General features: G+C 50.4%; 1 protein-coding gene across 2 annotated transcripts; it reads right to left on the bottom strand.

Annotated features, from left to right (window-relative positions):
* Nucleotides 1–45748: 45748 nt before the first annotated feature.
* Nucleotides 45749–121498, bottom strand: bcas1 (brain enriched myelin associated protein 1). 2 transcript variants are annotated; one of them, XM_072514702.1, is made up of 8 exons: nucleotides 121335–121498; nucleotides 108193–108255; nucleotides 103888–104055; nucleotides 102644–102664; nucleotides 89058–89237; nucleotides 76346–76399; nucleotides 51681–51923; nucleotides 45749–47636 (listed from the first exon to the last, which is right to left on the bottom strand). In XM_072514702.1, the coding sequence occupies exons 1-8, from the start codon at nucleotides 121353–121355 to the stop codon at nucleotides 47562–47564; spliced, it is 825 nt and encodes a 274-aa protein (XP_072370803.1). In that variant the 5' UTR covers nucleotides 121356–121498; the 3' UTR covers nucleotides 45749–47561. The 2 variants fall into 2 exon arrangements, with proteins under 2 accessions (XP_072370803.1, XP_072370802.1); XM_072514701.1 differs by having other exon boundaries at nucleotides 102626–102664.
* Between the last annotated feature and the right edge of the window lie 2947 nt (nucleotides 121499–124445).

A 124445-nucleotide genomic window follows, 5' to 3' on the forward strand; every position in this document is an offset into this window, starting at 1 on the left:
AAGGTGGTCCGGGTGAGCACGTTTTTTGAGATAGAGGACAGGTGTGCGATATGTGCGGGAGGGCCAGCACACCATGTCCATATGTTTTGTCCGTGTCCGAAGCTTAGAGGATTTTGGCAGGGTTTTAATCATGTCATGTCCACGGTGTTAAAAACAAGGGTGGTACCGAGCCTGGAGGTGGCGTTTTTCGGAGTGTCGAAGATCTGGGAGTCCAGGGAGTGAGAGAGGCTGACGTCTTGGCCTTTGCCTCCTTGGTAGCCCGGAGACGGATATTGTTAGCGTGGAGGGACTCAAAGCCACCAAATTCAGAGATCTGGCTTAGTGATATGGCTTAGTTTCTAAGACTGGAGAAAATAAAGTTCGTCCTAAGAGGATCAATGCTAGGGATTGTCCGGAGGTGACAGCCGTTTGTCGACTTCTTTGGAAAAAACTAACTGTCAGCAGAGGTTGGGGGGAGGGTGTTAGATTATTGTTAAGAAGAGGTGGGACTTGTGAGGGAGGGAGGTGGTCTTTATACTATGTTTATATTTGTATTTGTACTGTTATTATCATAAAGTTATGAATGCCTTAATAAAATGTTTTGTAAAGAAAAAGGGACATTGTGTGTTAAGACCATAAGACATAGGAGCAGAATTAGGCCACTCTGCCCATCGAGTCTGCTCTGCCATTCAATAATGGCTGATATTTTCTCATCCCCATTCTCCTGCCTTCTCCCATTACCCCTGATCCCCTTATTTTTAAAAAATAAATTTAGTGTACACAATTCATTTTTTTTCCAATTAAGGGGCAATTTAACGTGTTCAACCCACCTACCTTGAACATTTTTGGGTTGTGGGGGCGAAACCCATGCAAACACGGGGAGAATGTGCAAACTCCACACAGACAGTGACCCAGAGGCGGGATCGAACCTGGGACCTCAGCGCCGTGAGGCAGAAGGACGAACCCACTGTGCCACCGTGCTGCCCCCTGAACCCCTTATTAATCAAGAACCTATCTATCTCTGTCTTAAAGACACTCAGTGATTTGGCCTCTACAGCCTTCTGCGGCAAAGAGTTTTAAAAACATCGTCCCTTTAGTGTCGCCTGGTTCTAGTTTTGCCAACAAGTGGAAACATCCTCTCCACGTCCACTCTATCCAGGCCTCACAGTATCCTGTAAGTTTCAATAAGATCCCCCCTCATCCTTCTGAACTCCAACGAGTACAGACCCAGAGTCCTCAACCGTTCCTCATACGACAAGTTTTTCATTCCAGGGATCATTCTTGTGAACCTCCTCTGGACCCTTTCCAAGGCCAGCACATCCTTCCTTAGATACGGGGCCCAAAACTGCTCACAATACTCCAAATGGGGTCTGACCAGAGCCTTATACAGACTCAGAAGTACAGCCCTGATCTTGTACTCTAGCCCACTTGACTTGAATGCTATCATTGCATTTGCCTTCTTAACTGCTGACTGAACCTGCACATTAACCTTAAGAGAATCATGAACAAGGACTCCCAAGTCCCTTTGTGCTTCTGATTTCCTAAGCATTTCCCCATTTAGAAAATAGTCCATGCCTAAATTTCTCCTTTCAAAGTGCATAACCTCACACTTTTCCACATTGTATTTCATTTGCCACTTCATTGCCCACTCTCCTAGCTTGTCCAAGTCCTTCTACAGCCTCCTTGCTTCCTCAATACTACCTGACCTCTACAGATCTTTGTATCATCTGCAAACTTAGCAACAGGGTCTTCAGTTCCTTCTTCCAGATCGTTAATGTACATTGTGAAAAGTTGTGGTCCCACCACAGACCCCTGAGGCACACCACTCGTCACCGGCTGCCATCCTGAAAAAGACCCCTTTATCCCCATTCTCTGCCTTCTGCCAGTCAGCCCATCCTCTATCCATGCCAGGATCTTACACTTCACAGCATCGGCTTTGAACTTATTTAACAGTCTCCTATGCGGCACCTTGTCAAAAGCCTTCTGGAAATCTAAATAAATCAAGTCCACTGGTTCTCCTTTGTCTAACTGCCTTGTTACCTCCTCAAAGAACTCTAACAGATTTGTCAGACACGACCTCCCTTTGACAAAGCCGTGCTGACTCAGTCCTATTTTACCATGCACTTCCAAGTACTTTGCAATCTCGGGCGCCATTCTCCCATGCCGCGCCGTACCGGAGAATCGATGTTTGCGCCATTTTTCCGCGCAACGCCGGTCCAATGCCGTCCCGCCATTCTCCCAACCGGCGGGAATGGCTGAATCGTGGTCTGCGCCGCGCACGTCGGAGAAACCGCGGAGAGGGCAATCGAGGCGCTTCACACAGGCCCATGCTATTCTCCGTCATGGATGGGCCGAAGTCCCGACCATCGCCGTTCACCCCTGCAAAATAGATTCGTCAGCCAGTCGTGCTGGCTGTCGAAGCGGAAGAGGGAGGTAAGTAGGCGGGCCCATTCCGGCAAACCAGAGGGGGGGCATAGACACCATCGGTGCGCGGGATAATGCCGAGAGGCCGCACAACGGAACCGATTGGGGCAGCGGGCACGCGATGCGCTGATCAGCGCATGGTTCGTTCACTAGGAGGAGGGCATCATTCTTCAGGGCACTGACAGCATTGGCCACGCGTGTTGGCACCACACAGCACCCCCCTCACACACGTCCCGCCCCAACGCCCAACCCTACCAGACATGGCACCACCATCACGCCGCACTGCACCTGCGGCACCTCATCACTGTCGGTAGACTGATACCTCCGTAAGCGGGTGTGAACACTGCCATGCTGGATAGTGACAACACGCTCTGCGATGACCTGTAAGCCACAAATCGTTACTGACCGTCTGACTCATGGCCATTTCTGAACACCGCCACCTCGGTGTCCCCTCTATGCGTCAGGGACACTCCATCACATGTCCATATGGGGCCATGGGCGTTGTCGCTCGGAGGACAAGGCGTGTTTGGTGTCGGGGAGGGGTCCACTCCCGGCCTCACCCTTGCGATGATCCTCGGCCAGAACCGTCAGTGGGCACCCCCACTTCCCCCCCTAACCCCCCCACACCGCCACCCTCCCTTCCCCCTAAGCCTCCCACACTGCCACCCCCGCTTCCCCCCCTAACCCCCCCACACTGCCACCTCCGCTTCCCCCCCCAAACCCCCCACACCACCACCCTCCCTTCCCCCTATCCCCCCTACACTGCCACATGGAGGACAAGGCCGCCGATGCTCTCAGCGATGGCCTGCTGAGACTGGGCCAGAGCCCGGAGCACGGTGGTAATGTCCATGTGGCTCTGGAGCATGGCTGCCTGTGAAAGGGCAGCTATGTCATGGGCCACGGATGACGCGTGCGCACTAAACCCCACGCACTGAAGAACCTGACCCATGGCCAAAGCCGTTTCCCCCATTGCCTCCATCGCGGAAGCCACCCGTGCGGTGTCGGCCTGGGTTGCAGCCATGACCGGCAACCTGCCTGTTCCTGGACGCGGATGGACTCCTCCAGCTGCGTCTGCAGTTGCCGGAAGGCAGCCGTCATCCCGTCGTCTGGTCCCTGGGGTGCCAATTGCATCGGGTCTGTGGGTGGGCCTGGGATGGCCAGGAAAGCGGGAGCTGTCTGGGCAGCAGCTGGGTGCTGGGCCTGGCCTGCCCTCCGACCGTCCAGGCCCTTGGCTGTACTGGTTTGACTGTGTGGTGCGCACCAGAATGTGTACCAGATGCCTCGCCACTAACTTGCCCAACCGAGGTGAATGTATCTGCGATGTTGGGGGGTGTGGGTGACAGCAGTGTCGCGGCCGCTTGGTCCTCGTCTGTCCCCAGCTCTGTCTCATGTGTGGAGCCTTGGCCCGCTGGGATTCGACCACGGCCGGTGCGAGGTGTCCTGCCCCCGTGCCTCGAGTGCAGCGACATCCTCTGTGGGTCACTGTCCGGACTAGCTGTCCCCTCCCCATCCGTCAAACTTTCATGTGAGTCATTATCGTCCGTCCTGACGTCTCTGTCTGCCCTCTGTGCATCAGGCCTCGGTGTGCCACCCTCAGAGGATGGCTCTCCTGCCCGTTGTCGTCCCCATCTGTCCGGTTGGACACTGCGGCCGGAAGAGGTTGCGCCGTTGTGGAATGTGACGGCGTTCACGACAGCGCGGGCACTTGGTCTCCATATCGGAGAATCGCCCCTCTCATCTTTAATAACAGACTCTAAAATCTTACCAATACCCCCCTCCCTTCTTAAACAGTGTTGTTACATTAGCCACTTTCCAGTCCTCTGGGACCCTTCCTGCCTCCAGTGATTCCTGAAAGGGGGCAGCACGGTAGCATTGTGGATAGCACAATTGCTTCACAGTTCCAGGGTCCCAGGTTTGATTCCGGCTTGGGTCACTGTCTGTGCGGAGTCTGCGCATCCTCCCCGTGTGTGCATGGGTTACCTCCGGGTGCTCCGGTTTCCTCCCACAGTCCAAAGATGTGCAGGTTAGGTGGATTGGCCATGCTAAATTGCCCTTAGTGTCCAAAATTGCTCTTAGTGTTGGGTGGGGTTACTGGGTTATGGGGATAGGCTGCGGTGTTGACCTTGGGTAGGATGCTCTTTCCAAGAGCCGGTGCAGACCCGATGGGCCGAATGGCCTCCTTCTGCACTGTAAATTCTATGATAATCTATGATAATCATCACGAATGCTTCCACAATTTCCTCAGCTGTCTCTTTTAGGACACTGGGGTGTAGTTAATGAGACTTAAGATAGATATACTTTGTAGTCTGTGTTAATTCTCAAATATGTGTGTATTTGTTAGGCTAAAGGGGGAGTGAAGTAGTATTGTACAATTATCCAACTTTTCATGTTTAATCAATCATTTATCTTGTTGTTAAAACTAATTGGAGGTCCTGTGACTCTGTTCCTCCATATTTTATTTAAAAAAAATAAAGGTTATGCTCTTTTGAGCCAGTTTTCCTTCTGGGATCTTCCCGTCCAGTTATAATGTCAACTGGGATCTTTAGAATACATTAAAATCTCATTAGTGGGCTTTCCCGCTGTATCATCCGCCCACATTGTGATATCGTCGATGAGGTTTGCAACAGGTCTGGAGCAATGTGACCAGGTGGAAAAAACACCCCAGATGTGTGCAGGTGAATACAGCCACAGAGGGCATGGGGACATGCCCAGACAGTACCCTGGCAGTGCCTAAACCAGCAGTTAGAAAGAAAAACAAGGGCGGCATGGCGGCTCAGTGGTTAGCTCTGCTGCCTCGTGGCATCGAGGACCCGGGTTCGATTCCGGCCACGGGTCACTGTCCGTATGGAATTTACACATTCTCCCCGTGTCTGAATGCGTCTCACTCCCACAACCTGCAAGGTAGGTTGTTTGGCCACGCTATATACACCTGAGTATAATTAACAAATCAACATCCAACAATTATTCACCTTATTACCGTGGGCGAATAGTGGCGTGATTCTCTGGCCCCGTTGCGCTCAAGCGAGAGCACAACTCGGCCGGGGAATCTTGGGAGAGCCCTCGCGGGCTTCCTGGCAGCCTCCGCGACCCGTGGGATTCACCCAAGTCCCGTGAGACGTCGGATTCGGAACTCTGCCCAAAAATGGCAGGACTGTGGGTTAGCCCTGCTGCCTGACGGCGCCGAGGTCCCAGGTTCGATCCCGGCTCTGGGTCACTGTCCGTGTGGAGTTTGCACATTCTCTCTGTGTTTGCGTGGGTCTCACTCCCACAACCTAAAGATGTGCAGACTCGGTGGATTGGCCATGCTAAATTGCCCCTTAATTGGAAAAAATTAATTGCGCACTCTAAATTAAACAAAAAATGGCAGGATCAAACAGCACTCGCAGAGGTTGGTCGTAAACCTACTTAAGGCGTCCCTACCTGGGATACACCAGCCTCCCTCGATTTTCCGGCCTCCCCAGCCGGGTGCAGATCAATGCTGGTCCTCAAGAACGTGGACCAGACGGAACGGAACCTAGGCGCTCTCCCAGGCCATTGGAGACCCCTGAGTGATCAGGGTCAGTGCAGGGTGGCCGCTTAGCTGTCCCCCCGAACATGGTCACCTTGGCTCTGCCCATCTGGCACTTTGGCACTGCTACTGTGGCACTGCCAAAGTGCCTGGGTGGTACTGCCAAGCTGGCTGTAGCACTGACTGGGTTCCAGGGTGCCAGTGCAAGGGTGCCTGGGTGCCAAGGTGGCACTGTCAAGGGTCAGACCCCAAGGGGGGCTATGCCCATGAAAGGAGGGTGGGGGGGTTGAATGGTGGGGGGGTGCAGTGCAGGTAAGTAGGGGCCTCCTGGAGGTTGGGGTGCTGATGGATGGGGGTCCTTGGAGTGGGTGCTGTTAGAGTGCTTGGGGAGGCAGGGGCTTGAAGAAGGGGGCCCCTCAGGACTCCATTGCGGGGTGTCCTCACTTGGGGGGTGTGGGGTAACGCCCATGTGTGTGGGGGTGACTTTGCCCATGGGTGGGGAGTGTCGCACCCTTTCAAAATGGCGGCCCAATGTCTGAGTTCAGTTCCCCAGTGCGAACAAAAATTGCAAGTGTGGGCTAAACCGGGAGAAACTCCCAAGGGCCAAAAAAAGTGACCAAAGGTGCGACTCTCCGAAAAGATTTCTCAGTGTTGTAACAAGTGGGAATTCCGCGAGCTTCCCGGAGCTTGGCCTGTGAGACTGGCAATGCTAGTCAACATTAATTGGTCCACTTAATGTGGTCTCCCAGGCTTCTCACCGCAAATGAATTCTTGCCAGCTGATTTGCCGGGACCGCGCTCGCCAGCCCCCCCATTAACAAGGTCGAGCAGCACTTAAGCTGCATTTGCTCAGCCAGCTCGCAATAATGGTGCCGAGGAGACCATCACCAAGATTCAGGGATGTTGACCTGGGGAGGCTGCTAGACGCAGTGGAGGCCAGGAGGGATGTCCTATTCCCCTGAGGGTCCCGGAGGGTGAGCCATAACGCAGCTATTGCTGCCTGGGACGAGGTGGCAGTGGCAGTGAGCGCCGGGAGTGTGACCAGGAGGACTGGACTCCAGGGCAGGAAGAAGGTCAATGACCTAAACTGGGCAGCATGAGTGAGTACACAACAATGCACCCCCCCCCCCCCCCCCCCCCCACACCGAGATCTTTTCAGGGCAACACGGTAGCATTGTGGATAGCACAATTGCTTCACAGCTCCAGGGTCCCAGGTTCGATTCCGGCTTGGGTCACTGTCTGCGCGGAGTTTGCACATCCTCCCCCTGTGTGCGTGGGTTTCCTCCGGGTGCTCCGGTTTCCTCCCACAGTCCAAAGATGTGCAGGTTAGGTGGATTGGCCATGATAAATTGCCCTTAGTGTTCAAAATTGCCCTTAGTGTTGGGTGGGGTTACTGGGTTATGGGGATCGGGTGAAGGTGTTGACCTTGGGTAGGGTGCCCTTTCCAAGAGCCGGTGCAGTCTCGATGGGCCGAATGGCCTCCTTCTGCACTGTAAATTCTATGTTAATCTATGTTATGTTAATCCCTCATCCCCCTTCAACCCCCCCACCCTTCCTCCACCACCCGCCAAACAACCCCCCAACCCTTCCTCCACCCCATCCCCCGTCAACCCTCCCAACACTTCGTCTACCCCCTCTCCCTTCAATTCCCCCAACCCCTCCTTCAACAGCCACCCCCCCCTTCCGACCACTGTGCACCACGCGTGTGGCTAATGATGCCCTCTCTGAATCTCCTCAGGAAAAGCTCTCCCACAATTGCCAGGAGAGGATCCAGACTGGCAACGGCGGGCTGGACATAAGAATCCTCAGTAACTTTGAGGAGTGTGTCCTGGAGGTGGCCGGTATGGCCGAGGACAGAGCGGTCACCAACGCTGAGGCTGGTGGACACTTAAGAGGTGAGGGACCATCGGGCTCCACCCGGAGGATCTGTCAAACTTGAGTTGTTATTGCCTTACTGACTGACCCATCCCTCCCACTGACCACATGTCCATTCTCCCGCAGGTGCTCCAGCCGACGGCATCGGCCCATCCTGGTCGGCCACCTCTCCAACCTCCCAGGAAACCACCTCGGAGGGGAACTCCAAGGAAGACACCATTATAGTAGCGGCACACCTGTACTCCCCACCCTCCACCAGTGCAGATACACACACCTCGGTGGGAAGTGTTAGTGATCAGACATCTGGGGCACAATGTAGTGAGCACCACACTGCTGCTGATGTACATCAGATGGAGGCAGGAACCCCCAGGCATGTTAGCAGTCGGAGGGCTGCTGGATCCCAGGACCTAGATGGGTCCCAGCCTGATGCTGAGCCTGTGGTACAGGGTTAGCGGGAGCTGATGGAGATGATAGGGAGCAGCTGGGACATTCAGAGGGTGATGTCGGCAACACTCCAGCAGGCCCATAGCCACTTGGAGGAGCCCAGAGGCTACGGGCACAGGAGATGTCGCCAGCAATGCGTGGCACCGAGTCCAACACTGCTAGGGTGGCGACCGCAGTGGAAAGCCTGGTGCTTGATGTCGGCACCATTAGTGAAGGTGTCCAAGGCGTTGCGCAGTCGCTGATGGCCATGGTTGACGGTCTCGGCAGAATGTTCGACTCGCTGGGGGATGTCTCCCAGTACCAGGCTGACCTTAATGAGGATCTGTGGGACATGTCCTGCTCTCAGATAGGCATGTGCGATGCGCTGCGGAGTTTGCCCCAGTTGCAGGTGGGCATTGCCGAGGCGCTGTGGAGCATTGCCCAATCACTGAGGAGCATCACCGAGGGTGTCGACATGATGGTGCAGGCATCGGCAAACCACCAGGGCTGGCCGAGCCAGGTGATGCAGAGGCAGCCCGGACTCGCACCAGCTGCCATTCCATCCCATGGCGAACCCCAGGGCCCGATGGGCACTGGCCGGGAGGAGGGGGCGCTGAGTGCCAACCCGGACCCATCCCATGGAGTGGGGATGGTGGGCATCAGCTCTCCCAAGTTCCATCCCTCTGATGAGGCTGCATCTCGCAGCTAGCATCCGTGACAGGGTGGCACGGCCGGCGCCTTCCGGCCCCAGAGGACACCTGCAAGGGCCATCGAAGGCCACAGGATGAGGTAAACAGCTAGCTGTCTCCACCTCAGATGTACACCCTGGGGAGACATATAGACATAGTGGTAAAGCTAGGAAGGCTAAGCACATCGAGGATCACTGAGGGCAGTGGGGGAGGGGGTGGGGGAGTTAGGTAGGAGGTGAGGGGCTGGGTGTGAGGGGGCTGGGGGAGGGGGCAGCACCATCGGGAGGGTGGGTAATTGTCAAACACAATAAACACATTTGTGCACAACCAGTATGATGCCTTTGTCACCTTATTCCGCAATGCGGGCTAAAACCTTGGCCCATATCTCCAGGCATCTTCCCCTCCCACCCACCATGCAAATGTGGACATATCCACGGAGCTGTGTCCCATCCCCTGGGTGTTCAGATGTTGGCTAATGCATGAGTGGTGTTGCCTCCTGCAGTGTTCACGCACAGTGTCCAGGCATCAAGGTTTGATTGGGATGCTAGGCACATGCCATATGGCCCGCCTACCTGCAGGAATCCCCTTGGGATGTGTGAAGTGCTCACTGAACCACGATTGCCAATTTCCTTTAGCAATAATGTTCAATTGCACAGCCAGATGCCTTGGTAGTCAGTAGTGATTATGGGTGGTTGGTAGGGCGGGCATGCAGGGACAAGGGTTGCCCGAAGAACGGGTACACACGATCCAGGGGTTGTCATGGTGGTTGCCCCACATTGCCGCCCCAACGCACTGTCCAACCCTCCCATGGCGGCACACCCCTGTGGAGGGTCCCCTAACCCAGCCGAGGGTCCCCCACCACCCACCGAGCAATGGGATGGCAAGCCCAGTGCTCCAGGGCTCTTTACCGGTGAGCAAAGATGGCTATTCACCTCCTCGGCTCCCCACAGAAGCCCTTCCAGCAGGTCCACATTTTTCAAAAGGAGTACTAATCGGCTTCAGCGTGACCACTCGCTGGGGAGGCCACTGAATGAAAAAAGGCCGCTGGAAAAGGTTTGGTTCTCTTTAATTGTATGGAAATGGGACTTAAATTGTGATAATTGATTTCTCTCCACACCACGGGGAGATCCCGATTTCGCCTCTGGGAGCTGGCCAGTTGCATCACAAACTGTTTGCCACCTGGTGCGGATCTCGCTTTTGGCTTCTCCTGCTCTTCACCAACCTCGTTACACTTGAGCGAGAATGCAACGAGGCCGGAGGATTGCGCCCTTCGTGTAATTGAATAGCGGTGGAGCACTTGCTGGCAGAGCTAACGGGAAACTCCCTGAAAAACCCGCCACAATTGAACTTAGAAATTTTTTGGAACAATCACGCCTTAGGGACTGAACATTCATCATCAGAACCTATTAGATACTAACAATCGGAATATTAGTTTTTTCTACTCATACCCTGGAATTGAACTTGGAGCCTTGAGAATTTCAGATTGGTAGCAGAATTGCCAAAGGAGGAGGGGTAGACAAAAGGACAGGATAGATTTCATTGTTGATCAACATTCAAAACAAAAACGTAAGGAATGTTAATTGCAGCATTGAAGCAAGGAATACAGGTTGAAGGGGTTAGCCTAGCTAATTGCATAATTAACAAATAATCCAACTCTTGGCAGATGAAGATCCAAGCTGGGAGCACAAATTGGTAAATTGACCCTTTATATCCCAGCATGAGACAGAACTTTCAAAAGAGAATTTTCTTTAAAGGACTAAAAATAAGCGAATATGTTCTGTTGGTGTTTTTCCCACCGGAGACGCCAATAATGTTACTCAGTTTCGGTCCCAAAAGCGTCGCCAATACTGTGGGTATTTCTATTTATGTTAGTGAACCACAAGCCTTTCCTTATATCGATCAAATGTCCACACAAATGGTTAGTTAGTTCAAAAGATGGTTTATTTACATACATGTTTATCTCAACATGCAAACACAATATCTACTACGAGGTAAACTATACCATCAGCTACAATAACCTATACTTAACTTCAGGGTGACCAGCACTGTGCAAATGGATAAGGCCTTTATCTGGATTTCACTTGGCTGGCTCGAAGAAAGTGGATCTGTTTCTGCTGGGCTCATCCGTCAGGTAGCAATCGTTGGTCTTGAACTTGGCTGGCTGTTCCTGCTACAATTGGGCTGGCACAGACTGGATCCAAAAGAGACAGAACACATGGCTGTGCTCTCTTTTATCCCTCTGGGATTTCGCGCTCTTTGGGGCGGTTCTTAACCTTGGACCCAATAGTTTGACAGGGCTCTGATCACTGTCTTCGATTTCGGCCAATAAAGGGGCGAGTGCCGTGGAGCTGGGCGGGTCCTTAGCGATCATTGACCTTGGCAGTTGTGCTTTCTGAGTAAGGGGACTGGCTCAGACTGAGCATGCAACCGATCAGACTGTGGCTGTACCGGTTGCTTGATTGGAGTTCTATTGTCCTGGGAAAATGGGCCATTAAAATGCAAACGAGCGGGGGTTTCAATCAGGTCTGGTAACCTGTGTTTTAGATAACATAAGCTGTGTATCTGTCTGAGTCCTGGGTTGGCCATAATTTCCATGGTCCTTTGCAGGTGGCCATCTTAGATACCTTGCCAATCAAATAGTTATTTACAAACCTTTTATTTTCCATGCTTGTTTGATGTACGTTTTTTCAGAAATGAGTCATCTTGAGAAGTTTAGGAGATTCAGTCGAGATCAAGTTATTCATCAACTTGAACAACTTGGTTGTGTTATGCTAACTCTTGCATAATACTTCAAATAAATACCGTTGACAGTTCCATCTTTTGTATGAGGCACTGGACTTATCTGCCCTCTCCTGATGTAACTACTTGAAGAACGGACAAGTTCATTCCTGGCGTCTTGACCAATGTTCATCCCTCAACACATGGTTAAAACAGATCATTGATCACGATCACAATGTTGTTTGTGCATGCAAAAATTGGCTGCTGCGTTGCTCCAGGTTGCAACTCCCTCCCTCTCCACCTCACACACTGGGACTGGAAACCATAGCAACATATCAATTGGATGAAATTAATAAACCTTTTAGTTGTTACATTTTTGTTGGGAGTCCTCCAAGGATCTGGAATTGGATTCTCCAAAAATGGGGCTATGTCCCCACGCCAGCGTAAAAACGCTGGCGTTTCACTTTTGACTTTCCTTAAAAAAAGAAAGGCCGATTCTCTTACCTGCAGGGGGCTAGCAGGGCCCCGGAGTGCTTCTCGCAGCTCTGGCTGCAGATACGGATCCCCGCACTTCCGATCGGGAGTCCGCGCATGCGCATGGCGGCGGCCTGCAGCGGCCACGCCGTGCGTGATGGCGGGCTCGGACCGACATCGAGAATGTAGGCCCTCCCGAGATGGTGCCTGCCCGCAGATCCAAGCCGCCCTATCGCTGCCCATGCCACCCATGAGGCCCCCCCCCCCCCGGTGCTCAATCCCCCCGCCCCCACACCGGGTAGGCCGTGGACTGAGTCCGCAGTCGCCACCCGAGGTTCCCGACGGCCAATACGTGGTTAGAACCACGCCGTCGGGAACTTGACCAGTTTTGCCCAAAGAATCGCTGGGGAGTCTCTGTCAATGGCCCCAAAGCCGCGCCGCGTAATCCGCGGGCGAGCGATTCTCCAGGGGGTAGCGGTGCCAGCTACGGTTTCCACATGAAGATCGATTCTCCGCCCCCACGCCAAACGCGATTTCGGCTGGGGCTGCGGAGAATCCCGCTCCTGTTTTTGGGCAGCCTTCTATTTCCTATCTGTATGCTGTTCCTCAACTATATCTTCTGAAAACAAAACATCATGTTCCATATAATTGCTGCTGACACTTGTTTCTTTCTCAACACCACCTATTTCGGCCCCTCTGCTGTGCCTGATTTGCTACGCAACTCCTCTGACATCCAGTAGTGGACGAACAGAAATTTTCTTCAGCAGAATACTTGGAACTCTGAAGCCATTGGCCGGGAATGTTTGCTCCTGATTACATTGGGCAGGTTCGGTGACAGGAGCGGAAAATATTGTGAGATCACGTTTTAAGTTATTGTAAACATGTGACACAATTGTCCACCCCCGTCAGTGATGTGGCGCATTTTCAGGCATTCAACATTGGGAACATTATTTGCACTCATCAACATATATTTAGAGGCCCCTACGCATGAATTATCCTCCCCGTCAGAAAATCATGACGATGTGAGGTCACAATGGCTTGAAACCCGACTGGTATCACAAGGTGCGCATCTCGTGAGCTGACCTCCCATAGGAGCTCAGGTGAGTGCAGCACTAGGGGGGAGTGGCTCATGCCCAGGCACTGCCCTGTCACTGCCCACTAGCACAGAGGTGCTGGAGGTATTAAAGTGCATCAAAGTAGATAAATCCCCGGGGCCTGTTGAAATGTATCCCAGAATGTTGTGGGAGGCGAGGGAGGAAATTGCCGGCCCCCTAGCTGAGATATTTGAATCATCGACAGCCACAGGAGAGGTGCCTGAAGATTGGAGGGTAGCAAATGTTGTGCCCTTGTTTAAGAAGGGCGATAGGGTTGAACCTGGAGGCTACAGACCTGTTAGCCTTACTTCTGCAGTGTTAGAAATTGTTAGAAGTTTCTTTTCTTCTATTTTTCCTATTTTCCTATTTTTTTCCTATTAAGGGGCAATTTAGCGTGGCCAATCCACCTCACCTGCACATCTTTGTGTTGTGGGGGTGAAACCCATGCAGACATGGGGAGAATGTGCAAACTCCACGGACAGTGACCAGGGGCCGGGATTCGAATCCGGGTCCTCAGTGCCATAGACAGCAGTGCTAACCACTGTGCCACAAGCTTCTCCCATTCGAAGGTTTTCTGAGGGACAGGATCTACAGGCATTTAGTCAGGCAAGGGCTAATTAGGGAAAGTCAGCATGGCTTTGTAAGGGGAATGTCATGTCTCACGAATTTGATTGAGGTTTTTGAAAGGGTAACCAAGAAGGTAGATGAGGGCAGTGCAGTCGATGTTGTCTACATGGACTTTAGCAAGGTCTTTGACAAGGTACTGCATGGTAGGTTGTTGCAAAAGGTTAAATCTCATGGAATCCAGGGTGAGGTAGCCAATTGGATACAAACTTGGCTTGTCGACCGAAGCCAAAGGGTGGTTGTGGAGGGTTATTTTTTAAACTGGAGGCCTGTGCCTCAGGGATAGGTGATAGATTCACTGTTATTCGTTTTGTGTATTAATGATTTGGATGAGAATGTAGAAGGCATGGTTAGTAAGTTTGCAGATGACACCAAGATTGGTGGCATAGTGAACAGTGAAGAAGGTTATCTAAGATTGCAACAGGGTCTTGAGCAATTGGGCCAGTGGGCCGTGAATGGCAGATGGAGTTTAATTTGGATAAATGTGAGGTGATGCATTTTGGTAGATCAAATCAGGGCAGGACCTACTCAGTGAATGGTAGGGAGTTGGGGAGAGTTACAGAATAAACAGATCTAGGGATACAGGTTCATAGCTCCTTGAAGGTGGTGTTGCAGGTGGACAGGGTGATGAAGAAGGCATTCAACATGCTAGGTTTTATTGGTCAGAATATTGAATACAGGAGTTGGGACATCTTTGGTAAGACCACACATGGAATAGTTCTCAGTTCTGGTCACCCTATTATAGGAAGGATATTGTTAAACTAGAAAGAGTGTAGAAGAGATTTACGAGGATGCTACCAGGACTTGATGGTCTGAGTTATAATGAGAGGCTGGATAGGCTGGGACTTTTTTTCCCTGGAGCGTAGGAGGCTTCGGGTTGAACTTATAGAGGTCTATAAAATAATGAAGAGCATAAAGTAGGTAGTCAACATTTTTCCCAAAGGTAGAGGTGCCTAGAACTTGAGGGCATAGGTTTAAGGTGGGAGGGGAGAGATACAAAAGAGACCAAAGGGGAAATTGTTTCACACAGAGGGTGATGAGCATCTGGACGGGCTGCCAGAGGCAGTGGTAGAGGTGAGTACAATTTTGTACTTTAAAAAGCAGTTAGACAGTTACATGGGCAGTGTGGGTATAGAGTAATATGGCCAAATGCGGGCAAGTGGGACTAGCTTTGTGATAAAAACTGGGCCCCTGGACAAGCTGGGCCGAAGGGCCTGTTTCCATGCTGTAAACATCTATGATTCTGTGACTCTAGTGCCAGAGAAGGTGCGGAGGTTGTTCCAGGGTGAACTCCTTTGCGCAAGAGCAGCCTTTAAATGGCAGCACGATCCTCGAGAGACTGAGGGCGTGATTCTCCGGCCTTATTACGCTTTCACGCAAACAAAACAAGGCCGGTGAAGAGTGGGAGAGGCCGAAAACGAAAACCGCGTCAGGCACCAAACAGTTTGCGATGCGACCGGCCCGCTCCCATAGGCGAAATCGGGATCCTGCCGTAGCGTGGCAAGAAACCAATTATCACCACTTAAGTCCCATTTCCATACAATTAAGGAGCCCCTTATCCAATGGCCTCCTCTGATTCATCGGCCTTCCCAGCCAGTGGTCACACTGGCGCTGATTAGTACTCCTTTTGAATAACGTGAACCTGGCGGAAGGGCTTCTGTGGGGAGCTGAGGAGGTGAGTAGCCATCTTTGCTCACAGGCTAAGAGCCCGGAGCTCTGGGCTTGCCACCCCAGTATTCGGCAGAGGGTTGGGGACCCTTGGCTGGGGGGTGGTGCCACGCTGGGGTAGAGGGGATCCTCCGCAGGGGTGGGCTGCCACGGGAGGAAGGGGGGAAGGCACAGGGGGAGGCAACCGGGGGGCCACCATGCATGGTGCCAGCATGCTAACCCCTGGATTGTGTGTATCCGTTCCGGGGCAAACCTTGTCCCTGCCCATAACCCCCACCAACTGCAGAGGCCTCTGGCCATGCGGCTGAAGGCTATTGCTAATCGGGAATTGGCAATCATGGTTAAGTGAGCACTTTGCATAACCCAAAGGGATTCCCTTGGATGGGTGGGCCATGTGGCATGTGGGAGTCATTCCCTAGCATCCCAATCTGACTGTGATGCCTGGACACTGTGCCTGGACACCTCGGGAGGCAACACCACACACGCAGCAGCCAATATCCGAACACCCAGGGTCTGTGTCACATCACTCCAGGGTGCTGGGACTGTGTTGGCATTGTCAGCGGGTCACTGCCGAAGGCAGAGGGGGTTATGATAACCTGCAGAGAGCTGAGTGCCAGTGCTCCTCAATCTATGCCACATTCTGCTGAGTGCTCTCTCACACCCATCACATGCTGCAGTGTGCCCGGCGGGTGGAGGGGGGGGAGGGGGAGAGGGGGGAGGGGGGGAGGGGGGAGGGGGGGAAGGGGGGACACCCCAGTCACCTACAGGGCCCACTCCTCGAAAGAGGTGAGGATTTTTAAGTCCGGCACGCCTCCGCCAGTCTGGGCCCTCCCCTGATGGTTGTGTGAGAGATTTTCCAGAGGAGACACAGAGAGGGCATCATTAGCCACACGTGTGGTTCACAGTGGTGGCAGGGGGAGGGGGTATGAAGGAAGGGTTAGGGGTGTTATATGGAGAGGGTGGAAGAAGGGAAGGTTGGGGGGGGGGGTTAAGGGGGGGCGAAGGGAGGGTTGGGGACCGCATGGAGAGTTGAGGTGGTGGTGGATGTTCGCATGGGGGCGGAAAGGTCTCGGGGTGGATTGGGGGCATTGGTGTCTACTCACACGTGCTGCCAGGTGTAAGTCATTGACCTTTTTTCGCCACTGGAGGCCAATTCTCCTGGTCACACTCCCAGAACTTACAGCCGCCGCCACCTCATTCAAGGTAGCACTGTGGCTCACCGTCCGGGGCCCTCAGTGGAACAAGACATCCCTCTTGGCATCCGCTGCGTCAAGGAGCCTCCGCAGGTCGACATCGCAGACTTGTGGTGCCATTGTTGTGAGCTGACTGGGGTTGGCTGAGCAAGTACTGCTTATGTGCTGCTTGAACTTGTTAGTGGGAGGCTGGTGAGTGTGGTGCCGGCAAATCGACTGGCAAGCCTTCATTTGCGGCAAGAATCTCGTGGGGCCTCGTTAAGTGGACCAATTAATGTTGAATAGCATTGCCGGCCTCGCTGGGCCAGGCGCCGGGACCCTTGCTGCAGTTCCTGCTCACTGCCACACTTAGAAATCTTTCCAGAGAATCGCGCCCTCAGTTGTTGGCATGACGGGTGAATCAGAGGCTAACCCGCCAGCAATACGTCATGGGAAGCAACCACTGATTTTCATTTTCTAGGTGCTGGACTACACAGTGGCTTCACTGCCACTTTTCTCGCCCGCTATCAGCCTGTGCTGATTTCTGGGAAAATCTCACCCATTGTCTTTGGTCCTGCCACAAACTCTATACCCTTCGCTTTTTCTCTCTCTCTCTCTAGTGGCTATTATTTGCAACGTTGGTGTCATATGAGACCCCGAGATAAGTTTTGACCTCTCCATCACTAAGGTGACATTTTTCCATTGTACCACTATGCCCCTCCTCAGGTCATCCGCTGAAGCCCTCATCCATACCTTTTTCTATAGTTCTCCTGTACCACACACTCTCTCTCACTGATGGAGAAGCTGAAATCTCTCTTGTACTTCCACTAATTTCACTCCTTTCCTTACAGCAAGCGGGGGAGGGGCGGGGGGGGGGGGGGGGGGGAGGGGGGTGACTGACTCCCCCCTCCCTTTAATGGGGAAACATCCTGATTTCCCTTGCATGCTCCTGTACATTGCCATGCAAATGCAAAAGAGTAAAGTAAATGAATATTCACCTTTTTAAATACAGATTCAAATTTATGAGAGTTTGTAATGTGTCCCTGGGCAAGCAATTGCTTTTCCGTGGGCTCAGTTTCATGTGCCAAGAACCCTGGCTGATTTATACTTGAACCTGGAGGAGGATTTCCTATATATGTTGTTTGTAATGAAACCTGACATCAAAAATACATTTCTGGTTCTACATTAAGTGACAAACAGAGGATATCTTGGTCAATGTCTGTTTACCAGTTTCCTGATTATTAAATCCCAATTAATAGCAAATATAAAATTAATGTGTGGTATCATTCTTTATTTTCCCTCTGTATAAAATTAAAGAAAAATCCTTTTACTAAATTGCCTTTGACGTAATGAGAGCTTCATTAAAGAAGAAAGCATATCCTGTAATGTGTTCAGCAGGAAATGACATAATTGCCTTACCAGTCAATGACCTGATTTATTTCACTATGAGTCTTACTTGGCACAGCACCACACTCCAAAGGGTACGTGTTTGCCTTTACAGGTCCATTTGATTCTTTTGAAAGCTCTTTATCCTGGTTGATTCTGCTTCAAAACAACCATGTGTTTGCAACTCCCTGTTCTCCTTTCAGTCCCCCTTTCAATTCCAACTTTTGACCAAGATTCCAATGGCTTCTTTGAATCAGTATCTATTTTTATGATTGTGCTCCATGAAATGTGACATAATGCTTTTCTAACATTAAAAACACTACACAAATGGTTGTTCCTACACAAACATGTGTAAATAAGTGGTGGAAAAAGACCATCAAACCTGGCTCCACACTCATGACGCCTCGAGAATTGCGGCCAGGATATGGCGGAATTTCCCATCCTGCCATCCGAGAATCGGCGGGGTACCTATCTTCGCCAACGCTGCCAGCCCCACAGCCTTTTCATGCTTCGAGTGCTAAGTGGCTGCAGGCGGGACTACCACCCCTGACTTGGGAGGAAGAACTACATTAAAGAACTGCCAGCCAATCTTTGTGGGCGGATTGGGATGAGGGGTGGGGAGGGAGGTTCTGCGGTTACTAGACCCTAAGGGGGTTGGGCGTCCAAAGTTAAAAGGGTGTTTCTGATGAAGGCCTAAACCCAATCATTTTCAGGCTTCCCCCACACCAGGAGCTCCTCTCGCCAGCCTAAAAATTGAGGCTTGGCAGGAAACTTTCCTTGGTCAATGATTGATCAATTAAGGACCTCAGTTGGAGCAAGAATGGGGCTCACCCGCTCCAGTTTAAAATTGTAGAGTGGTCAGGGCAGTTGGGAACCCACTGGGAAGCCCATCAGAAATGCTTCACACTCACTCCCTGCCTACAAACCAGCTGGGCGGGGGTGGGGGGGGGGGGGGGGGTGTAAAATTCAAGCCCATTAGTACATCCTACTCCACCGCCACATTGTTATTGCAATCTTCTGGCAAGAAAATAGAAATAGAAAATCAGGATAAAAAAGGGAACAGAATATTTGGAATATTCTAAGATTTATATAAACTTCAGACAAGTCACCTTTCTTCATGCTGACTATGTTCAAGTCTACTTCTACCAATCGGTGCCGGTGCCAGTACAGGCACAATGGGCCAAATGGCCTCTTTCTGTGTCATAGCAATTCTGTGATTCCGAATTAGATAAGATTGGACCTTAGTTCTTCCTGATGACCATATTAATTATTGGGCGAGGAGCTGAGCAACAGACCAGAAAAGTCGCTCTGTTAATCCACCATTTGTAGTAATTGGATTCATTTCACCTGGGAAAGGGAATGGGAATTGACATCAATTCTGGATTAGGGAGGGAAAGTAAACAAGTTTCCTCAGCCTGATTACTTCTCAGAGACTCCTGCTGATGATGCACCCTCCCTCCTGTGGACAAGGGACATCAAAACATACAGCAGTACAGCGAAGGGAGGCTTTCGAATTGGGCTTCATAAGGGCACAATTTCAGTTTTGCACCCATGGCCCCTCACTGATGGCATTCAGTAAGTCCGAACAGCTTTCAGGTTTGGGTGCTTCATTAACATTTTCTGTCTAATTATGGCACCAATTGGACACCCAGTAGCAGATCGCTGTTTTCACCCAGAGGAAAACCTATTGCCATGTTACTGCATGTAGTCACATAGCAGGTAAGAGCGGAAATCGCTTGTGGAACATGGAGGACTATTCCTTGTCACAGAAATCTTAACCAGCAACCAACGAACACCTCCCCCACCCACCAAACCCCTAACAACAAATATAGCCTTTGGAGAGAAGCCTCCAGTGGTTCCATTTAGCAGATGTGGGTTTCTCAACACCTAGTAAAATTGGAAAGTAAAGCCATTTACTTGGAATCAGAGTCCTATACAACATGTGGTTTGGATATCTAAGGAATCTCTGCCTGCTTTTGACAGTAGCATAGAATGTTGATTTATGCCTGCCCAAAGTTGATTCAAGTTGACAAATCACATTGCTAACCCATCATTTTTTAAAAATAAATTTAGAGTACCCAATTATCTTTTTTTCCAATTAAGGGGCCAATTAGCATGGCCAATCCATTTACCCTGCACATCTTTCTGTGTTGAGCGGGTGAGACCCGCGCAGACACAGGGAGAATGTTCAAACTCCACACGGACAGTGTCCCGGGACTTGGTCCTCGGTGCCGTGAGGCAGCAGTGTTAACCACTGTGCCACCCTCCCGTCCATTGCTAACTTATCATTAGAGACTTCTCCAGATCCTAAATATTGCGTCCATCACAAAAAAAATGGATTGGATGTGGCCAACTATACTCCAAGTAAGGCACATGGTGCATGATGATGGTCCATTGTAACTCTGAGCAGCTATCGTGTCAAACTAGCCTTCCTGTTGAGTGCTTTGAGTTAAGTTAACCAACACGCTCAAATGTTTTCTTTTAACTTTCCAACCCTATATAAACAATAACAGCAAATGTTGATCATAGAATTTACAGTGCAGAAGGAGGCCATTCGGCCCATCGAGTCTGCGCCGGCTCTTGGAAAGAGCACCCTACCCAAGGTCAACACCTCCACCCTATCCCCATAATCCAGTAACCCCACCCAACACTAAGGGCAATTTTGGACACTAAGGGCAATTTATCATGGCCAATCCACCTAACCTGCACATCGTTGGACTGTGGGAGGAAACCGGAGCACCCGGAGGAAACCCACGCACACACAGGGAGGATGTGCAGACTCCGCACAGACAGTGAACCAAGCCGGAATCGAACCTGGGACCCTGGAGCTGTGGAGCAATTGTGCTATCCACAATGCTGCCGTGCTGCCCAAATGGTATCAGTATATATGTATCATACTGTTTTGCTTTTAACCTTCAGAATTCCATCCAAATATGTCAGTTCAGTAACACTAAATTAACAAATTAAGTGGAATGAAAGCTCACATTGTTCATCTGGCATTATCTTTCTGTCTCATAGATATAAACCACACAACTGGGGCGAAATTCTCCGGAAACGGCGCGCTGTCCGCCGACTGGCGCCCAAAACGGCGCAAATCAGACGGGCATCGCGCCGCCCCAAAGGTGCGGAATGCTCCGCATCTTTGGGGGTCGAGCCCCAACATTGAGGGGCTAGGTCGGCGCCGGACGAATTTCCGCCCCGCCAGCTGGCGGAAAAGGCCTTTGGTGCCCTGCCAGCTGGCGTGGAAATGACATCTCCGGGTGGCGCATACGCAGGAGCGTCAGCGGGCGCTGACGGCATTCCCGCGCATGCGCAGTTGTGGGAGTCTCTTCCGCCTCCGCCATGGTGGAGACCGTGGCGGAGGCGGAAGGGAAAGAGTGCCCCCACAGCACAGGCCCGCCCGCGGATCGGTGGGCCCTGATCGCGGGCCAGGCCACCGTGGGGGCACCCCCCGGGGCCAGATCGTCCGGCGCCCCCCCCAGGACCCCGGAGCCCGCCCGCGCCGCCTTGTCCCACCGGTAAGGTAGGTGGTTTAATTTACGCCGGCGGGACAGGCATTTTAGCGGCGGGACTTCGGCCCATCCGGGCCGGAGAATCAAGCGGGGGGGCCCGCCAACGGGCGCGGCGCGATACCCGCCCCCGGCGAATCTCCAGTGCCGGAGACTACGGCAACCGGCAGGGGCGGGATTCACGCCAGCCCCCGGCGATTCTCCGACCCGGCGGGGGGTTGGAGAATCTCGCCCCAGGAATGCCACTACGTTATCCTGAGCCAAGAGCAAATAACTCTAACTAGTATTGTCAACTGAATCTATTAGATCAGCTATTTCTATCTTCATCGCAGAGTCCTGTAGATTGAGAGAATCGCAAAAACACCTCAATGTATTGCATCTGCAAAAAATCTTTTGAATAATTGAAAAAAACGTTAAAAGAGATGATGCTGGTAACACAACAACAGCTCAGTCAGTATTTGAAAATGGCAGCACTATTTCTGAAGTGTCTTTCCCTGACAGACTCTGAACAGAGGGTCCCCCAGACCGCATCCAGAACATTAACCTGTTTTTCTTTTTTAAAATAAATTTTAGAGTGCCCAATTCATTTTTTCCAATTAAGGGGTAATTTAGCGTGTCCAATCCACCTACCCTGCACATTTTTGGGTTGTGGGGGCGAAACCCACGCAAACACGGGGAGAATGTGCAAACTCCACACGGACAGTGACCCAGAGCCGGGATCGAACCTGGGACCCCGGCGCCATGAGGTCGCAGTGCTAACCACTGTGCCACCGTGCTACCCTACATTAACCTGTTTTTATTATTCAGGGACTGACTGGTGTGTTCTGCATCTCTGATAGTTGCTATTGATTTTTCACACTTCTTGTTACTTCATATTTCTAGCACACCTACCCCTGCTGGAGAGTTTTAAGTTCTTCGCAAGAACTCTTTGGTAGATGATTCTCACACAATCCTGATTTTCCACTTGATACATCTGACAGGTTTGTGATATTGGCAGGTTTCTAATTCTCGCCTCGTTCTCAGCACCAAAAGGCGGGGAAGTGGGTTGATATGTACCTTCCTGTCATCTGATTTTCCATTTTCTGTAGCATAAGTAGCAGAGATAAGAAGAAACAGAAGCTACTTTCAACACAGCTTCAATCAGGTGTTTCCTGTCCCAAGGTAGCTTTGAAATGTTCTCATTATGGTGTGAATTTTAAAAAGTAAACTTATAAACAGGGCTTTTAAAAATGGGTGTACAAGATAATAAATTTAGTGCCCACTCCATGGGTGCAATTCTCCCATCGGGAGTCTAAGTGCCGACGCCGGAGTGAAAACCGGAGTGTTTCACTCCGGCGTCGGAGCCCGCTCCCAGCCCCCTATTCTCCCGCCCCGGGGAGCTATGAGCGGCGTTGCGTCATTTACGCGTGCCGGGCATTTGCGCCGCGTAAAAGTGGCGCCGTGTAAATGATGCGGCCGGCGCCGCGTAACTGGCGTCACCCGCACATGCGCGGGTTGGTCGGTGCCAACCCGCGCATGCGTAGTTGCCGTCCTCCCCCAGGGCGCCCCGCAAGAAGATGTCGGATGGATCTTGTGGGGCGGCGGAACAAAGGAGGTCCTACTTCAGAGAGGCCGGCCCGCCAATCGGTGGGCACCGATCGCGGGCCAGACCCCATTTGAGGCTCCCCCCAGTGCAGGAACACCCCCCCCCACAGGCCACGCCCCCAGCGTTCCCACACTGTTCCCGCTGGCAGCGACCAGGTGTGGACGGCGCCTGTGGGAACCCGTCGTATTGGGCAGGCCGCTCGGCCCATCCGGGCATGAGAATCGCCGCTTGCCCGTTACAAACGGCGAGCGGCGATTCTCCCAGCGGCCAGCCGTGATTCTCGCCGCGCCGGTTTGGGGGGGTGGGAGAATCGCGTGCGGGCGTCGGGGCGGCGTGGCGGGACACGCGCGGCGCCCCGGCGATTCTCCCACCCGGCGTGGGGGGGGTAGAATTCCGCCCTATGTCATTAAGGCAGATAAATAAATGCCCACAAAAGAAAGTCAGGTTGGTTTGGCAGATAGGTTATATTTTTTTCACACTTCTTTCCTGACGATATTCCTTTAGATGGCTGGGGTGAGCCCATGAGGGAATATATGTATTTTCTATAATTTCCTATGCCACCTACATGAGGGGAATTCTCTTCCATCAGAATTCAAAACACAACTTCAACAAATTGTAAATCACAGAGGCAAGAGTTTCTCCTGCAGTGCAGAGTGTCGAGTTAAAAGAAAATGCCACCTAGTGTCCAGAATTCAGAACTTGCCAACCCATTCTGCTGTTGTGGCTCCTCCTATCAGGAGACCTGCCATCAGGGTATGTCACATTTGTCTATCCTGCTCCATCCTCCCACATCCACTGTAGCTGGTCTGGAACTATTCTGTGATACTCGCCTTTCTGCTGCCCTCCACTTTGTCCTCTCGGGCCGATCTCTGCAGCTTTTCAGCTCTGGTCAAATGGCGGAAAGACTCGCATTTCCTTTTCTGGATGTCACTTTTTACAGTTCTATTTGCTCTTGCAATTTGAAGCACCTCTCCATTTGTCTTATAGTCTATATTTAGAACTTTAAGCATCTTAGAAACCATTCAAAGGCCTCGATTTTCTTCCACAGATCTTCACTTATTTATTGAAATGTTTTGAAATGTTTTTTGTTAAATTTAGAGTACACAATTCATTTTTTTCAATGAAGGAGCAATTTAGCGAGGCCAATCCACCTAGCCTGCACATCTTTTGGATTGTGAGGGCGAAACCCATGCAAACACGGGGAGAAAGTGGAAACTCCACACGGACAATGACCCAGAGCCGAGATCGAACCTGGGTTCTCAGCGCCATGAGACAACAATGCTAACCATTGTGCCACCATGCTGCCCTCTCACTTATTTATAATACTTTATTTATTGTCCAGGTTTCGGGGGCAAACAGGAAAGTGCTACAAACGTGAGTTTTCATGTTGTTAATCAATACATCATTCACAGAACAAAGAAAAGTACAGCGCAGGAACAGGCCCTTCGGCCCTCCACGTCTGTGCCGATCATGATGCCCTAACTAAAAAAACACCTTTTGTTCTTACTCGGTCCCTATCCCTCTATTTATGTATCCATCCAGATGCCTCTTAAATGTTGCTAAAATGCCTACTTCCATCACATCCTCTGGCAGCGCGTTCCAGGCACCCACCACTCTCTTTGTGAACAGGTTCGATAGCATAGTGGTTCAGCAGCACGGTAGCATAGTGGTTAGCACAATTGCTTCACAGCTCCAGGGTTCCAGGTTCAATTCCCGGCTTGAGTCACTGTCTGTACGGAGTCTGCACGTTCTCCCCGTGTGTGTGTGGGTTTCCTCCAGGTGCTCTGGTTTCCTCCCACAGTCCACAGATATGCAGGTTGGGTGGATTGGCCTTGCTAAATTGCCCTTAGTGTCCAAAATTGTCCTCAGTGTTGGGTGGGGTTACTGGGTTATGGGGATAGGGTGGAGGTTTGGGCTTGTATAGGGTGCTCTTTCCAAGGGCCGGTGCAGAGTCGATGGGCTGAATGGCCTCCTTCTGCACTGTAAATTCTATGATTCTATGATGATTCTATGAATCACAAGGGAGGCGATTCTCCAAGACCCGGGCCGGAGAATCGGCGCACCCGCGGCATGACGCCCCAACGCCGGCGAGCGATTCTCCGAGGTGCAGAGAATCGGCGCCATTTGTGCCGGCGCGTTTGACGCGTGCCGGCTGCGGGCCGCTGGAATCGGCGGGGCCACCGATTCTCCAGCCCCAATGGGCCGAGCGGCCGCGCGGATATGACAGTGTCCCGCCGGTGCCGTTCACCCCTGGTTGCTGCCGGCGGGAACTCTGCGTGAAGGGTCGGGGGGTGACCTGTGGGGGTGGAGGGGTGGGGGGGCCTCTGGTGGGGTCTGGCCCGCGATCGGAGCCCACCGATCGGCGGGCCGGCCTCTCCCCCCCCCCGGGCCTACTTTCCTGCGCTTCTGACCCCTGAACACCGACGCCATGTTGAGTCGGGTCCGGCGCGCTGAAGAAGTCCCCCCGCGCATGCGCGGGTTGGCGCGGCGCCCATTTGGCACTGGGAAGGGAGGCTGTAGCGGTGTGAACCAATCCAGCGCCATTCTGGCCCCCTGTGGGGGACAGAATTGGTCGTCCCCGTGCCCGTTTCGCATCGTTGTGAAATGCGACGACGTTCACGACGGCGCGAACACTTGGGCTCCATTTTGGAGAATTCCCCCCCCCCCCCCCGATGCTTCGATGCAATTTTAGCAGGTAATTAGGAAGGCAAAATAAAATGTTCATCTTTACTTCTAAGGGAATGGAGTATAAAAATAGGGAAGTCCTGGTAAAACTATACAAGGCACTAATTGGACCACACCTGGAATACTGCGAACAGTTTTATCAAAGGAAAAATATACTGGCATTGGAGACAGTCCAAAGAAGGCTCACTATGTTGACCCCAGTATGGAAGGATTTTCTTATGAGGAAACATTATGTAGGTTGGACCTGTACTTATTGGAGTATAGAAGAATGAGAGACAAACTTATTGAGATATATTGGATTCTCAGGGGGCTTGATAGGGTAGATGCTGAGAGGATGTTTCCTCTTGTGGGCCATTTAGGACCATTTAAGACAGAGATGAGCTGCCTCACGGTGCTGAGGATCCGGATTCAATCCTGGCCCTTGGACAATGTCTGTGTGGAGTTTGCATATTCTCCCCATGTCTGCGTGAGGCTCACCCCCACAACACAAAAATATGTACAGGGTAGGTGAATTGATAATGCTAAATTGTCCCTTAATTGGAAAAAAATAATTGGGAACTCTAAAATTATTTTTTTTTAAGTCAGAGGGTAGTGAATCTGTAGAATTCTTTACTGCAGAGAACTGTGGAGGCTGCGTCATTAAAGTATGTTCAAGGCTGAGATAGACAGATACTTAATCAGTAAGGGTTATGGGGATAAGATGGGAAAATGGAGTTGAGGATTATATCAGATCGGTCATGATCTCATTGAATGGTGGAGCAGATTCGATGGGCCAAATGGTCTCAAGAGGTTTTCCATTTGATTCTGATCCTATGCTGTTCGGACCTGAACTATTGTTTGGAATATTTTGAGAGAGAAAAATCCTTTTCATTTTTGAGCCCTATCCACTGAACCCTGATGAAAATTATTTGCCTATACCTTTTTCTTCCTTGGCAGTCCCCTGAGATCGAAGATGGCTTTTTTCCAATCTGGTTCAATGGGTTCTGAGATGGCTGATAAGTCCAATGCATGATCGGCGAACTCTGCTGCATGTGGGGCAGCTGGTGCTCGAATGGTCGGATATGTTGTTTATTTGGATGCTTGTGTGTGCTCTCTGATTCCTCGATTTCACCTCTGCATGCTCTTGTCAACGCTTTTTGAGGTGTTCAGTGCCTTCTTGAATGAATCTTCTCCAATTTGGTTCTTTACAAGCCACGGACTCCCATGACTTAGCAGGAATGTTAAATTTCTTCAGGAATAGTTTGAGGACATTCCGGAAGAGAAGACACTGTCCTCCTGGGAGTCTCCTGCCACAGCCGAATTCTGAGAGGAACAGTTGCTTCCAGAGTCATGGGGTTGGATTCTCTGCCTCGCCGCGCCACATTTCTGATTCACCCCGCCGGCAGGATGCTCCATTACGCCGGCTGGACAATAGGGTTTCCCATTGTGGGTCAGCCCCACGCCGTCAGGAAACCCCTGTGCTGCTGGCAACATGGAATATCCCGCCAGCGGAGAATCCAGCACATGGTATTTTGGGCATACAAATGATGTGTCCTGCACAGCGGGGCTGATTTTGAGGGATTAGCTCCTGGTTGCATGTTGGTTTGGGCAAGGACACTGCTGTTGTACCATTTTTCTTGCCATCAAATAAGGAGGAGTTAGGCAGATTTTTAATTGATACTGGGTTGAAGGGTTCTGGAGAATGGGCAGGATGGTGGAGTTAAGGCCAGAATGAGATCAGCCATGATCAAATGACAGAGCAGACCCGATGGTCAAATGGCCTAAATTCTGTTCCTATATCTTATGAACTTACAAATTTGGAGAATCTGCAGAAGGCGATGTGGATGGTATTTCTCCTGTGGTTGAGATGAATGATGCAGATCGTCCGAGTCTCCAAAGCATAAATAGGCCCATTAGTCTCGAGTTTGCGATTGTTGTGAAACCATGCTTCATATCAAATTTTTAAAAAATAATTTACTGGCTGGAGACCCCTAATTCAGTTAATAAAAGATTAAAGACACATTCCAGTGACTTGGGTCATGGCCAAAGATGACTGCACACTTGCAGTACTGTACCTTCTGCATTCCAAAGTTAGTGAAATGGAGACAATCTGTCTGCAAATCTGCACTAGAAACAAATGGCCTAAAAGTGATGAAGGTGGGGCGGATTAGTGGGCATCTCTTATTCCATTAGTGAACCATAGAACCCCTACAGTCCTGAAGGAGGCCATTCAGCCCATCGGGTCTGTACAGACCATTGAAAAGAGCACCCTTCCCCTGTCTTATCCCCGTAACCGCACCTAACCTGCACATCCCGGTACACTAAAGGGTAATTTAGCATAGCCAATCCATCTAATCTTCACATCTTTGGACTATTGGAGGAAACCGGAGCACCCTAAGAAACAGTTGCCACAGACAGTTGCCCGATGCCAGAATTGAACCTGGGGCCCTGGCACTGTGAGGCAGCAGTGATAACCGCTGTGCCATTTACCGGAGTTTGCCGACCGAAGTGTCCAGATACTCAACTCGGTGAAGATAAATCATTAGATATAATCACTTGGGGGCAGCATGCTGGCACAGTGGTTAGCACTGCTGCATCAGGGTGCCGAGGACCCGGGTTCGATCCTGGCCCCGAGTCACTGTCCGTGTGGAGTTTGCACATTCGCCCCATGTTTGCGTGGGTCTCATCCCCACAATCCAAAGATGTGCAGAGTAGGTGGATTGGCCACACTAAATTGCCCCTGAATTAGAAAACAACATTGGGTGCTCTAAATTTATTTGAAAAAATATATATAATCACTTGGACATGGGACCCTGCTTGAGAGAGGAAATCCCAGCTGTGATCTAATCAAGGCACCTTTTATACACTAGCTATAACCGTGTTTGGGTTGCTGGACAGCTGGAAAGCCAATCCTTGGTGTTTTTTAAGTACCTACTTTCTCTGCAGAACAGGACAAGCAATTCACATGGGATTGTGCAAACGCATTGTGGGCTCATTTATTGAGACTGCACACAGGGGACCTTTGTACAGTATAAAGGCATCAAGCATCAGAGTTGCAGAGCTGTCTGTGCTGTGCCCTGCTTCAGAGCAAAAGTGAAACTAAAATTGGCTCACACGGCACACTACTCTTTGAGCCATGCTGTTACCCCTTAAAGGCATATTAACATCTGCCTTTCTTTTCAATATGTTACCCCCCTTCCAAAGAAGTGCAACAATTTACAAAACATGTTCAGATTTAGTTACCACTACATGAGTGAATTGAACAGATAAATCTATAAGTCTCTGAGGTGTTGGGTGCTCTGAGGTACAGACGAACCAACACGGTTGCGATTGGTACAACGCAGTTTTATTCCAACTAACTATTTACACATCTGACTTGGTACTCAGCACGTGGTGACTGAGTGAGTGTCTTGCTAATGAGGTCCTGGCCCTGTGCTGTCTCCAGATGGACTGGCCAGGAGGTGTCATGTTTCTTGTCTTATACTGTGTCTGCTCTTGTCTGTGATTGGCTGTTGTGTTATGTGTGCTAATTGGTCTGTTGGTCTGTCTATCATTATGTATGTGTTATGATGTATGTTTGAATATCATGACAGTCTCCAAAATGTAGCGGAAACCTGCTGGTATGCCCAGATCTTGTCATGATAACCCTATCTAGATGCATTTTTATTTGTTACTCAGTGGAATTTTCATTCTTGGATATTGTTCCTGGTTTTATTTGGGATCCTGCCCTAATTGCGATCATACTGTATGTTGGCTAAGGAGCTGGAATGGATCTGATTTCTCCTCAGTTATGGCTCACCATTGTGCCTTTTTCTGTAATTACCTTGGTTCCAAACAAATCCATGTCAACTTGGCTGATTGGCATGTACCTGGTTTGTGATCCTGGATGCAAACTGGTTGTCCCACCTGTAAAGTTGTAAATTCTGTACCCACATTTTTATTGTGCGTGTTGCTTACCATCTCTTGCAGTTTTAAAAGTTGCTCTAGGGTTTCTGAGAGAGTAGAATGGGTGAGAGTAGGTGATATGGTACAAAATGGTCTGTTATACATGAGCTCTGCTGGTGATGGAATAGTTGAACTTAAAAGTGTTGCTCTCAGATGTAACATTGTAACATGTAAGTTTTGCTTGTCTACATTTGAGAATTGGGGATTTCACCATGTGAATCATTCATTCAGCTAGGACAGGGTAATGAGAAGTTGCAAAAGACGTGCTTGTTAGGTGAATTGGACATTCTGAATTCTCAGTGTACCCGAACAGAGGCCGTAGTGTGACGACTAGGGGGTTTTCACAGAAACTTCATTGCAGTGTTATTGTAAGCCTACTTGTGACACTAATAAAGATTCTTATTATAAGTAGTGTGAACAATATTCCACTTCTCACACATGACTTACCAATCATTTGTAGACTATTATCCATAATGGTCTCTCCAGGCACATCAAATAAACTGAAAATGGCATTTAGCGAGTGCATGACAGTGGTGCTTGATATATTATGCAATTTTCAAACAATGGGATACTTGGTAAAGTGATCAGTGATTACGATGAAGTCAATGCCATCGACATGAAAATTCATATACCATTTTGGACCAAAACTGGATAGGAATTTCACATAGAATCAATGGTTCTTTTTGCTGACTTGGCATATGCTCTTCAAATGCCTTGCACTTCTTAGTGTTGGCCGCCCAATAGTTAAATAACAAATTGGGTAAAGCTAAGCCACCTGACTGCCTATCCTTCTGGAGAAACATCCTATAGATCCTTGGGGCCTTGCATGCCCACCTAAAAGAGTAAACTAATTTGTTAATTCTAACAAACAAAGGTTTAAGGAGAAAAATGGAGAGACGCTGAAAAATAAGTGGAAACCTCAGGAGGACATTCATTTTAATAGTCTGAACCCTGTCCACCAAGGACAGGTTGAGGTTATCCCACTTTTGCAAGTCCGATTTAACCCCACTCACCAGACTAGCATGATTCAATTTATGAAGCGAGGTCCAATCATCGACCACCCGAACACCCAGATAATGAAAGCCTGATATAGAATTTACAGTGCAGAAGGAGGCCATTCGGCCCATCGAGTCTGCGTCGGCTCTTGGAAAGAGCACCCTACCGAAGGTCAACACCTCCACCCTATCCCCATAACCCAGTAACCCCACCCAATACTAAGGGCAATTTATCATGGCCAATCCACCTAACCTGCACATCTTTGGACTGTGGGAGGAAACCGGAGCACCTGGAGGAACCCCACGCACACACGGGGAGGATGTGCAGACTCCGCACAGACAGTGACCCAAGCCGGAATCGAACCTGGGACCCTGGAGCTGTGAAGCAATTGTGCTATCCACAATGCTACCGTGCTGATATGGAAAGATGAAAAGGTAACATCCCCAGATTGACTACCCGCCCCAGGGGATTGACTGGGAAGTATTCGCTCGTCTCCAGATTCGACATATACCCAGAAAAGGAGCCAAAATTCCCAAGCAGCTTCATTATCTCATCCATAGTGGAGACTGGGTTCGTAACATAAAGGAGCAGATCATCTGCGTACAAGGACACCCTATGTTCCCTCCCTCCCCTACTTATCCACCTATTGGAAGATCTCAACGCTACGGTTAATGGTTCAATCACACAAGCAAATAGAAGCAGAGAGAGTAGACATCCCTGCCTCGTACCCCTGTTCTGCAAAAAATACCTTGAGCTCAAGGCATTCATGCGTACACTAGCTGTGGGGGCCCTAGACATTTATCGAACCCAAGATATTAACTTTTCCCCCAAACCAAACCTTCCTAGATCTTGAAAAGATATCCCCACTCCACCCTATCAAATGCTTTTATGGAATCCATGGAATCAAACACTCTGGCTCAGGCATAGGAGAAGGGGAAAGAATGATATTTAACAGCCGACGTATATTGGCTGGCAATTGCCGATCCATAATGAAGCCTGGCTGGTCTTCCGCAATCACCTATAGGAGGCAGGGTTCCCATAGCAGTGCCAACACCTTGGCAAGTAATTGACCGTCTGTATTCAAAAGTGATATGGGTCAATAAAACTCACATTCTGCAGGGTCCTTGTCCTTCTTCAGGATCAGAGAAATAGAAGTCTGTGTGCGCGTAACAGACACCGAACCCCGTGACAAGGAACCATTGAACATGCCCAATATTAATGGAATCAACTGACCCGCAAACTTCTTGTAGAACTCAATGGGAATCCATCAGGGCCAGGAGCTTTACCCATCTGCATTAACCCAATACCTTTCAGAATCTCCTCCGGACTCAATGAGGATTTCAACTCCTCCCGCCTCTCCTGTTCCATCAATGGGAAGGACAACCCATCTAAAAGCTCCGCCACGAACAAACTTTCCTCCGGGGGCTCCGATCTATAAAGGTTCCTATAGAATGTTTGAACAGTCGTGTTGACTTTAAACGGGGCGGAAACCAAACTGTCACTCAAGTTCCTAATCTGTATAATCTACCAAAAGGCTGCCTGCTGCCTTAGCGATGAGCTAAAGGTCGACTGGCCTTCTCCCCGTATTCATAAAATACCTCTCTAAGCGCCACAGCTAACTCACTTGTTGGTAAGCAAAGGTACAGGTATTGATGGATTTCTCTGTCCCTTTCACTCAATGGGCAATATTGCACATTTTTGGGATGTGTGAGTTCTGCCACAAGTTTGTTCCAAACCTCAGTACTATAGCCACCCCACTGACAGATTTGTAACAGAAATAAAATAGAGGTAGTGTGGCCACAGAAATGCCAAACAGCTTTGAAAGATCCATAAGCCGTATTAACCAACAAACCCAGTGGTGACAGCTCCAAACTTAAACCAGCCCGAAAGTGGCAATCGATGCTGATGACATAGGGGTAAGTGCTGTCCCGCTCTGAGATGATAGATCGCATAATGAGAGACTACTTGTGTATTTCTCAAAACAATTTCTCAAAATAAATCTGAGACTGTTAATGGCTCTCAAACACTTTGAAATATACATCTGAAATGGATATAGTGAGACAGTAGTCTACACAGATCACAGTCCCATAACATTTGTAAAGAAATTCAAAACTTATATTTCAATGGTGCTGATCGGAAGAGTCGATATAATTCCTACAGTGCAGAAGGAGGCCATTTCGCCCATCAGGAGCGATTTTGAGCCCTCTCTCTCCGTCCATGAGAAACTCGGTGCGAGATCAAAATCCAAAGTCTCCTCCAGCCTTCCTGATTCTCGTGACTCTGCCTTTGCAGTTCCTTCAGCTCGGGGATGTGTGAGTTCACGTGGTCCACGGGCCACGCCATCAGCCAGGAACTCAGCAGTGTCCAGGTCCCCACCATCCCTCCAAGCGATGGATCCTTGAGACGTCTCTGCCTCCACCGCTGTGAAATCATCAATTGTGTGGTGCTAACCAATGAGTGGCCCAGAAGCCTGCCTACTAGCTAAGTCCACCGAGGTGTGAGTATCTGCGCTGGTGGTGATGAGGGTGACAGATGTGATGCCTCTTTAATAGTTATATCCAAGATGTCTCCCTCAGAGCTGCTCGGGACTGGTGATTCCAGAGGGTGTGAGGATGCTCCGGGCTGCTTGTATGATTGCCCTGCAAGGGAAGGGAGATGGCATTATACATCACGGAGGATTCATTTTATTTTTCCTTTTTTAAAATAAATTTAGAGGACCCAATTATTTTTTTCCCAATTAAGGGGCAATTTAGCACAGTCAATCCACCTACCCTGCACATCTTTTTTGGGTTGTGGGGGTGAGACCCACGCAGACACGTGGAAAATGTGCAAATTCCACATGGACAGTGATCTGGGACTGGGATCGAACACGGGTCCTCAGCACCCTGAAGCGCAGTGCTAACTATTGCACCACTGTGCTGCCCCCTTCATGGGGGCGTTAATGAAGCAACATGCTGACTCACATGAAGTTGGAGAAACGACTGTTAGCCCTTAGGGTTCTCACTTTCGCTCACTGCCCCCACTTCGCTATCAGCACAGGTGTGGTCACGCTCCCCTTGGCCAGCTTAAGGGCTCTTTCCTCATGGAGGTCAGGATGTGGAGCTCCGCATGACTCCTGGTGCCTGTGCCCTCACACACCAGTTGTGCTCAGGTTTATCCTGTGGAGATACAGTTGGAGAGAGTATGCGAGAATCCTGCCAGTTCACATGGTTGAGGAGTGGCATGCATGGGACTGGAGCGGGAACAGGGATGTGAGGAGCAGAGTTAAGGCTGAAGGGGCAGCATGGTGGGTGGTGGGGGAGGGGAGAAAAGGGTCTCCTCCCCGGGGGCAGAGAGTTGGGGGAAGGGGGGGGGCAATGTGAGGATGGAGGTTTCCTCAGTGCAGGCCAGCAGAGTGGTGTCACTCCTTGAAGGGCAGGGGGAGCCCACCGACCTGCCACCCCCCTCCCCCGGTGCGGAGAGGGTCGTGCCCTGACCCCTGCCCCTCGACATCACACCCTACCCCCGCAAGTAATCTGAAAGGGTGAAACATATATTCACCCCTGAGCTGCCGCAGCTCCATGAGCAGGATGCCTTGGGGCCGGGTGCAAGCGGGACCCCTGAGGGCATGTTCCAGCCGGCGCAATTTTGCACCCCCGAGGCATTCGTTTTCACGACAGCGGAGGGGTGCAGCATGTCCCTAACCCCAGGGTCATTGGCTGATGGTGGCATGAAGGGCCCCCCTCACTGCCCCATTCACCGAGGCATTCGTTTTCACGACAGCAGAGGGGTGCAGCATGTCCCTAACCCCAGGGTCATTGGCTGATGGTGGCATGAAGGGCCCCCCTCACTGCCCCATTCACCGATGCCGGGCCCTTCCATCTCCATTCCGGAGCTTTTCTCGGAATATTCCCGGTCTGTCCAGTGGCCCGGCTTTGTGAGAGGAACAGGAGTCTGAGCCACCGCCTCCCTCTGGCCCAGCTCCCCGAAAGGATCCCTTGAGGAACCGATCTGTCGACAATCTGAGGGGTGGGATCGAGGCAGACCCAGGGGTAGTTGGTGGGTCCATGTCCGCCACACCTAATGTGGTGGGCGAGTCAGTCCCAGAAGGTGACTGCCTGGAGGAGGACAGCTGCTCAGTGGGGGGCACGGGGGACGATTTTGAGTCCACCTGTAGCGAGGCAGTGGACTCCCTCGTGCCCGAAACCGAGTCGCCCCTCCCCCCCGAGGGAAACTCCAGGATTTTCTATCTGCCAATTACGGTCGCCGAAACCGAGTGCAGCTAGCCCTCGACCAGTGGTCGGATATGGCATTGCTCATCCGGTCTTCCCACGCGTTAAAGAGGCGGGAGACACAGACGTGACTGAGCAGAACTGGCTGAAATCTTTCCTTGCCAGCCATCAGAGGGAACGGAGGGTGAGGCACGATCAATTTGGCTGGAGACGAAGTTGAATTCAAACTGAGGCTTTATTAGTATCAGAAGTGTGGCCTCCTACAGCAGCTGACGAAATGGCTGCGAGCTGAAGGCCACGTATATTTATAACCTGGCTCCTGGGTGGAGCTAGCATGCAGGGGCCCAGGTGAACCTGTAGTGCAGGTTCTACCGTACAACCCTTAATATAGGAACACAGTGGTTTACCACATTCACCCCCTGTTAAAATTGAGTCCGGCGGGGTGCTGGATAACTATATACAATTCACAATCTTTAATATTTACAGAACAGTGAAAAAAAATGTATCTGGTCATCCGGTGGGCCGGTCAGAGGTTCAGACAGTCCGACGCCTTGATCGTCCTCTGGGATCGACGAAGTGGAGCCGGCGATGTTGGTGCTGTCGTGGTCGAAGTTGACTCCGGGAGCATGCCAAAATCCTCTTCATCAATGGGGGTGGGCAGGGGGAGGACGGACAGTCGTAGGGGGGGGGGGTGATGGGGGTGGCGGGGGAGGGGAGGGTGGCGCCGGGGGCGATGGGGGTGGTGTGGGGGTGGAACCTGCTGATGCCAGGTCCCTGAGGGAGACGATATCCTGGCGGTCGTCGGGGAATGCCACGTAGTACTACTGGGGGTTTGCGTGGAGCAGGTGCACCCTTTCCACCAACGGATCCGCCTTGTGGAGCCGCACATGTTTACGGAGAAGCACGGTTCCCGGAGCTGTGAGCCAAGTTGGGAGTGATACCCCGGATGTGGACTTCCTGGGGAAGGCAAAAAGACGTTCATGCAGTGTACTGTTAGTAGCAGGACAAAGTAATGATCGAATGGAATGTAGTGCATCAGGGAGGACCTCTTGCCAGCGGGAGGCCTGGAGATTTCTGGACCGTAGGGCCAGCTGGACGGCCCTCCATACCGTCCCATTCTCCCTTTCTAACTGTCCGTTTCCCCGGGAGTTGTAGCTGCTGGATGCGATACCCCTGCTGAGCAGGAACTGGCGTAGGACATCACTCATGAATGAGGATCCCCTGTCACTGTGGATGTAGGCGGGGAAGCCGAACAGAGTGAAGATAGAATTAAGGGCTTTAATGACGGTGGCAGACGTCATGTCGGGGCATGGGATGGCGAAGGGAAAACGTGAGTACTCATCGATCACACTGAGGAAATACGTGTGTCGGTCGGAGAAGGGGAGGGGGCCTTTGAAATCCACACTGAGGCGTTCAAAGGGGCGGGAGGCCTTCTCCAGGTGAACGCGGTCCGGCCAGTAGAAGTGCGGTTTGCATTCCGCTCAGACCTGGCAGTCCTTGGTGATCGTCCTTACTTCCTCGATGGAGTAGGGCAAATTTCGTGCCTGAATGAAGTGGGACAACCGAGTGACCCCTGGGTGACAAAGGCTGTCGTGCAGGGTCCGGAGTCGGTCTACCTGTGCGCTGGCACATGTACCTCGGGATAGGGCGTCTGGGGGCTCATTGAGTTTGCCAGGGCGATACTTAATCTCGTAGTTATAGGTGGAGTGCTCGATTCTCCACCGCAAGATTTTGTCATTTTTGATCTTGCCCCGCTGTGTGTTGTTGAACATGAAGGCTACTTTTGCTAGCATGCTGCCCTGGGACAAGAGACTGCACTGGGTCGCTGCTGAGGCTCTGAGTCTCCCGCTTAGGGAGGGCGGCCAGGCACTGGTGTGCCTTTGCACCTGGTGGCGACCTTCTGCCTTCAGACCCTGTAGCATACCTTTACATTGAGCCTCCTCCACGATGGTGTGCCCTGAACAAACAAAGAACAAAGAACAAAGAAATGTACAGCACAGGAACAGGCCCTTCGGCCCTCCAAGCCCGTGCCGACCATGCTGCCCAACTAAACTACAATCTTCTACACTTCCTGGGTCCGTATCCCTCTATTCCCATCCTATTCATATATTTGTCAAGATGCCCCTTAAATGTCACTATTGTCCCTGCTTCCACCACCTCCTCCGGTAGCGAGTTCCAGGCACCCACTACCCTCTGTGTAAAAAACTTGCCTCGTACATCTACTCTAAACCTTGCCCGTCTCACCTTAAACCTATGCCCACTAGTAATTCACCCCTCTTCCCTGGGGAAAAGCCTCTGACTATCCACTCTGTCTATGCCCCTCATAATTTTGTAGACCTCTATCAGGTCGCCCCTCAACCTCCGTCATTCCAGTGAGAACAAACTGAGTTTATTCAACCGCTCCTCATAGCTAATGCCCTCCATACCAGGCAACATTCTGGTAAATCTCTTCTGCACCCTCTCTAAAGCCTCCACATCCTTCTGGTAGTGTGGCGGCCAGAATTGAACACTATACTCCAAGTGTGGCCTAACTAAGGTTCTATACAGCTGCAACATGACTTGCCAATTCTTATACTCAATGCCCCGGCCAATGGAAGCAAGCATGCCGTATGCCTTCTTGACTACCTTCTCCACCTGTGTTGCCCCTTTCAGAGACTTGTGGACCTGTACACCTAGATCTCTCTGACTTTCAATACTCTTGAGGGTTCTACCATTCACTGTATATTCCCTACCTGCATTAGACCTTCCAAAATGCATTACCTCACATTTGTCCGGATTAAACTCCATCTGCCATCTCTCCGCCCAAGTCTCCAAACAATCTACATCCTGCTGTATCCTCTGACAGTCCTCATCGCTATCCGCAATTCCACCAACCTTTGTGTCGTCTGCAAACTTACTAATCAGACCAGTTACATTTTCCTCCAAATCGTTTATATATACTACAAACAGCAAAGGTCCCAGCACTTATCCCTGCGGAACACCACTGGTCACAGCCCTCCAATTAGAAAAGCATCCTTCCATTGCTACTCTCTGCCTTCTATGACCTAGCCAGTTCTGTACCCACCTTGCCAGCTCACCCCTGATCCCGTGTGACTTCACCATTTGTTCTAGTCTACCATGAGGGACCTTGTCAAAGGCCTTACTGAAGTCCATATAGACAACATCCACTGCCCTACCTGCATCAATCATCTTTGTGACCTCCTTGAAAAACTCTATCAAGTTAGTGAGACACGACCTCCCCTTCACAAAACCATGCTGCCTCTCACTAATACGTCCATTTGCTTCCAAATGGGAGTAGATCCTGTCTCGAAGAATTCTCTCCAGTAATTTCCCAACCACTGACGTAAGGCTCACCGGCCTGTAGTTCCCTGGATTATCCTTGCTACCCTTCTTAAACAGAGGAACAACATTGGCTATTCTCCAGTCCTCCGGGACATCACCTGAAGACAGTGAGGATCCAAAGATTTCTGTCAAGGCCTCAGCAATTTCTTCTCTCGCCTCCTTCAGTATTCTGGGGTAGATCACATCAGGCCCTGGGGACTTATCTACCTTAATATTTTTCAAGACGCCCAACACCTCGTCTTTTTGGATATCAATGTGACCCAGGCTACCTACACACCCTTCTCCAGACTCAACATCTACCAATTCCTTCTCTTTGGTGAATACTGATGCAAAGTATTCATTTAGTACCTCACCCATTTCCTCTGGCTCCACACATAGATTCCCTTGCCTATCCTTCAGTGGGCCAACCCTTTCCCTGGCTACCCTCTTGCTTTTTAAATACGTGTAAAAAGCCTTGGGATTTTCCTTAACCCTATTTGCCAATGACTTTTCGTGACCCCTTCCGCCAGGTGCACGGTCTGAATAATGACGTGCAGCTCCTGTTCGTACATCTGCAGGGTCTTCATTACCCTCTGCAGGCGCTGCCGCCTTTTACCAGGACCTGCTCAAAGTCTGGACCATGCCTCACGCCACAGCTCTCCCCTGTCAAGAGGCTTTCGTCAGGGAGGCGCTACTCAAGAATCCACACCTCCACCAATAACATTTTGAATGGCTGGCGGAGGAGCGAGCTGTGGTTGCCGGGATGACCAGGATCGGGGACGTGATGGGTGGCAGAGGACTGGGCTAGATGACACCCCACAGGTTGGCACAACATGCGGCGGTGAACGTTCGGCTCATGGCCAATGCCACCTGAGACCTCAAGACAGTCGTGCTCGGACCTGATGGCAGTCTGGAGGATGTGCAGATGTGCGGTGATATCCCGTCTGGGCGAACACCTGCCCGGACAGATTCCACATTGGCCACCGGCCCGAAACCTCCTTCGGGAACTGGTGCCCCACAACCCTAGCCGCTTCACAGAAATGCCCTCTGTCCCTCTTCGCACTGCGCGGGGGTGTTTCCTGTATGGGCTGCTGGCACATATTCTTCACCTCCACACCCTTGCCTGTCGTCCGGACACACCATGGCATGCCATGTTGCTGTCCGGCGGCAAAGGTCCCAACTGGAGGCCCCTCTATGAAGGAATCCTCCCCCTCAATCTTGGGGATCTGGGGTGGAGGGTGTTGCATGCAGCAGTGCTGTCCAATCACCGATTGCAGTTCACAGACTCCCAAGAAGCTTGCCATTTTTGCGGCCTTGTGGAGTCCGTGAACCATGTCTATGTTACATGTTATAGGCTGCACTCCTTTTTTAGTTTGCTGAGGAATCTTTTGTTGCAGTTTTGTTTTGTCAGCCCCATGCTCCTGATCTACAGGCACCTGGAGCAGCGAGGGGCAGGGAAGACGGAGGACCTCCTTATGAATCTGGTCCGAGGCCTGGCGAAGTGCGCCACTTATAGGTCCAGGCAGCGGGTGACCGAGGGGGTCGACCGGCCAGACTATCTGCCCCTCTTCCATGGCTTCATTCACGGATGGGTGTCAGTAGAAAGAGAGCATGCAGTGTCCACGGGCACCATCGAGGCCTTCTGTGCCCGGTGGGCACAGCAGGGCCTGGGTGCTTTATTGGCCCCTTTAATTGCACCCTCATTTGATGTTTTTTGGTTTCCGTTGATCTTTGTTCCATTCGGGAAGTGCCCTTAACAGGAGCAGCCCTTTTTGCTTTGTTTACTTTCTTCTGTTTTATTGGTTGACCTCAAAAGAGTAGCCAGTCCAACTAACCTGCACAAAGGGGCAACTAAGCATGGCCAATCCGCGTAACCTGCATACCTTTGGACTGTGGGAGGAAACCGGAGCACCCGGAGGAAACCCACACAGACACAGGGAGAGCGTGCAAACTCCAAACAGACAGTCACCCAAGGCAGGAATTGAACCTGGCTCCCCAGTGCTTTGAGGCAGTAATGCTAACCACTGTGCCACTGTACTGCCTTCAGTTTTCCAGGTGTTGAGTGCAGGAGTCAACAAGGACATGGAGCTCAGATTCAGAGCCTACAATATATACAGCACGTAGTTTTTTCAAATTTATTCTTTCATCTAAGCATCGCTCAGTGGCTTGCCATGTCAGAGGGTAGTTAAAAGCCTACTGCATTCCTTTAGATCTAAGTCAAATCTAAAGGCCAGACCAGGTAAAGTTGGCAGATTTCCTTCACTAAAGAGCATTAGTGAACCAGGCAGGTTTTGAACAATCAATGATAGTTTCATGCTCACCATTGCTGAGGCAAGTTTTCAATTGTAGATTTTATGAGTTGTTGAATTTAAACCTATGTTCCTGGCCACTCATCTAGACTAGCCCAGTGACATTACCACTACTCTACCTGGACATCTTGATAACTGAGCCTCCATACTTGAATATATATCTGTCAGTTGAAAGCAAGTTTGGCTATGATACTTCACACAGTCAGGTTGTCTAACTATACTCACAAGTACACAAAAAACTGGTCACTTCTATGAGGAACCAGAGGTTGCTCGCACCTTTAGCAAAGAAAGTTAGAAAATTAGGGGCTCTCTTAAAAAACAAACTTTTGAGTATCAAGTGCAATGATTTAGAAGAAGGAACAATGTTGGAAGAAATCGTAAAGCAGCATTAATTATATGCCTTATTTACAAATCACCAACAATCATTACATTCACTTGATGCTGGAATAAAATGTTGTTCTCCATTTACCAAGCTGTTTGAAAAGACCGTGCACTTTAGAGGATTTACTTGTTCTTTTACTGGCTCTGAAGCAAATTTTTCCTGATGCATTCTAAAATGTCATCTATGAATTCCTTAATAAGATGTTTTAAATGAATACAACTGGCCAGTGAAGGATGGCATTTGCTATATTAACATCATCTATTGTAATGCAGTCAGCAGAGGGAGTGCTGGGAACAGCACTACTGGCAAAATAACCCTTTGAAGAGCTTCTCGTTTTCAAACTATACATTCCTTACCATAAGTAGGATTTCATTTGAAGCAGCCAACAGTAAAATTCCTCGGCGGAATTCTCCGTTTCTGAGGTTAAGTGTTGACGCCGGGGTAGGATTTGTAGACATCCATGACAGCAAAACTGGTGCCGCACTTGGACCGATTCAGCGACTGTTGAGGGGCTAGCAGCGGGACTACATGGAACACAATTCGTTCCAATGAGAAATGGTCCAGGATTCACGTGTTTCACGATTGACACTCAGGAGACTGAGAAGCTGCAGCCTCATATACACACTCCACTCCTCACACACACCATCCTAGCCAGCCAACAAGATGGCAGCGAGGAGAGTGCTGCCAAGATTCACCGATGCCGAGCTTGAGACTCTCCTGGACGCAGTGGAGGAGAGACAGGCTATCCTGTAGCCCAGCCCGGGAAGGAGGTTGCCAGCTGCTGCCGTTCGCCGTGCCTGGGTGCAGGTGGCAGAGGCGGTCAGCACCACCAGCAACGCTGTGCGAACTGACCTGCAGTGCCAGAAGAAACTGCACAACCTCCTCAGGGCGGCCAGGGTGAGTAAGCAGCACTGTACCTCTAGCATTAACCGCTTGCCACACCCCTGTAACCCGACCCCCCCCATCCCCCCATCCGGAGGGCGGGCAAACCCCCACCCTGCATCATATGCCAGCACCCATACCAGCTGCCATGGCTGAGTGCCCTGGCTATTGAGCCCTCCAGCTACCCATCCACTGTGCTGCATGCGTCGGACTGTCTAACACTGTCGTTTTCTGTTTCCCCCCACCCGGAGGAGAAGGCCGCCCATAATCGCCTGGAGCGGGAGAGAACTGAAGGGGAACTGTCGGAACTGTGTCGCCTCACCGTGGCTGAGCAGAGGGCTCTGGATGTGGTTGGTGCCCAGAGGAAAGGATAGTCGCCGGGATAGAGGTCAGCCGCAGGCGAGGAATTGAGACCCCACTGAATTGGTTCCCCTTGTCACATGTGTCAACCGCCCCCCCCCCCCCCCACCACCACCCTCACCCCCACACCACCATCACCCCCACACCACCATCACACCCACACCACCCTCACACCCACACCACCCTCACACCCACACCACCCTCACACCCACTCTCCTGTCTAATCATGCATCTTGTGTCTTGCAGGACCTGCTGTTGATGGGGTGGGTTCATCTGGTGTCCCCTGCCCCCAGCCAGTGCCAATGCCAGAGCCGGAGCCATGTGCCGAGCAGCGATGTGGAGAGCAACACGGACGACAGCCCCCGACAAGAGCCCCAAGACACCCCAGAGCTCAGATCGGTGGATGACACAGATTTCCTATCACAGCTGTCTACAACACCCTCCACCATCCCAGAGACACTCACTCGGTTGGGCACTTTAGTGAAGAGGCTCCTGGGACACTATCTGGTGCGCACCACACAGCTGCTTCTGTACATCAAATTGACAGTCAGAGAGCGGGCCAACCCCAGGGTCTCACTGCCGTCCAATTGGTTTCAGGCTTCTGGAACAGACAGTCCCATCAATTGTGGAGATGCAGTCGCAGAGTCAGGGACTACATGGGACTACAGTTGGAGGAGTCCAACTGCTTGCAGGAGCAGGAGGTGGTGCTGATGGTGCATGTCACCCAGGCCAACACCACACGGGTGACATCTGCCTGTGGACGCAATGGGGGTGAGGGTTCAGCATGTCCAAGGCCTGGGGCATTATGTGCAGGCACTGGCTGAGGCCCAGGACAGGGTTGCCACCTCACAGGCAGCCATGTGCCAGAGCTACGTGGAAATTGCAGCGGCGACCTTCAGCATGGCCCAATCATAGCAGGCCATGGCTGGGAACGTCGGTGGCATTGCCCAGGTGCTGCCCGGTGTGGTGCAGCCACAGAGGGAGGTGGCCCAGTCCCAGAGGGAGATTGCGCAGTCACTGGCTGATGTGACACAGGGCCTGGAGGTGGTGGCACTCTCGCTGGGTGATGTGGCGCAGTACCAGATGGCTATGGTCCACTCCCTGTGGTCCATAGCCACGAGCATGCAGACCCGGACCTCCAGAACCGTCAGTGCGAGGTGGCGGGGGAGCCTCTGGGGATAGCCCCGCTTGCACCTCCGTCCCATGGAGTAGCTCGGGGACCATCGGGCACCCTGAGGGAAGAGGAGGTGATGGGACCCGTGCCGGTGGAACATGCAGAGGTGCCGGAACACTGCAGAACCTCCTCCTGTCCCCTCCCCCTGTCCTTGGAGCATCTGGGGGCAGCGGGTAGAACAGGGCAGTGTCATTCAGCACCAGGCGCCCCAGAAGACGGAAGTTAACAGGGACCCAGGTTGCAGGCTCCCCACCCTCCTCCCACCCCCACCCCCCTAACTGTCCCCACCACCGCCACTCCAGGGATCTGATGGCACTGAATAATGGAATGACCAGCTCGTATGCAGGGATCACCCAGGTGGACGGTGAAAAGTGTTACGGTGGGCAGGAGTCAGACGTGGAGCACCGGAGCTCATCGATGAGCTGCTTATCATCATCCTTCATCCCTTGGAACAGACCCGGTGTTGCTGCCAACAATGGCCCTCATCCTGTTGTGTTTGGTGTTCGATGTCAAGCAAGGAATCTACCAAACGACATTTGGCTTGACTTGCCCAAACCAGGATCTTTATTAAATCACACGTGGTAAGATAGCGATCTGTTGCAGAGCAACTTATCATGGAGTTTCTTTGTACTCCCCTGGAACTACCCCTAGGCATGACTGTCCTCTTGTATCTCCAGACCTCCAGGATCTTATATCCATCTGTCGATCACCAGATGTGCCCGCACTTATATATGAGTGCCTTGTCACATGACCCCTGTCTGGAGACCTCATGGTGGCCTGCACTGCTACCTGCTGGTTGGAGGTCACAACACCAGCCATCTACAATATTGCTTGCAGGCATATCACCACACACCCTTAGTGCGGCAGGTAAAGGGATTGCAGGCAGGAGTGGGGGGGAAGGGTATGGAGGTGGGATGCAGTGTCTGTGCCCCTGGCTAGTTTCCCCCCACCCTCCAGTCGGTGAACGAGGAGGCGATCAGAGTGCCCCGTGTGCATTGGCCCTGGCGCACACGTCATGCGGCCTCCCTGGGCCCCATTTCCTGTCCATCCTCGCCCTCCCCCGCATCTTCCTCGTAGGACAAGGCCTGGCATTCTTCCTCCTCTTCCAGCACATCACCCCTCTGCTGCGGGATGTTGTAGAAGAAGCAGTAGGCCGCCCCAATGCAGGCAATCCTCTCAGCGTCATACTGGAGCACACTGCCCAGGTATCGGGCATGCCTCTATCCAGCCCGGCAGCCCTCGGTCACGCCTGTCCGTGTCCTACCTCCTCTCCTCATCAGCCACGACGTCGTTTTCACGATTTTTAAAAGCACAAATGAACCTTGCCGTCGGGAATTCGGCCCATCGGAGGCCCCAGAGAATACCGGGTCAGGTTCGGTAATGATATTCCAAGGGTGTTTACTGTACGTGCATTTTGGAATGAATTGAATGCTGTGAAGGAGTTGGAGAATTACGTTTTGGTGTGAAATTGGAGCTGGCTGTGATTTTGGCGTCGGAACCGATTCTCCGCCCAATAGCGTTTCCCTATTTTGCCGTCGGCCGACGGAGAATCCCGCCCCCTATGTTTATTCTAAACAACCATTTGCTAGTCTTAAATGTTAATGAATTAAAAGCCAACATTTCTCAAAAGTCTGACGTTTATCTTCCAATCTTTCTCTCTTACTTTCAAAGGTGATGAAACTTCGAATAGGGTATAAACTATCAATCTTAAATATTTATTCTAAAGGTGAATTCAGAAAAGGTTTTCTCATTTGCATTATCTTCTGTGTAAAGGGTGCACTCACTTCCAATGTAATATTAATGTATTACCAACAGAACGTAAAGGATTCACATGTGTTTTAGAGCAGTATTCATTAACTCGACTCTGAGAAAACATTATTAAGGAAAGCTACCTTTTTGGATTTGTTGCCTGGTATGTGCTGAATCAGCTGATCTCGATTTGTTCTGTGTTCCTGGGCAAGGGAGGGGAAAATATATCCGGCAGGATCCCTGCTTTTGATCATCATCTAGAAATATCTGCATGGACGTTAAGTGGGCAAAAGCTTGTAGCTGTAAATCGCATTATTTAAATAGATTTCCAATGATCACTGTTTGAAGCAGTGAATAAAGAATAGCGGCTTGAGTTAAGTACTGGGGGACTACTGATTCCTGTGGAACACAACACCAGCAAGAAAGGAAAAGGGGGTAAAAGGGACTAATAATATAATCTTCAAGATATATTAAATTACTCTTCAGTTAGTAATATAATGCTTGGTAAAGGGGAACTAATTTACAAAGCGTTTGAGGCTTTAAATCAAGAACTGTTTGATCTCAATAGCAAACTGAACAAGGCAGGCAATCAGATGTTGAACAGAACTGCCAAAAGGTAGAACATAAATCAGATAAAAGCTTGCTTTATTAGAATATAGGAATGCAAATAAGGGGTTTGTACAATGAAAATATTTTTAATTGCTCTAAATAGGAATGAACTGAATATAGATGAATCAGAAGGAGGTGCATTGATAGCCTGAAAGGCAATGCCCAGAAACTGTACAGGATTTATTGGCAATAATTCAGAGAACTCTATGTGTTTTGAAAGCATAATTAACACATGATGAAAACTTAATAGCATAATTATTTTATGGTGAAATAAAGGTTATATTCTGCGACGTTTTAATTTCCATCAGCTTTGTTGAGCTCATGCAACCAATATAACTTAAAATTGATTTTATTAACCATAGATAATAATGGAATAGTTAGCGAAAATAAGGCACATAAACTAAATTATATAGACTGCAATTTCACTGCTCACGTGTCAGTCAACGCAATTGATCAAATTATAAATTAATTTCCCGAAAGTCTGAAGCACTGAAATATTGGCAAAATATTTGTGAAGGATTTCAACATCTGAATATTAACATATCAGAAACAAGTTGAGTTTCTATTAACTATGCAAGCACTCAACAGTTTCACCACATCAGTTGAAAAGTTAATAAAATGCATTAAAATCAAAAGCTGTTTCATTCTTTCCTTAAAAATAAGGTTGGACAGATTTAGCATAAAACATGCTGCTTCCTTGTCACGCATTTTGGAGTAATGATGAAAGGCAGTGTTTAATTGAAGCGGGAGGTGGTCTTGCCCACCAACTGGAGAGCTGACGAGAGCCCTGTGCCGCCTCTTTTCAGAGGAGCCCTCCCAATTAAGAAGGTACTTAGCTGGGCAGCAGTGAGAGTTCCCCGTGATTGAGGAGCCGGGGTCGAAAGTTCCATCTGCCAAAGGTTTCCAGCCAATCTGAGGCCGACAGCAATTTATTGCTTGGAGTGCCTCTGGGAAGATGGTGGCTGCTGTTGGTATTACACCCAGCTGAGGTTTAGGATTGCCTCTGGACACAGGCACAGGTGAGAGTGCGAGGGGACACATGAGGGGGAGGTTACAGGGGCTTCCTGATAAGGAGTGTGGAAGCGAGGCTCAGGGTAGGGTGAATTGGGAGACAGCGTGGCAGTCTCGATGGAGAGGCCGGGGATAGGGATGGGGGGGGGGGGGGGGGGGGGGGGGAGAGGGGGGGGGGGGCTGGGGACGTAGGATGGGCGAGGTGGAAGGAGCACCCGTGAGAGGCTGATATTGTGGGAAGGGGGGTGCCTGAAGGTGCCCCCACTTTCTCCCTGAGGCCCGAGTTTGTTGACCTGCCAGGCTTCCCCCTGCCCCTTAACTCCTCCTGCCAGCCTCAAAATTGAGGCCGGGTGGGCAGAAGCCCTTCCGTGACCAATTGGGCCTCAGTTAGGGCAATGCGGACAGGCCTTCCTAGGCTTCGCTCAAACCACTCCCCCACCCCCCCCCCCCCAAATCAAATTGTGACACCCCTGAATCCCTGCCTGCAAGCAGCGTCCTTAAAACATCCCTTGATGTTATCACAAAAACAATTAAAAATAAATTGTGAAAATGTTTCGTCAAATTCTGCATTTCTAACAATACACTTAACTAATACAGAGAAAACGGTCTAAATCTATCACATATAGCTTTAAAGATCCTAAAATCTTCTGAAAGTACACTAATCAACTAACTAGAAATATGATCAGAACTATATTCTTGGGCATGCCCTGAGTGCTAACAGATGCAAGAGGGACAGTCAGAGCTGTCTACATTTTGTGATTTCACCGAGTAGTAAGGCATGTCGTCACGTTTCCTGGAATGAAAGGGTGAATGGACTGGTATCACTTGGTCTTCCCTGCAGGATAGATAACGACGGGATCAGTTTGCACTCCAACATCTGCTGTCTTTTTTCCTCCCTGCAAAGCACAAAAATCAAAGGTGGAAAAATTGACATGTGCAATAGCAATTTTTACAATCCACATATGAACTTACACTGGCGAGATGGGTATGTCGCAAACTCTATTTTACATTTCCTTTCTTTTCATTACCCCCTCTCTCTGTTGAATGAAACCTCTTTTAGTGGGGCCACAGTTGCACAAATATAGGTCACTGTCCAGTAGATTGACAGTGTATGCTGGTGCACCGCTCAATGGTGTCGTACAGCACAGCTGATGCTAAACTTCATTCACATGTGAACACTTCTAATAGTGGAGTTTGCTTGCAATTGTGAGTGGGAAGTTTGATTGATTTTTATCCTTCCTTAACCTAAGACGCTGTAGTCCATTATAGTGCCTCTACCACCGCTCTATTTAAGATCAGCTAACACAGCAAAAGCTTTCTTTCAACTGTTCTTCCTCTCTCTGTTGCAGCAACGGCAGTGATATATTTGATTGAATAGAGCCACTGATTAAACAAAAACTACCCACAGCATTCATCCCAGATTAGTGGACTGTGGAAAACTGCAGAACAGTTAATTCTTTTCAAAGAAAAACAATATTGTTCCTGAAGAAAATTTATGATGAACATTTTTAGTTGTCTGCCAAATTACCTGTCACTGTGGTACCTTGACACAACTGGACATTAGTTTTAATCTCAGCCATTACATTGAGATTAGTCAACCAAGACGGTCAGCACAGTCCTGCCATCCTGACATCTGCACATCCAACATCTGAGTCGCAGCCAACTCGGGACGTGATGCGGCTGATAAATCTCGTGAGAGGCTTTATCTGGCTCGCCATGCCTTGCGAGATCTAATGAGATCTTGTGAGACGTCGTGATCTGGATCCGGACAATGAGTGGGGCCTAAATTTGCATATTTAAGTGTGCAGTTAGGCACACTTAAATATGTCTCCACCAGAGCTCACCAGCCCCCGGGATATAATGGCCTCGCCGAGGGGACCCCACCTGGGTGCCCTTTATCACTGGTCTCCACAAAAATGGTGGTTGGCCTCTGGGCAGGATGGCACCCTGGCAGTGTTGATGCCACATACATAGAAACATATAATGAAAATAGAAGGAGAAGGCCATCCAGCCCTTTGAGTCTGCTCTGCCATTCATTATGATCATGGCCGATTATCAAGTTCTCCTGATCCCGCCTTCCTCCCATATCCCTTGATTCCTTTAGCCCCAAGAGCTCTATCTAATTCCTTCTTGAAATTACACAATATTTTGGCCTCAACTACTTTCTGTGGTAGTGAATTCCCTGGGTGAAGAAATTTCTCCTCACCTTAGTCCTAAAAGGTTTACCCCTTATGCTCAAACAACTAGTTTTGGACTCTCCCACCATCGGGAACATTCTTTTTGAATCTACCCTGTCTAATACTGTTGGAATTTTATAAGTTTCTGTGAGATCCCCTCTCACTCTTCAAAACTTCAATGAATATAATCCTAACCAACTTAGTCTCTCCCCACTGCCAGTGCCACCCGGGCACTGCCAGGCTCGGGGTTGTGCTGCCTTTATGAGGTGGGGTGCGGGTATCCTGATGACTCTCAACAGATATGTTGGGCGCTGGGGGGGGTCCAAAGGGCACGTTGAGGGATTGAGAGATCGGACCGCCATTTAAAATTTAAAAATATGGAGCTGCTCGGTGCAAAAATGAAACTAAGTACAGCCTAGGTGGGGCGTTCGCTGCCGAGGCCCGAAAAAATAACAGAGTCTCGTTCGATAACGAGGTCGTTCCCGGCGCTACAAACAACCTGCTAAACCCACACACAACAGGACTCTGTTTTTTTTTGTTAAATGGCACCCAGACTCTTTATGCGAGTGACGGTTAAATAGCAATCAGCAACAAAAATCCTTTATGAAATTCCCTTCCCAATCCAGGGTACCAAGATCAATTGTAGCGCTAAATTGAAAAGCACAGCATGCGCTATATTTTCACACGATATTTCTTTAAGGTATGTTCAGCTTCCTGAAAAGGCTTTGAGCTTTAAGTAAATTGTGTAGATTTTATTTTCAGCACTCCTATTTAGACTTAATAAAGTATTATAATTCCTGTCCCTTTTTAAATGGCCATAATGCTACCCAAGTGAGATTGACAAACCCCCAGAGTGTGAGGATTAAACCTTTAAAATAGTGCTGGTGAAGTATAAAAATAAACACTGAAAACAGCAAGAACTTGTGGATTGATGATAACAATAGTGATTCAAAATTCTGTTTGGACATCCTGATCAGTACTTCTCTATGCTCATTTCCAGGCTTTGTAAATGAATACTCCAGGATTGATATTAAATAGTGATCACTATGTCCTTCAAGGTGATATAACTGCTTTAATGTAAACATCACAACCATAGCTAACTTTCATATGAAGGGTAAACAAATGATGTTAGTTGCAAGCATGTGTTTTTATTATACACCTATGTCTAATTTTTTAAATTAATAAAGCACTTTGAAAACATTAAGATCTTAACCCTTATAGAAGATAAAACTATCTATTAACTTCAGTTTCTCTGATTATTAATCATTTAATGCAAACTATTCATAAGAACAACATTCTTGACAGTGAAGTCTAAACCAAAACGTAATCAGGCAAAAGGTCCTTTCCTTCACTAGATGATCTTTCAATTCTCCTCTCATTAAGCCTCCACCTTCTGTTATATCTGGTACATTTTTCCAGACATTAGAAGCATTACCCATTAGGGATTACTACATAAAGCAGAAGGAAAATTGAAATGCAGGACCAGCTGTGCTCACTGACCCAAGCTGCGGGCTTTCAGCATTCATGCTGAGGTAAGGTAAATTTTAGATAGGTAGATTTATCTAAACGTTGGTGTACAGTGGCATTCTGATTACAGATAATAATTTTACAGTATTATTTCTGTCTAACTAGTGATCTGTGAATTATGCAGCTAATCATTTTGTTATATAGAAAGGACAACAGTAACACTTTTGTGAATGTGAACTCAGTTATAATCTTGTTATTAGTCAATTAATTTTTTAAAAATAAATTTAGATTATCCAATTCATTTTTTTCCCAATTACGGTGCAATTTAGCGTGACCAATCCACCTACCCTGCACATCTTTGGGTTGTGGGGGTGAAACCCACGCAAACACGGGGAGAATGTGCAAACCCCACACGGACAGTGACCCAGAGCTGGGATCGAACCTGGGACCTCGGCGCCGTGAGGCAGCAGGGCTAACCCACTGCGCCACCGTGCTGCCTATTGGTCAATTAATGGAAGCCACTTATAACAAGTGATCTGCTTCGAACGACAGTCAGGGTGACCATGTCGGTCAACACTTGTGTGACAGTCCATGGATAACGTCTATTGCAAGGTTTTGTGACTATCTATGATATTTAATCTCCAATGCAACTTTTTACATTCTTATCGCAGCCTGAATTACCCAGGAATTGGGTAATTTGCCTGCATCGGAGTGGAGGTAGCAAATGCATTTGAAAGGAAAATTAAATTGTGGGCTAATCTACAGCACACACTGTGCTGATTTGGAGTGGCAATGGTCGAGGTTTGGAAACATGTTGAGTACAGACTTCCCAGCTGACAGAAAAGTACAGCAGTTGGGGAAACTTAAATGAGCAAAAGAAAAAGAGCTAAAAGCACAAAACCTGTCTGTTTTTCCAACTACCGCAGCAAAGTAAACTATGTTGTTTGTAAGTCTGAATTCTTACTAGTGGATTGCTATTTGAATGTATCATTCTTTTAGCCATGCCATTTTACTTCTGTACAGTCCTTTGTATAGAAGGTTACAATTCTCATGAACATTTACTGACTCGACAATTCTTTCATCAATTTAGCTGGATAAACTATACAATAGCAAAAATGGCAAGTCATAAAAGATAAAACAGCAACAAGTAGGGAACAAACTTATTGTTACAGTTTGACAAAACCCGCAAACACCATAAAATGATCAAATTATATGAGTTTATATTTATTTTAGTTTCTAAATGCTTAAATTGGAAAGGCTTGAGAAACCTATTTGATCTGAGTTTCTGTAACATACCAATTGTTTTAGAAACACCCCAAACGATTGCTTCTTTTCAAGTTTCTTCTCAGTCGTTTCTCTGTCTTTGATATTATTGCCATTCGGTGTCGATACTGAAACAGCGTTTGGTTGTTGTGAGGAAGAAAGGACTTCCACAGGTTTTGTTCTCTGAGGATCTTCTTTTTTGCCCTCTGGTACAGACTTTTTCTGTTTTGAATCGTCTTTGCCTTTCTTCGGTGGGTCATCTGCCAAGCCTGCGTCCTGAAAAGCAGAAAGTAGCGATGCATTGTGACATGAAACTGTCCCATTTTCTGTAAACAGAGGGCGGGATTCTCTGACACCCCGCCGGGTCGGAAAATCGCCGGGGGGCGGCGTGAATCTCTACCCCCCCCCCCAACACCGGCTGGGGATTTGGCAGGGGCGGGAATTGTGCCGCGCTGGCTGCTGGCAGCCGCCCCCCCCCCCCCCCCCCCGACGATTCTCTGGCCCGCGATGGGCCCAGTGGCCACCTGTTTCCGGCGGGTCCCGCCGGCGTATGTTACGACAGGTACTTACCGGCGAGACCTGGCTCCGCAGGCGGCCTCCGGGGTCCTCGGGGGGGGCGCGGGGGATCTGGCCCTGGGGGGTGCCTCCATGATGGCCTGGCCCGCGATCGGAGCCCACCGATCCGCGTGCTGGCCTATGCCGTGGGGGCACTCTATTCCTCCGCGCCGGCTGGTGTAACAGTCCGCGTTAGCCGGCGCGGAGATGAACCCCCCCTGCGCATGCGCTGTGATGACGCCAGCACATGCTGGCGCTCCCACGCATGCGCCAACTCACGCCAGCCGGCGGAGCCCCTTCGCCGCCGGTTGGCGTGGTGCCAAGCCCCTTCCCACAAACCACTCCAGCGCCAACCTAGCCCCTGAAGGTGCAGAGGAATCCGCACCTTCGCGGCGGCCCGACGCCGGAGTGGTTCACGCCACTCCTTCGCGCCGGAGTTGCCCGCCCCGCCGGTTTCCGAAGCATCCCGCCCAGAGATAGAAAGTGTGCCCTTGTGTTACTGATGTGATATCAGTGATAGTAAAGAGGTAAGCATGCGGCTGGAGAGATGGTGCAAAAAGAAAGGGTTCCGATTTCTGCAATACGGGGAGCAATTCTCAGCTTCATCTGTATGATATTGGGACCAAGGACTTGCTGGGAGAGTAACACATCACTGAAATTTTAACCCAAAATGAAGGTGTGGAGGGGAAAACAAGACAAGGAAGCAAAAAGGAAATTTAAAGGATATTGGAAAGATCGTGAAGAAACAGTAAAGGAATAAAAAAATAAATTGGGGAATGGAAGAATTAGAATGATCGATTGCTAGACAAACAGGGCAGGTTGGAGTTTTACGTGCATGAATTGTTTAAGTAATCTGAATAAAATCGATGAGCTAGAGACACCATTGGGGTTATGATATAAAGGCACTACGGATACTTAACTGTGGCTTAGAGGGCCCGACACAAATTCCACTACTTGGGGGATCCAAATCGTCCACGACTGGACACAGATCCGCAAATGGAACCTGACCAGTCTGGTGGAGGAAGTAAAAAAGAACCACCAGTGGTGATTGCAACACTCCGGACATGGAACCAATTGCGTCAACACTTCAGACTAACCAAAATGTCTGTTAAGGCCCCCATCTGCAATAACCACAGATTTGCGCCCGCGACAATGGATGCCACCTTGAAACGCTGGAGACAAGACAGGTGGAAGTTGACATTTAGGGACTTCTACACAGATAACAGACTGACAACACTTGAGGAGCTAACAGAGAAATTCAAGCTGACGGGGGAAACGAGCTCAGATATTTGCAGGTCAAACATTTCTTATGTAGGGAAACAATGACATATCCATGACCACCCCAAGAGTTGTTATTCGAGGACCTACTTGGCGCGGACATTTTAGGGAACTGCGGAGACCTGTACTGAGAAGAGCACGTACACCACTGGATGAGACAAGGGGGGAAGACCTAGGGTTTGAAATAGGGTGGGGACTCTGGAACGAAGCACAGGATCAATTCCATCTCCACTTTCGCATGGCTCAGCCAAATGCAGCTGAAAGTGGTACACAGAGCTCACATAACTAGAACCCAAATGAGCAGGTTCTTCCTAGAGGTGGAGGATAAATGCGAACGGTGCCAAGGAGGCCCGACCAACCTCGCCCACATGTTCTGGTCTTGCCGGGTTCTGCACAGCCTTCTTTGAGGCAATGTCCAAGATGATGGGGATGAGGGTGGAGCCTTGCCCAAGAGTGGCAGTCTTCGAGGTATCAGAACAGCCAGATCTCTTCATGGGTAGGAGGGCCAACGCCCTTGCCTTTGCCTCCTCAATCGCACACCGGGGAATCCTGGTCAGCTGGCAATCAGTAGCACCACTCAACGCTGCAGACTGGCTGTCCGACCTATCGGAATTTCTCGAGATGGAGAAAATTAAATTCAACATCCCAGGATCGGAATAAAGCTTCCACAAAACGTGGGAGCCATTCACCCAGTTGTTCCAAGACCTGTTTGCAGCCAACAGCCAGTAGGCCAGAGGGTGCGGAAAGCCACGGCACAACAACAATCGCAAACGAAAGGCGGGGGGGGGGGGGGGGGGGGGGTGGAGAACAAAAAAGCATGGTGCTCAACAATGCTCAGCAATTAACAAAATACACAGCGTCATGCCAACCAGCCAGGAAGAGGGCCAGGCGTCTAGAAGGGGAGGGTGGTCAGGAACAAAAGGGGGAGAGGAAGTTTGGGGATCTGGTTAGAAATAAGCACCTACTGGAGAATGTATTCTCCCTGTGTTTGCGTGGGTTTTGCCCCCACAACCCAAAGATGTGCAGGGTAGGTGGATTGACCATGCAAAATTGCCCCCTAATTGTAAAAAATAAATTGGTTACTCCAAATTTATAAAAAGGAAGAAAGTGGAAATCAAATTTTAACAGATTTTTTAAAAATTGCATGTTTCTTTTTATATATTAACAAAATATGGGCGCAATTTAACAGGACAAAAACAGAGTCCCATCGGTCGCATTTAGCAGGCTGTTTCTTAGCGCCTGCAGCACCGATCAAGACCCCGCTATTTAACGGCACGTTGCTGTTTTTTGGGGGCCTCAGCGAGGAGCCAGGCGGCGAGGCTGCACTTACATCATTTCCTGCATTGACAAGCTCAGCTCGCCAGTGCAGGACGAGTCCTCGCAGATCGTGACGCCATTTTAAAATGCTGCCGCGATCTTTCGACCCCTCTCAGCCACCCCAACACGGCCTCCAGACCCCCCCATTGCACCGTACGTACCTCATACGGATTCCTCGATCCCCCGTTCACCCTACCTCTTATGGGCAAGGCACCCCAGGCTCGGCTGCTGGCATGGGCACCCAGACTCTTTGGCACTATCAGCAAGGCAGTGCCACCCAGGCACCACTGCAGTGCCAAGGTGACACTGCCAGGATTCCCAGGTAGCAGTGCCAAGGTGACACTGCCAGGATTCCCAGGTAGCAGTGCCAAGGTCCCAGGGTGGCAATGCCACAGTGTTCGGCTGCCAGAGGGAGAGCCATGGGTATCACCCTGCCCGCCCACCTGGGGTCTCTAATGGCCTGTGATACCCCCCCCTCCCCCTCCCACCCCCACCCCCACACACACTCGCCAGGTGTTGTTATGTCCATGTTTATGAAAACCAGTGTTAAACGGAGTCCTGGCGAAGTCTCCCAGATGGGGCCGTTAGTTCCTGTGTGCCGGGAGAAACCGATGCAGATATGTTTAAACAAACCTAATAGCTAATTTAAATATGCTAATCTAGGTCACGCACAGCGAGGGCGAGATCCAGATTGTGACACCTCACAAAATTCTGTTAAAATTCGCGAGACGTTTCGAGCATTGTGAAAATTGGAGATTCAACGGCCTCGTCGGATCACCAAGTCGGGTGTGACGAGGCCATTAAACCGGGTCCTATATGTCATGTTGGACTACTTGAACATGCATGCAAGCTTTGAACTTTTGTATTAAAAAATCTTATTGTCATATTTCACTGCAAACGATTGGCTGAAAGATCAAGGTTCTTTTTATTTTATTTACAGATTTTACTAAACATTGTGAAAATTACATGAGTAAAAATCAACCTGCTCCGGTCCTTGGTTCAGTCCAGCTGTTAACTGGTTCTGCTCCAGGAGCATTACCTCTGCACACAATGGCTGGGAAATCTCGATCCATGACGCGTTTGAGAGATTTGGAATTCTCACATACACCATTGGCTGCTTTCCCAGCAGTACCATCCATTTGGAGCTGAAAGTGCTGGTAGGGGACAAATTGGGAAAATTAACTATGTGGCATGGGCAGGGGAAGTGGGGGGGGCGGGGGAGGGGGCAAAGGAAGAGAAGAAGGAGGTAAACGCCAATGTGAACCGGAGGGTAGGGGCAGCAAGTGACAGCATGAGCTGGAGAAGTAGAGTGTAAGTATGAAGTGGGTGGAAGCATAGAAAATTGTCCAAGTGAATGGGGGGGAAAGGGGAGGGAACGTCAACATGAACTCGGAATGTGAATTGAAGAAGTAGAACTTCAGGAACTAGGAAGAGGTGAGGATTAGTAAACAAATTAATGCCCAATAAGACAAATTAGCAATAGGTAGTAACAATATGTGTTTGGAATAGCCAACAATTTCTCTGCAAGATATGAAGAAAAATCCTTGTAATGTTTGTCGCTATCTGTTGGAATTTCCCAGTGGCTTTGGTAATCATAGAATGTCAGTGAATTCCTGAATAACCAAACCTTCATGATGCACAGCATAGATCCTCCAAATGCCCACTTCAACCTCAGTTTAGATTCAATTATACATTTGATCCTTGAAGCCAGCTAACAAATTGCAAAATGATTTACTTTTAACTTAAATTTTAAACGCATCTTCTCCACAAATTGCTTTTTAACATACAATTCAGCAGCAAGCCGTGAACAATTTGAGAGGATTTCAATTTGTCCCATTTTCTGAATTCAAATGCCTAGCTGATTCTTTATTTAGCTAATTGATTGCATGCAGAAACATTTGTTTGCTGGCAATTGAAGCTGCCTAGTTTAGAAGCTCTTGTTTTTACATCAGGTCATCGCCTCTTCAAAAACCATCATCTGGTTACATGATTATATTCAAGGCATCATCATGGAATTACACAAGTTAGACATCAAGCACAAAAACAGGGACTGGGCCCAATATAATTTCCATCACTTCACTGTCACGGGATTAAAATCTTGGGACTCCTTGCACTTGGATGCACCTATGGTAGATCAAGAAGGCGGCCCACCATTACCTCCTCAAAGGCAATTAGGGATGGGCAACAAGTGCTGATTTAGCCTGTGACACCAATATCCCATGCACGAAAAAAACAACTCTGTGCAAGTGTGTTAAAATCAGACCCAATGAGCCTGCCAGCTAGATATTCTGGAACGCTGCCAGTCTCTGATCAGTCAGCAGTTCCTGGACGTGGGACATTTCCACCGATCCCAGTCCTCGCTGCCAGTGAGCTGGGGGATTTTGTAATTGTGTTCATATTTTGGCGACCATTGCCTCACATGATTTGTGTTCAAGTGCATTAATAATTCCTTCAAGTCTCGCCGGTGTTTTGGAGGATTTAGTTTAACACCATCATAGGTGCTTCATTCTCATTTCTTGAGTAACCCTGTAGCTGACCAGGTAGGTGCATGATTGGCTTTTAATTGCATTGGGGCACCCGGGAATGGCCAGTGAGATTGCCATCCAGCCTCCAACCAGTGGGTAGGTCTGATGAGGCCAGTAAACCAAACTCTTAATTTCTTTCCCTTTCATAATCCATTTGGTTGCATTTGGTTGCAAAATGCCACCTGAGCACCTTGGTATTGCCAGCCTGGCACCCAGGGACAACTCCTGGATCCCATTATAATTCTCTGGCTCCAAACCCTTTAATTCTAAGGAGACCTGACATCTCTCCAATGTTTAACAGCCCAGTTAATCAACCCACACAAGAGGTCAGTAAACAAAATTAGAGAATATGGGATTGGGAGTAACCAATGGTTTGATAATTGGTTAATGGACAGAAAACAGAGAGTAGGAATAAATAGGTAATTTTTAGATTGGCAGTGATTACTGGAGTACCGCAACGATCAGTGCTAGTCACAATCTACATCAATGATTTGATTGTGGAGATTAAATATAATATTTCCAAGTTTGCAAATGACACAAAACTGGGAGGAAGTCTGCGTTGTGAGGAGGATGCAAAGATACTTCCTGGAGATTTGGAGAGGCTAGGAAAGTAGGCAGAAATGTGGCAGATAGAATACAATGTGGAGATATGTGAAGTTATCCACTTAGGGAAAAATAGAAATACAGAGTATTTCATAAATTGTGAGAGGCTGGGAAGTGTTGAGCTTCAAAGTAACTTGAGGATCCTTGTTCAGGGGCTACTGAAAACTAACATGCAGGTCCAGTGAGCAATTAAAAAGGCAAATGAAATGTTGGTCTTTATTACAAGAGAATTTGAGTACAGGAGTAAAAATGTCTGACTGCAATTATATCGAACCTTGGTGAGACCGCATATGGAATACTGTGTGCCATTTTGAGGCACGATCGAACGGATAAATGAGTCCATTCTGGGTGGGGTTAGAGGGGTCACTATCGAACGGAGTTCTGTTTTTTTTCAGGCCTCAGCGAGGAAATGCCACGCTGAGGCCTCACTCAGTTGCATTTCCTGCATTGAGGAGCTCCACTCATTGCAGGAAGAGAAAATGGTGCCGTGATCTCTCAAACTCCCGACCTGACACTCAGACGCACCCCCCCTCCCCCCAATGCCCCAACTCACATGTAGGGGTGTCCTCAAGCCCCCCCCGCACACCACCTCATATGGGCAGGATGCTCCAGTTCCAAACCCCGGGGCGGGCAAAATACCACCGGGCACCTTGGCATTGCCAGCCTGGCACACTGGCAGTACCACAACCAACCTCCCAACGTCATCTGGGCACTCTGACATTACCAGTTTGGCACCCAGGGCACACTGCCAGTTGCCCAACGTTCCTGGGGATTCGACCACACGGACAGTGACCAGGGGCCAGATCGAACCAGGTTCCTCAGCGCCATGAGGCACCATGAATTCACTATTTAAAAGAAAAACATTCGCACTGATAGGACACCCATTCACTACATTTAGTTTCCTTCAACCATTTAATCCCTTAAAACAACAAACGTTTGTATTCATAGCCTCACAAAATCTTTGTAACTATTTGGAGCTGTTGATTAAACCGTGAACTGTTATAATGATAGGTTGTGAGATCAGTCATGTAGCTCAAATCCTACAGATGGCCCTCAGGATTATGTCAACCTTCAGAGCGAAATAGCAAGAACTGATTTTTCAAACTATGCAGACTGCTTTGTGCTTTTAAATGTGAAGGTCAGGATATTTAAATCCCTTGACAGCTACCTTTATTGCTCTCTTAATAATTCCCTTAAGAAGCTGATAGTTCCAACGAACATGCACATTTACTTTTAGAAATCCAAAAGGGCACCTGACTTCTCCCAAAGGGCACCTTACTTTTCCTAAACTTGTCCCTATCCCTAGAGCTATCCAAAATGGCACACTATCGCTCCAAAGAATCCTGTTAACGTCAGACTTTCTCCTGATAGGTCTAAAGAGCACAAGCCTTGTTTTGGACATTTCACAAGTAGATATTGGATTTGACTGAAGGTGGCTGCGCTTTAACATATGCAGCCCCTCCATGAATCACAGATGTGCAAACCCCGGCAGGGAGGGTGGGAGTGCGGCCATGGCGAAAATGGCCAGGTGCCAGATTTGGAGGTGCCAGTTGTGGAATTGGATCTCTAGAACCATTTTGGATAAGCCGGAGACACTCTTCATTGTGACAAAAAATTCAGGCCTTTTCCCCTGTATCCACTCCAGATAAACCTAGCAAAATGTTGAAGAACTCTATTAGGACTCTTCAGCTTTTTCTCTGACAGAAAAAAGACCCAGACTGTTTATCTTTTTCCATTATAAACTTGCATTTCTAATGTTACTCTTGTAAATCCTTCATGCATTCACTCCACGTCATTCAGAAATCAGGGGCGTCATTCTCCGCCGGCGGGAGTCTCCGTTTTGCCGGCGCCCGGGGGTTTCCCGACGGCGTGGGGCTGCCCCACAATGGGAAACCCCATTGACTGGCCGGTGTAACGGAGACTCCCGCTGGCCGGTCGGGGCAGAAATGTGGCGGGGCGGGTAGGAGAATTTCGCTCCAGAAATATGAAGCACCATCAGTTTGAGCAGGGCTGCAGAATAATAATACGACTGGCAGTCAAATAGAGAGGAAAATACTGCTTGGAATTGAAAAAAAAGGATAAATAAAGTAAAAAGAACTGAACACAATATGTCAAAAGTGTTCAAACCGAGATTCAATACAAGTTTATTGTAACTCCTCAGCTTTTCAATTCTATCCCTCTCGATATAAACCATGCTATCTTTCCCCTCCCACAGACAATCCAAAGCCTGTTGTTACTTTAATCTAAATAAAATAGTACAGTCTGGAGCTGCAACATCTACAGATAACGAGTGACGTGCACTGCCTGTTGCTCTGTTGCTTCTTCAGCCACATAATTAACTACAAAGTTCTTTATATTAATATCGATGATGTAAAGAGTAAAGTCACGCCAACACATCTTCTGCCTCTAAAATCACTGGATGTAAAGTGACCTCACTGCAGAAAACAAAGCCACACTTTTAAATACATAATGGGGTATCATGCAAGATATTTCTTGTGGCATTGAAAAGGCACAAAAATAAAGTTTTCATAAGTAAGCATTAAGGATAACACTCCAGGTAAATGGCCTTATCACGTGTAGAGGGCAAACATATCCACAATTTAACTGAATTATTTAAATGTAAATTTATAAAATTAAAAATTGCAAGTGCTATTTTTCACCCCGATTTGGCCCTGCTCAGCCGATGGGTCTTAGTATTGCTGATTTCTCCATTGAAAGCAATGAGTAAGAGCGGTGCCCAGAGCCAAGCATAAGTGAAATAAAAACCAGATGACTCTCCTAACTCTCCAGACACTGTGTGGTCCTTTCTCTTTTGGGAAACAAATGCACTCAGAAATATTTAAGATATAGATGAACCATGGGTGCAATTTTCTATGCGTACTTGAAGGAAGGGCTATGGTATACCTGTGACCTGGATCATTCCTAAGTATACCCTTCTTAAAATGTTAGCTAAAACAGAAACCAGGCAGCACGGTGGCACAGTGGTTAGCACTGGGACTACGGCGCTGAGGACCCAAAGATGTGCAAGTTAGGTGGATTGGCCATGCTAAATTGCCCCTAAATTGGAAAAAAATAATTGGGTACTCTAAATTTAAAAAAAACTGAAACAGAAACCAGAAAAATGAGCAGGTTGCAACTCCATGGATTATACAATGGGCCTGATTTTAACTCTGTGTCAGTGAATGGGGTTGGAATGAGTTAAAACCCCACTTAAAAATCTTTAGGAATTTAAGTATGCTTCTTGGGATGTTAATTTGATTTCAGTAATTCTATTTGATAAAGACTTTGAAATTGACAATTTACAGGAGACATGCTCCTTTTAAATTTTTTTTATTTTTTCCAATTAAGGGGCAATTTAGCGTGGTCAATCCAGCTACCCTGCAATTCTTTGGGTTGTGGAGGCAAAACACACGCAAACACGGGGAGAATGTGAAAACTCCACACGGACAGTGACCCAGAGCCGGAATCGACCCTGGGACCTTGGCGCCGTGAGACAGCAGTGCTAACCACTTCTTTCTTGAGGGTGTTGACCCCTTACTGGGACTTTGTTCTTTTGGTAGCCCTCCAATACATGTGTCAACGACCATGTGAGCCTGAACAAACTCTCCAACCATCATCAAGGTTGAGCATGATCCTGTCCAGTTGAAGCCTGCACATACACATACATACGCACGCACACATTGCATCTTTCCAGTGGACATTGTTAAATCAGAAATTGGGAACACAAGATCTGGGCAAACTCCTCCTTCTGAGTTCTGTCAGATGAGGCTCTACATCTTCCTTAACTCTACATAGACAAAAAAAAAAAATCAAATTTGAGGCCTCCTAGTCTGTATGGTTACCTCACACACAGGCTTTGTTTACAAACACAGAATCACAAAATAGTTACAGTGAAGAAGGAGGCCATTTGGCTCATCGTATCTTCACCTGCTTTTTAAATGAGCATCATGACTTAATGCCATCCCCGTGCCTTTTCCCTGTACCCCTGCACATTGTTTCTATTCAAATTATCATTGAATGCCCCCTCGAAGGCCTCGATTGAATCTGCCTTCATCACACTTTCAGACTGTGCATTCCAGACTCGAACGACTCGCTTGTGAAAAGTTTTTCTCACATCACATTTGCTTCTTTTGCAAATCACATTAAATCTCTGCCCTCTCATTCTTGATCTTTTTATCAGCTGGAAGAGTTTCTCTCTATCTACTCTGCGTAGTCCGCTTATGATCTCGAACACCTCTATCAAATCTCCCATTAGTCTTCTTCTCTTCAAGGAGAGTAGTCTCAATCTCTCCAATCTACTGTCATAACTGAAATTTCTCATCCCTGGAAATAGCCTTGGTTAACATCCTTTGCACTCTCTTCAATGCGTTCACATCCTCCCCATAGTGTAGTGCCCAGAACTGTACACAAAACTTCAGGTGAGGTCACAATACCGCCATACTCCACACCCCTATTAATTAAGCCCAGGGTACTATATTCTTCATCCTTTCCCAAATAATTGTTTCTAGAAGCTTTCCGACCACTGAAGTTAAACTGACTTGTCTGTAATGGTTGAACTTATCCTTACAGCCTTTTTTGAACAAGGAGGTAATATCTGCAATTTTCCAGTACTCTGACACCTCCCTCAAGTCTTATGACCAGTGATCCTGTAATTTCCATTCTCATTTCCTTCAATATCGTCAGATATATCTCATCCGGTCAAGGTGCCTTGTCAACTTTAAGTACGGACAGTCTATTCAACACTTCCTCCTTATTAATTTTTAACCCTTCTAGTGACAGACTTTCCTTGTCTGTCACCACGGACTGAGCAGCATCTATCTCCTTGATAAAGACCAATGCAAAGGCCGATGTGGGCAACACGGTAGTACAGTGGTTAGCACTGTGGCTTCACAGCACCAGGGTCCCAGGTTCGATTCCCCGGCTTGGGTCACTGTCTGTGCGGAGTCTGCACGTTCTCCCCGTGTCTGCGTGGGTTTCCTCTGGGTGCTCCCACTGGTCCCGAAAGACGTGCTGTCAGGTAATTTGGATATTCTGAATTCTCCCTCTGTGTACCCAAACAGGCGCCGGAATGTGGCGACAAGGGGCTTTTCACAGTAACTTCATTGCAATGTAAGCCTACGTGTGACAATAAAGATTATTATTGTAAGTTATTCATTTAATACCTCAGCCATGCTTCCCTGCCTCCATGTGTAGAATCAGCCCTACACCTCCTCTTACTATTTATTTACCTATAGAAGAATTTGGGATTCCTCTTTATGTTTCTGCCAGTTGTTCTCATGATCCCTCTTTGCTTCTTTACTATGCTTTTTCACCTTCCCTCTTAACATTATCTACATTATCTTTAAAAAGGACAAGGAAGGGTCTATGATTAACTCAATTAATACAATTTGCAGAGAAAAGAAAATCACAAATACTTTAAAAAATAGATGATAATGAGAATATTCTGGAAGATTAACTTTTCAAATACGTCAGTATTTTACAAGTATCAAGCCATGCCTTGAAACTAGGTTTATGACAACTCTTCATATCCAGACAACCTCTCGGCAACACTTTCTGGAAACGTAAGAAGACAAATCCACATCACATAGTAGATATATTTACACTGTCGACAGCAGGTGAAAGCTATCAAAATATACTGGAGTGGATTAATGTAACAGATTCAATGCCAAGCAAATGTTTGCAGCGTATGCTTTTGTGTTTGTTTTATCAATGCGACAACACATTATGATGGGTGGAATTTTCCTGTATTTATTTCAGAGTGTCAGGATCGGACTGAAAACAGTGCCTAGCTCTCCAGCTGCACAGCTGAGTTTTTAGTGCAGATTATCAGGCAGTCAGAAAAAACAACATAAGTGGGCGAGGTTTTCACCATCAGCTTGGTGGTGTGGGGCCTGGTAGAGCCAGCAAGGCCAGCTCCAGAGAGATCAGAGACCCATCTCTAAAAGGGTGCCCCGATCAGAACTGAATTGAACCCCCATCATTTGGGAATCAGGGGTTCTTTCCCTCCCCCTCCCCAGGCACAATCATCGGGGACTCTCTCTTTCCCACCGCCCTCAGCATAATCACCGGAGGCTGTCTCCCTCCCCCCAGAACAACCATCAAGGGGTCTCTCCCTGTCCTCCCCAGCACAATCATCAGGGGCTCTCTCCCTGTCCTCCCCAGCACAATCATCAGGGGCTCTCACCCTGTCCACCCTAGCACAATCATCAGGGGCTCTCTCCCTGTCCTCCCCAGCACAATCATCAGGGGCTCTCACCCTGTCCACCCTAGCACAATCATCAAGGGGTCTCTCCCTGTCCACCCTAGCACAATCATCAGGGGCTCTCTCCCTGTCCTCACCAGCACAATCATCAGGGGCTCTCTCCCTGTCCACCCTAGCACAATCATCAGGGGCTCTCTCCCTGTCCTCCCCAGCACAATCATCAGGGGCTCGCTCCCTGTCCACCCTAGCACAATCATCAGGGGCTCTCTCCCTGTCCTCCCCAGCACAATCATTAGGGGCTCTCTCCCTGTCCTCCCCAGCACAATCATCGGGGCTTACCCCGTGCCCCCCCCGGTCAGCACAATTGTCGGGGCCCACTCCACCCCAGCACAACCATCGGGGGCCTTCTCCCCTCCCACAGCCAACAACCACTGCGGACATATTGCCAGTGTTTCTCCCAACTGCCCCCCTCTCCCCCACACCTGCAGGTTTCCCTCAATGACCTCGACACTCTGTCCCCCGCTCCCTCCTCCCACCCTGTGCCTGCAAGTTTCCCCTCGATGGCCTCGGTGCTCTCTCCCCCCAATACACATAATGGGAACACATAGTGGATATTGGGCTGGTTGGGGGGGGGGGGGGCAGGGCGGTTGACAGCGTGCTTACCTCAATGTCAACATGGAGGGAGTACACAGTACAGTAAGGAGCTACAGTACATTGTGTAATAAAGAGTGACAATGCACAGCATAGTATGGAGTGACAGTACACTGTTGTATGAACTGGCAATCCACTGTGATGTATGGAGTGGCAACACAATGTTTATTATGCAATGTAACTTGGACTAGACAATAAGTGTGGCCAGGCCCATGTACCTACATCCCAAGAATAAGAGAAAAACTCATTATCATCTGTCTATAATCATCTAATCAACTTTTTGATGAGAACAATCAATATAAACTTGTTGCACAGTAATGACATAGTCCTGAAGCTGTAGACCATAAGATCATACAATCTAGGAGGATAAGTAGGCCATTTGGCCCATCAAGTCTGCACTGCTATTCAATAAGATCATGACTGATCAGATATGATTTCTTTTAAATTTAGTGTACCCAATTAAGGGGCAATATGGCATGGCCAATTCATCTACCCTGCACATCTTTTTGGGTTGTGGGGGTGAGACTCACGCAGACAAGGGGAGAATGTGCAGACTCCACACAGACAGTGACCCTGGGCCGGGATCGAATCCGAATCCTCGGCGTGGTGAGGCAGTAGTGCTAACCACTGCACCACCATGCAGCCCCTGATCTGATCTGATAATTCTCAACTCCACTTCCCATCTTATCCCCATAATGCTTGATTCCTTACTGATTAAAAAGCTGTCTATCTCAGCTTTGAATATATTTAATAGTGCTGCCTCCATAGCTTTCTGCAGCAAAGAATCCCACAAATTTACTACGCTTTGAGAGAAGAAATTCCTCCTCATCTCTGTCTTAAATGGATGACCCCCTTACTCTGAGATTATGCTCTCTGGTCCTTGACTCTCCCACAAGGGGAAACAACCTTTCAGCATCTACCCAGTCAAGCCCCATGAGAATCCAATATGTCTCAATAAGGTTGCCTTTCATTCTTCTAAACCCAGTCAGTACAGGCCCTCCATACAAGGGATCAACCTTGTGAACCTTCTCTGGACTGCCTCCAATGCCAGCATATCTTTCCTTTGATAAGGGGATCAGAACTGTTCACAGCATTACAGTTGAGGTCCAACTAGTGCCATGTGTAGTTTTAGTAGGACGTCCCTATTTTTATACTCTATTCTCTTTGAAATGAGGCCAACATTCTCAAAAAAGGGACAATTTAGCGTGGCGAATCCACCTAACCTGCACATCTTTTGGGTTGTGGGGGTGAAACCCAGGCAGACACGGTCAGCAGTTCAGTAAGTCTGCCACTCCAGTCTCTCACTGCACCCCCTCACCCTCCCCTCATTATTCAAAGGTGATCTCTCGTGGGTTGCCCACATGTGACAAGGTCCTCTTCCACCCCTCAACCTCCATAGCGCTTCCCAGTCTCAACTCGGCTCCTCACATCCCTGCTCCTACTCCAATCCCACATATGCCACTCCTCAACCACCTGAGCTGACAAGAATACCGCCTACACTCTCCCCATCGGTTTCTCCGCAGGACAAACTTGAGCACAACTGGCATGAGAGAGCACAGTCAGCCGGGGTCAGGCGGGAGCTCAGCAACCTCATCCCCCTATGAAGGAAGAGCCGTTGAGCTGGCCGCGGAGAAGCCTGACCGCGCCTGTGCTGATGGCGAAGTGGGGGCAGTGAGCAAAAGTGAGAATCCTAAAGACAAACAGCCATTCATGAAACCTCATGTAAGGAAAGATGTTGCATCATTAATCCCCCATATTAATGTACTAATGCCACTTCCCTTCTCTTGCAGGGCAATCAGGACAGCAGCCCGACCATCCACATGCACCCTGAAATCAACAGACCCGTGAAGCTCAAATGGGGACTTCTCAGATATAACCACTGAAGAGGCATCATAGCTGTCACCCGCACCCTTCACCAGTGCAGATACTCACAACTCGGTGGGACTACCTAGTGGGCAGGCTTCTGGGTCACTCATTGGTGAGCATCTCAGAGCTGAAGATCCACAGCAGGCCGAGGCAGGGACATTCTAGGGATCTGGCACTCGGAGGAATGCTAAGCCCCTGGATGCTGCTGTGCCCTTGGCTGAAGATATGTCACTGGGTCTGGTCAACCCTGAGCTTATGGAACTGCAAAGACAGAGTCACAAGAATCATGAAGGGATGACAACATCCCTCCTCGGACTCCAAGGTCGACTGGAGGAGACCCATCGCCTTCTGTCTGAGGGTGCCATCAGCAGCGGAGATCTTGGTGAAGGACCTGCATTCCATAGCGGGGGATGTTCACTCCATGGCTCAGCTCATGACCTCCATTACTGAGAGCATTAGCTCCATGGTGCAGGGCTTCAACTGCATGGTGCAGGCACTGGGGGGAATCCACGAGTGTCTGTGTCAGAGGGCAGCGGGGCTTCTGGATCTTCTACCCCTCTATCTCATGTAGGAGCACAGTGGCCCCAAGGCAAACCAAGGGACGAGGATTAGCAGGAGCTCAGCCTGGGGCCTTCCACCCAGAGGATCCTGGCGATGTTCAGTCCATCTAATAGTCCCCTCCCTGTGAGCGCCACACCTCCAGCACTGCACACCGAGGAGGCAAGCGCTACATTACCATTGCTATCCAAGAGTACACATGGACCCGCAATGTCCAGGCCCCGCAGGGGATGCCTGACATATATATCTCAGGCAATAGGGGGTGGAAGGCAGCAGACTGACAAACCTCAGCTGTGGATCTTGGGGATACACTAGACATAGTGGGAGAGTGAGGAGGAGTAAGATACGGTCGGCAGCTAGTGGGCATGGCTAAGTACAAGTACTGGTTAAGGTGGTCACCATTATAAAAAATAACATATAAATAAACATCACTTTGTTCACCAGCAAATTGTCTTCCCTGTCATTTCATGACGCTACGCTCCGCAAATCCCCACGCACACTCGGCGTTTCATCCCTGTGCAGTGTGAGAGTAGCAGCACAATGTCTCTACCACCTCCCACATGATGACTTAGTAAAGACGTGCTGATGCTGGCAGCCTGGCATCAATGTTTAGGCCTCTCATTGTAGCCACTCTTCTCCAGTGATGAGGATGCCGTGGGCTGACAAAGTATGAAGAATCTGACCCACACTGGAGGTTAGTTGGAGGAACACAACAGAATCCCTGAACTTGAAGGGGCTGTTGCAGATGAGAGCTCATCCCACGTCTCTCAACCCCATGATCAGGCTATTTCTTGGCAGGACCTATTCAGCTCTCTGGCAGGCAGGAGTCAGACATATGGCTGACGAAGAGAAGAGCATTTCTCTGTCCACAATGCAAGTCATCATCATTTGCCTGCAGAGTCCAATGGCTTTAGCGACCTGCCCATGGAATCGGGCACAATCATGGAAACCTACTGATTTGATTTGATTTGATTTATTATTGTCACATGTACTGGTATACAGTGAAAAGTATACAGCCGCGTCGGAGAATCGCCGGGGGGCGGCGTGAATCCCACCCCCCCCAGCTGCCGAATTCTCTGGCGACGAGGGTTTGGAGGGGGCGGGAATCACGCCATGCCAGTCGGCGGCCGCTAGCAGCGGCCCCCCTGGCGATTCTCTGGCCCGTGGTGCGTCGAGTGGCCGCCCGCTTTAGGCCGGTCCCGCCGGTGTAAATTAGAGTAGGTACCTACCGGCGGGACCTGGCTGCGCGGGCAGCCTCTGGGGACCTCGAAGGGCCGCGGGGGGATCTCGCTCATGCGCGGAACCGCCAGCTTGTTTTGGTGCATGCGCGGGAGGGGGTTCCCTTCTCCGCGCCGGCCATGGCGGAGCCCTACAGGGACCGCGCGAAAGGAAGGAGTGCCCCCACGGCACAGGCCCGCCCGCAAATCGGTGGGCCCCGATTGCGGACCAGGCTACCGTGGGGGCCCCCCCGGGGTTGGATCCCCCCAAGCCACCCCCACCCCCCCCCCAGCCGACTTACCTGCCAGGTCCCGCTGGTGTCAGAGCTGAGTGATTCACGCCGGCAGGACTGGTCAAAAACGGACAGCCGCCCGGCCCATCGGGGCCCGGAGAATTGCCGGGGAGGGGGGGCCGCTGCCAACAGCCCCCAACCGGCGTGGCATGAACCACGCTCCCGCCCGAAAAATGGCGCCGGAGAATATGGCAGCCGGCATCAGGGCGGATTTCGCGCCACCCCCCCGGGCATTCTACGACCGGCGGGGGGTTGGAGAATCCCGCCTGAGGAGTTCACACAGATGGTCAGAGTGGTGGTAACTTTAAGGGTCATGTAGTTCTAACTCTTGCAGGACATGGCAGAGGTGATCCACTGCCCCCGGGGCAGGTGCAATCTTCTCCTGCTCTGTGACTCTGACAAGGTTGTTCAATGTCGGGAGACCCTTGGCTGGCACAGTCTGAACCAGGGCTTTTCCCTCTGTGCTGCTGCTTCCTGTACAGCTATGTGCCCAGTCTCCCCCTCCTCAGCTTGGTATTGGCCCTGACCATGTGCAGCAGCAAGTCTCTGGCTCTGCTGCTGCTCTGTCACAATTAGTAGAAATGTCAACTCGACAGGCTCCATGATTCTCCAGAATCATGCACTTAGAGAAGAAATGTGAGCAATTGAGGATTCCTGGGAAAGGCCTGCCTCTTAGCTCCCTTCACCTCTGGGACTTTCACCATGTGCTTCCCCTCCATTAATTATCACACTCTCCCCTCTCACAGTGCCATATCCCCACACCTGTCCCACTCAACTCCACCAGGATTACAAACCTGGAAACTTGAGAATCTCACTGGCATATTTCTCCTGGCCATTTCCCAAACCCTCTTTCCTCGCAGTTGAGTTAGGTGACAGGACTATTGAGTGGATGCATGGGACCCACATTTGCAACCTCATGGGGTGCCACAAGGAAGCCCCGCATTGAACTTATCTCTGTCCCCCCCCCACGTCTTCTCCGATGTACCCTGAGCAGTGAAGAACCTGGAGAATCATGGCTTCCTGAGCACTCACCTCCGATATCCCTCTCAAAGGTGAGGCCGCCAGGTTCATGCTTTTGTAGATCTGTTGTAAATGACGCTGGTGTGATGTCACGCTGGATCCTGGTGAATATTCCATGCCGGGGGGGGAGGGGGTTTGGAATGAGTGCTTACTAATGACATGCTAAAGTATTAAAATTTGGTCCCCGGGATATGTGTGATCATCAACCCATAGGTGGATGAAAATGGCAAATCCTAATCATGCTGGAATCACGTTTTAGAATTCCCTCCGGATTTTGAGACATTTTAAAGTTTGCACATATTTAGATATCCTTGGATTTAGATAAAGGGAACTTTTCGATGTTTTCTTTCACAATGTGCTAAATATTAATTACTGCCAATCAATTACTGGCACTGAAAATTACAAACATGGACTCTTATTCCTTCAGGTGTTAATTGGAGATTTTAAAAATGTAATAATTGAAATTTATTTTATTTTTACTTCTCCTGTTTTTCTCTCTATGCAAGCCAGTCTTTCTTTCCCTTGCTTTATTTTTCTTTCTGTACCTGATTTGACATTGAATTCACCCATTCTTTACATTGCTAATTCCATAATCCTTCAGTCCAATTAAGGAGATATGCAATTGTTTGTCGTGTTCAATCAGGTCCCAGATGCCCCAGTATAATGGGCAGAGATTAATTGAAGCACCTCAGAGTGCAACTTACTCTGGGTAAAACTTAAATCCCATTGCCACACTAGCCAACCTGGCAGTGTCCCTGGAAGTACCAAGATGGCACCGCCAAGGTGCCAGGGTGCCAGAATGTCCTGACCACCCAGGGCTACTATGGCCTCTGAGCCCCCTGACATGGTTATCACACCTAGTCTCTGTTTGTGGAGAGTGTAGTGATTCCCACCACTGGCACATTACTCTGGCAGATAGGAATAATCTGGAAGATTCAACCTCAAGCCGACTTTGCATATTTAAATGAATGGTAATCAGATCCACCCCAAACATTGCTGGGAGGGCCCAGGAATATCGCAAATTGTTTGGCACCAATCACAAATCCCTTTTCAGTGTTTCCCCAGTACTTTCCGGACATAGCGGGATTTGCACCGAGTACAATGCGGCTGGAAAATCGTCCCTAACATCTTTTACATTGACGCATATCAAAACATCGTACAAACTAAATTTATTTTTGAAATGCTATGTCTGTTGCTACAAAGGTTGTTATTGTGGGATGAAAGCAACCAAAGACATCAGCACTGCAAAACCTGATGTCTATCTCACCCAATTCCAATCTCAACCCCACTCTCCCCTACAAAACATTCTGATGGGATTGAACACCTTGCACATCATTCTCATGCAGAGCGTATGAGAGCTTCATTGTGCAACAACCTTTCACGTTGATAAAGAACTTGTAGCGCACAATGACTTACACAAGTCGAGAAGTGATGAAGTCTATCGAGGCTTTATTAAGCAAGACTTGTTCCCCAGCAGCTCAGTTGCAGAATGCGGCTGCTGGGAGAACTCAAGCTCTTATACTCCGCCTTCAGGGCGGAGCCAGAAGTCAGCAGATCCAACCAGGACGCGTGACCTGTCAGCCAATAGCCTCTCGGCTTCACAGGTACCATATTACCCCTAATACATACCACCACATTCACCCCTTGTTAAAAAGGAACCAGGCGGGGTGGTGGTTCGCATGGTGGTAGGGGTTTACAAGGATGGTCCTGGAACAAATTTCGAACAGTGGCTTATGCATTTAGCCCAACAGTTAACTATGTACAAGTTTGTGTCAGAATTATTTACAACAAAATTCTTGTTTTTGGTGTCACGCGGATTCCACGAGTCGAGCGGGTGCCTTGGTTGTCCTTGTCGATCGCCTCAGCCCCGGTGGTGGTGCAGGTGCTGGCTCGGGCACTGTCGTCTCTGGGAGCGTTGCGCTGTTCGTTCCTGTTTCTTTACTCCTGGGCGGGCACGTGAGGAGGACCGATCCACCCAGGAAGGGAGCGGTCGTGGGGTGCGCCGGTGGCAGGGAGGGGGTGATCGGTGTTGAGAGTGTGTGTGTGTTTCCGGCGGGCGCCAGGTCCCGTAGGGAGACCGTGTCTTGTCGGCCGTCGGGGTACGCCACGTAGGCGTACTGAGGGTTTGCGTGGAGAAGTTGTACCCTCTTGACCAACGGGTCCGATTTGTGCGTCCGCACCTGCTTTCGGAGGAAGATGGGTCCTGGGGCTGCCAGCCAGGTCGGCAGCGACGTTCGGAGGAGGACTGCCTAGGGAAGACAAGGAGGCGCTCGAGAGGCGTTTGGTTAGTGGTGGTACACAGCAGCGACCGGATGGAGTGGAGGGCATCCGGGAGGACTTCCTGCCACCGGGACACTGGGAGATCTCTGGACCGTAGGGCCAATAGGATGGTCTTCCTGACCGTACCATTCTCCCTCTCTACCTGACCGTTCCCCCGGGGGTTGTAGCTGGTCGTCCTGCTCGAGGCAATGCCCTTGCTGAGCAGGAACTGACGCAGCTTGTCGCTCGTTTAGGAGGACCCCCTGTCGCTATCGATGTACGCGGGAAACCGAACAGTGTAAACATGTTGCCAAGGGCTTTAATGACTGTGGCTGCTGTCATGTTGGGGCAGGGGATGGCGAAGGGGAAACGGAAGTACTCGTCCACCACGTTCAGGAAGTATGCGTTGCGGTCGGTGGAGGGGAGGGGGCCTTTGAAATCCAAACTGAGGCGTTCGAAGGGACGGGAAGCCTTTATCAGGTGCGCTCTATCTGGCCTGAAAAAGTGCGGTTTGCACTCTGCGCAGATCTGGCAGTTCCTGGTGACTGTACGGACCTCCTCCACAGAGTAGGGGAGGTTGCGGGACTTTACGAAATGGTAGGATTGAGTGACTCCCGGGTGGCAGGGGAGGGCTTGGAGGCGGTCTACTTGAGCGGGATAGGGCATCGGACGGCTCGTTCAGCTTTCCGGGACGATACAAGATCTCATAGTTATAGGTGGAGAGCTCAATCCTCCACCTCAAGATCTTGTCGTTCTTGATTTTGCCCCGCTGTGCATTATCGAACATAAAGGCTACCGACCTTTGGTCAGTGAGGAGAGTCAACCTCCTGCCGGCCAGGTAATGCCTCCAATGTCGCACAGCTTCCACTATGGCTTGGGCTTCCTTTTCCACTGAGGTGTGGCGGATTTCTGAGGCGTGGAGGGTCCGGGAGAAAAAGGCCACGGGTCAGCCCGCTTGGTTGAGAGTGGCCGCCAGAACTACATCGGATGCGTCGCTCTCGACTTGGAAGGGGAGGGACTCATCGATTGCGTGCATCGTGGCCTTTGCGATATCCACTTTGATGCGGCTGAAGGCCTGGCGGGTCTCTGTCGACAGGGGGAAGGTAGTGGACTGGATTAACGGGTGGGCCTTGTCTGCGTACTGGGGAACCCACTGGGCGTAATACGAAAAGAAGCCCAGGCAGCATTTCAGGGCTTTGGAGCAGTGGGGGAGGGAAAATTCCAAAAGCGGGCGCATGCGTTCGTGGTCGGGGCCTATCACTCCATTACGCACTACGTATCCCAGGATGGCCAGACGGTTGGTGCTAAAAACGCATTTTTCCTCGTTATATGTGAGGTTCAGGGCGTTAGCGGTCTGGAGGAATTTTTGGAGGTTGGCGTCGTGGTCCTGCTGGTCATGGCCGCAGATGGTTACGTTGTCGAGGTATGGGAACGTGGCCTGCAACCCGTGCTGGTCAACCATTCGGTCCATCTCCCGTTGGAAGACTGAGACTCGGTTTGTGACGCCAAATGGAACCCTTAAAAAATGGTAGAGCCACCCGTCTGCCTCGAAGGCCGTGTACTTGCGGTCACTCGGGCGGATGGGGAGCTGGTGGTATGCGGACTTGAGGTCCACGGTGGAAAAGACCTTGTACTGTGCAATCCGATTGACCATGTCGGATATGCGGGGGAGAGGGTACGCATCTAGCTGCGTGTACCTATTGATGGTCTGACTATAGTCTACGACCATCCTCTGCTTCTCCCTGGTCTTCACAACTACCACCTGAGCTCTCCAGGGACTATTGCTGGCCTGGATTATGCCTTCCTTCAGCAGCCGCTGGACTTCAGACCGGATAAACGTCCGATCCTGGGCGCTGTACCGTCTGCTCCTAGTGGCGACGGGTTTGCAATCCAGGGTGAGGTTCGCAAACAAGGAAGGCGGTTAAACCTTGAGGGTTGCGAGGCCGCAGATAGTGAGTGGGTGTATGGGGCTGCCGAATTGGAATGTTAGGCTCTGGAGGTTACACTGGAAATCTAACCCCAGTAATGTGGGCGCGCAGAGTTGGGGAAGGACGTAAAGCCTATAGTTCTTAAACTCCCTCCCTTGCACCGTTAGGTTCGCGATGCAGACCCCTTTGATCTCTACTGAATGGGATCCCGCAGCTAGGGAAATCTTTTGAGCGCTTGGACGAATGGAAAGAAAACAGCGTCTTACCGTATCCGGGTGAATAAAACTTTCCGTGCTCCCAGAGTCGATCAAGCATGGCGTCTCGTACCCGTTGACCAGCACCGTTGTTGTTGTCGTTTGGAGCGTCCGGGGCCGCGATTGGTCCAGGGTCACCGAAGCCAGTCAGGTTGTAGCATCGCGGCGTTTTCTTCGTACCGCGTGGAGCCGTCTATGCTGGGGTCCTTGGCTGTCAGCCAAGATGGCGGCGTCCATGGATCGCACGCGGTCGGGGGTGGACAAAATGGCCGCCCCCATGAATCGCACGGGGCCGGGGGGTCACAAGATGGCGGCGCCCATCCTCCCCTCGTGGTGTTCGGGACCAAAAATGGCAGCGCCCGCGGGTCGCGCATGGATCGTTGGGGGGTTGAATCTGCTGTCCTCGTTCTTCCCCGGGGATTGCGGCGACCCCCCGGGACCGGCACACCGCCGCGTAATGGCCCTTTTTGCCGCAGCTTTTACAAATAGCTGCGCGGGCTGGGCAGCGCTGCCGGGGGTGTTTCGCCTGCCCGCAAAACTTTCAGCGGGCCCCACCGGGATGGTCTGATGCTCTAGCCGCGCAGGCTTGCGGAGGGTGCCGGGCAGTCGGTCGCAACGGGGGTCCACGGAGCCCAAGGGGCTGCTGCACGGTCGGGGCCGTAGGCGTGGGCGTTTTGTGAGGCCACATCGAGGGAGGCTGCAAGGGCCCATGCCTCTGAGAGTCCTGGCGAGTCTCTTTCTAAATGTCTTTGACGAATTTGGGGAGAAGTCATACCTGCCACGAATGCGTCTCTGATTAGCAGGTCCGTGTGCTCGATCGCACTCACCGATGGGCAGTTGCAGTTTCGTCCCAAAATTAGCAGTGCGCTGTAGAATTCGTTGAGCGATTCTCCGGGAATTTGCTGTCTCGTCGCGAGTTGGTGGCGTGCGTAGACCTGGTTTATGGGCCGAATGTAGATGCCTTTCAGCATGGCAAGCGCCGTTGGGAAATCCTCCGCGTCTTCGATGAGTGTGTAGATCTCCGGGCTCACCCTGGAATGCAGGACCTGCATTTTCTGATCTTCCGTGGTCTGGCTGGGGGCCGTTCAAAGGTAGCCTTCGAACCATGCTAGCCAGTGTTTAAACACGGCCGCCAAGTTTGCTGCATGGGGGCTGATCCGCAGACACTCCGGGGTGATCTGGAGCTCCATAATCTTTTAAGCTTGCTTAATAAATTGTAGCGCACAATGACTTACACAAGTCGAGAAGTGATGAAGTCTATCGAGGCTTTATTAAGCAAGACTTGTTCCCCAGCAGCTCAGTTACAGAATGCGGCTGCTGGGAGAACTCGAGCTCTTATACTCCACCTTCAGGGCGGAGCCAGAAGTCGGCAGATCCAACCAGGAGCCGGGACCTGTCAGCCAATAGCCTCTCGGCTTCACAGGTACCATATTACCCCTAATACATACCACCACAGAACTGAAGCAGAATTGACGCATTTTTGGTGCTAATGTAAGGCTCACTATAAGTTTAATTCATCCATCATGGACATAAGAAAGTATACCATGTGCAGAGTGAGGCAGAAGGGGTTTGTGGGCACAGGGATGTACAGTGGAGATTTAACAACTAGGACAGGATGTGTGATATTGAAAGGAGGGCAGAATTATGTCCATCAGCCTTGGTCCTATTACCTCACAACCCAATAATGTTACTTCCATTGAAGACTCCACTTGGTCTTAACCCCCCTGCGTGGTGTCAAAGAAGATCGAGTAGCAAATAAATGTCTCATGAAACTTTTCTGAATGCTTTCTCTGAGGCAGCACAGTGAGCTGTTCTGCCACCTCCTCCACCTCACGGGACCTATTTTTCACTCTCTGGTGCTTCCCGTTTCCTCTGAACACTTTCTATAATTATTTTCCTGCCATGCTTTTTAAAAAATCTATCCTGCCTGCCTGTGGCAGCTTGTCACTGTAGCTCATTCTCTCTTTGCACAAAGACTGAAGAGTGTGCCTGCAGATGCTCTTCACACTTCTACCACCGGATGGAGCTTCACAAGTTGGAGAAAGATCTGTACCTGTATAATGCCATGTGTACATTGTGGGTAAATCCTTTTCTCTAACATTTGTAGGACATCCACCAGTAATTTAATGAATCTGTGCCCTGTACCTTATGGAAAATTGCAAAGGCACTTACCTTTCCTTCAGAACCTTTTGCAGAATCGGCCTGTTTCTCATCCTCTTTGACTGACTGCAATTGGAAATACAATCTGCTGTTACTTAATGAAAAAATTGACTTTTAAATGAGATGTGCATTCAGTTTCATAAATCTATTCTCTATGTCTCAACTACGCCAATGAGTTCAGGATCAGAAGCAGCAGCAAACACACCTAACATGTTAAAGGCTCTTTTTCTGCCTCTCCCCATTGCTCTGTTCCTGTTAAAACAGTTACTTTCAGGGCTCATCAAATTCAGCCTTCCTGTGAGGATATTTTGTAATCTTTGTTGAAATGGAAGGGCTTCTGGAAATTGCACGAGTTTTATCACAAACTACAGATAAAGGAGGAATTTAAAATTGAAACAATGCATGTCTTTTCAGAATTTAAACAAAAATGTAGATTATTGCACAGACTTTCATAATGCATCTACAAAGATAAAAGGCAGGTCATGGCATTTTGTTTTCATGCTTTTCATCAGAATTTTATGTTCTGACTCTAGATTTTCAGCATTTGCTGTTTTTGTTTCCTTTTCAATTTACCCTAGGGATTTTTTTTTTGCCTCCGTGATTGGCACGTCATCATTCATTTTAAAAGGATGGAAATCACTTGTTGGCAAACTTTAGAAGCTGGACACTTTGGTCCACATATTTGTTGCTAGGTCTTGATTGGTCTCACATAGTTTTACAATCAATAGAAGAGATGTTGATAATATAATAGCCTCCAACCTTACAGTCAACTTTTTAAGAGTTGTCTGCATATATTTTTATTAAAAAGATCAAACCAGACAGTACTTTCCTCGGTGTGCCTCAGTCATTTTTCTGAGCAGTTTACTTAATTACTAAATGTTTTTTAATTTTATCAATAAACTTTCATTCCTGCACGCAAACCTTTTTCTTGATTTATCTCCCTGCTGGAGTGTGGTTAGGGGTTACTTACTAGTATATCCCAAGTGCTTCTGTGCCATTTGTCAGTCTTAATGATGAATGGTGTTCATTTATTCCAATCTGGAGGGCAACATAGCAAATCTGCTCCTGTCTAACTCACCTGTGATGCCTACACTTGTGCCTTCCAGTGAGGATCATGATGTGGTGCTGTGGCTGACAATGTATCTTTTTAAAATAAATTTAGAGTACCCAATTATATTTTTTCCAACTAAGGGGCAATTTTAGCATGGCCAATCCACTTAGCCTGTACATCTTTGGGTTGTAGCGGTGAGACCTATGCAGACACGGGAAGAATGTGCAAACTCCACACGGACAGTGACTCGGGCTCGAACCTGGGTCCTTGGCGCCATAAGGCAGCAGTGCTAACTACTGTGCCACCGTGCTGCCCTGACAACATATTTTTCATAGGTTTTTTTCGTAAAGGCTTTGGGAGAATGCCAGAGGCAAGGTTCCAACTCAGCTTAATCTACTTTTAATGTTTCCGAATCCCATTGCAATTTTTGTGATATAAAGTTCATTATTGGCTTAGTGTAAAATTATGTCCTTTGCGTTGCCTTATTAGAATTGTGCCTGCTACATCCTGGATTAATAACAAGCGTGTCTGCGTCAATGATACACACTTCTGGTCTATATTGGAACATGAGTTAATTTGTGCCACATGTTATTTGATGTGGTCCTGAACAACGCTAACTACATTCTACTAAGGTCACGACTCACGAGTGTTTCTAATGAAATAACAGTGGATATCTGTAACGGATTACTGCTTACAACCATCACATTTTCAGTCAATACATGCTGTTTCTAACAATCAGTGCTTGTAAAAAGCAGAATGTTCTCTGAAGACTGGCAGAACTAAATAAATAATTTAAAAAAGTATATGGCTGATGCAAAGACCATTATTCATAAATCCTGCATAAATTTTCAAAAATACATTTTTCAGCAATTTGTTCTTTAGATGGTCTTTGCAATTCCACGAAACCTTCCTGAATACAAGCAGAAGCATTGTGAAGCATTAAATGTTTTCAGCGTGTAAAAGTTTCAATTATAAATAGGAGTGGTCAATTTCAGGGTTCAGAGCTGAGTGCACTTTTGATTTTGGTCAATATAAATGATTTGGACTAGGAAGGACACATTTTAAATTTACCGCTGACACAACAGTAGGAACTTTAGCAAACGTTGAGGAGAACTGCAAATAACTCCAGGAGAAAACAAACAGGTGGGCAGATTAGATAGACAGATGGCAAGTACAGTGTAACGTGAAGAAGTGTGAGGTAATGCACTTTAGGAAGGAAAACAAGGACTCTGAGTATAAAACCAATGCAAAGATGCTGAACCAGGGAAAGAACAAAAAGATGCTGAACCAGGGAAAGAACAAAAAAACCTAGTGATTGAAATACAGAATAGTTGATGCAGAGACTACTGCATCTCTTCTGGAAAGAAAGAATGAGTATTTGAATGCATGAAAGATATATGGCTAGGGGGAGAGAGCAGGGCAGTGGGATTAGTTTCAGATTGCTCTCGCAAAGAGCCGGCACAATGGGTTGAATTGAGTCCTTATATACTGTAAAATTCTATGCTTCTATTATTAACATCCCATTTCTTTGTCAGCATTGTCAGTGAGTATGTGCCTCCAAATGAGTGCTGTTGCTCTGTTTCAAAAGGAGCCCAGTTTGCACTGCTAATGCAATCTGGCAACCACATTAAAGAAAGTGACTGCAAAATTCAGATGCATAGCAGCTGGTTTTTTGCTGTTATAGGTGCCATTTTGCAGCAAGCGCACTTCAAGAGCTGGCTTTGTATTGGAAAGTCCAGATTTCAGCATTTCTGGCCTTGTAGTGGAGACTCTAATGTCTGGTATTTTGAAGGTCGTACTGTTTGCAAGGTCATGGCCCAATCTGACAGAAGGTTGTTTCAGTCACAGGCAATTGGCAATCAATCTGGTATTATTCAGACATGAATGATATCAAAATCCACCAATTAGAGGCTAGGCGGTTCTGGTCGGTCTCCCTACCAGCCTCACTGGTTAAATGTTGGTTGTGATCATTTCCAGGTTAGTGAGTGAGCCCCTTGAAGAAAGGTACTATCGGACCTGTACTGCGTCCTAACAATGCTGTCCTCAACATTATATGACTACTGTCCAGCCATTGGGTAATACTGGCATTCGTCATTCAAAATAATTTCCAGGTCGGTTAGTGACCATGCAAAATAATCCTAGCATTCTCTTCATCACAGCCACAATCCTGACACTTGCCACAACATTCGGCAAGTGCTTTAGAGAAAGACATTGTTCAATCCTGAATGGTCAAAAGAATGTGATTTCACGGTAAAAAGCAGAAAGGGAGAGCACTGTGCGATTCTGCACTATGTGCTGATGTGGGGCAAGATTCTCTGGGTGTGTTTCCCGGCGGTTCACCGTTCACTGGCAGTGGGATTCTATACTCCGCTTGTTAATGGTAAATGGCACTTCCTATTGAAACCATCCCATACCACTCGGAAACCCCCGGGCAGGAGTGCGCTGCCTGCGGGAAAAGTGAATCGCAACGGCCAGAGAATTCCAGCCCTGATATCCATGTCAACCAATCAGGAAAAGGAGATTTGAATCAGTCGGAAAAATCACAAGTTTAACAGTGGGGATGTAGGTACATCACCAAAGAAATTTAAAAATTGTCTATGTTACCTCAAAACATTAAAGTGACTCCTGCTAAACTATGTAAAGTCTCGCAGGCTGTGAGGCACCATTAATCTTATCGGAGCATCAATTGTGGAACTGCATGTCAATTCAGAGTGTTATTGCAACCTAAAGTTATTCCGATCCCTCAATGGCCACCAACGTTGCCTGCTGCATGCTGCACAATCTCGAGGTGACAAGCTGAAGAGCAGCAGGAGAAGGAAGAGGTGAAGACGGAAAAGGAGGATGAGTGAGAGGAGGAGGAAGAGGAAGTAAGGAGGCAACCTATGCAGCTCCTTTCTGGCTGAGCTGTTCATGATCAACTCATCCAAATGTGATACTAGTGAATGCCAATTACAATTCCCCATTAAAGAACAGTCCCACAACTTCCCTTCTCTCTGTCACTGATTTATCACAGTTTAGTAGGCCACAAATGAGTCCGGACTGAATTAGTAAAAAAAAAACTTGGTTTATTGCAAAATATACTTACAATATACATCGGATCCCAGTCGGGTCTGCTCTGTCAGTTCCATACCTGGCTGACTTTATACTGCTCTTAACCATGAATGGCCTTGGACTCCCCGGCCCCTAGTGGAGGAGCTCATATTCGTCGAGGCCCATGAGGAGACTGTTTGCTCCAACCCCGTAGGTCTCATGTGGGTTATAACACACAGCATTTTCTTGCCCACATTGAAATCCGTCTCAAAACAAGTATCCCAAATCAAATTTAGAAACCTAACATTGCCATATTGCATACAAAATCAACTAATCACCCTTGTCAATTCCCTTAAGTGTCGGTTGATTGCAGGAATGAAGGACTTGTCTTATGAGGTGTATAAGATGCTAAAGAGGATAGATAGGGTAGACATAGAATGGATGTTTCCCCCTGTTGGACATTCGAGAATGAAAGGCTAAGGGGTGACAGATTTAAAATAGAATTCTGTGGAATTCTCTACCCCAGCGTGCAGTGGCCGACGGAACACTAAACAAAGTAGATAGGATTTTAATTAGTAACAGGGTGAAGAGTTATGGGGCGAGGGCAGGAAGGTGGAGATGAGATTGAGGTGAGATCAGCCATGATCGCATTGAATGGCTGAGCAGGCTCGAGGAGCTGAATTACCTACTCCTGCTCCTAGTTCTTATGTCCTCCCCGTGTCTTTGCCTGGCCTATTGCTCCTGTGCAGTGGCTGCAGAATTGCATTTGAAAGCTGCTATCTTTCAGTGAAGGAGGCTGCAGATGGCCTGAAGGGCCGACTGTCGACTGCACCAAATTGCCATGGGCAGCAGCAGTCTGGACTGTATGAATTGTTGACGGGTAACTCCAAGGGCACAAGCGCAGTGATAGAAGAAGAATGTTGTGATGGTAAGAAAGGACAGCTGTTTTGTGCTCCACTGCCTCTAGGCTAGGCCAGCACCTCAGCAACCCTAGCTATGTTGAACGACAGATTGTTGGACTGTTCTGTGACCCTTCAAGCCTTGCATCTGCAGTTATGATGGGAGCAATCTGAGGCTTCGTGGCAGCAGGCTCCACTTGCATGGTTTCAACCTGAACTTCCACTGTAGCTCTCTGGCATTTGCGCCTTCTGCTTGTGATGCAATAGAAGTTGAGACATTGGCCAACAGATGCTGGATTATGGATGGGTCCGCAAGTGTTCTTGTGAGGTTAGTCACCACTTACAAGTTGAAGGAGATGTTTTCTAAACCCTTACCAAAGTTTGCGCTGAACTCCTCTACACTTCTCTTTATTAACCACAAGCTTTTTGGCAAGCCTGCGCCAAGCATTTCATTGTACATGCCCACTAACATTCTTTTCTATGCCACCCCATCAAAGTCCTCATCTGAGTCCTCTACACAGCCTCCAGCAAGCTGGCACCAGTACTACCCTTGTGCCCTGCCCTGGCTGTAGCCTAATCATGCCCCGTCTCACACCGCATGCAGATCCTGCCCCTAAACTATTTTCAAAAGTATGTGCAATGCCCATTTCTGAGGTGGTGCCTGCATGTGTTAAGAGTGAGTAACAGTGTCTCATTACTGTCTTCCTGTTCTTCCATCAATGCCAGGCCGGGTTGCAGCTCTTGGGTACTTGAAAGGAGTAAGGCGCAAGGCTGGGACTGTGGTGAGCGGAGGGAGAGAAAGCACCAGGTGCATGCTAACCCCACCTGAAGTTTGGGAGTCAAAAGAGATTGCTGGGTGACGGGCATGTGGGATGTGAGAAAGAGGATTAGTCTTTCATGGTTTTAACCTCACAACTGGCCATGGACCTAGTCATGGCTGTTCCAATGATGGCGAACACCATCTGTTCAATGGGATGAGGACATGTAGCCATGTTTGTCCTCTGACTAGGCGCCACCTTGACCTGAAAGGGAAAGGCAACTGTGTTAGTGAGTGTGATCAAATGTGTTTGCGTAATGTGCTTGTCATGGTTAAATAGCTGGTTGTGTGTGCAAGCTTTGAGATGTTGGTGTGTGGCTTGCAACAGAGCTAAGCTGAAGTGAAGCCACAAATAGTAGATATGTCATTATTGATTGCGATTGTTGGTACATAAGTAACGGGGAGGTGGTCCATTGGGCAGTATTGTTAGGCTAATGGGGCAGCTGCACAATTTGGCATATACTGATATTAGCCTTGTGTGTGAAGTTATTAAACGTCTTGTGGCAGTATATTCAGGTCCATGCGGCTGGACCCTTGGCATTTCACGTCACATTTATCTGCTCCTGTTCTGAGAGTTTGTTTGGAGGACCTCCTAGTTCCCTGCAGAGAGATGAATCCCTCGCCTCCTTTGCACCTCCTTGACTTAGCGTCCAGTGCAGCATCGGAATATCTTGGCACTTACTTTCTGCCATGTGTCATCATTCAATGTTCTGCTTTTGTAACCAGTTCCAGCACCTGTTCTGAGCAGAATGTACATTTACAGGTTGGCTTTATGTGGTGCTAGCTTCTTATGATTTTGCACCCGCTGTTCAGATGTGCAGCCATACAATAGAATGTTTGGTAGTAGCTGCATATTAGAATCATTTAAATTGTTTTGTAAGCTGTCTACATCGGCAGCAACAGACAAAGTTAAGCCTACATCCCAATCCTCAAACCTGTTTTCATGTTTTACAGAATTTTGTGGCTAATCACTCTGGAAGATGGGACTCACTTTGCAACATATTTGAAACAATGTCAAACTTTCAAGGAATGTTTACTTATCACATTGAACACCCAGAATAGTGAATGCAAATCTTAACTATTAATCATGATGATAGTCAAACTGGAAAAGCAAAACAATTCCCTGTGATTTCTGAGGACTGTCGTTGCCTAATCAGAATGATACTGGTGTTTCCATTATGGCCAATCTGGCAACTTCCTTTGGCATTTTTACTGCATTTCTACTGCACCTCAGTCCAAACTTTCCGTTGTAATTAATATTGGAAAATGATGTTGGATGTAACATGTTTAATTTTGTCTTACAATGAATGCCCACATCCCTATGGGTTTTGGAAACTACCTGCTCATTCTGCATGCAGTTTAAGGTTGTCGGAAATGAGACAGGGGGGCGATTTAACCACCGCGTTGCGCCCGGCTCGGATGTGGGCACGTCGGATAAATGGCAGAAAAGGTCAAAATTGAGTTCTGCGCCGGCCGTGAGCCAGTTTGCAATTCACCCGGCCCCCACCGAATGACGAGTTCTGAATCTCGCACAAAAATGGAGAGAATATCATTATCCCTTATTTGCATTCATTTCAATCTCATTGATGAGGCTGAAGTCGAATGCAGCAACCTCCCAGGAATTACCCAGCCACGCAGTATCCTGTAAGTTTCAATAAGATCCCCCCTCATCGTTCTAAACCCCAACGAGTACAGACCCAGAGTCCTCAACCGTTCCTCATACGACAAGTTCTTCATTCCAGGGATCATTCTTGTGAACCTCCTCTGGACTCTTTCCAAGGCCAACATAGCCTTCCCTAGATACGGGGCCCAAAACTGCGCACAATGCTCCAAATGGGGTCTGAGCAGAGCCTTATACAGACTCAGAAGTACAGCCCTGATCTTGTACTCTAGCCCACTTGACATGAATGCTATCATTGCATTTGCCTTCCTAACTGCTGACTGAACCTGCACGTTAACCTTAAGAGAATCGTGAACAAGGACTCCCAAGTCCCTTTGTGCTTCTGATTTCCTAGGCATTTCCCCATTTAGAAAATAGTCTATGCCTAAATTCCTCCTTCCAAAGTGCATAACCTCACACTTTTCCATATTGTATTTCATCTGCCACTTCATTGCCCACTCTCCTAGCCTGACCAAATCCTTCTACAGCCCCATTGCTTCCTCTATACCACCTGACCCTCTACAGATCTTTTATCATTTGCAAACATAGCAACAGTGCCTTCAGTTCCTTTTTCCAAATCATTAATGTAAATTGTGAAAAGTTGTGGTCCTAGCACAGACCCCTCAGGCACACCACTTGTCACCGGCTGCCATCCTGAAAAAGACCCCTTTATCCCCACTCTCTGCCTTCTGCCAGTCAGCCCATCCTCTATCCATGCCAGGATCTTACGCTTAACACCATGGGCACTTAACTTATTTAACAATCTCCTATGTGGCACCTTGTCAAAGGCCTTCTGGAAATCTAAATAAATCATGTCCACTGGTTCTCCTTCGTCTAACTTCCTTGTTACCTCCTCAAAAAACTCTAACAGATTTGTCAGACATGACCTCCCTTTGACAAAGCCGTGTTGACTCAGTCCTATTTTATCATGCACTTCCAAGTACTCCGCGATCTCATCTTAAATAATGGATTCTAAAATCTTACCAACGACCGAAGTCAGGTTAACCGGCCTATAATTTCCATCTTCTGCCTCCCTCCCTTCTTAAACAATGGTGTTACATTAGCCCCTTTTCAGTCCTCTTGGACCCTTCCTGCGTCCAGTGATTCCTGAAAGATCACCACCAATGCCTCCACAATCTCCTCAGCTATCTCTTTTAGACCCTGGGGTGTAGTCCATCCAGACCAGGTGACTTATCTACCTTCAGACCTTTCAGTTTCCCCAGAACCTTTTCCTTAGAACATAGAACATACAGTGCAGAAGGAGGTCATTCGGCCCATCGAGGCTGCACCGACCCACTTAAGCCCTCACTTCCACCCTATCCCCATAACCCAATATACCCACCTCACCTTTCTGGACACTAAGGGCAATTTAGCATGGCCAAACCACCTAACCTGCATATATTTGGACTGTGGGACGAAACCGGAGCACCCGGCGGAAACCCACGCAGACATGGGAAGAACGCGCAGACTCCGTATAGTAACCCAGCGGGGAATCGAAACTGGGGCCCTGGCGCTGTGAAGGCACAGTGCTAGCCACTGTGCTACCGTGCTGCGCTCACCTCTGCCCTCTAATTCTCCTGGAGCTCTGGCATCCCACTGGTGTCTTCCACCGTGAAGGCTGATGCAAAGTAACTATTCAATTCATCTGCCATTTCTTTGTTTCCTATTATTACTTCTCCAGCCACGTTTTCCAGTGGTCCAATGTCTATTTTTACCTCTCTCTTACCTTTTATATATTGAAAAAAACTCTTCCTATCTTCCTTTATATTACTAGCTCGCTTGCACTCATATTTCACCTTCTCTCCCCTTATTGATTTTTCAGTTGTCTTCTGCTCGCTTTTAGAGGTGTCCCAATCCTCTGGCTTCTCACTAATCCTCGCCATTTTGTATGCTTTTTCTTTTGCTTTTATGCTCCCTTCGTCATCCTTTGTTAACCACACACTTGATGGGTCGCAGGTGGCATGTGTGAGCACCGCTCCTGGACATGAAGGGGTTGTGCTGGTGGGTGCCAGGTGGTTCTGAGGAACAAGCGCGAGGATTGGCTGTGGGGAGGGTACGAGGTGTCGGCCAATGATTTGTTTGGGGGGGGGGGGAGGGAGGGGTCTGGGAATTTGAGAGGTGGCAGGGGAAACTGATGCCGGGAGAGAGGTGGTAACTTACCCTTGCAGCTTGGTGGAGGTTGTTGGTCTTCTGGCGACATTGGATGCCAGTCCTCCTGGTCATGCTGCCCAAATTGACAGCTACCACTGCCTCCCAAGCGGCAGTGCTGACCCTGCTGCTGGTCCTCTGACCCCCTCGGGGGAACAGGAGGCCCTATCTCACATCGACGGTATCGAGGGGCCTGGTCAGAATCACCAAAGTGAGGAGCAGGTCTGCGTGCTGCCATACTTACGTGTTGAGCGGGAGTGAGTGGTGAGGGAGCGTTTAAAAGCAGCCCCCTCTTGTTAACAGTGAAAAGCTGCGGCATGAGCCCAGCGAATCAGACGGCGAGACAGCCAGTAATGGCAAGAAGCTTGTGGGTGCCGATTTTCGGCACTAAGTGCCGTTAAATATGGCCCGTGATTGTGCTAATGCAGCCGTTGAGAAACACCCAGCCAATCACGCTCAAAATGAACTCGGAAATGTTTCTGTTAAATCGAGCCCAGGATCTCAATCGAGGCATTTTGAAAACTAAGATGGCATACTTCCCTACCAAATAAAATGCAAATGTCTATTATGAAGGAAAAAGTATCGATTCTCCGAAATCCCGGCCAAGTGTTGGCGCCGGCGTAAACACAGGAGTTGTGTACGCTGGTGTCAACGGTCTCCTGGCCCAGCAATTCAGCAGTCTTCAGGGGGCCAGCATGGTGACAGAATGCTGCGCGCTGCTCCGGCGGTGAAAGGCGGCCCTGCACGGCTGGCGGGGCCTGCACATGCGTGCGACGGCCGTCTCCATGCCGGCGCATGCGCGTGGTTGCCGTCTCCACGTAATATGGTGGAGACTTACAGCGGGCTCGCGCGGAAGGAGGTAGGCCCCTTCCATATCATGGGTGCCTGCCGATCAGAAGCCCCCGATCACGAGCCTGGACGTCATGGAGGCTCCGCCCGGAGTCAGATCCCCCCCCCCCCCCCCCCCCCACCAGGACGTCCACCACAGCCGCAGGTCCGAGCTCCCGCCGGGGGGTACCAGGTTGTAACCACTCCGGCGGGACTCAGCGGAGTTCGGCCCCTCGCCCGCGGAGAATCGCCACGGGTGCCTATTTCAGCGACCGGTCCGGTCGCCGAAGAATCGCGTCCTGGCATCGGAGCGGCGAGGCGGGAATTTCCCACATCCCTGGCGATTCTCCGACCCGACGTGGGCTCGGAGAATCCCGCCCCCTATGTTTCGCAAGTTTTCGTCCACAATGATCAGCAAATGGAACCTACCAAAAGGTTTTGTAACCTTGTCATGGAGAACTGGTGAAATTTTACCATTCCTTGGGTGAATTAGGACTGGATGCTCTAACTATTAATTTTTGACTCACTAAAGGAGAAGGGTAAAGAAACAAATCTCTCTTTGACATTTCCTTCTCTGTCAGTTTTAACTCCACAGCCTGTCAGTGATTCACTCTCTGCCCAGAGGTCAGCTGATTGATGGCTGGACCTCACGTTGGGTGGGTGAAAGCAGCAGCAGGTAAATCCATATCAGAGAGGGGAGAGGGGAAGGGTTGGCAGATCAGGGAGAATTGAGGGAGTGGGGGAAGGACGGCTGTGAGTGGGGGTCGAATGGGGCAGGATTCCATAGCCATGGAGGGACTGATTCTGTTGTACAGTGTTGGGTAGTTTGGTCGGTTTTATTAAGGTATTTGTAGACTTAGGGGGCGGGGTTCTCCTTTCCGGTGACTAAGGCCCCACGCCAGCAGGAAAACCGGCGCGAACCACTCCGGTGTCAGCAGCGCCCGAAAGTGCGGAATTCTCCGCACTTCCGGAGGCTAGGTGGATGCGGGAGGGGATGGCGCCACGCTAGCAGGCGCCGAAGGGACTGCGCGAGTCTGTGCATATGCCAAAATGTATCGGCGTGTTCCCGCGCATGCGCGGAACCGCCGCCGTGTTCTGCCGCATGGCACGGGGGCTCTCTTCTCCACGCCGGCCATGGCGGAGCCCAACATGAAGGAGTGCCCCCACGGCACAGGCCCGCCACAGATCGGTGGGCCCCGATCGCGGGGCAGGACACTGTAGGGCCCCCCCCCCAGGTCGGATCCCCCCGTGCCCCCCCCCAAGGACCGCCCCAGCCGACTTACCTGCCAGGTCCCGCCGTGTGGGAACCATGTCTAATCCACACCGGCGGGACTGGCCAAAAACAGGCGGCTGCTCGGCCCATTAGGGCCTGGGGAATTGCTGGGGGGGGGGGGGCCGTTGCCAACAGCCCCCGACCGCTGTGGCGTGAACCCCGCCCGAAAACCAGCGCCGGAGAACACAGCAGCCGGTATTGGGGCGGCGGGGCGGTATCCGTGCCACACCCCCCGGGGATTTTCTGACCGGGCGGGGGGTCGGAGAATCCCGCTAAGAAAGTTCAACAGTAAGTATTTATTAGCTACTAGAAGCTATATGTAGGTGCAGTAAAGGTCCATGCTAGGATCTGTCTCCATGTTTGCTTCTACACATGGTGCTGTCCAACACTATACTCACTCTTAGGTGCAGATCATGTCTTCTCTTACATCACTGTGTGGGCATTACTGTACTCAGTCCCACATTAACGGGTTATGTGCCAGACTTTTATACGACACACAATTAGAGCCTCTTGCTTGGTGGGAGGGTGGGGGCTGGGGTGGTAATTGGCGACCTGGGGTACTGTGGGCTGGTTTGAAGCTAAAGGTCACATGATGGCATCGAGACCTTGGGGTAAAGATGTTTTGAGAGAGTGCCGGATTGGGCTGGATCCAGGAGGTAAGTGTGAAGGCATCTATCTCTTGACTCCATCCAGACTTCGCCTCCATGATGCTGCCAGCTTCGCAGCCATTTGGAAAATCCTGCCCACAGGATTGAGTTAAAGTTGATCATCTGAATAAGATTGAAGCTCACGGCCTCATTATCATATTTAAAGTTGCAGCCCACTTCCTCAAATTCGGTTGACTGCTTGCCCACTTTCGTTCCCCAGTTAAAACTAGAAATGGGTGCTTTGAAAGTCAGCTTACGTCAGGGAACAGGTTTTTCAGACTGACCTAATATGTCTCTTTAACAGTTTAAAATTCAGACCAATATCTCAGTACTGGAGGAAATATGTTCATAAATTGCATCTGTTTATTTACCATCTGTTTGAAGAAATTCAGGAAGCCCTTTTTGGCTGGTTTAACTTCCTCCTCTTCAGACTCTACTTTCTGTGCAGATTCAAGGCTTTTAATTTCCTGTTTTGACATTTGTTTTTGTGGTGGGGACATTCCTTTTTCAGATTTTGCATCCGATGTACTGGTTACGTTTTCTTGTTCAACCTGGATAATAAATATTATAGTTAATGGTAAAATTACAAGGACATACAGATCTCAATATGCAGCACTGTCGAGACCCACAATATGCACAGGCAGTACAAGCCCAATGATGCGTCTGGCTCCTGGGTCCATGATGGACTACGTTTGGGCTAAACTTCTATATTGAGGTGCATTTTCCTATCTGGATAAAACCAGGATAGAAAGTTAACACGTATCATTTTTAAATGAATCACATTTAATCGGTCAAGAACCAATATTCAAAAACATACCTCTAATTTAACAAATGATTTGTGCTGTCCTTTTTAAAATAAATACATTTAGAGTACCCAATTATTTTTTTCCAATTAAGGCGCAATTTAGCGTGGCCAATTCACCTACCCTGCACATCTTTGAGTTGTGGGGATAAGACACACGCAAACACCGGGAGAATATGCAAACTCCACACAGACAGTGACCCAGAGCTGGGATCGAACCCGGGTCCTCGGTGCCATAAGCAGCAATGCTAACCACTGCGCCACCGTGCTGCCCTGATTTGTGCTGTCCTGATGACCCAATAGATAATGCATATTATTGTGTGTCATTCAGCTACACTGTCCTGGATTATATTAAAATACTTAAATCAAAGTCGGATACCTGGGGCGGGATTCTCCCCTACCCGGCGGGGCGGGGGGTTCCGGCATAATGGAGTGGCGGGAACCACTCCGGCGTTGGGCCGCTCCAAAGGTGCGGACGTCTCCGCACCTTTATGTGCCAAGCCCTCACCTTGAGGAGTAGGCCCGCGCCGGAGTGGTTTCCGCTCCGCCAGGTGGTGGGAAAGGCCTTTGGCGCCATGCTAGCCGGCGCCGAAAGGTCTTCGCCGGGCGACGCATGCGCGGGAGCGTCAGCGGCTGCTGACGTCATCCCCGCGCATGCGCAGGGGAGGGGGTCTCTTCCGCCTCCGCCATAGTGAAGACCATGGCGAAGGCGGAAGAAAAAGAGTGCCATCACGGCACAGGTCCGCCCCCGGATCGGTGGGCCCCGATCGCGGGCCAGGCCACTGTGGGGGTACACCCTGGGGCCAGATCACCCCACGCCCCCCCCCAGGACCCCGGAGCTCGCCCGGCCTGCCTTGTCCCGCCGTTCAAAAGGTGGTTTAATCCACGCCGGCGGGAGAGGGTTGACAGCGGCGGGACTTCGGCCCATCGTGGGCCGGAGAATCGCCGGGGGTGGGCCCGCCGACCGGCACAGCGCAATTCCTGCCCCCGCTGACCGGCGCGGCGCGATTCCCGCCCCCGCCGAATCTCTGGTGGCGGAGAATTCGGGACACGGCGGGGGCGGGATTCACGCTAGCCCCCAGCGATTCTCCGACCCGGTGGGGAGTCGGAGAATCGCGCCCCTAGTTTCATATCTTGGACAAGGAAGGAGTGAAATTCAATAAGTTGAATGGTGCTTTTTGCTAGATGTGTAAGGACAGACTTTCTGTGATAATCCAAATACACCAGTTATACTTACTTCCTGCTTCTTTTTACCAATTTTCTCCCACAATTTTCTTTCCTTCTCCTTTCCTAAAAGTGTTGATTTTGACAGGGCATGCTTTCACACATATTGGACGTCCTTTGATATCTTTTGCAACTGGTTGTTATTCACATCTTCACACACACCTACACCTCAATAACACACCTCCTGACTCCCTAATGCCTGTTCACCATCTACAAGGCACAAGTTAGGAGTATGTTGGAATGCTCTCTATTTGCGTGGATGAGTGTAGCTGGAACAACATGCAAGACGCTCGGCACCAACTATCCAGTACATAGTAGCCAGTCAACCACCTTAAACAATCACTCCCTCCACCATCAATGTTGGTCAAAATGCACTGCAGCTACCCACCAAACCTATGACCTCCACCACCTGGATGGACAAGGGCAGCAGATACATGGGAACACCACCTCCTGCAAGTTCCTCTCCAAGTCATTCACTATCCTGACTTGGCACTATATCGCTGCTCCTTCACTGTCATTGAGTCAATATCCTGGAACTCCCTTCCTAACAGCACTGTAGGTGTACGTACACCACATGAACTGCAGCAATTTAAGACAGGGTCTCAGCACAACCTTCTCAAGGGCAATTAATGAAGAATCGGTAATAAATGCTGGCCTAGCCAGTAACACCCACATCCGTGAAATATTTTATTTAAAAAATCATCATATGAAACCTCATATTCATAAACATACTTTTCTCCACTAGGGTCATTGGAGGTGCCATCACAAAACAATTATTAATTAAATTGTTTTTCTCTTGTTGGAAATATTAATAGGAGCTGTGAATATAATGACATTAATCCACAGAATACAAGTTGGAGACAGACCTTTGTGATTCATTTTGTTCTCTGATAGTCAAACTTCTAAACTATCAGTGCAATGGGCATTTAAATTATCAAACAGCCCCAGGGAACTAATTACAAACATAAATTTATATCCATGCTGTATTGCACATGGATAAAGATGATTAAAATCTGTGCCAGTGTCTTATTGGAATTCTAATGGCAATTGTGTTCTAGACTAATCCAAAATTCCAAAACTCTCATCATAACTCAGCCATTCAGCTGATGATATTGCATCAGCTTTGGAGTGTGGCCAAATGTGTTCCATCCCCATTTGTTTTGATGTCACTTATATCTGTAACTACAATGCAGTTTAAAAATAATACAACAAAACTGATATAATTTTCAGAACAACTTATTAAGTTTGTCAAAATGTAGCTGGATGGGCAGTATGTGAATAAACTGCCTGGTATGGAGTTGTGTTGTGTAAAGCAGAATTATTTTCATGCCTCTGTGCTGATTTAGCTGGCCCTCGAGCGGGGTTGGAGCAAGGGGTCTGAGTGGGCCGCCGAGTGGGTCTTAGAGCAGGAGCCAGAGTGGGGGCCGGAGCGTGTCTCGGCGTGTGAGAAAGAGGGTGAGTGTGTGAGAGCGGGGGGTGAGTGTGTGAGAGTGGAGATGTTTGTGTGGGTGAAAGAGAGAGAGGGAGACTTGTGTGTGTATGAGAGGGAGATGTGTGTGCGTGTATGTGTGTCAGAGAGAGAGAGATGGACATGAGTGTGTGTATGTGTGTGAGAGAGAGACTTGTGTGTGTGTGAGAGAGACATGTGTGTGTATGAGAGGGAGACGTGTGTGTGAGTGTGTGTGAGAGAGAGAGATGGAGATGTGTGTGTGTGTGACAGAGATGGAGTCGTGTGAATATGTGTGTAAGACAGAGAGGGAGACGTGTGTGTATGAGGAAGACACGGGTGAGTGTGTGTGAGGGAGAGAGAGATGATTGTGTGTGAGGGAGAGAGGGCTGCGTGTGTCTGATATGAGTATCAGCTTTCCAGCATCACTCATTCCATTAAAAATGGCAAAATGTACGACTTAAATATTTTTTTCAGAAGAGAACTTTTTAGATTACTCACTCCTAAAGTGAGTACTTCCTCTAGTGGTTAAAGTTAAGGGGTCATGGGAGGGTGGCTTGGTCAGGGTTTAATGTGAGGGCGTCGTGGAGCTGACGAATGAATTTATGACTGTGTGCCTCTTACTAATATATGCATTGATATAGCTAAAAAATACATTTTATTTCTGTGTTCACACCTATTTTGTGGTAAAAAAGGTGCATCGACATTATGAGAAAGCTTGGGGTTCCATAATGCACTTGGGAGGTCACTAAACCCCACGCCCCCCCACCCTCTGACATCCGCTTTGCCTCCCCCCATCGAGCTCTGTCCCCCACCACTCTGGTGCCTGCTCTGCACCCCCCACCACGCCACTTTGCACCTTCTGCTCTGGTACTCACTGTAGCACCCACGCCTGTTTTGCCACCCCATGTGCTTTGCTGCTTGATCTGCACCCCCGTGCTCCAGTGCCCGCTCTGTCACCCCACACGCCTCACCACCTGCTCTGCACCCCACGTGCTCCGGGGCCCACACTGCCCCTACCCCCGTGATTTGGCACCAACTCTGCAACCCCCCCCCCATTCCCAAAGCTCTGGGGCGTCATTCTACGACCCCCCAGCGGGTCGGAGAATGGCCGTTGGCCGCCGTGAATCCCGCCCCCGCCTGTTGCCGAAGTCTCCGAAGGGAGAAAAGTCGGCGGGGCGTTAATGGCCGCAGACGTCGGAGAATGGCACGGGTGGGCGCAAGGCAGCCGATTTTGGGCCTGCCGATATTCTCCCGTCCGGATGGGCCGAAGTCCCGTCGTCGTGGTTACGGGGCACGTCGACGTAAATCAAACCTCCTTTTAATCGGCGTCAACCTGTGCTCCAGGTTCACGCCGAACTGCATGGAGGTGAGTGACGGCCTGGGGGGTTGGCCGCTGGGCAGTCGATGGCGTGGCCGCAGTCTGAATGTGTGGGGAGAGGTGTGTCTCGGGTTGTGTGTGTGTGTGCGGCGGGGGAGGGTGGTTAGAGTGGGCTGGGCTCCGGGGGAGTGCCGGGAGGGGGGTCAGTGCCGGGGAGGAGGATGGGGGGTCCGTGCCGGGGAGGGGGATGGGGGGGGGGGGTCCGTGCCGGGGAGGAGGATGGGGTCCGTGCCGGGGAGGAGGATGGGGTCCGTGCGGGGGAGGACGATGGGGTGGCCGTGCCGGGGAGGAGGATGGGGTGTCCGTGCCGGGGAGGAGGATGGGGTCCGTGCCGGGGAGGAGGATGGTTGTCCGTGCCGGGAAGGGGGATAGGGGGGTAGGTCCGTGCCGGGGAGGGGGATGGGGGAGGGTCCGTGCCGGGGAGGAGGATGGGTGGTCCGTGCCGGGGAGGAGGATGGGGGGTCCGTGCCGGGGAGGAGGAAGGGGGGTCCGTGCCGGGGAGGAGGATGGGGGGGTCCATGCCGGGGAGGGGGATGGGGGGGTGTCTGTGCCGGGGAGGAGGGTGGGGGGCCCGTGCCGGGGAGGGGGACCCGTGCAGCGGAGGGGGATGCGAGGGTAAGTGAGTTGGTCCACCTGACCAGGTGCCAGCCTCCAACAGTTGGATCCATGCGGTCCATGCCACCTGGCTGGGGGGAGGAGGGGATATGGGCAATGATGACATGTCGTCGTTCCCCCCCCCCCGCCCACCAGGCCGTCATGTTTTCCGATCATCCACCGATGTTGACCACAGTGGCGGCAGCCGCTAATGTCTATGTTGCCCTGGATGAGGAGGAGGAGGAGCGTGCCAGAGAGGCGGCGCAGGCTGCCGCAGAGGGGCAGGCGGCAGCCGCCCAGGCTGGAGGGACACCTGACCGACAGGACGAGGAGGGGGAGGAGGACGTCGCGGCCCCACGGCAACGGAGGCACCCCGAGGGCACCCCGTGTGTACCGGCCCCGGCAGTCATACTAGGACCTCACGGACCGGGAATGCAGGAGGAGACTCCGGATGAGGCGGGAAACCGTGGCACACATCTGCCACCTGCTGGCACACCTGTCACCGCGTGGCACTGGTGGGGGACACCCTCTCCCCGTGTCCGTCAAGGTTACGGTGGCCCTGAACCTTTATGCAACGGGGTCATTCCAGGCACCGGGTGGGGACCTGTCCGGCATATCGCAGACATCGGTGCATCGGTGCATCCGGGCAGTGACAGATGCCCTATATGCCATGGCGCACCGCTACATCCGCTTCCCTGTGGACCGGGCCAGCCAAGATGCCCGGGCCGTTGGCTTCTCTGCAGTGGCCGGGTTCCCCATGGTCCAGGGCGCGATTGATGGGATGCACGTCGCCGTGCGGCCACCTGCAGATAACAGGTGGGCATTAATGGCGCCGCAGACGTCAGAGAATGGCACGGGTGTGCGCAAGGCAGCCGATTTTGCGCCTGCGTGTGTGTATGAGGAAGACACGGGTGAGTGTGTGAGGGAGAGAGAGATGATTGTGTGTGAGGGAGAGAGGGCTGCGTGTGTCTGATATGAGTATCAGCTTTCCAGCATCACTCATTCCATTAAAAATGGCAAAATGTACGACTTAAATATTTTTTTCAGAGGAGAACTTTTCAGATTACTCACTCCTAAAGTGAGTACTTCCTCTAGTGGTTAAAGTTAAGGGGTCATGGGAGGGTGGCTTGGTCAGGGTTTAATGTGAGGGCATCGTGGAGCTGACGAATGAATTTATGACTGTGTGCCTCTTACTAATATATGCATTGATATAGCTAGAAAATACATTTTATTTCTGTGTTCACACCTATTTTGTGGTAAAAAAGGTGCATCGACATTATGAGAAAGCTTGGGGTTCCCTAATGCACTTGGGAGGTCACTAAACCCCACGCCCCCCCACCCTCTGACATCCGCTTTGCCTCCCCCCATCGAGCTCTGTCCCCGACCACTCTGGTGCCTGCTCTGCACCCCCCACCACGCCACTTTGCACCTTCTGCTCTGGTACTCACTGTAGCACCCACGCCTGTTTTGCCACCCCATGTGCTTTGCTGCTTGATTTGCACCCCCGTGCTCCAGTGCCCGCTCTGTCACCCCACACGCCTCACCACCTGCTCTGCACCCCACGTGCTCCGGGCCCACACTGCCCCTACCCCCGTGATTTGGCACCCACTCTGCAACCCCCCCCCCCATTCCCAAAGCTCTGGGGCGTCATTCTACGACCCCCCAGCGGGTCGGAGAATGGCCGTTGGCCGCCGTGAATCCCGCCCCCGCCGGTTGCCGAAGTCTCCGAAGGGAGAAAAGTCGGCTGGGCGTTAATGGCGCCGCAGACGTCGGAGAATGGCACGGGTGGGCGCAAGGCAGCCGATTTTGGGCCTGCCGATATTCTCCCGTCCGGATGGGCCGAAGTCCTGTCGTCGTGGTTACGGGTCACGTCGACGTAAATCAAACTTCCTTTTAATCGGCGTCAACCTGTGCTCCTGGTTCATGCCGACCAGCATGGAGGTGAGTGACGGCCTGGGGGGTTGGCCGCTGGGCAGGCGATGGCGTGGCCGCAGTCTGAATGTGTTGGGAGGGGTGTGTCTAGGGTTGTGTGTGTGTGTGCGGCGGGGGAGGGTGGTTAGAGTGGGCTGGGCTCCGGGGGTGTGCCGGGAGGGGGGCCAGTGCCGGGGAGGAGGATGGGGTCCGTGCCGGGGAGGGGGATGGGGTCCATGCCGGGGAGGAGGATGGGGGGTCCGTGCCGGGGAGGGGGATGGGGGGGGGGGTCCGTGCCGGGGAGGAGGATGGGGTCCGTGCCGGGGAGGAGGATGGGGGGGGGCAGTGCCGGGGAGGAGGATGGGGTGTCCGTGCCGGGGAGGAGGATGGGGTCCGTGCCGGGGAGGAGGATGGGGGGTCCGTGCCGGGGAAGGGGATGGGGGGGTAGGTCCGTGCCGGGGAGGAGGATGGGGGGCCCGTGCCGGGGAGGGGGATGGGTCCGTGCCGGGGAGGAGGTTGGGGGGTCCGTGCCGGGGAGGAAGATGGGGTCCGTGCCGGGGAGGAGGATGGGGGGTCCGTGCCGGGGAGGAGGATGGGGGGTCCGTGCCGGGGAGGAGGATGGGGTCCGTGCCGGGGAGGAGGATGGGGGGTCCGTGCCGGGGAGGGGGATGGGGGGGGTGTCTGTGCCGGGGAGGAGGATGGGGGGCCTGTGCCGGGGAGGGGGATGGGGGGGGTCCGTGCCGGGGAGGAGGATGGGGGGTCTGTGCCGGGGAGGAGGATGGGGTCCGTGCCGGGGAGGAGGGGGGGTCCGTGCCGGGGAGGAGGATGGGGGGCCCGTGCCGCGGAGGGGGATGCGAGGGTAAGTGAGTTGGTCCACCTGGCCAGGTGCTAGCCTACAACAGTTGGACCCATGCGGTCCATGCCACCTGGCTGGGGGGAGGAGGGGATATGGGCAATGATGACATGTCGTCGTTCCCCCACTCCCCTTCCCACCCCCCCCCCCCCCCCCCCCCCCCCCCCCCCCCGCCCACCAGGCCGTCATGTTTTCCGATCATCCAGCGATGTTGACCGCCGTGGCGGCAGCCGCTAATGTCTATGTTGCCCTGGATGAGGAGGAAGAGGAGGAGCGTGCCAGAGAGGCGGCGCAGTCTGCCGCAGAGGGGCAGGCGGCAGCCGCCCAGGCTGGAGGGACACCTGACCGACAGGACGAGGAGGGGGAGGAGGACGTCGCGACCCCACGGCAACGGAGGCACCCGAGGGCGCCCCGTGTGTACCGGCCCCGGCAGTCATACCAGGACCTCACGGACCGGGAATGCAGGAGGAGACTCCGGATGAGGCGGGAAACCGTGGCACACATCTGCCACCTGCTGGCACACCTGTCACCGCGTGGCACTGGCGGGGGACACCCTCTCACCGTGTCCGTCAAGGTTACGGTGGCCCTGAACTTTTATGCAACGGGGTCATTCCAGGCACCGAGTGGGGACCTGTCCGGCATATCGCAGACATCGGTGCATCGGTGCATCCCGGCAGTGATAGATGCCCTATATGCCATGGCGCACCGCTACATCCGCATCCCTGTGGACCGGGCCAGCCAAGATGCCCGGGCCGTGGGCTTCTCTGCCGTGGCCGGGTTCCCCATGTTCCAGGGCGCGATTGATGGGATGCACGTCGCCGTGCGGCCACCTGCAGATAACAGGGCCGTGTTCACCTATAGGAAGGGGACCTATTCGATGAACATACAGGTGGTCTGCGACCACCGCATGATGATCCTGCACGTCTGCGCCCATTACCCAGGCAGTATACACGACTCATACGTGTTGTCACGATCATCTATCCCCGGCATGTACGAGGGACGCCATCCCCGGCTGAGGGGCTGGTTGCTGGGCGACAGGGGCTACCCATTGCGATCGTGGCTGATGACGCCTATACGGAGGCCACGCAATGAGGCGGAGAACCGCTACAATGATGCCCATGTAGCGACAAGGGGAGTGATAGAGAGGTGCTTTGGCGTGCTGAAGATGCGTTTCAGGTGCCTGGACCTCTCTGGAGCGCCATCCAGTATCGGTCAGATAGAGTCGGCCGCATCATTGTGGTGTGCTGAGTCCTGCACAACATAGCCCAGCAGAGGGGCGATGTGCCACAGGCAGAGGAGGGCGGCGTGGAGGAGCAGCAGGAAGAGGCGCAGTCCTCCCCAGGTGAGGGGGATGGGGGCAATGGTCAGGGCAGATGGGCTAGACACAGGCGGGTGGCTGTCCACCGTTACCGGCTGGCCCAGCGGGCACGGGACAGGCTGATAGCCGCCCGCTTCACTGACTAGATGGGCGTGGGAATCGGGTAGTACGGCCACAGACCGCACACCATGGCAACAGCCGACCACCCACACCCCCCACCCATCCACCCACCCAGCAGCCTCACCCCCCTCCCCAACCCTACCCACCCCACCCGCATGCACACCACCTCCCCCATTGCCGATCCACCTGCGGCACAATGGCCGGGCTCACACAGTTGCGGGTGGACGCGTGGCTATTGCAGGCCATGGAGGATGATGACAACCCGCCCTGCGATGAGCTCCTGGCTCCACATCGTTGGACTATGTCTGACCCATGGCCACAGTACCACCATCCACCCGGACCATCCCTGCATGCGGCTGTGACACTGCAGCGCACGGTCCCGTCCTCTGCCCGGGGGGATGTTGATGGCGGCCCAGGGGGAAGGGGGCAGACTCACCTGGGGCTGAGGTAAGACCACCCCTCACACACACACACTTGCGCTCAACGTACATGACACCCCCGCACGCTTTGGACAGAGCACAAAGGCAGCTTCTGTAGGTGTAACATTGACTTTAATAACCAACGGAGTTCATGCACGTGCCCTAGCCCCTAAAACTCATCTGTGCCCTGCACCCGTGCCAACTTACTCAGTGTCTAATTGTTTGGCCTTACGGGCCCTTTCACTACGTCTACGTGGTTCCCCAGACGGTACAGCAGAACTGGAGGTGGACTCCTGTGATTCCTGCCCTCTGACACGGGATCCCTTTGGCGGCCGTTTCCTGGGGTGTCCTGGCCTAGATGGGCCAGGCTGCGGCCCGGGCGACTTGGATGGCGAGCTGCCAGCCTGTCCTGCCCGTTGCCCACCCGATGCACCTGGGACAGAAGGAGGGGGGAGTCCGAGGTGTCGCGGTGTTCCGGGACCTCCCCTACAGGGGGACCCGGGACGGACCACACCGCCTCCTCCTACCTCGGGGTGCCCGATGGCCTCCAGGCCTCTACATGGGTGGGGGATGCGAACGGACTGGCCATCCGATGCCCCCCCGACATCTGGCGCTGCCAGTCCTGGAGGCCAGTGCTGGTATCGACAGGGGTCTGCAGGTTTGCAGCCATGGAGCCCAGGGGATTGGCAAACCCTGTCTGCGACTGTGCGACGCCGGCTCGCACATGGCCAATGGCGCTGATGCCCTCAGCGATGGCCTGCTGAGACTGGGCTATGGCCTGCAGAGACTGGGCTATGGCCTGCTGAGACTGGGCCATGGCCTGCTGAGACTGGGCCATGGCCTGCAGAGACTGGGCCATGGCGTTGAGCGCCTCTGCCATCTGGCGCTGGCACTGGCTCATGGCCTCCTGTGAGAGGGCAGCCATGTCCTGGGCCACAGACGCCGCCTGCACGGAAAGCCCCAGGCCTCGCAAACCGTTCCCCATGTCTGACACCATCGCACCCATTGCCTCCACCGCGGACGCCACCCGTGCGGTGTCGGCCTGGGTGGCACGTATGACCGGCACCACTCCCAGCTCCTGGACGCGGGTGGACTCCTCCACCTGCGACTGCAGCCGCCGCAAGCCGGCCGTCACCCTCTTCGCTCGTCTCCGGGTCGGTAGTTGCATCGGATCTATGGATGGGTGTGGTAACTCCAGGAACCCGGGATCCATCTGGGCGGCAGATGTTCGCTTGGGCTGGGCTGCCCTCCGACCGCCCGGCCCCTCTGCTGCTCCTACCTCCACCTGCTGTACCGGGACGGCTGTGTTGTGTGCACCAGTGAGTGTACCAGACGCCTCATCACTAAAGTGCCCAACCGAGGTGAGTGTTTCTGCGATGGTGGAGGGTGTTGGTGACAGCAGTGGCGTTGTGTCGTGCTCTTCGTCCCACTCTGAGTCCATGGCACTTTGGGGTGAGGGTTCGTCTCCCCCCATCCACTCTGTGTCACTGTCCGGTATTTCGTCTTCCTGGGTAGTGCTGTCCCGGGTAGGGGTGTCCTGGGTAGGGGTGTCCTGGGTAGTGGTGTCCTGGCTCGGCTGTGACGGGGGCCTGTGGCTGCCCCTCTCGTCGCTGGGTGGCACACGCCTGCGTCGACGCACCCGCACGTGACGGGGGCGTCGTCTCCCTGTTGCTCCAGGTCTCTCCGTCTCCCGTGGTCTCCAAGGGACATCCTGCGGGCGTCGCATGCCGGAGGGTCCGGGTCTCTCCGTCTCCCGTGGTGTGCGAGGGGCATCCTGCGGGCGTCGCATGCCGGAGGGTCCGGGTCTCTCCGTCTCCCGTGGTGTGCGAGGGGCATCCTGCGGGCGTCGCATGCTGGAGGGTCCGGGTCTCTCCGTCTCCCGTGGTGTGCGAGGGGCATCCTGCGGGCGTCGCATGCCGGAGGGTCCGGGTCTCTCCGTCTCCCGTGGCCTCCGAGGGGCATCCTGCGGGCGGTCTGCATCTGCGGGGATGGGTGCCTCGACGTTTGCTCCTGCGATACACAATGAAGCATGCATGGTTAGACACGCAGGAAGTGATCAGGTGATATGGGGGAGGGGGATATAGGGGACGGGGGATATGGGGACGGGCTGTCGGTGGCTCACTTGCTAGTATTCCCCTGACCTCTGCATCAGCAACCTCCCGGTCCTCAGGTCCGCCAGCCAGTTCCAGGGCCCTTTCCTCGTGTTCGGTCAGTGGCCTCTCATCAGCGGGGCCTCCTCCAGTCCTCACATGCTCCCTGGTGTTGTGTGTGCGTTTCTCCTGTGGCGGGGGGGGGGGGGGGGGGCGGGGGCGGTGGCAGGGGTAAAAGGCAACAGTGTTAGACAGGTATATGAATGCACGCCATCGGTTGCGCGTGTATTGCAGAGGTTAAGGTTAGGGCTGGATTCACTTGGGGATATGGGGGATATGGGGGAGGGGGGATATGGGGAAGGGGGGATATGGGGGAGGGGGATATGGGGGAGGGGGGATATGGGAGAGGGGGGTAAGGGGGATATGGGGAGGGGGGATGGGGATATGGGGGAGGGTGGATATGGGGAGGGGGGATATAGGGGATATGGGGGAGGGGGGATATGGGGAGGGGGGATATGGGGGAGGTGGGATATGGGGAGGGGGATATGGGGAGGGGGGATATGGGGGAGGGGGTATATGGGGGAGGGTGGATATGGGGGAGGGGGATATGGGGGAGGGGGGATATGGGGGAGGGGGGATATGGGGGACAGGGGATACGGGGAGGGGGGATATGGGGGAGGGGGGATATGGGGGATATGGATATCAGGCGGGGGGGGGGGGAGGCTCACCCTGCCTGCTCTGACGAGGTCATTCACCTTCTTGTGGCACTGGGTGCCTGTCCGTGGTGTCAGGGCCGTAGCGGTGACGGCCTCTGCCACCTCCCTCCACAGACGCCGGCTGTGGCGTGGGGCAACTCTGCGGCCGTGCCCGGGATACAGGGCCTCCCTCCTATGCTCCACTGCGTCCAGGAGCGCCTCCACATCCCGTGACTGGAACCTCGGGGCTGAGCGGCGGCCGGCCATCCGGTCGGGTGTTCCGGTCGGGTGTTCCGGTCGGGTGGGGGGGAGCAGCGCGTCCTTATGAGCCGTCACGCCGTGCTGCGTGTATGACGCTGCACGGCGTGAACCACGTGAGCAACCGCGGATCCCGTCACGTCGCTGCTAGCCCATTTCGGGCCGGAGACTTCGCGACGATTTTTGCGGCGTGACGCACGTCGGATTTGCGCCGTCTTTTGCGCCGATAACGGAGAATTTCGCCCCTGGTGCGTGGCTCCTCTAGTTCCGTTCTGAGGCCCTCTCTTCCCACCACTCTGCTGTCCATACTTTCTGATCAGAGACTGACAAGCAGCTCTCTGCAGCATTAAAAAGGTTTCATAAATGTACCTGTTTTGCCGCGGACCGCCTGGAGCTCCCATCGACCCCCTGGGTTCCACGGACCCCAGATTGGGAATTCCTCCCCTATTTGAATCGCACCTGCTGCTATTTGCCCTCAATATGGCATCAGTGACAGTCTTTCAGAAGTCAACAGCAGCCAACTCTGCCCTCTCTGATAGAAAATGATGCATGGTGAAAACTGGTCTCCCAAAGAGAAAGTTAGAAGAAAAACAGCACTTAATATGATATTAATTCTGCCATTATATTAACAATCACAACCAGCATGACGGTAGAATACAATTATAGTACAGTGCACAAAAGACTCAATTCAGCACTCCCAGAAGGGAATTCCTTTGAATGGCACTGGATTTCAGTAACTGCTCTCATCTTTTACACAACTTTCCTTCAACTGAGTCTCTCCGCTGACTTCAGAGGATCACAGAATTCGCCGCGTATAATTAACTTACCTGCAGATTTTCACTAACCTGTGGCACTTCCTTGATGGTCTGAGTGAAGAAAGAAGAAACCAAAATGAATTGATCATTAAAGAACAGTTTGTGTTGTCAGCTGTATAACTAATTTTGGAAAGTATATCCAGGAGGTGGTCAGATTGTGCAATGTGCAAAGGTCACTGCCACAGAACAGGGATCTTCTCAGCCCCACTTAGTTTTGCAATTGAGCAGAAAGAGGACAGCCACATGCAAGACTGAACATTCAACACATCTTCCCAAATAAAATTCTGTTCATTAAAATTTATAATTACACTTTCCTTCATCTCTTTGTAAAAGGAAGTTAATTGTGAGATTATTCCAATTGCAGTTCGCTTAGTGCGCCGAGTGGCACACTAAGAACGACTTTAGTCTGTTTCCATAGATAGTAATTCCAGCAAAGGGTTGCAAGTCTGTCGCCAGAGGTTTATAGCTTGAGGGATGCTCTCTATATCAAGCGTGGCTGAGCAGGAGTCTCTCCTCTATCCGCAAGCCAGTGGCGTGTTGGAAAGATTTGCAGGTTGACACTCAACCTGTTTGGTCGTGTTAGGAACGCACCTGCCTTGGCCATCGGGTCATGGGTGAGATTCGAATCCAGAGCTTCTGGCTCAGAGGTAGGGACACTACCCACTACGCCACAAAGTTTCATAAAATCCTCGCCTTAATCTGATTTATTTGTGCCAGTGTACTTGTGGTATGTGCAACATTTTGACCTAACTTGAACTACTGCCAATAAGGGGTAATTCTGTACTCCCAGCTAGGAAGCCACACTTCAGAGATAGGGCTGCAACACTGGTGTCTTCTAACTAACCCTATAATTTCAATTGCTATCACTATAATTACTTTTGTTCTGAAGTGTTCAATTTTAGTGCTGGTGATTTGTTGATTTCTGATTGACAGCATCTTCTACCTGTATAATTAATCTATTTGTGTGTATTGCGGTTAGTAAATGGACTTGGCTTTCAGTTTGCCATTTGTTAAAGTTGTCTAGAATAAAAGCTTGGATTTGAGTAGATAGCGTGTTACATATACATGTGATTGAATCAAGATTAAAATTGTAATTAAATATGTAAGTCAGCTGCCCGATTATTATATCAAAAGTTACTTAGTTTGGTATTTCGGGACAGTAACACAGATATGTAAAGATTACAATTCCAGAGATCATAGTAACAGTTGAAGGTTATCATTGCCATGAATTAAAAATGTCTTTAAAGTAAAGAAATTCCCACATTGTTACTGACCTTTTGCCTAAAGAGCTTTCCAAATGGACTTTGTGTTGGTGTCTTTTCTAGTTTTGCTTTATCAGAGGAATCTGCATCATTTTTCTTGGATATCTCCTGTTCTGCTGCTTTTTGTTCTAATTTGTGGGATTTAGCTGCTGCTTCTTTGTGTTCTCCATTTACTGTTTTCTGTCAATAAAACAAAATACACCCATTTTTCATTATCACACTTGCCTGCAGTTCACCTCTAAACTGAGCTGGCTGATGAAAAAGTCAAATCTCCCTTAAGGTACCCTCAATCAAAAAAACCATCGGCATTCTGCTCCTGCTTTAGCTGTGTTGGCGTCACAGACTAATGTGCATACCGCTGCCAACATTTCTCTGGGTAACGCTAACTGAACCAGACATGTCAGACCTGATAATGAAAACTTTTAAATGGAAATAATTCATTGTGAAGTGATGAAAAATGAACTCTGTAACAAACAATCACATTGAGCAGAAACCTTGGGCGGGATTCTCCAATCCCACGGCAGAGTGTCCACGTAAACGCCGTTGCGTTTTACGACGCCGTGAACGGGCCGCTCCCAGGACTAATTCTGGCCCCTACAGGGGGCCAGCACAGCGCTGAAGCAGTTCGCGCCGCTCCAGCTGCCGATCCCGGCGCGAACTGTGCACGGCGGGATCCGCGCATGCGCAGTTGTGCCGGCACCAACGAGGACATGCGCAGTGGAGCCAGCGCCATCGCGCGCATGCGCAGTGGCCTCCTTCAACGCGCTGGCCCCGACACAACATGGTGCAGGACTACAGGGGCCAGCGGGTAAGAAAGGAGGCCTCCAGTCACAGAGGCCAGCCCGCCGATCGGTGGGCCCTGATCACGGGCCAGGCCACATCGGAGGCCACCCCCGGGGTTGAACCCCCCCCCCCCCCCCCGCCCCCCCCATAGGCTGCCACCCGACCCTTCAACGCCGAGGTCCCGCCGGTTCAGAGCAGGTTAGAACGGCGCCGGCGGGACTCGGCTCTTTTCTTACGACCGCTTTGCCCATCCGGACCGGGGAATCGGCGGGCCAGCCACGCAGAGGGGCCCGCGACCGGCGCCACGCCAGTGCCAATGGTGCTGATTCTCTGCTCTGCGGAGAATCGCGTGCCGGTGTGGCACGATTCGTGCAGCCCGCCGGCGATTCTCCGACCCAGCGCGGGATCGGGGAATCCCGCTGCTTAAATTTGTGATTTACATCCTGGGTTGTTTAAGATTACATTGTCACTGTCTTTCAAGGTCTCCTATTGTACAATCATCTGTTTTGGCCATTGTTGTTTTGGAAATTCCTGGAAAACCTGCCACGGATGTGTGTGTGTGGGGGGAAAGAATTCCACCCTCTGTTTCTCTCTCCACAGACGTGCTCAACTTGCTGAGTGTTTGCAGCATTTCAGTTCTTATTTTGGAATTCCCACCTCGTTATGTGTGGTTAATAAGTTTGAAATTCTCCAAGGGACAACATGGCGGTGCAGCGGTTAGCACTGCTGCCTATGGCGCCGAGGACCCGGATTCGATTCCGGGTCACTGTCTGTGTGGAGTTTGCACATTCTCCCTGCGTCGGCATGGGTTTCTCCCCCACAGTCCAAAGATGCGCAGGTTAGGCAGACACGGGGAGAATGTGAAAATTCCACATGGACAGTGATCCAGGGTCAAGATCGAACCCGGGTCCTCAGGGCCATGAGGCAGCAGTGCTAACCATTGCGCTACCGTGCCACCCTACCAATAGGTGTAATGATGAAGCCACAGTTCCATGAATCTCCATGTATCCCACTGGAGGTGTCATCCGCACTGTTGCAACGTTAAGCAGAAGTGGACGGCCGGGGGTGGGGGGAGGATACATTGGTCCCGTTGCAGAGGTCTAAGATGAGGACTTTCATGGGAATGCACACACAAATGCTTGGAGAATGTTTAATGTCCCGAAGGAAGAGCCCAGCACCAACTTGGAGCAGGGTTTTGAGCAGGACTTGGGAGTCCATCATGTTCTGAACATGATGGCCACCTCCATCAACACTTTTATGACCCACCCATGATGCAGCACCTGATGCCTGTAGTCGCAGCTTCCATTGCAGCACAAGTGTAGTGCTCAATGTCTGAGTTCTGCAGCAGCTCAAATTGCTGCAATGCAAGCTCAGCCCACTCTGATCATGGCCTAAGATTGCAATCTTCAAAGAGCATTTCAGGGTGTCACAGCAGTCGACCAAACTCTCCTCCAACAAATTGCCAGGATTACTGAGATGTCGCCCAGGGGAGGTGACATGGAGCAGAAACTGACTGTCCTCTCTCTCAGGAAGACAGCGCTTGCCCTCCCATCACTGCAACACTGTGAGTGATCTTGTTGTTGCCTGTGAGTCAGCCAGCTGAGACTGCTATCACCCATGCTGAGGTGGTGGAGTGCACAGCTGCACTTTCTGAACTTACATCCACCAAAACCATCTGCGGTCTCCTTTCTTGAACTTCAGCAGCTTCTACCAGCTATGCTGCAAGCTGTGGGGCAGCAGTACATAGCAGGACTAGGAGAGGCAATGGTACATGATAGTCGGGCACCAAATGCAAAATGATGATTGATTCATGTTTGGAAACAATACGTCATGTTTTCATTTATAAATTTGGTTTGAAATGTTTATTTTTTGCTGGCTTTTATTTTTGAACTATTGCCAAAAAGGCATTATGATAGTCAGCGATAGAAGATAAAGGGCACAATTCTTGCAACAAATGTCAGTATAGTTTTCATAGAATCAATAGAATCCTGACAGTGCAGAAGGAGGCCATTCCACCAGCGAGTCTGCACCGACTCTTCAAAAGAGCATGCTACCTAGGCCCGCTCCCCCATCGTAACCCTGTAACCCCATCTAACTTGCACATCTTTGGACACTAGCGGGGTAATTTAGGATGGTTAATCCACCAACCTGCACATCTTTGGACTTTGGGAGGAAATCCAAGCACCCGGAGGAAACCCACGTAGACACGGGGACAACGTGCAAACTCCACACAGTCACCCAAGGCCGGAATCGAACCCGGGTCCCTGGCGCTGTGAGGCAGCAGTGCTAACCACTGTGCCACCATGTGATTCTCATCCTGTGGGTTGGTGCAATCCAGGTTGAAACCCGCCCACACTTAAGAGGTCGGGGTGATTTGCACCATGAATGAGGTGTGTAGGATCTAAAGATGCTGGCAAACTCGCCTCCTCAGAGATCAGAGCACCACGTTTAAAGGATGCCCTGATCTTAAGACAACCTTGTAGAAACACCCATCCGTGCTCAATCTCAAAGACCTCACCCCAAGTGAGTGACACTATGGGTTGCCAAATGCCCCCACCCAAAGTGCCAGAGCACTGCCCAGCCATGTCCCTGACCACCTGGAGGCTACAAAGGCCTCCAAGCCCTCCCCCGGTGTGGTCATCATGTCTTCCAAAGAATTCAAGAGTGACTGAGAGTATATCCTCATTGAGGAACCCTTGCACTTTAATGTCTGAGTGATGCCAGCTGCTTCTATGGTGAAAATGTACTTCCAGAGCAGGCATGTTGTTCAGGCATCAGAGGTTGAAAACAATCCAGTCTAAAGAAATTGCTGTCTGACAGGCCACCTGCTCTTTCTGGGAAGCACATCAGATTTTAAACAAACGACCCACATCCCTGGAACGAGCCCTGACCTGGCTCCCGCCAGCCCACTCCGAGCCCCAACGCCCTGCCCCCTTGAAGGACCACCCCACGGCATTTGGTCAGTGGCTGCTGTGCCTTTGTCCAGAGGTAAATGGAGAGAGGTACTCACCCCTCAGAGTCCATGGCACCTGCTCCCCGCTTTTAGGCACCTGTGGGCAAGGAGAACAGCAGGGCGCCAGTGCATTTGACTTTAATCTCACAAATTAGATTAAAATGAATGCAAATGAGCTCTGGTCAGGTTTTCGCCCTTTCTGGGCGAGATCCTGATCGCATCAGCTGGAGCAGGCCGGGAGCATCAGGAACTGTTTTGCGCTTGGAGCAAATCCTGTTTCAGGCCTCCCCAGAAATTCTCCAGACATAGTGGGATTTGTGCCGGGGGCAACGTGGCCAGAGAATTGCTTGCAATGTGTGAGATTGCAATGGGGGACAGGGTTTTGGTTACTTACGTCAGTTCATCGTGGGCACCATGGGAAGAAAGGAGCTGTGCCTTGTTGCCTGCGTCCTCTCTTTCTCTTCTTCTTTTTCCTCATTATGCTTCTACTCCTCAGATGCTCACCTAACAACTGGTGGCAAGATGGTATGTGGGACAAACAAAGCACAAATGGGAAGGGGAAACAATAAGAAGAGTTTTACCTTGTCATCTGATGCCTGCTGCGAGTCAAGCTCCGTCTTGGAAGAAGATTTTGTTGGTGTCACCTATAATGAAAATTATGGATGCTTTTATTAATTGCTAGTGGATAACCCTAAGTCAGCTGAGTTTAAACGTGATAATGACATGGATCAGCTGATGGACTGAGGCGGCTGAGGGCGATTAGAGGGGTGAAAATATGTGGTCTAATGTGATGGAGTGAAGGAGATGGAATGAGTATTAAGTTTTTTTTAAATTAAGGGGCAATTTAGCATGGCCAATCCATCTACCCTGCACTGCCCAAGGGGAAGTTGGGTTGTGGGGGTTAGAGCCATGCAAACACGGAGATTGTGCAAATTCATCGCAGTGACCCGGACCGGGATCGAACCCAGGTCCTCAGTGCCCTGAGGCAGCAGTGCTAACCACTGCACCACCGTGCCACCCGAGTGCTGAGTTTGTAATGGGGACCAAAACTGATTGTTTCAGGCTTCCCAATGTTTAACAGGAGAAAATGCACCTCCAGAACTGGATGTTGGATGAACAGTCTGACAACAGAGAAGCAGTGTATGGATTCAGACAGCTGATGGGTAGAGCTAAGTGTCATCAGAATGCATGCAGAGGGCAGCACGGTGGTGCAGTGGGTTAGCCCTGCTGCCTCACGGCGCCGAGGTTCCAGGTTCGATCTCGGCTCTGGTTCACTGTCCGTATGGGGGACACTGTCCGTAAGAGGGTTGGAGGACCATTCTCCCCGTGTCCGCATGGGTTTCGCCACCACAACCCAAAGATGTGCAGGGTAGGTGGATTGGCAAAGCAAAATTGCCCCATAATTGGAAAAAAATGAATTTGGTATTCTAAATTTATTTTTAAAAAAGAATGCATGCAGAACCTGATTCCATGTCTTTGGATGATATTGTCAAGGGGCTGTGTAAAGAGAAGGGAAGGCAAGCAGGAAGGTGGGTGGCTGGGGCCAAGGATCAATCTTTATGGATTCGAGATAATGGTGTGGTTTACAAAGAACATCGCAAAAAGTGGGTGGAAAAAAGGATATCCTCCTTAACAGCAAATAACAACAGAAAATTGAAAGGTGGGCATGATTCAGCGGATCAAAGTTAAAGTCCAGTTTAGGGCAAGTTTCGCAGGGAGTTTTACGATGGCCACGTTGGCGAGATCGCTGTCTGTATTTTTGGGCCTTAGTCACAAAAATGAGCTCCCACAAGAATCTTGACATTACTGGCTCCCTTGCCATCTGATTCACCCGACTCGCGCCTCAGCTGCTTGTAAATGTTCCCTCACTACTCACTCCCAGTCAACACACAAGCATGGCAACACACAGACCTGCTCCTCTCTTTGGGGATGCCGACCTGCACAGGCTTCTCAATGCTGTGGATGAGCGGCAGGGCACCCTGTTTCCCCAAGAGGGTTGGAGGACCAGCAGCAGGGTGAGCTATGCCACCTGTGAGGCAATGGCAGTGGCTGTCAGTGCGGGCAGCATGGCAAGAATGACCACCGTCCAATGTGAGAAGACCAACGACCTCCAACAAGCTGCAAGGATAGGTTAGCTCCTCCCTCCTGGCGGCAGTTCTGCCTGCCACTTCTCAAATTTCCAAACCTCTCTCCCCACAAATCACTGGCTGACACCTCACACCTTCCCCATTCCTGAACTTCAAGCTTGTTCCTCAGAACTCCTGGTACCCAGCAGCCCAACCCCTTCATGTCCAGGTGTGGTGCCCGCACATGCCACCTGCTATAGACCCCCCTGACCCATTAAGCGTGCGGCTCACAATGCCCTTTCTTTGTCCCTGCAGGAGAAGATAGCCCAAAATAAACGAGAAAGGGCCAAGATGGGGAGAGGAATCCCAGTGATTAGAATCCTCACCCTTATAAGGAATGGACCTTGGAAATCATGGGGTTGCCCAAGGGGAGAGCAACGGGTTTGGCATGCACGAGAGAGAGGTGAGGATCCACTTCCCCTTCACCCAGATGACCTGTCTCAAATGAGTTGTTCATATCAGCCAAATGATCCTTCCCTCACACTGATCACATGTCGATTGTCTCGCAGGATCACCATTTGATGAGGCCTGGCCAACCAGGGTCATACCTACACCCGCGCTACCCAAGAGAACACCTCGGAGGAGAGCTCCGAGGAGATCACCAACGAGGCATCACAGCTTTCACCCGCACCTTCCACCAGTGCAGACACACACCTCGGCGGGTGATATTAGTGGACAGGCTTTGTAGAATCATAGAATCCCTACAGTGCAGAAGGAGGCATTTCGGCCCATCGAGTCTGCACCGACCCTCTGAAAAAGTACCCTACCTAGGCCCAATTCCCCATCTTATCGCGCTAACTTCACCTAGGGACAATTTAGCATGGCCAATCCACCTAACCTGCACATCTTTGAACTGTGGGAGGAAGCCAGAGCACCACGAGGAAACCCACGCAAACAGGGGGAGAACATACAAACTCCACACATAAAATCACCAGAGGTTGGAATTGAACCCGGGTCTCTGGTACTGTGAGGCAGCAGTGCTAATCACTGTGCCATCGTGCTGCCCATCTTCTGGGGCATAATCAGGCTTCTGGGGCACAATTGGGTGAGCACCACACCGTTGCTGATGCACATCAGGTGGAGGCAGGAACATCCAAGAGAGACAGCAGTCAGAGGTCTGCTGGATTCCAGGACCCAGTTGGGTCCCAGTCAGATGCCGAGCCTCTGGTCAACGTTCTCCCAGACCTGATGCAGATGATAGGATACAACTGTGAGATTCTGGAGAGGGTGTCAGGTACATTCCAGCAAGGCCGATTGGCTCCAGGTGCAGGAGATAGTGCTGACAATGCATGGCACCGAGGCCAACACTGCTAGGGTAGGGACCGCAGTGGAAGGCCTGGAGCATGACATCCGTGTCATGAGTGGTAGTGTATAAAGCATAGTTCAGTCTGTGAAGACAATGGCTGAGGCCTCGACATCATGCCACAGTTGCTGAGGGACATGTCCCAGACACAGGTGGACATTGCCGAGGCACTTCAGAACATGGCCCAGTCTCTGAGGACCATCATTGAGGACGTTGACACTGTGGTGCAGACAATTGGAAACCTGCAGGACTGACAACATCAGATAACTCAAGAGGCCTCTGGAGCTCAGTCCAGCTGCCCTTCCATCCCATGGAGTACCTCAGGATCCTCTGGGCACTGTCAGAGCGGAGAAAGCGCTGGAGGCCAACCCAGGGCCTACCACCAAGGAGATTACGGCAGTCTCCAGTTCTTCCGAATCCCCCCTCCTGACACCAATGAATCTCAAGGGCTGAAGGCATAGAAAGGAGCAGGCTACCTCTATCTCTGATGTGCCTCATAGACGAAGCATTAGACAAGGGGAAGATCAAGAATAGTAAGGAGCACTGAGCGGGCACTGGGGGTGGGGTAATTATCTGTAGCTAGGAGGAATGGAAATCCGTCACAGTAAATCTTCACTATTATACCGTGCCACACCTCATACATGTGAAGCCTCTGCCATGTTGATCTTCACAGCGGGCCTGCCTGCACTCCTGTCCCCTATTGCCCTCCCCCCATCAGGCACAGTGGCTCAAGATCAAAAGTCCCAATGCAGACCCCGTTCAGAGATTGGGTGTGAGCACGCTGTCAGCAGAAAGATAGGAGTCAAACCAGCAAAAATTGAGGAGCACCAGAACTTTCCTCACAGCCAGTTATCATTACTCGTATGGTGACCCAATGAAAGTGCCAACACGGGCCCATAACCTTGATGACGTTACACCAGACCCTTGGAGTGGGAGAACAGGGTGGTCGGGGAAGGGGTGGTGAGATGGGGCGGGGGGGCTGAAATCGGGGGAGGGAAATGGGGATGTGGTTCAGCTGATTGACACAGCCTCGTCTTAGGAGAATCTGGAAACGGCAAGGGCCTCCCTGGTCCTCCTGGAAGTCGGACTTTTGCTGCTGCCTGTCCTCCATTCTCTGGCTCTGCCTCGGACTTGTCCTCCTGGTCCATCTCATCCTCCTCCTCAGATGAAGCTGCATGTTCTTGCGCCTCCTCTTGCTCCTCTTTCTCCTCCAGCATGTCACCCCGCTGCTGTGCCAGATTGTGGAGGGCACAGCAGACCACCACAAAGTGGGAGATCCTCTGGGGGACTGTATTGCAAGACACCGCCAGAGAGGTCAAGGCATCGGAACCGTAACTTGAGCAGCCCAATGTACTGCCCAATGACAGCCCGGGTGGCAAAGTGGGCCATCATTGCATCGGGTTTCTGCCTTGGTCTCAGGCCTCCGCATCGGCATCATCAGCCATGTCCTCAGCGGGGATCCCTTGTCCATGAGCCAACCCGATAATATGGGGTGGTCCTTGAAGATATCCGAGATCTCCAAGTGGCCCAGTATGTAGCTATCATGCACGCTCCCAGAGCAGCGGGCACACACATGCATGATTCTGAGGCAGTGGTTGCACATGGTCTGAAGATACAGGGAGTGGAACCCCTTCCTGTTAATATAGGGCACTCCCTGATTCCTGGTGCTCACAGGGAGACATGCGTGCCATCGAGTGCCCCGGACCTGGAGCATCCCGGCATTCGCGGCAAATCCAGGCATCTTGGTGGGCCTGGTCCAGCTCGAAGGTGATATAATCTGATGCCCAGGCATACAAACCATCTGTCACCTCCCGAATGCATGTGTGGACTATGACTGCAGTTGCCACACAGGTACCCGCTTGAGCTCTGGAGTAACCCAATGGCATAAAGGTTTAGGTCTTTGGTGACCTCCATGGCCAACGGGAGCAGTTGTCCTCCTCCACGGGGTGTTGTGTTCGCGGGAACAGAGCACAGGTGCCGCACTGTCTCTCTTTTGAGACCAAGGCATCTGTAGCATATGCTGTCCGTCAGCTCATTGAAAGACCAACAATGCCTGTGCACCTTGGGCCATCGCTAGTCTGCCCTTCTGGTCTCCCCTCAGCCTGATGAGCAGCCAGCCTGATGCTGCGGCCCCCTGCACATGGAGTACCGCCTCCTGTCTGAGTTGGCGTTGCTGCCTCCGACGGCATCTTCCTACCCCAGCTGTCACAAGCAACATGAGGTCAGCCTCTGCAATATCAAAACCAGCAAACATTTTTTTATCGGGAAAGAATTGGAGAAGGAAAGACACCAACAATCAGTTAGAGTTTCCATCCCGGAACCCTCAAATCCCCAAGCCTCCCCCACCCTCACCATGGCTGACCCGCCTTCTCTCAGAATGCCACCCAGCGAGCCAGTTGTGCCATATCAGGAACCCCTAGACTCCAGACTTTTGCCGGGACTATTTGGGAGGCTGTGCTCAGCTGCCATCGCTCATTCACACACTCACTCTTTGGCTGCGAGAGCACCGTCAGCGGTGAAGCCCTGTTCTTTAGTTTTGATTGTTGGCAGCTGCCTCTATGGCACTGATGCTCCTAAAGTTCAGGCACATTGTTCAGCCATCAAAGCTTGCTGGGAATGCACTGCACTAATCACCCTCTGTGACATGGCACGTGTGCCCTCAGGGAGGCACCTGAGAGTTCAGGAGGGTGAAGTGCACTCACAACTAACAAGGCTAATTCCTCATTTGAAATAGCCTTCAGCTGAGAAGCTAGAGGCTGTTCACAGTCAAAGTGGGTGAAATTGACTTTCAGGAGAAAAGCCACAGCAGGGCTCTGTCCAGGAAGAGTTTGGTAGGACAGGCAGGCTATGGGTGCCCATGTCACGGGTCTCCACAATATTTAAAGATGGCTTGAAGACCTCACAGGTACAAAACCCCTCAACTCCTTGGCCCAGGGGTGACCCCTGACCTGGAAATCTTCAGCCCCCAGACCAAGCCCAACCCCCCTGAGGGATCACCCCCCCCCCCCCCCCCCCCCACCACCACCCAAGCACTGAGGCAACAGCTCCGGTGCCTTTGAGCTGCATGCCGGAAAATGGAAATGGCTACTCACCTCCTCACTTCCCCTCAGTAGCCATTGCACCAGCTTCACTTTATCGAAAAGGTGTACTAAACGACGCCTGCGTATTTCTTGCTGGGGAATCGAGTGATTCCCGGTAGGATGCTGCATTCGACTTCAATCTCGCTAATGAGATTGAAATGAATGCAAATGAGGGTTAATGATATTCTCGCCATTTTTGGACGTGATTGGAACTTGACATCGGGAGTGGACCGGGTGAATCGAAAACAGACTCATACATAGGACATAGAACAGTACAGCACAGAACAGGCCCTTTGGCCCTCGGTGTTGTGCTGAGCCTTGTCCGAAACCAGGATCAAGATATCCCACTCCCTGTCATTCTGGTGTGCTCCATGTGCATATCCAATAACCGCTTGAAAGTTCATAAAGTGTCCGACTCCACTATCATAGCAGGCAGTCCATTCCACACCCTAACCATTCTCTGAGTAAAGAGCCTACCTCGGACATCCCTCCTATATCTCCCACCCTGAACCTTATAGTTATGCCCCCTTGTAACAGCTACATACACCCGAGGAAATTGTCTCTGAACGTCCACTCTATCTATCCCCCTCATCATCTTACAAACCTCTATTAAGTCGCCTCTCATCCTCCTCCGCTCCAAAGAGAAAAGCCCTAGCTCCCTCAACCTTTCCTCATAAGACCTATCCTCCAAACCAGGCAGCATCCTGGTAAATCTCCTTTGCACCCTTTCCAATGATTCCACATCCTTCCTATAGTGAGGTGACCAGAACTGCACACAATACTCCAAATGTGGTCTCACCAGGGTCATGTACAGTTGCAGCATAACCCCACGACTCTTAAACTCAAGCCCCCTATTAATAAACGCGAACACACAATAGGTCTTCTTCACGGTTCTATCCACTTGAGAGGCAACCTTCAGAGATCTGTGGACATGAAACCCAAGAGCGCTCTGTTCCTCCACATTCCTCAGAACCTTGCCGTTGACCCTGTAATCCGCATTCAACTTTTTCCTACCAAAATGAATCACCTCGCACTTATCAGGGTTAAACTCCATCTGCCATTTTTCGGCCCAACTCTGCATCCTATCAATGTCTCTTTGCAGCCTACAACAGCCCTCCACCTCATCCACGACTCCACCAATCTTGGTGTCATCAGCAAATTTACTGACCCACCCTTCAGCCCCCTCCTCCAAGTCATTTATAAAAATCACAAATAGCAGAGGACCCAGCACTGATCCCTGTGGTACACTGCTGGTAACTGGTCTCCAGTCTGAAAATGTTCCATCCAAAACCACCCTCTGTCTTCTATGTGATAGCCAGTTACTTATCCAATTGGCCAAATTTCCCTCGATCCCACACCTCCTTACTTTCTTCATGAGCCGACCATGGGGAACCTTATCAAACGCCTTACCAAAATCCATGTATACGACATCAACCGCTCTACCTTCATCGACACACTTAGTAACATCCTCAAAGCATTCAATCAAATTTGTGAGGCAAGATGTACCCTTCACGAATCCGTGTTGACTATCCCGGATTAAGCTGCATCTTTCCAAATGGTCACAAATCCTATCCTTCAGGACCTTTTCCATTAACTTACCGACCACCGAAGTAAGACTAACCGGCCTATAATTACCAGGGTCATTCCTATTCCCTTTCTTGAACAGAGGAACAACATTCGCCACTCTCCAGTCCTCTGGCACTACCCCCGTGGACAGTGAGGACCCAAAGATCAAAGCCAAAGGCTCTGCAATCTCATCCCTTGCCTCCCAAAGAATCATAGGATATATCCCATCTGGCCCAGGGAACTTGTCGACCCTAAGGTTTTTCAAAATTGCTTCCTCAGAACATCTACCTCCTCCAGCCTACCCGCCTGTATCACACCCTCATCCTCTAAAACATGGCCCCTCTCCTTGGTGAACACTGAAGAAAAGTATTCATTCAACACCTCTCCTATCTCTTCTGACTCCATGCACAAGTTCCCACTACTGTCCTTGACCGGCCCTAACCTCACCCTGGTCATTCTTTTATTTCTCACATAAGAGTAAAAAGCCTTGGGGTTTTCCTTGATCCGACCTGCCAAGGACTTCTCATGCCCTTTCCTCGCTCTCCTAAGCCCTTTTTTTTTAGCTCATTCCTTGCTACCTTGTAACCCTCAAGCGATCCAACTGAACCTTGTTTTCTCATCCTTACATACGCTTCCTTTTCCCTCTTGACAAGACATTCAACCTCTTTTGTGAACCATGGTTCCCTCACACGTCCATTTCCTCCCTGCCTGACAGGGACATACCTATCAAGGACACACAGTATTTGTTCCTTGAACAAGTTCCACTTTTCATTTGTGCCTTTCCCTGACAGTTTCTGTTCCCATCTGATGCTCCCTAATTCTAGCCTAATCGCATCATAATTACCCCTCCCCCAATTATAACCTTGCCCTGCCATATGGCCCTATCCCTCTCCATTGCAATAGTGAAAGACACGGAATAGTGGTCACTATCTCCAAAGTGCTCTCCCACAACAAATCTAACACTTGGCCTGGTTCATTACCCAGTACCAAGTCTAATGTGGCCCCACCTCTTGTCGGCCTACCCACATATTGTGTCAGGAAACCCTCCTGCACACACTGTAAAAAAACTGCCCCATCCAAACTGTTCGACCTACAGAGGTTCCAATCAATATTTGGAAAGTTAAAGTCACCCATGACAACTACCCTGAGACCTCCACACCTATCCATAATCTGTTTTGCAATTTCTTCCTCCACATCTCTATTAATATTTGGGGGCCTATAGAAAACTCCTAACAACGTGACCGCTCCTTTCCTATTTCTGACTTCAGCCCATATTACCTCAGTAGGCAGATCCCCCTCGAACTGCCTTTCTGCAGCCATTAAACTATCCTTGATTAACAATGCTACTCCTCCACCTCTTTTACCACCTTCCCTACTCATACTGAAACATCTATACCCCGGAACTTCCAACAACCATTCCTGTCCCTGATCTAACCATGTCTCCGTAATGCCCACAACATCGTAGTCCCAGGTACCAATCCACGCTCCAAGTTCACCTACCTTATTCCGGATGCTTCTTGCATTGAAGTGAACACACTTCAACCCACCTTCCTGACCGCCGGTACACTCCTGCGACCTTGATACCCTTCTCAGTACCTCACTACTCTCAACACTGGCTTCTGGACTACAGCTCGTTTTCCCATCCCGCTGACAAATTAGTTTAAACCCCCCCCCCCCCCCCCCCCCCCCCCGAAGAGCCGTAGCAAATTTCCCTCCCAGGATATTGGTGCCCCTCTGGTTCAGGTGCAAACCGTCCTGTCTGTACAGGTCCCACCTTCCCCTGAATGTGCTCCAGTTATCCACGTAACTGAAACCCTCCCTCCTACACCATCCCTGCAGCCACGTGGTTATCTGCACTCTCTCCCTGTTCGTCAACTCGCTAGCACGTGGCACCGGCAACAAACCAGAGATGACAACATGGTTTGTCCTGGCTCTCAGCTTCTACCCTAGCTCCCTAAATTCCTGTTTTAAATCCCCGTCCCTTCTCTTACCTATGTCGTTGGTACCAATGTGTATCACGACTTGTGACTGTTCCTCCTCCCCCTTAAGGATTCTGAAAACACAGTCCGAGACGTCACTGACCCTGGCACCCGGGAGGCAACATACCATCCGTGAGTCTCTTTCGTGAGTCTATCTGTCCCTCTAACTATCGAGTCCCCAATAACTATTGCTCTCCTGCTCTCCCTCCTTCCCTTCTGAGCCACAGGGACGGATTCAGTGCTGGAGATCCGGTTACCGTGGCTTACCCCTGGTAGGTCATCCCATTCAACTGTATCCAAAGTGGTATACTTGTTACTGAGGGGAACGACCACAGAGGATCCCTGCACTAACTGCTTCCTCCCAGCCCCTCTCACCGTCACCCATCTATCTTGATTCTTTGGAGTAACTACATCCCTGAAGCTACTATCTATGACCACTCTCTGCCTCCCGAATGATCCGAAGTTCATCCAGCTCCAGCTCCAGTTCCCTAACGCGGTTTCTGAGGAGCTGGAGATGGGTGCACTTCCCACAGGTGAAATCAGCAGGGACACTGACGGCGTCCCTCACCTCAAACATTCTGCAGGAGGAACATTGCACTGCCTTCCCTGCCATCCCCCCTAGATAACTTGCAGATAAAAAGAAGAAAAAGAAAGAAAGAAAGAGCTTACCTGATATTCACTCAACCCCTTACGTTAGAGGAGGTGGAAGGGTGGAGGACACTGCAAGTGTAGTGTCTCAGGTTTAGGAACCGGCCAATTTAAATACAGGTAAAAATAAAACACTTAACCAGCAACCACTGCACCCCGCACGGTAACAGCAATCAGCGTTTATGGGCCCGCGCAAACAATTAAAATCTTTACTACTTACCCAGCAGTCACTCTGTCCTCACTCCGACCGGATTCAGCTGGAAACCCCTAACAGTAAGGTTTTTAAAAATTTACTCCCCTTCTCAGCAAGCACTCACGCAGCAACCACTGCGCCCCGCACAATAACAGCAATCAGCTGTTATGGGCCCGCGCAAATAATTTAAATCTTTACTCCTTACCCAGCAGTCACTCTGTCCTCACTCCGACCAGATTCAGCTGGAAACCTCCAACAGTGCCCGGCAAGAAACTTGATTTTACCCTCTCCCGCTACTCAGCCAGCGCGCCTCCGCGGTAAGTGCAACGCGGTCACTGAATTGCACCCGTTAATTTTGGGCGGGGCTTTGCAGCACCACCACCGACTCCCTGCAGCCCCCCAACCCAACCCCCCCCCCCCCCCCCCAGCAGTGCGGTGTGATTTCTGGCAGCAGAGGCAGCTTGCGATTGACCACTGGCTGGATCTTCTAGTCTCACCGGTGTCTGTATTCACCTTTCCGGTTAGCAACTGTCCCTTCTAACTAAATATAGCCTGTCCCATTGCCCTCCTATTACTTTGTTGCACCTTCCATCTGAAGATATTATGGCTGGGATTGGGTCTTCCGATCCCACTGAAAGTTAATGGACTTTTGGCTGGCCTGCCACATCACCCAACCCCTCGCGGGGCGGGTCTCATCGTGGCGGGCGGGACCCAAAAATCCTCATGTCTGCTTCCTAAATAGTCAAAGTCTCGCGCCAATCCGTATTCTTTTCCTTCAATGAATATAGGAATGCTTTTTGATAATTCTGAGATACAACTTTGGTTTTGCCATTGTTCATGTTCATTTCAACATTCATTCCTGCTGTTACTGGTCTATCTACTCACTTCTGCAATCCTTCTGTGTTTGCGACAAGTGTTTTGTCATCTGCAAAACTAACTGGTGTTATCATTCACTCCCCCCACCCAACCCCCCAACTAATCTTAACAGCAGAATCCATGTCTTCAAACATTGATTCTGCATAGACATTGAAGAGCACTTGTGATAAACAAAACCCGTGTTGAACTCCTCTTTCAATTACACATGGTTTTGACTTCCCGTTGGCGAATCTTGCTGTTGCAGTTTGTCCCATACACAATTTTTTAATAGTCATCTGTCTCTCCGGTCTACTCCAATGTCTTTCAACACCTTCAAGAGCTTAATCCAGGCAACCCATTCAACTGCTTTTACAAAATCTTCCTTTCCAAATCCTAAACTGCGTTCGCTTGTTCTTCGAATGCCAATTGCTTCTCTCATCCCTCTTCCTCACTGGAATCCAAACTAGCCATCTCTGATTCAGTTCTGAGCCTTACCACCTACTCTCTGTTACAATTCTCAAAACAATCTTTGATGAATGGAGAATCAAGCTAATTGTACTAAGGGTAAAGCAGAGCAAGAACAATTCACTTTGTTCCAGCTACACTGTGCAAGAGATCCCGAACAGGCGCCGGAATGTGGTGACTAGGGCTTTTCACAGTAACTGCATTGCAGTGTTAATGTAAGCTTATTTGTGAAAATAAAGATTATTATCATTATTATTAAATAAGATTCCTGAATGCTTTTCAGTGTTAATTTACGAATTTAATCCATGATTCACTGGTAACGGGGAAATAGTGGAGTAATGGCAATTAGTAGTCCGGAGGCCCAGACTATTGCTCTAGGGACACGGTTTGAATCCCATCATGGCAGCCTGTGGAATTTAAATTCAGTTAATAAACCAGGACTCCAAGCACACAGCAATGTCGTTGATTCTCAACTAACCTCTGAAATGGCCAAGCTTTTCAGTTCAAGGGTAATTAGGGATGGGCAACAAATGCTGGCCTTGTTCACATCCCATACATAATTAGTCCAATCCCATTTCCCAGCTCTTGGTCCATAGCCCTGGATGTCATGTCCCTTCAAATGATTATCGAAAAATGTATTGAGGGTTTCTGCCTCCAGCAAAGAAAAACTCTCCCCAACTCCCTTCTACCAATTATGAAAATCTACGCTGGTCACTGTCTGTGTGGGGTTTGCACTGTGTCTGCGTGGGTCTCACCCCCACAACCCAAAGATGTCAAAGGTAGGTGAATTGGCCACGCTATTGGAAAAAAAATAATTGGGTTCTCTAAATTTATTTTTAAAAACCTCCAAAATATATAAATCTATGCCCCTGGCTATTGACCTCTCTGTTAATGGGAAGAAATCTTTCCTAACTATTCATAGGCCCCTCATTATTTTATACACCTCAATTAAATCACCCTTCAGCATCCTGTCTTTCAAAGAAAACAAGCCAGCCAATTCAATCTTTCTTCATATCCAAAATTCTCTATTACTGGCAACATCCTAGTAAATCCAATCAGTACCCTCTTAAGTGTTTAATATTTTAATTTAAATGTCGACCTTTAAAAAATAACAACAGAAGAGAATTGCATTGAAATTTGTGTAAAGGAGGCCTTGGATCCCTGAAATGACCTGATGTTCCTTGTACACTTGTAGGATATGTTCTTTTTTCGAGTACCCAATTCATTGTTTTCCCAATTAAGGGGCAATTTAACTTGGCCAATCCACCTAGACTGCACATCTTTGGGCTGTGGGGGCGAAACCCATGCAAACATGGGGAGAATGTGCAAACTCCACACGGACAGTGACCCAGAGCCCCAGAGCCGGGATCGAACCTGGGACCTCGGCACCGTGAGGCAACAGGGCTAACCCACTGCACCACTGTGCTGCCCGTAGGATATGTTCTTGACCACAGTACCTAAAAATAATTACATGCCAAGATTAAAAACAACAAACTATCATTGCTTACAAGTGTTTTGAAGAAATTCATGACCCGACTTATCGTCTGTAGGTGTCCTCTGCTTTATTATCCTTTCTGGACTCCTTGATGTTCTCAGGTGACTTTGATTCTGAATTTTGAGATACTTTGCCACCATAGGAGGATGCCGTATGGTCCTTGTTGTTGTCAACAGTTTCCTGCAATACACAGTACAGATGCATCGTGAGTGTATATTCACATGTTTATTATACAGTCCAACAGTTCATAACTTTTTTTACCCGCACAAAGGTCCTTGTACATATGACCACACATTGCGGCCCCAAGTCTTCGAAGCAAACAAAATTGAGTCATTTTAAAAAGCCAGTTCTTTCTGTAGGTGTGTTTGTGTGTGTTTGAGGACACTGACGGGGGGGGGGGGGGGGGGGGGGGGGGGGGGCACTGACGGGGGGGGGGGGGGGGGGGGGCACAGATTTTTGTCGCGATATTTTAGAAGTGACAGAAGGGTAGTTAAACAGTCTACGTTTCTCGCAGTTGGTACAGGCTCTCCGTTTGGTTGCTCTCAGCTCTAGCTCGGGCCTGATAACCAGTGATGGTCTCTGTTCTGGTGGATTTCTCACCCTTCTCCATACAGGAGAGAGAGGGAGTGTGTCCCCGTCCCCGTCCCCACTCCCACACCAATAGAGTGCCCCAGAGGGCCCACCCCGGCACTGTCCCCTGGCATCCGGGCAGTGCCACCTGGCAGTGCCAGGGCGCTGTCCTGGCATGTCCCTCTCCTCCCAATGTATATACTTATCTGTGCACCCCGGTGAGTTCCCTTCGACTGCTTCACATTTGTGAAAAGTAGTTGTAAACCTTGCCAATGTGACATGATATTGGTGAGGAAGAATTTCCAAAGATGGTGGGTGTGATATGGTGGTGAGGCCACTAATTTTGTCAGAATGTATAGAGGTAAGGTTCCCACCCTTCCTGGGTCAGAACCTTGTTACGTCACTAGTGACGGGTGTAGAGAATTGGAAAACAAGATCTTGCAGGCGAGATACTCGTTTTCCTAGTCTTGTGAGATTTTACACGCACGCCACTGTTCACATTCGCGGCAGACACAGGTGCAAATACACAGTCAATTAACATGTGGTTTTAGTGATAATTTCTTGATGTGTCCCTCTGTCTCTTTCTTCCTCACATACAAAGACAGCTGTAAGAAAATCAATCTAACTACTATGAAGAAAACAAAACATACGTTGCAGTTAAAGCTTTTCAAATTCTATTTTGTTTTTTTAAAATTTGAAGATACAGAGTTAACTGAAGAAAGAAATTCTGAGACAGGTTTCTGTTATAACCTGCCTGCTTACCATGGCAGGGAACTAATGACAATCCCACAATCCTGTGGGAGTATGAGCTTCCCCAATGAGGAGGGCAGAGAAACCATTAGTAAACTCCAAGTGTAAATAAAGCTGGCCAGTTGGAACCAGCAGGAAGGAGTGTGCAGCAAGGGAAGTTGCTGCTGCTGTTATATATATATGTTATTGTAAATAAATGTTATTACTTTGTATCCTTAAAACTCGTGCTGATTCTTTGTGGCCCTCACAAAACTAGCGACGAGGGTTAAAGTGAATAGCTGTCTACACTGCTGAAGCCACCTCCCTGGATTTTTGTTGGATACAGGTTGCAAGTTGTTTTCTATTATACCATGCCTCTGTACAGACGTTTGGATGTTTTTGATGCTGCGCTGGAAAGCTGGAACCAGTACGCACAACGGATCCGTTACTATTTCCGGCAAACAATATCACCGAAAATGAGCGGCAGGTGGTCATATTGCTCACCGCCTGCGGCCTGCATACGTTTGGGGTGATTAGGAGCCTTACGTACCCAGCTGCGCCGGACACCAAAACGTTTGATGAACTTGTGAATTTAGTGGGGCAACATTTTAACCCAACACAGTCCACGATAGTCCAGCGTTACTGGTTTAATACTGCTGAGAGGACCCCAGGAGAATCCCTTGCCGACTTTCTATCCAGGCTACGCAGGATTGCGGAGTACTGTGACTATGGTGAGACCTTGTCAGAAATGTTACGCGACCGTTTGGTTTGCAGTATTAACAATGCGGCCACCCAGAGAATGTTGTTAGCTGAGCCAACATTGACTTTTCAACAGGCCATTCAAATAGTATTGTCCCGAGAGAGCGCAGAACGAGGAGTGCAGGAGCTACAGAGAATGGAGGTGCATGCCTTGGGGCACAATCCCTTCCGTCCGAAAACGTCCCCCCGCACTCCTGCGGCACCTTGGACGAGGTGATGTCTGGATCGACGCCAGTGGATCCTCCCCGAAGGGAGCCTTCTCCAGAACCAATTGATGAGGAGCCATGTCCATGTCAGACTTGTAGGCGCCCGACCCCGTCGCGGACGCCGGTCCTGGGGGCGCCAGAGGCGCTGTCTTTCCGACCGAAACTGGGACCAACCCAGGGGCCGTACCTTCCATGTGGATGAACCTGCGGCAACTACACCTGAGGACGTGGAGACGGAGGCCGACTGCCTGCAGCTGCATTGCTGTGGCAGCTCCCGTGTGGCCCCCATTAAGGTGACAGTACTGATCAGTGGTCACACGCTTGAGATGGAGTTGGACATTGGCGCAGCGGTCTCCGTGATCGCCCAGAGGACATTCAACCGCATCAAGCAGGGTATACAGACCCTTACATTAACCGACTCACAGGCCAGGTTGGCCACCTACACGGTGGGAACCACTGGACATTGCAGGAACTACAATGACCCCTGTTGTTTATGGACGCCAGAGGGGCGTTTCCCACTTATCGTGGTGCGCGGCCATGGGCCCAGCCTGTTGGGTCGGGACTGGTTGCGCCATTTGCGGTTGCAATGGCAGCACATCCTCCAAACAGTTTTCTGGAGGGTTGACTGAGGTGCTAGGATGATACCCAGATGTATTCCAGCCCGGTTTGGGGAAAATAAAAGGGGCCGTAGCCCGTATCCAAGTCGAACCAGGAGCCACGCTGCGCTATTTCCGGGCGCGCCCGGTGCCTTATGCCTTGCTCGAGAAGGTAGAAGGGGAGCTCACTCGTTTGGAGAGTTTGGGTATTATCAGGCCCGTCCGTTTCGCTGACTGGGCAGCACCAATTGTACCTGTAATGAA

This window comes from Scyliorhinus torazame, chromosome 8, assembly GCF_047496885.1.
Source record: "Scyliorhinus torazame isolate Kashiwa2021f chromosome 8, sScyTor2.1, whole genome shotgun sequence".
Lineage (NCBI taxonomy): Eukaryota > Metazoa > Chordata > Chondrichthyes > Carcharhiniformes > Scyliorhinidae > Scyliorhinus > Scyliorhinus torazame.

Bases quoted from the DNA above. Each gene is read 5' to 3' on its own strand.
- bcas1 (XM_072514701.1), bottom strand. From the start codon at position 121,355: ATGAATTTCTTCAAAACACTT. The intron at 104,056-108,192 runs GTAAAACTCTTC...TTTTATTGACAG, and splicing joins AGCAGGCATCAGATGACAAG to AAAACAGTAAATGGAGAACA. The intron at 89,238-102,625 runs GTAAGTTAATTA...TTTATTATCCAG, and splicing joins AGGTTAGTGAAAATCTGCAG to GTTGAACAAGAAAACGTAAC.